Source organism: Gavia stellata, chromosome Z (assembly GCF_030936135.1).
Source record: "Gavia stellata isolate bGavSte3 chromosome Z, bGavSte3.hap2, whole genome shotgun sequence".
NCBI classification, from domain to species: Eukaryota; Metazoa; Chordata; class Aves; order Gaviiformes; family Gaviidae; genus Gavia; species Gavia stellata.
The window spans coordinates 61241622-61385800 of NC_082637.1; positions in this window are offsets into that span (position 1 = coordinate 61241622).

The window sequence follows — 144179 nt, forward strand, 5'->3', positions numbered from 1 at the left end:
TCCTTCACATTCTGACACAAGTTTGCTCCTAACATATTCCAGGAAGTTACTAGATAGCATGTCTTTTCTCCTGTTCTTTCCAAAATACCTATTTTAGCTTAAATTCCAAATTATCAGGTCATGCCTTCTAAAAACTCCTGTTAATTCTTAAAAAAAAAAGCAAGATAAAACAAAACAAAACTTATCCATCTCCTCCCAAGTACATTAAATTCTAATGTCAGCTTCTTTGCTTCTACATTTTTTTTCTTTATCCAGACATATTTAAAAGCCCTGATTTCCATCTCTGATGGATGCTCAGGAAAATCTGTATTTTGTTGATATATAACGAAGTATTTCCTCACTTATTACTCACTCTGTATCCTTTCTGAAAATAACGTGCACTGCTATTTCCTTGGAAGGTGCTCACAGTATTATACAAGAAACCGAACAGACTAAAATCAAATGCACTCTGTGCTAATCTTTATCTGTCACAGAGTGATTACTTACCTGTGCAGCCCGAAGGTGTTTTGACCATCTGAAGCAATATATTTTCACTGCATCACAGCATATGCATAAAGGTTACCCAATCTAAGCATAGAGGTTACCCCATTTAAGCAAGGAGTTAGACCCACTGAAGCAATCTGTGTGATTACTCACAGGACAGAGTCCTACATCCCTGTTTATCTCAGGCCCCAGTTGAATCAAAATTGAATATCATAATTATGGATACTACAGCAAATCCATAAACATATCATCCATACATGCCTTACTGATGCTTGGGAAAACTGAGGTCTTACTATGTTATAAGCACCCTTGCCTTTTGAATTTTCTTCACATTACATTAAGTTAGGATCCATTTCTTTCATCCTTATTGATGCTGAATATGTCTCTTCACCATAGAAATAATCCCACTGCTACATTACTCAGTGTCAGGGAAGAAAATTAGACTCATATAGATTGGCATAAATCTACAAAACATTTTAATTCTTCAAGTGGAATTGCTGATTTTCATTCTCAGAAAGGTTCTACCATACCAAGAAATGTCTGCTGTTTGAGAAAATCAGCAAATAAAGGCATTTTAGTAAAAATGTGGTGAGAGATTGTACAAGTATCAATTTCCTCTCAGAATGGAATTAATTCTTACCTTTGCTTTGTTCAGCTTCACGTTTACCAAGAAGCAAGCAAGCACTCACTGTAGAAATGTGTTCAGTAATATTACTAATCCAAAGAAATGTTTTTTCTGCTGCCAGAGACAGACATTTCTTCTCATGTCAGGAAGATAATAAATAAAATGTATGTTGCATAAGATGGATAAGGAGGACAGAAACATCTCTTCCAATTTGGTGGTTGTTGCTGTTTACAGTTTAAACTTTGCCACTCATTATATGGAATTTGATTAAGATTATAATGGGAATCTAATTTTATTTCTTTAATTCTAACAATGTTTAAAGCTAAAGACCTCCCTTATTTTCACCATTATTGGAAAAGCAACAGGAGTTATTTCAGATGCAAGGTGAATAACACCAGTTACAACACCATTTTGCTGATTCTGAGATACATATTTACATACAATATTTTAACTATCAAAGAATTTTTCATTTTTTAATTAAAAAAAAAATGGATCCAGAACTCTTCCTTTTCTACATTACAATAGTTTTGCACATCAGGAACTTTGGAGTTACTCTCAATTTGCATTAAAAGGCAATGCAGACCCACAGAATACTTCATCCCATTATTTTGACATTTCCTCTGAATTTTGATGAGAATTTCAGAACCCCAACAGAGGATAAAAAAGCCTTAAAACATGTCTTTGTTACATGAAGTATTTATTTTTATACAGCACCTCCATCAAAATGAAGAATCTTAAATGCCATGTTCTCAGCCACAAGTTTATTACTAACTCAAAGATGAAAGAAAAGAGGAAAGTGTTCACCAAATGGGACACATGCCTTTCAGTGAGTTAAGATTGTGTTTTAAGTGTTTTCTCTTTTTGCTTTATTTTTATTTTTATTTATTTCATGCAAATAACTCTCACTCTTCTTGGGAACTTGGAGCAGTCTCTTCTGGTTTCTCTCTCTCAACATCTCATTTACTTAACCCCATTGATGAATACAGAGGTTAGAAAAAAGTACTTAAAACCTGAGACCAAGATAGGGTAATACAATTAAAATATATTTATGAGTTATCACTGCCTTAATAGATAATTCCATCAGAACAGTTTCACCTAGAAAAGAACAGCAAGTAGTGCCAGGCAGAATCAATGAAAGGCAGCAGTAGCTACACAACTTACATTTAATTACTGCCCTTCTAGAAGGTGATACTGTATGTGGCAGTCTCAATACAAGCTCTGTTAATTCCATTAGAATTAGACATCAATCTCATTAGAAGCTCATCACTAGTTTTTACAATTATAATTTGCCTTTATACAATTAAGGCAGTTAAAATTATCTGTAGGAATGGGAGGAGGGAAACAATTTTGAAAGACAAAACTAAACTGAATGAAGATTATAAATAATTGAAGCACATTTTAATCATAAAAAACCAATTTAAAGTATTTCTTTTTCATAGAAAGAGCACAAACAAATAATATATTATTATTCAATTTTCACACAGAATTAAAATGATGGAAGTGGAATTCTTGAAAACATAAATTCCTAGTCAACTCCAAAGATGAAGTAAAAATTCTGCAATAACAAAGCTCATTATATCCAGTTATTCTTTTCAACAGCATAGCCATGTAATACCATGGAAGTGTACCATTTGTTTTCCCCAGTACAGTGGTGGCAATTACACCATTACAAGCAAATAAGGAAACTACTTTTTTTCACATCTACCATTACAATGACAAACAGCTACCTGTTGACCTACTTCTCGCTGATAATCCTAAACACAATTTGCAGCTGAAGTTGTGCAACTCTGTGTTTTTATGTTCACACCAGCATGAAGACTAAGCAAGGGAACTTAATAAGGAAACTCCATAAACACTTAAGATATTTGAGATTATCAAGCCTGACCGTGCACTTGTTGTGTTTCGTTTTTAACAGTGATGGGAAAGCTGACAAGTGCCTGAAGTGTAATCAGTCAGATTTTGGGGACATGGGAGAGATTGCTTTGCTTTAAAATTGTTCCTGTGTAGGAATGTTGTGCACAAAAAAAAGTCAATTGAATACAGCACAGGTTTTTTTTTCACCTAGCTGTGCTGGCTGAAATTCAACCCACCTGTCGTGGTTTAAGCCCAGCTGGCAACTAAGCACCACACAGCCGCTCGCTCACTCCCCCCCCTGCCCCAGTGGGATGGGGGAGAGAATCAGAAAAGTAAAAGTGGGAGCTCATGGGTTGAGATAAAAACAGTTTAATAAGTGAAATGAAATAACATAAAAAAATAATAATAATGATAATAAAAATTGTAATGAAAACAACAACAAACAAGAAAGGCAAGTGATACAAATGAAAACAATTGCTCACCACCCTCCGACCGACGCCCAGCCCAAGCAGTGGTGCCCCGGCCAGCTTTCCCCCTAGTTTATATACTGAGCATGACATCATATGGTATGGAATGTCCCTTTGGTCAGTTGGGGTCAGCCCTCCCGGCTGTGTCCCCTCCCAACTTCTTGTGCACCCCCAGCCTACTCGCTGGTGGGGTGGTGTGAGAAGCAGAAAAGGCCTTGACTCTGTGTAAGCACTGCTCAGCAGTAACTAAAACATCCCTGTGTATCAATACTGTTTTTAGTACAAATCCAAAACACAGCCCTATACTAGCTACTCTGAAGAAAATTAACTCTATCCCAGCCAAAACCAGCACACCACCCTAGTGCAACTCTTGTGATCATGGCAGCAGCAAAGGTTAATTTCCCCTCTGAAAACAACACTCCCTATCCATTTCTCATAAACCTGGGGCACACTCTGGAGCACCCCTGGCCCTTTATCAGCCTGCAGTCACACACACACACACATCACAGATTCCAAACAAAACAACTGGTGAATGTGCAATACACGTTAAAATGCATCAGCATATACTCAGACAGTGGTATTTCTCCACAGTAGAGTCCCATCCTTCCATGCTGTGCTGGTTTTGGCTGGGATAGAGTTAATTTTCTTCATAGTAGCTAGTATGGGGCTGTGTTTTGGATTTGTACTAAAAACAGTGTTGATACACAGGGATATTTTAGTTACTGCTGAGCAGTGCTTACACAGAGTCAAGGCCTTTTCTGCTTCTCACACCACCCCACCAGTGAGTAGGCTGGGGGTGCACAAGAAGTTGGGAGGGGACACAGCCGGGACAGCTGACCCCAACTGACCAAAGGGACATTCCATACCATATGACGTCATGCTCAGTATATAAAGCTGGGGGAGGAATAAGGAAGGGGGGGACATTCGGAGTAATGGCGTTTGTCTTCCCAAGTAACCATTAGGCGTGATGGAGCCCTGCTTTCCTGGAGATGGCTGAACATCTGCCTGCCCATGGGAAGTAGTGAATAAATTCCTTGTTTTGCTTTGCTTGCCTGCGTGGCTTTTGTTTTACCTATTAAACTGTCTTTATCTCAACCCACGAGTTTTCTTACTTCTACTCTTCTGATTCTCTCCCCCATCCCACCTGGGGGGAGTGAGCGAGCAGCTGTGTGGTGCTTAGTTGCCAGCTGGGCTTAAACCACGACACATGCCAAACCTGTAGTTCACAAATCTAGTTTCTGAATATTCCCTTCTCATTAACTACTTTCATGGACCACATAGAATGATTTTGAATCCAGTCTCATCCTGCAATGACCAGGTTAAAACCAAAGAATTCACTACTGTATTTCACACTGTTTGGCACATTTGCTAGTTTACTTACTAAATGGACTAAGCAAGAATGAACATCATGTCAGATGGAAAAGAAAAAATAACGTCTTAGCATCAGATAGGAAAGGCCATTTCACAAAAGATTTCGTTTTCTCTACCACAAAAAGAAGAACTTTTCGGGTTTGGCATTCCCTTTTTTGGATAAAAAGGCCTGGACCAAAACCAAACAAATATAGAACAAAACAGGATGGACTTGGAGACATAAGAAGATAGCTGAGCCTCTGTACACAATAACTTACAAAAAAACCCCCAAACAACCAGCAGCAGAGGTATTACAAGGTACGTTCAGGTATAGGTCATTGTTAATGGTTTTTAAAATGAAAAGATAGGTTACTTTCTAGAAAGGCCACACTGACTCATGGAAGCTGAAGCAAGGTGCCAGCAGAACGTGCCGAAGGTAATGATTGCATTCAGTGTGCTTGTTGTTCAGTGGCCTCACAGAGTAAATAAAGGCAGCTATCTTCCCTGGTAGGTATAAAAATAATAATGAAAAAGTTAACAGAACCATCCCAGCAATTAGAACAGGATGCTAATGGTACATTTGTGCGAGGTTTAACATACTTCTTATGTTACCACTGAGTCAGTACAGCTATTATAGACAGCATAAGTTCCAAATATGACTTTTTGAAGGTATTTTCTGAAAGGTTAAAAAGGTAGTGCAGTTGCAGCTACTTAGGTGAAGCCAATGCTTACAAAGCATAAAATTATTTGTTTTTTTACTACTAAGTCTTCTTCTCAGAAATTGCATTTTCTGTAGCCAACAATCATCTATTTATTTTGAATTTCTTGTAGTCTGGGGATATACCATGAAATGGAGAATTTTCCTTTGTTTAATTTCACTACTCCTATACCTACAGCAGGTGTCTGAGTGATTCTGTGATTCCCAGAAATGAAATCAGAGGCACAAGGAGCAAAATGGCTAAGAAAGTAGTGGAACAAAAATTTCCCAATATCCTCACACAAGCAGACAAGAAGTAGGAAAACGTATTTTCTTTAGTTTCCAGTACCTTTATTATCACCAGATGTTCTCCCCACCACAGTGAATAATTGTGTAATGTCTTAATTAACAATTCTAATACATCCAAGGAGCTAAGAGTGCTTTCAAGGTTAATGTTATATAGCTACACATACATACCAAAAAAAAAAAAAAAGGAAAGAAGAAAACATGATATAATACACTTCACTGGTTAAAAAAAAAAAATCAGAAAAACCCTTCGCTTCCACCACAGACACCACATAAACAGCATTAGAATCACAGAAACACAGAATCACTAAGGTTGGAAAAGACCTGTAAGATCATCAAGTCCAACCATCAACCAACAAACACCACCATGCCCATTAAACCATGTCCCACAATGCCTCGTCCACACGTTCCTTGAACACCTCCAAGGATGGTGACTCTGCCACTTCCCTGGGCAGCTTATTCCAGTGTCTCACCACTCTCTCAGTAAAGAAATTTTTCCTAATATCCAACCTGAACCTCCCCTGGTGCAACTTGAGGCCATTTCCTCTAGTCCTGTCACTAGTCACTTGGGAGAAGAGACCAACACCCACCTCTCTGCAAACCCCTTTCAGGTAATTGTAGAGAGCAATAAGGTCTCCCCTCAGCCTCCTCGTCTCCAGACTGAACAACCCCAGCTCTCTCAGCCGCTCCTCATAAGACTTGTGCTCCAGACCCCTCAACAGCTTCACTGCCCTTCTCTGGACACGCTCCAGCACCTCAATGTCCTTCTTGTAGTGAGGGGCCCAAAGCTGAACACAGGATTCGAGGTGCAGCCTCACCAGTGCCGAGTAGGGGCACGATCACCTCCCTACTCCTGCTGGCCACACTATTTCTGATACAGGCCAGGATGCCGTTGGCCTTCTTGGCCACCTGGGCACACTGCTGGCTCATCTTCAGCCGGCTGTCAATCAACACCCCCAGGTCCTTTTCTGCGGGGGAGCTTTCCAGCCACTCGTCCCCAAGCCTATAGTGTTGCATGGGAGGACTGCGCCCTCCCCGCACACCTTCCCTGCACGTCTTGCCTGCACAAACTGATGCGGGAACAGACACACCATGCCCTTCTGACATGCCACGCCCTGTTTGCCTGCCCTGTTCACATGGCACATGGAAAAGACATATCAATTCATAATTGAAAATGATCCCTTTCTCTGTAGTTCTACAAAGCAGCTGAACGTGCAGTTTAGTGGAGTGGAGAAACTATTACCTTTTGTAACGCAGATTTAGGGGATTGAGTTAATATAATAGAGAAAGGCAGGCTGTATTTAAAGGCAGCTGCATAAAAGCAGTCTCTTTCAACTGTAGCTGTTTTTTAAAGGCCATGATTACTAGAAATTCAGCTGTTTATTCTGCTTCATCAATAGAGTAAAATTTCAATGGGGCTCAGTGGTACATTTACATGCCCAAAATAGGTAATTACACTCTAAACTGTCTGATTCCTACATGCAATTACACCTTCCATGTACAAATGGGTAATTTTCACAGATTTATTGAAAAGTTCGTCAACATTAGGCAAACATTTTTGTTCAGGTAATCAGACTGAAGAAGAATAAAAGGAAGAACCCTAGTTTTAATCATTCCTCCTACTCACTTAAAGTCAGCATTAAGTTTTTCCTCCCATATAAGCATATTCTATATTTTCTGTTTGTAACTTCTCTTGCAGGGGAGCTGCCCCATCTCCCCACCCCAATCCACGCACACCATATTTTAATTATACATTTAACTGAAAAGCCAGTAAGTGCAATGCACAGATGCTTGTGAAAGATGGTACACCAGATACTGAGAAATCACCATTTGTGTAAAGTATCATTATTGAAAATTACTCAGCATACGTCACAACAATACTTTGTGTGATATTCCAGAGCTATGGTGGAGAGCCTGTAGTCTACTACCTAGAAAATGAAACTGCGTACACGTAGACATCTTTGGGTTTGGGGACCAAGGCAGCCTGGGGGCACTGGCGGCAGTCCCAGACCCAGGAACACATCTTTGCGTTTGGCAGCAGGGCAGCTGGGGGGCACAGAGGGCAGTCCCAGCCCCAAGAATCAGGCACCTCCCTGGGGACGGACCAGGACATGGGTTCCATGGGTGGGCCCAAGGCTGGGCAGGTCAGAGCTGGAGAAAGGCACTAATTCTGTGTGCAAGAATCTATGAATATATGTAATGCTTTGAAGTAGCATGTAATGTTAGGGACTTTTAACTTCTCACTCTCAAAACTAACGGCATGGGAAGAAGCTTGCAATATTTTACTCCAGTCATCTGTTCCACCCTACAAAAATCACCCATTGTTTTTATTGAGAATTGGTGCCAAGGCAAATTTATTTGATGTAGGGTATTTGGCTATAAAAACCATGCTGCAGACATAAAGCTCAGTCATCAAAGTGCACAGTGGAAGTTTGAGGTTCATTAGATGCCACCAGAATAAAGCAGCAGCAATGTCAAATCCTCAGTGGTATCACTCCAGAAAAAGCACTTACTTGGGATGATGTGGAAAAGTTGCCTCAAGTACAAGAGCTTACTTTGATTCTTTTCCTGTTGCAGCAGGAAGCAAATTGTTACATAAACTGGCAGCTTGCAAAAAGTTTATGTCTGATCCAGGGCACCGTTACTTCCTTTTTTTTCGCAGGTCTTCCCATGCCTGCCGGAAACCCACTTCTGAGTGGTACTCCAAAGTGCACATATATCCACACTTAGTTTCAGCTTAGCCCAGCCTGGCAGAGTGCTCCAGCAGCTCTTGTTTGCAATCATTTTATTCATTTTTTACTTATCCAGTCATCCATCTATCCAGACCAAAATGTGCTACAAGAATATTGCAGAAAAGTGTCAAAAGCTTTGCTAAAGTTGAGGTAAATGGCATCCACTGTTTTCTCCTCTTCCACAGATCCAGTCTAGTTAGCCTAGAAGTCAATCATGTTGGTCCAGCATGGTTTACTCTTGGTGAATCCATGTTCGCTCTTCCCAGTCACCTTGTCTTTCAAGTGCTCAGAAATGTACTCCAAGAGGACTCACTCTATGATTTTCCCAGGGACCAAGGACAGACTGGCCTGTATTTTTCTACACTGGCTTTTTAGTGTTTTTTGAAGGTTGGTGAAAATTTTCCTTTCTCCAGCTGCTGAGAACAGCTGATCTCCAGAACCTTTCAAAGATGATAGGAAGCGTCCTCACTATGATATCGGCCATGTACACTCAGCACCTTGTGACTGACCAATAAACCCCTACAATGGAAGAAGGCTCAGAGGAGATGGGCAAGGGTGATGTGCCCATGAAGCTCAGAGAATAACGCGTGCTGTGACTGACCACAGCTGTTGCAAAGAAGCTGACTTTATCTCAACACAAATGGAACTGGAGGGCGGCCTTTGTTTTAGGTAAACAGCTATGTCAGTTGAGTGGATCAAGTAGTGGAATACATTTTTCTCCCTGAGTGCAGTAAGAGAGTGTGTATGTCTCCCTGAGTTAGCCAGACAGCATGGGGGAAGTGAACATGTGGCTCAGTGCAACATAGAGTAAAAAACCCAGAAAACTAACGAAAGAATTTTGAAGAGAGAAACAGGCTCGAGCTGGCTTCAACCAACATATGCCTTCCCAGCGACTAGGGAGGCCCAGCATCATGACGGTGAGCAGGTTATAGACACCAGCAATGGGAATCACATTGGTACTGTGACTGAACTGTGTATTGCAATCGCTATACTTTTACTAAGTGACTTACATTTGTATTGTGTTTTCAGTATATTTTGTATCTCTTTGCTAAATCAGAAAACCCATGTAACATCAACTGTTTTCAAATAAGTAAATTTTATTTTAAACGTTTACAACCTCAAGACATGAAATATCCAACAGAACCTGGTCAGAGAGTATGAGACTCTGACAAAACCTCAGATGCAGCTTATCCAGTCCCAAGGACTTGTATGTGTCAAGTTCTCACAAGTAATCGTTGACTAGATCCCCTTCTACTGCTCATAATTACTCTGCCTCTAAAGACAGATACATAGAAGATATTGCTGGTGAAGATCACGCCAAGGAAGATATCTGGTACCTTGCACTTATCTGTGACTGCGTTCACTAAAACACCTTCACTATTTAGCAACAGGCTTGTTTTCTCCTTATTCAGCCTTACTAGAAATGTATTATATTAGAAAAACTCTAACTGCTGCCCTTGCAAGTGTCAGCTTCAGTTGAGCTTTACCTTTCCTGACACTATTCCTACATGTCCAGACAACATGTCTGTGAGACTTTTGCCTTTATGAGACCAAAGATCTGAAAACACCTCAAATTTTTGATAATCCACATTCATGCAGGTAGTTAATCTTCTTCAACACCAAAAGCTCTCCCAACATCAAAAGTGATCTGTATACCAAGGTGGGCTGAGAGGTTTTACTCAGATTTGCTGTTCCGGGTGGGAACTCCCATGGCCCCAGGAAAATGTTGAGAGAGAGGGGTAGTTGGAGAGCTTATCACCTCACTGCAGTGAAGTCACAGAATCACAGAATCACAGAATCACTAAGGTTGGAAAAGACTTGTAAGATCATCAAGTCCAACCTAAAAAAAAAAAAAAAAAAACCCAAAACAAACAAAAAAAAACCCAAAACCCAACCCACCCAACACCACACAGCACCATGCCCATCAAGCCACATCCCACAATGCCACATCCACACGCTCCTTGAATACCTCCAGGGAGGGTGACTCTACCACCTCCCTGGGCAGCCTATTCCAATGTTTCACTACTCTTTCAGTAAAGAACATTCGTCATGCTCATAGTAAAAATCTTTTTCTGTTGATAAATATTAGATTATGTATGAACAAAAAAAAGGATATTTTTGACTGCTATTAATTGTATATTTCTACAAGCAAAGAGTCTTTGAAATAATTTGATTCCTATTGTGATATAAGCTAAAAAGAAGGTAGAAAGGCCACTACCTCACAAACTATAAGAAATTATTTCTTATTTCTGTAATATAAAATACAGGGAGAAACCAGACACAGATTAATTCTATAAATTCCTTACATAAAATTACTCTATAAATTAGAAGTCTGCAACTGCAAAACAAGAGGGGAATATCTGAAATAAAAATTAAACACACAGAATAAAGCTATCCTATTGCCCAAATTGAGAAGTCACAAATTAACCTGAAATGTGAATATTTTTTATTTCGGATTATATGTAGGTTAACTTAAGCTAGAACAGTAAAATATATTCTGTAGAGAGGTATCTGTTTGTTAGTATGAGGTGGATTGACCTGTTAGGAATCTGTACTAACGGCAGATAGAAGCTTTGCTTAATGATTTCTAGGTAAGTCTTGTTTAGAAGGACGATCACTTACTATTAACAATAATTGAAGTTGACTTCAGTAACTGCCAACATCACTGTTCCATGATGTTTTTTCCCATTAAGTAGGATTTGCAATTTGAGCAGGCTGAGCTGAAAATAAGGTCATTGTAGCAGAGGTCTTTGAATACATGTATATTCCATTTTCCATCAACATCCATTCTACTGTAAAATCACAGTTTATTTTAAAAAATCTATTTAATATTTAAACCCAGCTTTCATCACGCATGATCAATGACATTCATTTTGCAAGTAAACAACATTGAATTTCAATTGACAGATACACTGGACATTATGATAATTTTTAGCAAAGTAACAAATTTCAGCTCAATAAAAGGAAGGACATTCTTTCTTTGCTTTGAGCTAAAGAAACTTGCCATAATAATTTTGCGGGGTATGCATTTAAAACCTCACAATAATAAAATTTAAATCAGGGGGAAAAGGTGACTGTGGCCTCTATAAATTGTTAGGATATACCACTAAATCAACACAAAAGTGAACTGTTCCACAGAAAATATCCCTAGGTGAGAAAAGGGTAGTCCTTGCATTCCTTCAGCAAAGTTGAAGGAATAGCTTTTAGGGAGGAACAGAGACTTTTACAAATGAGGGGAAAACACAAAGCCACTTCACTGGTTTTACAGGAATGACTGAGGGTCATGCACTCACAAAAGCTAAGGTTAGTGAATTTGCACAGCCACCAGTCCTCTTGAATTATTCCAGCCTCTCCTCCAATGCCTTACAACCTGTCACAGAAAGCTAATAAAAAAATAGAGAGCACAGGACCTCAATTCTACCAAGGGCTTCAGGTAGTAAATAATTGCCAATAACATCAGACTTAGGTGAAAACAGGTAACAGGAAGAAAGGTGGAACAATTTAGGGGTATGAGTACTACCCCTATGAGTACTACTCATTTTGAAATTGTTTTCAGGCTGAGCGTGCATCCCAGTGCAGGAAAACCCATAATCAAATCTACTCTTGGACCCACAAAGACAGGGAAGAGTAACATTTTTGTACTTCATTTCCATCTATGTTAGAAAATAAGAGCATTACAAAAGAGTAGAGGTAAAAGAAAATTGGTCCATGGCTTTATATTCTGCATATTTTGAACAGTAAGACATTTAAAGAATATTTTAAAAAAGGAAAGGAGTTTTGTTCTTGAGTGAGAGAGAAGGGACTGAAACATTGTGAAATGGAATATATTGTTAAAAAGTACAGACTATAATAGGTTAGTAGCTCAGTAGCAAAAATATACATATATATATATACAGAAGAAGAACTAACCTTACTGGGCCATTTTCTATTAGCGCAGCCTTTGGACCTGAAACTCCAGAATCAGGATATAGATGACTTCCTGATGACAATTTTTATCCCTAGCACAGAAGCCTTGTTATCTTGCAAGAGATTTCCTTATTTCTCCAAAACAACTCATTAAATAACTGCTGATATCTAGCATCTTTCCAGTTGTCTAATCAATTTTCAGTTAAACTCAGATGAAATAAAGGTTAGGTAGTCATTAGTCTATGTTCATCAGACTTCTGATTTTCTTAATAGAGAGTTAGAATAATCATTACATTTATTTCATTTAGCCATGCAACTAAAAAGACCTCATCAAATTAATATAGTGCTCTCTCAAAACATATTATTACACAAAGCCATTGTTATTCCATTTTATGGCCAAATTTCAGATGTTCTGACAGGTAGATATTTTGATAGACTTTAGGTTTTTGCCTGAGTAAGGTCTGCAGATCTTGGTGCTTTGAAATAACATTTGAACTACAAGCTCTATCTGGCATATTATATAAACCGCTAGATATAACACCACTTTAACCAGAAAATGTTTAGAACAATTCCCTATAACAGCAGGGATGGTGTCCAGTTGTGATCAACAACTTCCTTGCTCAGACTCTTTGCTGCAGTAAGAATATTGTGCAGCTTCATCTTGCGCTCTTACACTGATGTTTATTGAATTAGATAATACTCCTTTTCCCAAGCTGTCACTGTGTTATTACTCCTTTCATCTGAAGTTCATTTTCTATTGCTGTTGTGTTAATCTTCTTGCTCAGTGTTTCAGGTATTAGAGCAGTTTTCTTTTCTTAGGTCCTTTCTTTTTTTGAAAATGGAAACTCTTTGTAGGGCAAATCCTAATCCTTTTTCTCAGTGCTATAGCTGAAGAATCACCTGGATGCCATAGAAGCAGTCTGAGGGAACCAGAACACAGCTAAAGGACAGAGCATGCTCTCTCTGCATGCCATGGAACAGTCTTCCAAAGTACTGGCAGAAGAGTCTTAGAGTCTGAATTCATAAAAGGTACAAAGTAATAGATGCACAGACATGAATATTAATAATCATATTGCATTGCCTTTTGGGGAGGAAGACAGGACTGTGAAGGCACTCTGCTGCAGTTTTCTAGACTAAGGAAAAAGATCCATACTATGTATTTTCTTACTTGGATTTTAAGAATGGAACTGGTTTTGGTTCTTGTGTTCTTCCTTACATTTCAATTTCAGTAAAACTACTAATGTCCTAAGCAGCCTGAAAATATATTTTTAGCATTCTACTTCCTTTGTTTGTAACTGATATTTTTTAATACCTCAATAGGGCAGCTGGACATTCCTTGCTCTTAAAAGCCACAATTATGATTATAAATGACAAAACGAAAGGCATGGAAATCAATTACCATCTAATAAAGTGTATAGAAACATCAAAGCATAAAACTCCCCAAACCCTCAGCACTTCCCCCTCCAATCCCTAATCCTCCTCAGTCAGCTACTGCCCGATAGAAATCTCATCCCTTTCAGAAGTAAATGTAAAAGGACAGCATGCAAAAGGTCTATTTTAGAGAACTATAGCTCTGTGTTTTATATTTGCATTGGGCTGAAATTTTACATGGCAGATGTGGATTTACGAAAATTTGCTTTTATGCACAATGTTATATGTAGAAGGACAAGTTCTCTGCTTGTTAGTGCAATCATAATCCTCTTAGCCATGAGAGAAGGTGGACTGTCACACTAAAGTTGAAGGTTAAGGGGTAACTACTTCTTCTGCAGTGTTTTTTATTTCATTTCACTTCATAAAGAGTAAACTGGTTTCATAATGGGAAAAAGTTTGGAAAAAGAGTGGGCCAGGGGAAAGGGCTAACCTTTCCACAAAGACTTTCAAGTTCCAGTATAGAAATGATTGAAATTGCTGTTCTTCTGCAGGCTAGAAGTGGGGCTTCAATCTTTCAGAGTCTGAGCAAACTATAATCTGTGCCTTTTTCCTCTTGTAACTTTTCTGCACTGCTAGCAGCATGAAAACCCACCATGCTTGTCTGGTGATGTCAATCATGCTGGCTGTCCCTGCCTACTGTCACTGGTCCCTGCTCTAAGCCCACATCGGGCACTGTGGGGCTGTTCTCTGTCCCCCTGCCTGCTTTGCTGCCACCCTCAACACCCGGCTCCCTGGCCCTTGCACAGCAGCCCCCTCCTGCTATGCGGTACCTCTCCCTGACAGCATTTCTGTTGGTAATGGTATCAACCTAACAGCCCAAATCGGACTAGCACTGGCAGAAAGCATATCTTCACAGGTGCCAAAATTCAGTGGTTGTCACCAACAACTCACGTCAGTTCTTCCAAGTAAATATATTGGACATTCATCCAAAGGTCTTCTGCTTTACTTAATGCATATGGCATTAAAACCACCTGAGTTCTAGGTTTGGTAATTTCTGTCACAGAAATTAGTCAGAAAAGTTTGTAGTCTCAGATAACTTCAAGCTTCCTGGCTTCTCTGTAGGGGAAGGAGAGAGACGCTTTTTACTTGCAGTTTCTTTCTACTCCTGTGCTTATCACTGATGTAGAGACTCCACTTCCCAACTCTTTTAGAATTGAAGTTTTCATGCATTACTTTCTATTGTTGTTAGGATCTAAACAAAAAGATAATCTTTTTAACCTGGGTGGCAAAGGGCAAGTAGGTATTTCCTCATGACACAGTTTGTTCACTTAGCAATTCGCAACACCGAAAATAACTGATTGACAACTTCTGGTTTACTTGTCTTTTTCTGCTTGTGCCTTTGAAGACATTGTTTTGGCTAATTTCATGTAATCAACCAGAATGTAAAGTAGATAAATTGAAACTCATGCAAGGTAGTAACAAATTTCCTGATTCTCCACAATCAAATTCTTACAGAAACGTTTATGAGAGTAGTAAAAAAATGATACAAGACCCATTCTCTTGGCATAAAATCACACCTGATTAACTAAATGTTTTTATTTGTCTCTCAAGACTACAGCAATTACTATTTTGTAGATGCACCATGCTCCATTATTTATTTTTCCTACACAACCCAGCATGTAAAATTCCCATTCTTGTTAAGAGAAAATTAAGTCAAAATGTCAATGTGCTACCGTTTGAGAATATTACAGAAGCTTTTTTGTACCTCTTGGAAGGTAAAGACTGCTACCACCTACAAAGAAATGTGATCTCTGTGTGCAAGGCTTTGTACTAAATAAATAAAGAAATAAAAAGCCCACAAATATATCAAATATGTATCCTGAAATATATGAAATCACAGAATCACAGAATCACTAAGGTTGGAAAAGACCTGTAAGATCATCAAGTCCAACCATAAAAAAAAAAAAAAAAAACCAAACACCCACAAACCACAAAATACACCACAACCCACACTAAAACAACCCACCCACACCACACAGCACCATGCCCATCAAGCCACATCCCACAATGCCACATCCACACGCTCCTTGAATATCTCCAGGGAGGGTGACTCTACCACCTCCCTGGGCAGCCTGTTCCAGTCTTTCACTACTCTCTCAGTAAAGAACTTTTTCCTAATATCCAATCTGAACCTCCCCTGGTGCAACTTGAGGCCATTTCCTCTTGTCCTGTCACTAGTCACTTGGGAGAAGAGGCCAACACCCACCTCTCTGCAACCCCCTTTCAGGTAGTTGTAGAGAGCGATAAGGTCTCCCCTCAGCCTCCTCTTCTCCAGACTGAACAACCCCAGTTCCCTCAGCCACTCCTCATAAGACTCGTGCTCCAGACCCCTCACCAGCTTCGTCGCCCTTCTCTGGACACGCTCCAGCACCTCAATGTCCTTCTTGTAGTGAGGGGCCCAAAACTGAACACAGTATTCGAGGTGCGGCCTCACCAGAGTCGAGTACAGAGGCACGATCACAGAATCAGAATCACAGAATCACTACGGTTGGAAAAGACCTGTAAGATCATCAAGTCCAACCTGGGAAAAAAAAAACAAAAAACAAAAAACAAAAAACAACCCACCACACAACAACAACAAGCCACAACCCACCCAACACCACACAGCACCATGTCCATCAAGCTACATCCCACAATGCCACATCCACACGCTCCTTGAATATCTCCAGGGAGGGTGACTTTACCACCTCCCTGGGCAGCCTATTCCAATGTTTCACTACTCTCTCAGTAAAGAACTTTTTCCTAATATCTAGCCTGAACCTCCCCTGGCGCAACTTGAGGCCATTTCCTCTAGTCCTGTCACTCGTCACTTGGGAGAAGAGACCAACACCCACCTCTCTGCAACCCCCTTCCAGGTAATTGTAGAGAGCGATAAGGTCTCCCCTCAGCCTCCTCTTCTCCAGACTGAACAACCCCAGTTCCCTCAGCCGCTCCTCCTAAGACTTGTGCTCCAGACCCCTCACCAGCTTCGTCGCCCTTCTCTGGAGACGCTCCAGCACCTCAATGTCCTTCTTGTAGTGAGGGGCCCAAAACTCAACACAGTATTCGAGGTGTGGCCTCACCAGCGCCGAGTACAGGGGCACGATCACTTCCCTTCTCCTGCTGGCCACACTATTTCTGATACAGGCCAGGATGCCGTTGGCCTTCTTGGCCACCTGGGCACACTGCTGGCTCATCTTCAGCCGGCTGTCGATCAACACCCCCAGGTCCTTTTCTGCGGGGCAGCTTTCCAGCCACTCGTCCCCAAGCCTGTAGCGTTGCATGGGGTTGTTTTGGCCGAAGTGTAGAACCCGGCACTTGGCCTTATTGAACTTCATCCGGTTGGCCTCAGCCCATTGATCCAGCCTGTCCAGATCCCTCTGCAGAGCCTTCCTACCCTCAAGCAGATCAACACTCCCTCCCAACTTGGTGTCGTCTGCAAACTTGCTGAGGGAGCACTCTATCCCCTCATCCAGATCATCAGTAAAGACATTAAACAAGACCGGCCCCAAAACTGAGCCCTGGGGGACTCCATTTGTGACCGGCCGCCAACTGGATTTCACTCCATTCACCACAACTCTCTGGGCTCGGCCATCCAGCCAGTTTTTTACCCAGCGAAGAGTGCACCTGTCTAAGCCACGAGTCGCCAGCTTCTCCAAGAGAATGCTGTGGGAGACAGTGTCGAAGGCTTTACTAAAGTCCAGGTAGACAATGCCAACAGCCTTTCCCTCATCCACTTGGTGGGTCACCTGGTCATAGAAAGAGATCACGTTGGTCAAGCAGGACCTGCCTTTCATGAACCCGTGCTGGCTGGGCCTGACCCCTTGGTTATCCTGCACGTGCCCTGTGAGTGCCCTCAAGATGAGCCTCTCCATAATCTTCCCTGGCACCGAGGTCAGGCTGACAGGCCTGTAGTTCCCCAGATCCTCCTTCCGACCCTTCTTGTACATGGGCGTCACGTTGGCAAACTTCCAGTCGTCCGGGACCTCCCCCGTTAACCAGGACTGCTGATAAATGATGGAGAGCGGCTTGGCAAGCTCCTCCGCCAGCTCCCTCAGCACCCTTGGGTGGATGCCATCAGGCTCCATAGACTTATGAGTGTCCAGGTGGCATAGCAGGTCGTTAACTGCTTCCTCCGGGATCATGGGGAGCCTATTTTGCTCTCCATCCCTGTCTTCCAGCTCAGGGAGATGGATACCCTGAGGATACCTGGTCTGGCTATTAAAGACTGAGGCAAAGAAGGCATTAAGTACCTCAGCCTTTTCCTCATCCTTCGTGACAATGTTCCCCCCCACATCCAGTAAAGGATGGAGATTCTCCCTGACTCTTTTTTTGTTGTTAATGTATTTATAGAAGCATTTTTTGTTGTCCCTCACGACCGTGGCCAGATTGAGCTCTAGCTGAGCTTTTGCCTTCCTAATTCCCTCTCTGCATGACCTAACGAGGTCCTTGTATTCTTCTTCACTTGCCTGCCCCTTCTTCCAGAGGTGGTAAATTCTCTTTTTTTCCCTGAGTCTGAACAAAAGCTCCTTGTTCAGCCAGGCCGGTCGTCTTCCCTGCTGGCTCTTCTTACGGCACATGGGGACTGCCTGCTCCTGCGCCTTCAAGATTTCCTTCTTGAAGAAGGTCCAGCCTTCCTGGGCCCCTTTGCCTTTCAGGACCGTCTCCCAAGGGACCCTCTCAACCAGCATCCTGAACAGGCCAAAGTCTGCCCTCTGGAAGTCCATGGTAGCAGCTTTGCTGACTTCCCTCCTTACTTGGCTAAAAATTGAGAACTCTATCATTTCATGGTCGTTAAGCCCAAGACGGCCTCCGACCCTCTCTTCTCTCACCAGACCCTCACTGTTCGTAAACAGCAGGTCAAGCAGGGCACCTTCCCTGGTAGGCTCGCTTACCAGCTGCATCAGGAAGTTATCTTCCACACACTTGAGGAACCTCCGGGACTGTTTTCTCTCGGCTGTGTTATACTTCCAGCAGACATCCGGTAAGTTGAAGTCCCCCACAAGAACAAGGGCTTGCGACTGTGAGACTTCTGCCAGTCGCTTGTAGAATGCTTCATTGGCTTCTTCGTCCTGGTTGGGTGGTCTATAACAGACCCCCAGCAGGATATCCGCCTTGTTGGCCTTCCCCCTCATCCTTACCCATAAGCATTCAACCCCTTCATGACAATCATCGAGCTCTATACAATCAAAGCACTCCTTGACGTACAGAGCCACCCCACCGCCTCTCCTTCCTTGCCTATCCCTCCTGAAGAGCTTATAGCCCTCCATCGCAGCACTCCAGTTATGCGAGTCGTCCCACCATGTTTCTGTGATGGTGACCACGTCATAGCTGTCCCGCCGCATGATGGCTTCCAGCTCCTCCTGTTTGCTGCCCATGCTGCGTGCATTGCAATAGATGCACTTGAGCTGGGCTATTGATCTTGCCCCGAAAGTGGCATGTCACCCCTAGGCTCATCTCTGGGTAGCCTGGCATCATCCCCTTCCCCCTTCAAGCCTAGTTTAAAGCCCAATACTCCGCTGCAATCTTACCTCTTCCCTTTTCCCCTTCAGAGGCCAAAGCAAGATTCATGATGGAGTTAATGGAATCTCCTGGAGTTACGGAGACTAATGAAGTCTGCTATAGAGGAAAGTTACTTGTTCAAAACAAATAAATTCCTTTTTGCAAACTCCTTCAAATTTGATTTCACTATACATGAAAGACATGGAAATCTACAGGCAAATAAAAGAATGTAAACCATATTTTTTTTTAGAGTGTGGCAAGAAGGAGAAGAAAGAAGGACACAGAAAGAAAGAAGGGCAATTATCATGTAGGTGTACACATTGTTACAAAAATTGGCCAGATACCACAACTTTCCAAAAAGATTACTCTCGTGAATACATTTACTTTTGTAATTGTTTAAAGAATAAGGTCATGTCTTTTACAAGGAATATTGTTCAGTGTTGTGAACCTGAGCATTTATTGGGAGAATTAGAACATTTTGAAGTCAGAACTGTCCTTAAGCAAATGTATTGGAAATAATTCAGTCACAACTTTATTTTACTTTTCTAAGTTCTCATTCAAATGAAAGATAAAAGTATCTTATGTAGTGAATATTCCCTAATACACAGACTATTTTTGATGCTTAATGCTTTTATTCATGCACTATGTATTTTATTCCCTAGCTCTTTCCTTTTCCCCCTTCTTATCTCCCATAATTTACCTAAAATAGAAATGGTGGAAGCAATTCAGTTCTTAATCTAAGTGACATTTAAATGAGGTAGAAGTATATTATGTTCCTTAAACTATGAATTTGCTGCTCCCTATATCTGCTTTTTTTGTCTTTTACAATTTTGCTGTAGTTTTAAGATTAAATTTTGTTTAGTGTCTCTATTGAATAATTTTGTGCGGGCATAAAAAGGTATTTGTGTTAACTGTGTAGTGTACGGCAAGCCACAACTGTTTTCAGTGACTGAACACTTGACAGCAAAATTACGCTTATGCTTTTGACTGTGTCATTTTAGTGGATATTAAGTAAATGTTAAAGAAAGCTAAGGCCACGAGTAAGCAAATGTCAGATGACACATTTCAAACCCCAAACCACAGGCCATAGATAAACCCTGCCAAACTCCTTTTCTTAGACTCATTGGTTTCAAGGTTGGAGAGAATGAATCAACTCTGACCTTCTTTCTGTCACAGGGTCCTACGGTCCATGTGGTCTTCCCTGTATAGAGACAGACACTTTTCACAGTGAATGCCTACCAGTTTACTATTAAATAAAATTATATCTTCCTCAGGACCATAATATACCCAGAACTACTTCTCCTTCATGCCTACAGCCTCCTCCAGTCTCAAAGCTCACACACAGATATGCAGAGAACCACTGGCTAAGCTTAATCAGTAGTTAACAGAAATAACAGCTGCAATCTTCTCAGAAGAATTCTTAACAGAGCTGGAGACTTTTTTTTTCTTTTTTTCTGTGAGTGCAGCTTTTTGAAGCTTTCCACATCAAGAAAGTCAAGTGGTTTTGTGCTCTCCCTTCTCTGACACCTCCTATGGTCAGCTATGTGGCCCATGACATTCAACATAACTATTTGCAACTTCTTATCAGTTCAAGCATTTAGGTGATAAATACTATGCAGAGATAGTCAGTCTACTTCTAGCACTGGCAGCCATATAGCTACTTTAGTGCTATGTTTCACCGAGGCTGTTTTTCAATACAACTAATTAGGCTAAATAGAGCATAGCACTAGGTTATCGATACTGGTTGAGAGGCAGTTTACATATTTCCCTGTGGCACTAAGTTATGCTATGTAGACATAGGCTGGTATACAAGATAAAACTAATCTCTTTACACAGGGTGCTCTTTAGAAAAAAGCAGACTGTTATTCCTATAAAATAAATTCCCTGAGAATAAGAGAAACATTTCACATAAATACTAGGTCTTATTGTCCAACCGAAATAGCTAGGTTGTGCTACAAAGGCTTATAAGCTTAGATATATTCCTTAGGGCATCCAAGCCTTTTTCATCAATGTTTATAAAACCTCTAGCTATATGATAATTTAAACATAAACTGCACAGGGACAAGTGACTCCTGGCATACCTTTCAGTATGGCTGTGGAAGAGGAGAACAGAACAAGACCCACAAGTAAAGAAGACATGAGGTGGGAAGTGTCACTATTTCTGGTGGAATTTTTTAGGGCTTAGACAGAAAGAAATCTGCAGCACTTTGTAAGCTTGCTACTTACACAAACCATTATATCTGACCAAAATTTCAGACTTGATTTAGACAAAGGTTTGAAACTGAGGCTACCACTTGTATGAACATGCTGTTACTAAAGTATATCACTATGACTGGCTTTCTCACAAAAGCCAGTATTCACACAGCACCACAAATATGACTGGTATCAGTCACTGTTAGTATCTTGCAGTAAAAACAATAAATGAACAATATTAATATAATTTATAATAAATTTACATAATTAATAAACAAAATGTTAAGTGTGAACAGGACATAGATGATGTGCTACATTAGTAAACTAGGAAAGAGAAGCATCATATACACCAGGAGGGCAGGATCAGAAATACTTCACCTGAAAGAGATGAAAATCAGATTACTTTAATAATTGTGGTAACACAATGGGTCTGAAAGGAAAATGACAATAAAACAGAGGGATCAAAATGGAGAATAGGAAGATCCTTGAGGCACTGGAGAGTTCTGAGGCATATGTTAGCTCAATAGCTTCATTACCAGATGGAAAAAGCTAAGTGTACTGTAAATGACTGATAGATACCATTACTCATGCAGATTTATTGGGGAATTGAAAGAACTCTAAAAGCCAACTGAGTAACCATTAAGATCAAAGCACAATTGTCATAACAGAAAGAAAGAGATGACAGTTTACAGGCAAGAAGCTGAGATTTCTCATCCCCTCATTTTAAAGCCCCGATGAGGAAATGTAACAGCAATACCACTTGCCTTCTCAGTTTAGCTATAATCTCACATTCACGAAGAAAATGTCATTCAGTGACCTCTATTTTCTTGTGTTACTGACACAGTCAATTCTTAAAAGGACTTCAGGTAGCTTGGAAAAAAACACAAAGTTTTAAGAAATTCTCATTGTTGCTTTTTACTGTGAAATCAGTTACCCTAAAGTTTTGTGAACCTTTTTGTATTTACTTTCATTGGACACTTCAGATTTTGAAATGTACTTGGCCAAATTTATGAAGAAATCAATTTTACATTTCCCACTGCTGAGTACTTGCACTGTACCACATTTTAGATGAGATACTGCATTGCTTATGAGAACAGAGCAATAGCATTCTCAAAAGCATTACAGGTAGAGTTTTTACCAAACTTTTTATAAAGAGAATGCTACACAACATTTTGATATTTTTTCTGAACTTAAATTTTCTTGATGAAAAAGTTGGAATAGGTTCCTTTGTGCCATAAGGTTAGTCAATCAGGATGATGTCCAACACATTAAGTGGAAATAGGTTCCTTATGAAAGTGGTTTTGCCTAGTCATTTTTCAGGGTAGAGTAGCAATTACAACAAAAAATCAAACAGGATTGGAAATATCCATTTAACAGTGGTATCTGAAAGGACACTTGGGAAAACAAGACACAGGTTGCAATAATGGAAGACAAAATAACAATAATGGGAAAAGAGTGCATGGAATGCAAACTTCTCTAAAGAGCTCTCATTCCTTCTTCCACTACTTACTTATTGAGTAGCTTAGTAACAAAGGTCAGACAAAGGATTTCAGATTCCAAAACAGCTAACTTATTTATAGAACAGGTCAGGAATAGGCTTAAGTCTGGGCATCTCTAAACCACAAAACAGTCACTGCATTTTTCATATTGATTCAATTCTTGACTTCTTACTAGACCCTATTCTATAATGGGGAGAGAGGGTAAAGAGCAAAAAGTGATCTAGTAATTTTTGTAGAATCTGCACTAAGATGTTAGGAGTGAACCAAATGTCCAATCTTCATTAGGCACTTCACTACTCAGCAGCTGGAATATATTGTATTTGGGTTAACAGTGGGACATTAACTACTGCATACAAAAAAACTTGAGAGAAAAGAATTAAAACAGAAACAATATGCCCAACCCTGATATATACTGCTATGGCTTCTGCTTTGATTTTAACATGTAAATCTCTCAAATTCAACTAGTAAACATCTGTCATACAGAAGTTATTTTACTTGTGTATTTGTAAATACATTTTATGGAAAACCTTCTTAGCTTACCAAATGAGGATAAATAGCGCTGAATTTTTGTTTTAAAGGAACACTGGGAAAATGCAGCTACAAGGGACAAAAATTTCATACCATCTTTTCTCCAGTGTTTACTAAGTAATGTTAATTTCTCTTTCCCTCACCGTCACTTTCATAAGATTAATCAATACATGATTGGTAGAGATTATTCTTCTATAACTATGTCATAATAACAGTGTTTATAAATGTTCCCTTTTAGAATCACTCAGTAACAACTGGTGTCAAATATCTTGATTTTAGGAGACTCCTTTATATGCCATTGATTATTATTTTTTACTTTTTAATAAATCTGTTCCTCAAGAGACAGCCAGTTAATTCTGGCTGTCTTCTTCATTCTCCCAAAAGCTTAAGGCAAAGAAAGTTGCATTGCTGGCATCAGATCACTAAGTGACTTCCCGCTAGTGTGTGAGCTACTTCTTCCACATTGCCTAAAATCACAGGGGAATAGAGTTTATTGGCATGTAAGAAAAGCTGCAAATCACCTCAGCTTTTCGTAGACTTCCAGAGCTTTCCCATATAAAAGTCCAGAGTTACTTTTTATTTCATCTCTAGGCCTCTGGTGGTGGTACTGTTGGAAAAGAACCACCCACATGCATACAGCGACTCCTGATGTTCAGTGTTTCTCACAGTGTTTCCTGATGTTCAGCTGAAACTTCCTGTGTTTCAGCTTGTGCCCATTGCCACTAGTTCTGTCAGTGGGCACCACTGAAAAGAGCCTGGCTCCCTCTCCTTTGCACCCTACCTTCAGGTATTTATATACATTAATAAGATCCACCTGAGCCTTCTCTTTTCCAGGATGAACAGTCCCAGCTCTCAACCTTTCCTCACAGGTGAGGTAGTCCAGTCCCCTAATCATCCTTGTGGCCCTTCATTGGACTCGCTCCAGTATGTCCATGTCTCTTTTGTACTGAGGAGCCCAGAACTGGACACAGTACTCCAGGTGTGGCCTCATCAGTGCTGAGTAGAGAGAAAGGATCCTCTCCTTCAGCCTGCTGGCAACAGTCCTGCTAATACACGCCAGGATACTGTTAACCCTCATTGCTGCAAGGGCACATTGCTGGCTCGTGTTCAACCTGGTGTCCATCAGGACACCTAAGGACTTTTCTGTAAAGCTGCTTTGCAGTCAATGGTTCCACAGCATGTACTGGTGCCTGGGGTTGTTCTTCCCCAGGTGCAGGACTTTGCACTTCCCCTTGTTGAACCACTGCCAGCTGGGGAAATGAACCCCAGTCTCCCGCATGACAGGTGAGGATATTCACTGCTGTACAAAGAAGGAAAACTAAGCAATGTTTGACACACTATACAGTCTTGAAAGAACTGTAATTTAACCACCTCATTCCTACCATCATGTTGTTTGGTAATAGAAAATCTGTTTTCTTCAGATAAGCCTAAGTGGAGAAAATTCTCTCTCTAATGTTGTTTTACCTTATTATTCTGTAATATTAGCAGATAGAATGTAGAACAAACCAAAATGAATAAAGTCTCAACTAATGCTGTAGTAATGAAGCAAACTGAAAAGAAATACTCATTGTTCCTTCTGCAAGATACTACAAGGTTTGGCATCCCAACACGTACAGTTCAGCAACGGACAGGAAATTCTGGGATGACATTCATAAAACCATTAGTTTTTGAAAAAAATTCAAATGTTTCTATAACCTTCACTTAAAAGACATGGACCATATTTTTATTCTGCTTGTGTTCAAGACACTTTGGCAGTTTGACATAGTGGCTCTTTATGAAAATGGTAACTTATATGTATAGTCACTTCATTTCACTTCACAATCAAAAGACATTTGATAGAGAAATTTCCTCGCAATTTCTGAACCCAATATTTAAAAGAATAAACCTGCTGCCTGGAATACCTGACTTAATGAAAGAACAAGCTGTGGTGTAGTAATTATACACAGAAAGTAGCTGAATTTTGTCCAAGCACATTTGAAAGCATACTATGAGTGGTGGTGGGGTTTTTTACTGTTCTAATTTAAAAAAAGTGTTTATGCATATTATTAAAAAAATACAGAAAATTCTCTTCATCACTTTTTACTTCATTGCCATTAGTACTTGGAACACTACTGGGAGAGCACAGGTTTTTCAAATTATCACTGATAATGTCTAGTAATTTTTATCTAAGCAATTGCATAACACGTATTATGAAGCCAGTCACTGAATAGCTCTTACTGAATCATGGTTAGTTGTGCTAGAAAGCCAGTATTTTCCAGTGCACAAAGCAAAATATTTTTTCCACTTAATATTAAAATTCAAATTGCCTCCAGATTCAGAGGAACCAATTCTTACAAAACACCATTCAGAAAAGATACAGATTTTGTATTGCAGTGATACAAAAATTAGATTAGAAATAGAAACATGATTTCTAAGGATTAAGAGCAGTATTGATTATAGCTGAGCAAATAACAGGAAGTTGTCTTATACAGAACGCATTCATAAATGTAGAAATACTTCGAAATACTGATTGCTGAATTCACAGCACTTCATTCAAATAGTCCTGCCATTAGTAAGTCTGGTCTACAGACTACAAGCTCAACAGCACTGATGTGTTCAATAGATAAATAAATAGCTATAAAGTGCATGGTGGCTTGTATGGCAGAGCTCCAAATCAAAAGACAAACCCCAAAGAGCTTATTAAAATAAAACATAGGACAAGAACAATGCACAAAGGCAGGGCTGTTTTGAAAAGGTTAAACCAAATCCACATTCAACAGGGAAAAAAGATCCTTCAGTTGTAAGTATATCCAAGAATTATTTTTTGCAGATGGCTGCAGTAAAGATGAAATATGAAACCATTATATTGAAAGCAAAGCATAAATGTTAGATTTTGAATGGTTTTCAGCTTCCATATTACAAGGGATGTAGGAATATCGTCACAGAAATAACTTTGAGAGTATCTGAGATTGCCTTTGCTCCCTCTGTAAATTTTGTCAAATACCAGAGGGCTCATAGAAGTGCCCTTCCTAGGAATATGTTGTGTTGCAAAACTCAAGCAATGAAAGGGTTAATTACATTTTCAGTTCATTGCCTGCCAGGGAGGAGATAAAAATGGAAATTTTCTAAATGCAATTCTTCTGCTCTCTCTACTGAAACTATGTACTGTATGTTCAGGACGTCCAAGGACAGATATGATTGCTTCATTGAAGCAGAGTTTTCTAGCTATAACCCTCAACCAAAAAATATTTCATTAAAGAATTTCCCACTTACTGTGCATCATCATTCCTGTCAATGCACTCCCAGGGAGGAAAGATGACAGTCATTCTAGGTGATATTGAGGCCAATGATTTCCTAAATTGGCGATGAGATACTCGGAAGCTATGGCAGGGAATACAACAGAATTTTGTTGTACTGTTCCTGCTGCGCAGAAATGTCAGACCAGGCATTACAGTGCAAGAAAATCCTTTCTATCAGGCTAGTTTTATGGCCAATATCTTTCCTCCTTTTAACAGTTTACTGCTAGAATTCTACAAAAAATAGATACAGCCACCCTGAGTCTGCTCACATGAATTCTATAAAGGACAATAACATTTTCATAAGCATGTCAAGAGAAGAATGGAGATTATAACACTAGCCAGGAAAAAGTCAACCTTTACCTACAGATAACATACAGCACAATTTGAGATACTATCATTAAAGCTTAATGGTAATGCAGTTTGACTACCCCTGTGGTGTGTAACTTTGCAGGAATGCATTTGTATTGACTTCTGCAGAGCTGTGAATACTATGGGACTTTGGTAGTGAATGAAGATAACCACAAAATTCTTCCTAGACCCTAGTCATTTTATCTTATTATTGATTTACCTGAGCCCAGTATAATTTCCTCCTCATACAAACAGGGACAGGCACCTTCATTTTTTACAAAAAAGAATACTGTAAAAGTCTTTGTAACACACTACAGTAATTGTGGGAAAACATTAACTGTTGATTTTCACAAATACCCAGATGTAGCATTTGGGTGCTAGGAGTTTATTAATGAGTCTAATTACTGTGCTACACATCTGGCATTTACTGTGGTAGCACTGCACTCTTTATTCAACAACCTTCAATAAAATATTTAGTTGCCATTTTCCTGTGCAGCAAAAATAGAAAAAAATAAGATCATATGCAGGATATGTAGGAAAGAAAAGATGATGTACCAAGAAGGCAAATACAAAAAGAAGACTGCTGTACAATTTCTTGAGGTGTTTTTTATGATAAGGCATTTTCAGGGACTTGCCAGAAAATAAAGAGACTTATGGCCATAGCCCAGAAACACTTATATAGATGTTGGAAAACGAAAGTAAATATAATGTACATAATAAACTCTTTCAAATTTTCAGATTTTTTTTTTTTTAGAAATTTTTGTAGTTTAATGTAAAATCTTGTTTCATGCCCCAGCCATAAGAGATGTGAAGTAGAAAACATAATACAGGAACCTTTTTTATTTCAATGGCATTACAATGTCACTTGAGTACCTGGAACAGTATAAGAGATATCAGGCCATAAGGTCATGATATTTAGCTTGCAAGCTAATAAAAGGCAATGATTTCTTCTCACAGAGAAGCACAGTAGCTGTTTCATCTTAAAGACCACAAATGGACTTTTCTTCTCCATTAAGACCATCCAAGCAGAGCTCCATTTAATGCAGTTATTTTCTGAATAAGAAGCTAATGTCCATCTCATTTCATAAGAGTGTTAAACACCTGTCTCATAACAGTCACCAACAAAGGCTTACTTTGAGTAATAATAGCGAAGAAGTTAACACTTACTATGAAAAACTGATGTGTCAGCTAGCCACTTAAGTATGCCTTGTTTGTGTGTTTAACAGCAAAGAGGTTTTTTTATTTAAAGCAAATATAGCAATTCCAAGCAATATATTATATTGGTGAACTGGCTTATGTTTTTAACTGCCTGCTGTCCCTGTGGAATCACTATTATTATTTCTCAGGGAGAATTACTTCTTTTTGACATCACTGTTGTTCTTTGCTCTATTCTGAGTCCTCATCTATGGCTACCCTTTCAGACTGACCTAACTTTGTCATCTTTGAGATTATTATTTTCCTCTTGACTCAACTAAATATGAAAATGCAGTGGAAATTTACTGCAAATGACATCAGCAGGCACACATGCAGAAACAATCCATTCCAAGATTCCTCCTACTATTTAGAATTTACTGGGGTTTTTAAAATCTCAGAATTTCTTTTAATGCTTCACTTTCATGCTTAACATCATTAGTAATAGGTTTAGTCTATGAGAGAAAGAAAAGCTAAATCACTGTGAGACAAGGCTATCATCCCTGACATTTTATAGTGAATTCATTTTTAATAAAGGCAAGTGAGCAAATGAAACGCAGGACTGCTTTACAGGTTTTTCATTTCACACAGTAACTGATGCAGATGCTATTAGCAGGAAAAAAGAAGAAACACCTTTTAACAGCAGTTTCAATCAACTGGTTGTCAAACATCTTTTTCAGTTGGAGTTTGCAGAGGGTGTTTTGTGCTAAAATCCTGAATAGTTCAAAACTTGCCGAATATATTTATACTGTTAGCTCCTTCAACTTGCAGCCTTTATGAAGGATATGAGCTGGAAGTGCTCACAAGAGCTCCTATTAAAAGTCTACTGCCAGGAAAGAGCTGGGATTTTTCTTTTTCCTATGGGCTAACATTTGTCCTCTCTCTTGTGTTCTCTGGAAATCATCCTTTCCAGAAATGACTTTTCTTGAAGCTTACAAAACCCCCATATATTTCAGTTAGTCTTCTGCTGCTTGTCAAAAGACAAGATTGCCCCAAACATGAATTTCAATTTCTCACACAAAAATATATTTGGATATTCCACAGGATTTAATATCATTGAATTACTTGAAAGAAAACCTACACACCTGCCAGACTCTAATACTTCCAGTTTACTTGAGTTTTCAGTAATAGGTACTTTCCTTTTGTCACATAGCAAGCATAATGGCAATCTAACATTTAAAGTTCACTCATTTACCAAGTGAAGAAAAACACTGTTCCCCATTGTGACTCCTATTAGCCTCTAAAAGTTCATCTTCAGAAAATGTCTGAAGTCCAGGTGTGATCCACGCGGAGAAGAAGTCAGCAGAATTCAATGCGTGCAACTGGAGTTATGTTTAACTAAATCAGAGATAAATATAGAGCACTTGAGCGAAAGACTGAAGATGCCAGGGTGGAAGGATATAAACTTCTGCATTATTTAAAATCTTGGAAAAAATGCAACATTCCATCTGGGCAAATATTTACAATTTTGCTAGGCAAAGATTTTTTTTTTCTCCCTTGTGAATCTTCATATAGGTCCTGAAGAGAAGGTTTCCATCAACTATCTAGAAAGAAGTTATGTTTTTCCAGATACTAGGGCATGCAAATAATTTGTTCACAGTTGTTTATCTCATCATCATCTGAGAACATAGCATTTAACAGTCAGCTTTTTTTGTTCATAATCTACTGTTAGCTTATCTGGTCTGGAAATTCAATGATGCCTTCACAGCTTCATGCAGAATAAGAAATTAACCTATAAACTGAATGTATTGAACTGAATATCCAGCCTCTTTCTTGGGAATGCCTCATTTCAACTTCATGCATTCATTAAGAAATAGAACTATACTGTGTGAAATGCAAATGATAGAGTCAAATATCTAATCTGTAAGCAGGATGAACTGGGGCATGCCAAAGCTTTGGTATTCTTTAGCAGATACTTGAAAAAAGCATGTGAGATCACACAACTGTGTTCCATCAGACATAGCTGTTTTACTCCAATGCATGCTACTATTGACCTATCATAAAATAACTACTGCCACTACAACAAAGGACTGACATTTTAATTATTCTAGCTCTCATAGAAGTTGCTCCTTCTATTCTGAAAACTTTTGAAAGGCACTGAATTGCTTTACTAATACTTCTGTTCTCAAACACAAGGGGGTTGGTTTTGTTTATTTTAAGCCATTAATATTTTCTGACTTGAAGGAATCAGATAGCCAAAGCTAAATCATGAGTGGAATAAAGTAAGATAATCAGGATGCAACTGAAGAAATGAAACTGAAAATCATTGAACAGTTTTTTTCATGCCATATGGTGACCATGGATATTTGCTAGCGCCATGAAATCACTGAATGCAGAGGAGACATTTAAATTTTTCATAACAATTTTATTACTTACAATTTTATTATTATCGTTCTAGTGAAATGTCTTCAGTATTTGTGTATCTTCCAGGAAAGCAGTCTGGTTCCAAGAGAGCATGCAGGTCTCTGCAGGTAGTTAAACACTGTAAGTTGCAACATACCAATTTGTTCAGGATAAAGAGAGATATTGACAATGATTCTTCAGTTTCTGATAACATACCAGATGAGAGAAATTAGTTTAATATAAATCATGTTCTTTCATGACTATTTGTTTACCATAAATAGAGTAAGCAGTTAGAAATACTTTGACCATCCCTTGGGTAGACAAGTCATCAATTATGTGCTCTTTTAAAAGTTGCAATTCTTGATTCATTTTAAAAAAAGAGGTGGGACAGTTTGTAGCCTTTAACTGAAGTTTTACCATTACTTAACTGCGGAACAAAGCAACTAAAAACGAGCTGCAATTTTCAGCTTTACCCAAGGAAAAAAGAAATCTACTATGTTTATTCACAGGGACATGAGGTCAAATTACATATTCTCATCATGCAGCTCCGTATAAAATGATTCTGCAGTTCTTCAGTTTCAGCTGAAATGAGACCTCATCTTTTTAACATTGCCAAGGTCAACCATAAAAGCAGAACAAATATATATAATATACAAGTATGTATATTATATATGTATCTAAGTATGCACATATACTAGTCTGCATTTTTGGAATTCGGTATTTTTATTTTAATTCTGCTCTCTGGGTTGCTCTGTACATAACAGAACTGCATTAGTCAACACTGAAAGAATAATCCAGTGCTTTTTATGCCCTTTTTACCACTGAAAGGCCTCTGGTAGGTAGCCATACTTCCAAAAGCAAATTTTTTTAGAAAGGAATTTGTCTTTGAGACAGCCTGGCCTATGCACTTGTTACACTACTCTAGTGAGGTGTTCTCCTGTCAGAAATCTGTGTAGTGGAGGACACTGTCTTATTCTTGGTTGTTTCTGTGTCTATGGACAGAAAACCTCTCCCACATTGCACTGTACTGATAGAAAGGCATTACCACTAGTCCATCTTTGAAGGAGTGTCTTGATGACCCACCTATGGTGACATCCTTTAGAAATCCCACTGCCTAATATGAAATAAATTTTTTTAATTAGGCATTTAGGCTGTTAGAGGACAGAAATAAGCCACTAGCATAGATTGATAAACAAGTAATTTCTTTTGCCAGACACAGAGTCCACATCTGACCTCTACTTCAAGTACATGAATCGCAACAGAACACCAGAGAGCAGCAACAACCACAAACAACAAATTTTAACGACCACAGAAAAGACTGAAAAGAATACTGGAAATAGAAGCAGTAGCACTAAAAGTTTTAAAACATATATTTATATATTTATATTTGAAGTACCTTTAAAAATTTTGTTGGTAATTATTGAAAATCAGAAGGGGAGAAAGTGGACTGTAAATATGATTCATCTGCTAAGGTTCTAATCCTGCAAAAACTTCTCACCTGAGGAGGTCTTCTGCTATAGCACTGCTAATTTCATATGTGCTATACAAATTATTTTCATATGAGCAGTAAACCCAGATATATTAATACAAATCTAGTATATGCATTAAAAATAAATGTTACAACACTTCCTCTTGATTTTAGACAATTTGGGAGCTGTGAATACCTTCATCCCCACCTAAAAGATTTTGTATACATATGCCTCCAAAAAAACCTAAAGCAAAACATCTCTTTCACTTTCTGCTTCAAGCAAGACATGGAACTCAATTATGCAATCAAAGAAAACAAACTCTAACATCCACTCATTAATAGGAAAGTTATCCTGCTTCCACTCAGGAGATGTAAAAATGTAAGTGTCCTGGGAAGTGCTGGAAAGAGTTGAACAGTCTACTTTTCTTTTCTTTCATGTTGAGTGTGAGCATAGAGGTCCAGCATCTCAAAAACTTCCACATAAAGGTTTCCGATAGGTTTGCATTGACGGAAGAACTAGTTAGGCTTGGCCTTTCAGCCTAGAAAGAAGACAACAGAGAGAGGAGAGGATACAGATAGGAGGCATCATGGTGATTTTTGAGCCTGTCATTCATTTCCCAGACTCTGTCACTAAACTGCATTATTTTTTATTTGAACTAGAGTACTTTTGAGGGAAAAAAGCAACAACAATCTCAACCATTTCACACTGCAGTAACTAAGAGATGTAAATTACAATGTATCAGGAAACTACTCTTCAGATAGAATCCAGCTTGTCTACAGTAATGCCCAACCTAGCAGTGTTTTCCTTCATTTAAACATAGAATCATAGAATTGTTTAGGTAGGAAAAGACCTTTAAGATCATCAAGTCCAACTGTTATCCTAACACTCCTAAGTCCACCACTAAACCATGTCCCTAAGCGGCTCATCTGCACATCTTTTAAAAACCTCCAGGGACGATGACGCAACCACCTCCCTGGGCAGCATGTTCCAATGTCTGACAATGCCTTCAGTTGAAGAAATTTTTCCTAATAGCCAATCTAAATGTCTCCTGGTGCAACTTGAGGCCATTTCCTCCCATCCTATCACTTACCACTTGGGAGAAGAGACCAACATCCACCTCTCTATAACCTCCTTTCAGGTAGTTGTGGAGAGCGATAAGGTCTCCCCTCAGCCTCCTCTTCTCCAGACTGAACAACCCCAGTTCTCTCAGCCGTTCCTTTTAAGACTTGTGAATTACATGGGTACCACTACAGCAATCACCCCTGGTAGCAGTCATCAGAGGTCATTTGGAATTTGACCTTTTTATTAGGTCAAATAATTAGACTATTATTAGAATCCATATTTTGCCAAAAAAATTTTCATAATATTCCATACTGTAAGTCATGCCCCAAATTCTGAGAATTGGTGGATCACAATTCACACCCAGATCCAAAGTCACAAATGTACATTTTGACTTGCAGGTAGCAATACGTTTTATATTTATCTGAAGGCACATTTTCTCTGCTTTATGATCCCCACGTCTTTAACTATTAGTGTTACACTTTAACTATAGTGTTTATAGTCTTTAACTATAGTGTTAATTTGCTCAAAACAAAAAATCTTGACATTAATAACCCTTTTCATAGATGGGCACATACTCAATACTGTCCCATCGAAAACGCATGGTAAAGTCACGCTACAGAATCCAGTTGCCTGTGGTTACAACACTGATGCAAAGTAGTATCAGAGTAGCTAAAGGGGATATTCACTCTATGTTGTATTCTGAAAGTAAACTCCCTACTTCACCTCTACTCCACACCCAAAAGGCTACCAGTTTGAAAAAATCTATTATGGATTTTGCTTACCTGACACTACTAAAGAATTATTGAATATATCATTCGGGTTGGAGGCATTACCAAAACTGACTTCCTACTTCTCCCAAGATTATACTTAAAAGTAGGCTTTTGAAAGACATGAAAAGAAGGAGAAGAAGTGGCTTATTTACAGCTTTGAAAAGGGGATTTACTGCTAAGGGTTTTTTTGTTGGGTTTTTGGTTTGTTTTTTTAAATTAACAGGAAAGAAATATCAAGGTCATATTTGAATACTTGCCTGAATCATCACTAAGGTTTTTTGTGCAGAAATAGGAACAAAAACATCAGAGCTGTTTGGGGAATGTTTTTGCTGAGTTTTTTTTTTAAAGGTCAAGGTTGATCTGTTTGAGATTATCTGGCAAAATCTTTTATTTTCTGAACAGCTGTATCCTTTTTTCTTCATTTTAATTCTATACAAGTCAGTAGTTCTTCATTCTTTTTAACTTGAAAAATATTTATGCTTCAAAAGATTTAGTAACATAACTAAACTAGGTTAGGAATATACACATAATGAACAAAAATTACTCCTATTAGAGGGACAGGAAAAAGAAAAAAAGGTATAGTAAATTAATTTCTTGTTTATTTTTATTTATGTCAGAAAAAGGACTTAATCTGATTCTAAGTAATAAGTTTAAATAGTTCAGTCTTGGATCTGCTTCTTAGATGGAACTCATACTGATGCTGACATGACATTTCATGGTTTTTCTGGAGTGGATGCTGCAAACCAGACACCTCCATTATCATGTCGTGTAAAGAATATAACACTGGACTTGCCCAGATAATGCAGTTGTTTTAAAAAAAAAGAGTAACTAGTGATTCATTGTGGACATTTTATAGTCCATCATGTGACTATGAGTCGCTACGAGTAAGCTGGCATGCCAAGGAAGAATGTGTCCCTGCAGAAATGCAAATTAAAAATAAAAGTCCACCTTCAAAACCTCCTCCTTTACATGTTTATTTCCACCTCAGCTAACAGATAGCTTGCAAAAGTCTGTGTGCTTGAATTCCCCCAGATTATTTCTCTGAAACTCACATCATAGAAAATACTTGTGGTCATAAAGAATTATTTGTGCTAAAATTCCCTTTTGGGTTAATGTGCCACATTGTAAGATACAAGAAGGAGCCCTACAGAGACTTGAAAGAGGGCTCTAATTTGGTTACATTATCCCCTCTAACAAGCGAACTGTCAAGGTAGGGCAACAAAACTGAAGCATGTCTGCTATAATGCAGAGCTTACTCATCATTTACATTTGCCCTTTCACACACACAGTGTTTTTTTCCCATAAATATAACATGCATATAGATGACAGAAACCCTTCATCCCCTGTGCTCTTGGAAAAAGTAATTTGAGCCAGTAGCTAAAATCAATGTATGCTAAAACATGCACTTGAAGTCTAATATTAGCAAGTAAATAACCAACAGGCTCACCATGGAGAACAAAAGGGGAATTTGCTAACATACAAGAAAATGGGAAGAGTAGATAGTTTAAACATATGGATTTCTACAGCCTATAATGTAAAATACTCAAGTACATCAAAGAAAACTAAGTTTTGTATGTCTAAGGAAATGGCCTCAAGGCAACTTGAGGAAATGGCCTCAAGTTGTGCCAGGGGAGGTTCAGGCTGGATATTAGGAAAAATTTCTTTCCTGAGAGAGTAGTGAAACAATGGAATAAGCTGCCCAGGGAAGTGGTGGTTTCACCATCCCTGGAGGTGTTCAAGGAACATGTGGACAAGACATTGTGGGACATGGTTTAATGGGCTGATGATTGGACTTTATGATCTTACAGGTCTTTTCCAACCTTAGTGATTCTGCGATTCTGTGTTGCTGTGATTCTGTGATCTGATTATTTCTAATTGTTTATGTATTTGTATAAAGGCAAAAGACACAAGTCCCAGGGTTAATCTTGTTGAACTAATTACTGTAATTGATTAGTAAAACGAGGAGAGTTTTTTCTGCTTTCCCTGTTTATAAATTCATTGCCTGAATGAATTGCTATAGCCAAATTTCACATAATGATGTACAAAAAATTTTATCCAGTAAAGTGGATCAAATTATATTGGTGGCTGTATCTTTTTTCTTGTGCATATGAAAGGTTAGGGGTTTTCTTCCATTCTCAATAGACACAAATCTCTAGCAGTAGAAGTTGAAGTTATAGGGTGAATTCTTTTCCAGTTGATGAACCATTCTCTCTGTTAATCAAAAGCTACTATCAACACTTGGCTTTCTTTGCCTCAAAAGAGATTTGTTTGAGTAAAATTCAGTAAATGGAGTAAACAATGAAGTAAAACTTCAAAATGTTCACTTTATTTCTCAAAATCTTTAATGGTAAAGAATAATTCTTCAGAAGAAGAACCACATTTTGGACTAAATATTCAACAAAACATTTTTAAATATTTACTGTAATATTTTTTTTTAAATTATCTTTTTCAGTAATATACAATAGTTAGCATAATAGTTAGCATAAAGTTAAAGTAGCTGGTTGCCATTCCAGAATGCTGTAAAGTACATGTAACTGCAATATTTCAGCATTTTATGTCTGATTTGCCTAGGTAATACATAGACTTTTGAGCCCAGTTCTTCTGGGCAAAGACTACAGTCTCTTTATATTTCCAGTAAATAAGAAAAAAAAAAGTATAGTAAACAGTAAAAAATAGCTGAACACAGACAGTTTCAGAAGTTAGCAAGTAGAGGCTGAATGCTTTCTAGAGAAGTATAAATATTGGAGTTTAATTCCTGTGAGCTGCTTTTGCACAAATAAATTGGCTGTGGTGTCATCAAGTCACAGCTTCTGGTCTAAAGATCACACTTCACTTACAAGGTAAGGTCTTGACACTTGGGCTCAGGTATTACTCTGCCTTTTCCCTGAAAGAAGCAAAAAATGCTCAGCTTAAGTGCAGTAAAGAAATAATCTATTCACTCTACAAATATACCTGCTTTTTTCTAGACATTTCCTTAACTCTGCTTAGCAGTAGCTGAAACTCCAGACACAATGAAGGTGCTTACCAGGCAGATGTTTCTAGTGTGACTCTTAAAAATCACCAATTTGGCTCAGCCGCCAAATAATCCTGACCAAGAAATGCAGTAGTCAGCAACCTTGCCTACTTAAAAGAATACTATGAATTCTAAATAACATGAAGAAGTGTCTCTAGATTGAAACCAAATTCCTTAGGCATTAAGATTTCAATATTTTCTCTGTTAAGATGTTAACTTGACTCCAGGCTGAAACACAAAAATCCATTTCTTCCTATTTTCCAGAGAGATTCTCTCTTCCATTCAAAGGAAACAATTTTCCTTTCTTACTGTCAAACAAATACCTTTGCTTCTGTCTTTATCTTTGAAGAGCATCAATGATTTTTTGGCATTTATTTTCTGTTCTGTGGTTAACATCAGTATTACAATGCCTCATTATTCCAAGTTGTAGTACAGCCATCCTTTTGTTTCACAGTCCTATGTCAACAGAAAAATACAGACATACCTTGACATTATAGCCCACTGACATACTATTTCCAATTATTCTAAGCTGCTGAAGCTGAGCATAGATGGAGGAGCATAAATTATAAGCAAGCAAATGCCATTTTTGTTGCATACTGAGTTTCTGTGACAGTTGTAGTTCAGCTGAAGCCAAGAAAGAAACCAACTCCCTATCTTTCTTTTTGGAACACAAATTAAGAAAGAATCTTTATGCTTTCACTCAAATTTTCCACAGAAGGAAAGAAGGTAAAAATATTCCAGTCAGCAGGTAGACTGAGTGTTGAAAAGGATTAATCTTGCCGAGTCTGATTGCATTCTTTGATATAGACAGGGAAACATTTGAGATCACATCTTATAAAACACACCCAGAATTTATTCAGATTGACTTAGTAACATTTTTGTGTGGAACAAAATCTGGCAAAGGGAAACATAAAAGAGAATTATGCATGCAATTGGGCCTAGAGAGGAGGATTAGGGCTTGAAGCCTTTTCCTTAAATACACAATCACCACTGATGACTAAGCCAAAACTCATATATGCTTGTCTTTTTCAATAGAAATAGAAAGCTGTAGATAGCTTCTCTCATTAATGAGCTTATTTTGAAAAGAGGGAAGAGGGAATCTCTATATCCCATCAGTCAGTGCAGGTCAGACTTTTTCCATGTCTCTGAAAGACTTGGAGTTATCAGCTAACCAGTAAGTCACCTACTAGTTGCTGTTGCTCTTCACTGGAGATCATATTTCCATCTCCTCGGAATGTACATGCAAGTTTTCAATTGTGCTTTCCAACCTTCTCATCCCAATTTTAGGATTACTAATGGCTCAGGATAATTTCACGGCTTCTTCACTGAAAGAATAGACCAGAAAAGAAACATTCAGTGCCACTTTAAGGGTATGTGGAAGTCTGATAGGAACACATGACTAGGTGAACAAAAAGGCATGACCACTGATTGCTATTTGTCTGATTAGAACAGATCAAAGTTACTTTCATATATTCCCTCTATAAACCAATACTCCAACAGTAAAAGTTGTCTGTGGCCTTATTGTGATTGTTTTAGCATGAAGATTCAAAAAAATACTACATCCTGTGTATTTGTTTTACTTCTAAGATAGGAAAAAGATTTTCCATCCTGCAAAAACAGCTTTTATACTTTTTTTTTTTAAATGCATTGTGAGGTTACTAGAGTTGAATTAATTTACATTTCAGAGTTTTGACTGGCTAAGTATCTTCACGTATCATATTTGCTAATACTCCCAATTCATCTTGTTTAATGCATTCACTCTGGGAAGTAAAGGAAAACTTTCCTTCAATTCAGAAAGTGGAATAACATGCCCCAATTCTCTATTTTGTAAAGGGTGTCATCTGTCCTCTTGATCTTCATTTATTTATCCAATATTCTCTTTAAAAATAAACTATAATGTTGCAACATGAGATGATAAATGTAGTTGCACAGAGCCATTTGGAAACAGTCCTGTTAGCAAGTAATACTGTTTAAACATACTTGACCTCACAGAACAAAAGCTGAGTCTCCATAAGCAGTGTCTGATGGGATATTTGAGCAAATGTTCTTTTCCTGTTCAGAAAACTTTGGTTTCTAAGCTCGAGATTAAAAATATTGTTGGACAGGATTCATGAGACAGGGGATCCCTGGAGAAGCAGAACAGCCTGAAGACAGCAGGTTCCTTTTACCTGGAAAAGTAAGGGACATGGTGCTTGACTAAGAGCCTGGGCAGTATCTTCTCTCTTGTTTCTGTCCTCCTAAATTAAGAGGTCACAAAACTTTATTCTTGGCCATTCATCAACATAATTGCAGTCATTGTAACTCACAGATTCATATACAAATCAAAGCAAACTGACATCAAAGGAGAAGAGAAACTCATAGAAGAAATAGACAGGTACACACCTAAAATTAATAATGCTTAGATATTACTACAGATGAGAACATCTTACTCTGGAAATACAGACTTCAGCCTGGAACACCTTCCCAAATACTGTTTTACTTACAAGCAATCTTTATCCTCTCACTTTAAGATTGTATTTACTGTGGCTTACATTACCAAGTTGTCTGGGCTGAAAATTTCACTATCACATTTTTCTTTGTTTTCTTCCCCTCAGCCCTCTCAGCCATTCAAACACAAGATTAATTTGAAAAAGTAGTGCTCAAGTTGTCAACTCTAGGAAAAAGAAAGTCATTGTTCTGCTGTATTTCCCTTTCCATTACCCACAGCTCCTTCCTCTACTTCTGCTGCCTTCTTTCCTGATCCACAGATTGAATGACTCATTTTTCTTCCTTACACCAGATCCCACAATCACAAGGTAAAAAAGTTCACCTTACACACCCAGCACAAAAGTTATTCGCTTTCTTTGGGTAGAATAGTTTTCTGCTGTTTCAATGGCCTCACTATGTATCAGTGAGCTTGAACATCTATGATCCAAGAAATTTGAGTCATCTCAAGGCAAAGAGCAGACCTTAATATCAAGCATGGAGATGGACAGAGCAGACTCCGCCTTCCTGTTGCAGCAGGCTGTTTATGTGGCTTCAGTTTTCTCATGAAACGAAATCCTAAGTGAAACATTTCATTGCTGACAACTATATGTACCGATTTTCTTGATGCTTCCATTAAGACATTGGTGTCTGAATTTCAGGAAGCATGAGTACCAAGAGTGCAACATGAGATGAGAAGGGAAAACAGGAACAGACAGCTATATCAGTTTATAAAGAGTTACAAAATTATAAACATGTCCAGTAGTATATCAAAAAGTGTATTATCAATATATTATAGAGTAAGAGCTTATGGAAATCACACTGTATTACAGTATAAGCAGAATCACTGAAATCCTAAATTATAAAATCAGTTTAATGATTTAAATGATTTTAATTATTTAAATGAGTTTAATCATAGAGTGGGACTAAGTTTTTTTTTTACTTCAGCGCATCAAACACAGCATAGCCAGCCAGTCAAAAGAGGTGATTATCCCACCATATTTAGTGATGGTGTGGCCTCACCTTGAGTGTTGTGTGCACTTCTGGGCCCCACAATTTAAAAACAATGTTAAGGTACTTCAATGCTGCCCAAGGAAGTGGTGGAGTCACCACCACTGGAGGTATTCAAGGAACATGTGGACAAGGCATTGTGGGACATGCTTTAATGGGCATGGTGGTGCTAGCTGATGGTTGGACTTGATGATCTTACAGGTCTTTTCCAACCTCAGTGATTCTGTGATTCTGCAAATGCGTCCAGAGGAGGGCAACAAAGCTGGTGGAAGGGCTGGAAAGCACGTCCTGTGAGGAGCGGCTAAGGACTCTGGGTTTGTCTAGGTTGGAGAGAAGGAGGCTCAGGGGCGACCTCATTGCTCTCTACAGCTTCCTGAGGAGGGGAAGTGGAGAGGGAGGTGCTGGTCTCTCTTCTCCCTGGTATCCAGTGGCAGGACGCATGGGAATGGCTCAAAGCTGTGTCAGGGGAGGTGCAGACTTGACATTAGGAAACATTTCTTTACCGACAGGGTGGTCAAACACTGGAACAGGCATCCTAGCGAGGTGGTCAATGCCCCATGCCTGGCAGTGTTTAAAGGGCATTTGGACAATGCCCTTAGTAATACGCTTTAACTTTCGGTCAGCCCTGAAGCGGTCAGGCAGTTGGACCAGATGGTCATCGTAGGTCCCTTCAAATGGAAATATTCTGTTCTGTTCTGTTTCTCTTCTATTTACTACGTTAGCTTTTTAACCTCTCTTGTTACAAAAGATCAAGTTTTTGATCAAGTACAGGATATGCTCTTATAAATAATTAATTACACCCAATAACTTTTTTTCGTAAACTACAGGTTTTATTACATTTATGTCTGCTGGTGTAATGTAAAATCATATCTGTATATATGTAAGATCATATTTTTGTTGTGCCCCAGAATACTTTTACTTCTTGGATTCATAAGGTAATTCATAGCTGAAAATTCATGCAGAAAAACATTATTTTTGTGGTTAAAATCCTAGCTGTTTTCTGCTTCACTTCTTTCTCAGCTGTGTTTACCTTAAGTATTTTTACATAATAATGTTCAGCAAATCACTGGTGACTGTTCCCCAGATTGGATAGACGTAGGAAGGCAGCGTTATTCACCTCGAGGAAGCAAGAAGGGAGATACAGACACCGCAAACACTAAGTAAGTATCCCAACTTTCTGAAAGCTACTCATATCCATTTGTCACCACGAATAGCTGTCAGGTAAAAGACATTGCACTGTATTTTCATCACACTTCCACTTCAGCCTGCAGAAATGGCAGCATATCTTCTCCGTGCTCCCCAGGGCCCCTTACGCTCCTTTTACACACCGCTCCGTGACCTCTTCTGCAGCCAAGCCAGCCACGCAAGATGAGGGGAGAGGCAGAAGGCAGTCGCTGGGTCTGGCACCAAGAGCTGCTGCTGGGCCCCAAAATAAGACCCAGGTCCCAGTGCCAGCCCCACAGGTGATCCTGCATGCCTCAGGCACGCAGCAGGAACCTGGGGAGAAGTGGAGTGGCGTGAGGCTCTGTGGGCAGGCAGGCCCAAAGCAGTGAGAGCAGGCCAGGCCCCACCGCCCTGGGGCTGCAGAGAGGGCCAGAGGTCTGCCCTGGGAGGAGAACCCAGCTGCAAGACACGGGCTCTCTGGAGACCACGCGATGCATGAGAGCAACCGCCTTCAGGGTGGGTCTCATGGGGTCTTACCGCGCTCCTCAGGCTCAGGAAGAATTCATATTTGCTCTCATGCAATCTGCTGCAGCAGTCTGACACAAATCAATGACTTCTTTTGAGGGGTTTTTCTCCCCTTTTGTTTCACTCTGGTGAAATAGAGTTTCCCCAGTTTCCTTCTCAGTGTTGTGGAAGAACTTGTCGTCTCTTATCTGTAATCACAGCCTAGGACCATACTGTTACACTGACATCAGAAGCAGTATTTTTCCTTCTCTACTCTTCTTTAAAAACACATTGAAAAACTAACATAAGAAATTACTTTTTAAAGCTGGAATGGCCAGCTGGGCTGCAGATGACAATACTTCTTACTGAAATTTCAGACAAGATTTATAGAAAAGAGCTGAGTGAAAAGACCTACAGCAGCACTCATCATTCAGCCATCATCAGATTAACAGCATTTTAGAAAGCTTATGGTAAAATAATCATCTCATTAAAAAAAAGCAATTTCTAAATCTTCTAAAGGTCCCCATTTTTAGGGCCTTGTTGATTTTATATTTTCAGTCTGAAAGAAAATTTTAGGTTTCAAAGCCTGTCTTGGTATAAGTGTTTTTAATTTAAAAATACCATGTTTCATTTTTCGTTTTTAGTAATTAATTCACAGTTCCTTGTGCTTTGAACATGAACGCATTATGCAATACTACATAATGTGAAAAATTAGGTGTTACTTGTTTTGCAAATGGCACCTTAAACTTCTAGATGATTCTAGTCTTGAGCTCTCTGCCTCTGTCCCTGATCTATAAAAGTAAGTAATACTTTTCTTTGATAGCAATGAAATCAACTTAATCAAACCATAAACCCAAATAAAAGTCTATGAGAATATAATCCAATTTTTATAAATGGGTATTAATAAAATGCAAATTAAAGAGAGCAACAAATATATTGATTAGTGATAGGGTAAATATTAGGTAATGCTTAGGGTATTTTTGGCAGTCTCAACCTCTTTATTAACCTAGCAAGAATGAAAGCTACATGTCCAACCACTGAGATAGAGAAAAGACTTCTTAAAAAAAAAGCAACTTTCATAGTAGTGAGCCACCTTTCCTTAAAGTTAAGCTTACAGTGACAAATCTTCCAAATTTTTCAACCATTAACATTTTGGTAATCAGAGGTCGATATGTTCACCTTATTTTTTCAGACCCAGTCAACGTTATACAATTTGACACACATTCTTAATTCAAAGACCTCTCAGTGACTGTCAGTCCTGGCTGCAGTGCACTACTTGGAAAGATCTGCTCTGAACAGCCTGTCAGCAGTGCAAAACTTCCTGAGGAGTCATACTAACAGTAAAATAATACTCCTTACAAACTCCAGAAGTGGACATGCAAGTCACCCTGTTATTTGCCATCTGCCTGCTTACTTAAGGTTTCCATTCCTATCTATTCTGCTTTTCTTTTGATCTTTTTCTCCTCAATTAGTATAATCTTTTGTACAAAATTTGTCAACAGCATACTTCAGTTTCATAAAAACATAGGTGTCCCTTTGTGCAACTCTTTCTCTGCTGACTTGTATCATGTGTGGTTTTTCTATGTTGTGTTGCTCTGAGAACAAATCAGGTTTTGAAGACTTTTTGAAAACTGGTTCAAAAAGTTTCAAATAGGCATGGCTCTGTTCAATAGATGAAACAATGAAAAATTGTGCTGTATAATTACAATTTCCTTCAGCTGTATTAAAATAAATGCTGAGGTATTTCTTTGAGCAGCAAATTGTATGGATATCCCCACAAAGGCATTGAACTGTTCTCTCCCATCTTCCAGCTGGAGTTTTTTACTTACTTTAAGTAATCACATTTAGGATGCCAATTTTAATTCAGTGTTTTTCACAGGAATCTGGTTGTTGCTGTTACTTATTCCTGTATTGCTGGGAGGAGTTTTTATGTCTCTTTGGTTCTTGTTTGCTTTTGTTTTCACTGAGCAGCTATCAAAATAAACCTTGTAGAACCTTTTGTGTCAAAGAAGTCACCAAGGAAAATACCGGCCACAAGCATTTAAATTGTTTTCAATTTCTGTTACGCTCTTTCCTCTCCAGTCTGCAATCAACAAAACACCAGAGCTATTAAATGTCACCCATAAATATGCCTGTTTTCTAAATATCAACTGACAGATGTTCATAAATTGTTATTAAATGAATGTGGCGTTTGGAGTTTCTTTTGCAGTCAGTATTATATCGGTGGCCTGCAGTGTTAATGGAGTCTGTAGTTAAAAATACTACAAGCTCTGTCTATCCATCAAGATTAAAAATGCTCAAGTGCTTTCGTACCTAATGATTTATTTCTCCTTCAGAGGCATTTTGACAGCCGTGTGGTGTTTCTTTTAAGGAACTATTACAAGATTTAATGTGTAAACTTGAAACTAATACAGTGATGCTGCACACGAAGTTATCCATGTTCTTCTTCCTTCCAATAGTTTCATTAAGCACCAGCTATCACTTGAGATCATAAATGATGAAGTATTATAGCCTAAAACGAAATTATTAAAAAAGCCTCCATGTTGTCAAAAAAAGGTATCATTGCAACATGCATGCTCTTTAAAAACGTGTTTGTAGAATATTGTCTTTCCTATAGATCAAGAAACAGGAGCTCAAGATGCACACTGGAAATTATTACCTATACAATATTTCTATCATTTTTTAAACACACTGATGTATTTCTGCTTAAATATGTTGTCTCTGGGTAGTCTGACAAGAAGTTATTCAAATACATACATTCATGGGTGCTGTTAGGCATCAAACCTTGTGAAGCTGAGTGTTCAGAGGCAACAGATATTAACAGAATCCAGAAGAACCAATTACAGTTTTGTTTTTTATATATCAGAGCACAGAGGCTATGCACCTCTTTGTCCAACACAGGCATGAATACAATAGATAACAACACTGATATCACAATAGAACTGTGATGTTCTTATGCATATTTAGTGAGCTTACACGACTGGTAGTCAGATAAATCACTCCTGCATTTCCAGATTATATTTTTCGTCTTCTACATTTGAATGCAGAATGTATCCCTATTTGTGTTTACATTCTCCTACTAAAACTACGTAAAAAAGGAGATAGTTTTGTATGTTCTTCTGAACAGACACCACCTCTTCTTAACTTTTATATAATTATAACTTCAGGCTACTTATAGCAGATAAGTTGACTTTGCACTTACCTTCTGCTTTTTAAACTATCAAAATGTTCTTTCTGGAGTAAAAAAATCCTTAGAAGCAATGCAATAAATTTGGTGACAGAAAGCAGTCCTACACATTGCTTTTGCAAGAAAATTAATGCAAACATAATGTAAGCAGTTCTCCACCCAGAACGCCATTCTGTATGAAAGAATTAACCTTGTAACTTCTTGTAACTTCATAACATGAATGCATCAGCTGAGTTGCTGTCAGTTCAAACCTTGCTAGGGTTTCTGAGCCTTCCTGTAACACTTTCACATTTGCCATACTCCTTAAATGTCATGGTTGGTCAGGTCATCCATTCTTTAAACAGATCCACAGCTCATATTTCCTTGAAATAAACTTCATTTTCTTTTAACTATAGAATGGAAGAATAAACAGATGGTACTGATATTACTGTTAAAAAACCAGAAGATTTTCTGGGAATAACTGCACTGCTTGCCAGAATGCTGAATGACATATTTCATTTAACTTTGGCTCTTTTGACAGTGGCAAACATTAAACACTAAAAAATTTGTTGTCAACAGCTATTTCTTCTGAAACACCACCAAAGAACACAAGAAAGCTTTGGACAAATGAGCATAAAGCTTTTACTACCTGCTTGACTATTTCTTATTGCAATGAAGCTAACTCAGCTATGACACAAGAGCCATTGCGATGAAAGCAATATATAAAATTGGTAGAAGTTGTTTTTGATAACCATATCTTGCAGTCAAGATAGTGTGTAATATAAGCATAGAAGTGATTCAGGAAATTTACACACTGTCCCCTCAAAGGTAAGGCATTAATACGGTTATCTTTTGAAAGAAACTATTCATGCAACACGTCTAAGTACAATTGAAGTGTTGGGCTTCCCACAAAGTTGTGACATTTTGGTTTTTAGAAACTTCCCTCTATATAAACCAGGTGTTTAACTTATCTCTTGTAAATGCAGATATTACAAACACTGTTTGCTTTCTTGTTATTATTCTGTGGTTAGAGTATTTTGATAGGGGACTGAGAGGCTTTGTTCCTTTGCTACCTCTCTTGGACGCACTCGAATTTAAAACATAACTGGAATTGAACAATGCAACCACATCTCTAATTTCATTATATTGGCAAAATACTCCCATCAACATAAAAGTATTTAAACAATCTAGTTATAACAGCAGTGTTAAATGGAAAAATTTGGCTTGACAGGATGTTCAACTGTTTTGATGAAGTAGCTACTGAATTCCATATTATCAAACTTGGGATACACATATTTATTCTATCATTCATAACTAAAAAAGGCAGACATATCTTTAGTGACAGAATGAACTAATTAGTGAGCTTAGACCCAAACGATGTATCTAAACATGAAACAAGAATCCTTGGAATGAAGCCAAAGCATCTGGATCTATCTGTATTTTACATAGTATGAAGTCAACAGTAGTCTAGTGTTTCCTATTTGGAAGATGTAAAATTTGGGAGAAGAGGAGGAATGGATGATGAGGAGAATAATTTATGAATCCATGAATTATTGAATCTACTTTATACTTTGAAAAATACCTATCTTACACAATATAGGTAAACCACAATATAGGTAACCACAAATTTCAGCCAAGGAATGTTGTCTGGGTATATTAAAATTATTAGTTTTCAGATATTTAGGCTTAAGAGTCACTAAAAAAAAAAAAGATGAAGCATGCAAATTTTAACAGAGATCAAGCAAAAGGCACATTAATTTTCTATCATAAGCACAGCTTTTCATCTCAGTGATTTTTTTTTTCCTAATGTCCAAGAAAGACATAATTTGTGGCCATTTTGCTTTGATACCACTACCTAGAAGCACTAGCTCTTTGATTTTTACAACTGCCCTTGAAGTAGATAGAGTTTGAAAAACATTTCAAATAAATAATAAAAGAAACGAAACTTTTTTGTAATCTTAGTTACCTCAGCTATCATCCATTCCAGCCAAAAAAAAAATTCAAAAGAAGAGTCTACTTGTGCTATTTAAGGTAACTTCAGACTGTTAAATCCAGAGCCATGAACTCTGACACAAAATTAGGAGATTGAAATAGCTGCATTCAAATTGCATTTATCCACCAGCTGTCCACACTCAAACAGAGAATTGGTGGACATATCTTATTATAGCATTGCGAAGAATTTAAAATTACTTATGGAAAAAAACATTAACACACAAATAAATGAAACTGATTGTGCTATTGGTTGTTCTTCAGCTAATTAAAGTTCGCAAACAGTTAATCAATTAATCAAGAGAGTGGGTGGGTGTCCTGGTACTGTATACCAGGAAAAAGTCAGCTGGCAAAACTGTTCGGTCAGCCCCTTTTACTGGTAGAACATTGTTTGATTTATTTTGTGTTTTCACAGCTTCAAGCACACATCTACAGCTAATTTTCACCTACTTGCTAACATATAACTTAAAACCCTATAAAATCCTTTTAACATGCTTGAGGTAGTTGGCATAGTGATAGATGACTAATGTCATGCTTAAGAACCACGTGCTACTCAAGAGGGGGAACTACATAAAGCCTGTTTATAAATAGCAGGAAGTGTTTTCAGGAAAAACAGCCTATAGGGATCTGAGAACTTACGTACTTGAAGCAGACAAATCTAAGGCTAGTCTTTTCCAATTGTGAGAATGCCCTGCAACGTTCTGGGAGAGTAGCATATTTGAAAAATCTGGGTCAAGAATGCTGGAGACTGAACATTGCCAGTGTAAAGATTGTGGCATTGTTTACATCCCAGGTTTGGACCCATGGATCATAATACAATATGTGTACCATAAAATGTGAACCATAGCCTTTGGTCAGTGATGGATTATCAAAGGTACAATGTAATGAAATAATTGGGTGCTGCTATTTGGTGCAAGCTGCTATTTGCTTGCTGTTGCTGATAAGAGGCTTCTTGCTTCCTTCTCCTTCCCTCCATCCTATTTTCTCTGATGCTTATCAGAACCGTAGATGAACGGATTCAGTAATATAAAAATATTGACCTCACAAGCTTAAATGGCACATCAAGCAGTCCAACAAGCACCACAGGTGTGGGGAAAGCAGCATGAAAACCAAGAGGAGAAAAAGAAGAGGAAGCAAGTCCCCTTTCAGATCAGCAGTAGCAGAGTCATATCCTCAGTATTGTGTACCCCTGCCTCCAAAAGATTACAGGCTCATTTAAAATGTCAAGTCACTGAACCATTTTATGACTTCACTATCATTTTCTGTTGACAATCTCCAAGGTTTAATATAGTCCTACAAGTTGGAAATTAAAAAAAAAAAAAAAGCCTAGTGCATTAAGTGTTGTAGGTCATCACTTTGCCAGTGTAGGGTTGCTCCCTACACTAGTGGTCATCAATGGTACAACAAAAATAGAATTTAAAAAATCCAAAATCAAGATACAGGAAATATCACTATCATTCCTTTTCATTAAATAATTCACGAGTTACTGCTATACTTAGAAATTCTTCTGTGCCCACTCAGCAAAAAAAGCAGAATCAAATATTCAGTGCATCCCAGCTAAAAAGCTGAAACCCTGTGATATCATTCTGCATGAGTACAAAACACTCTAATAATGTGAGATTATTAATACTAACGTTTAGTGAGATTCAAGGAGTGTTAAAGAACAGCAGACTTATTAAGCAAATGGACAAAGCAATAATCAATATACGTCTACCTATTAAAAGCATGAAGTTTATCTAGCTTCACAGATTGTTTTCAATTACAATTGAACAAATTGACAAAAATTATTCTTACATTAGGATTTCTCTGCTGCACCAAACCAAAAAAGAGAAGCTGTCATTGGATCTGTTCAGATCCAATGTGGAATGCCCACCACCCCAGGCCACAGATGTAGTGTTCTTCAGTGGATCATGTAAGGTTGTTAGTCAATAGCTTTGTTCCTGTACAAACATGCAGTATAAGCTCCCATCAAGCCCAAGTATTCCCCCTACCCTTCTACCAAAATAGACTTAAAATATTACTGATAGGAGATTTAGGTCCTAATAAATTCCCTCTCTTTACACAAATAGGTGTAAATTCAGCTTGTACTTTCCCTCTCCTTTGAATTCAGAAGGTGAGGGGAAAGACCAATTCAATTCATTATAAAACTGCAGTCCTATCCCCAAAAAGGCAGAGTGCTATCTTGCATTTCCTGTTACCTTGAAGAACCCAGGCATCACCTACAGAAGATGAGCAGGTTACTAATTGTCTCAGTTCTTCTCTGTCTTGGCTTTTCACCCATCTGTTCTTCAGAAACATTGTAACTTCATCCCCACTCACCGTATCCCAAAGTCAAATTAATACATCAGGGAGTGCAGTGTCCTATGCAGTCCCACTGGTAGTGCTGAAAATGTGAAGAGTTAAGATGTATTTGAAGGAAAAGGCCTTATGTGAGGATCTTCACAATAACACATTCATAAAAAGTTAATAACATGTTCAGGTGTTTAAGTGCCAACCACACACAAAGGGGTATGAAAGGGAAAGACTGGCTATATAAAATGCATTGGCTAAAAGCAGTTCAGTCATGGCAGTGCCAATAGAGTCATCCTTTTCAGGCACTGGCATAGCAGACAGATTTTGCTCTTCTGGACTCTAGTCTGTCCGGTTAGAATCCTCCATAAACACTAAATCACTTTTTGGAAACAGCTGCCCATAGTAATGACTAAATTACAAAATGAAGTTTTATCACAGCTGATGCAATATTCAATAATAACTGAACTAAGTCAAGCTTCATTATTAAAGGCTTCATTTAAGATTCCATCAGGAATTACTGCATTTCATGTTTCCTGCCGCGGATGGCATTTCAGCAGCTAAGCTTCAGAGGATTGTCATTAACAGATGATGTCAAGTGTAGAGAATGTTCAGTGGTTGCTAGTTTCTTATACCTGTCAAACACATGCCCAAGGAGCCCATTACGAAGATTATGGGATTTTCTTAAGCTCTATAAACTGTTCAGGACAAACACGTGTTTGTTTAACAAACCCTGAGCACCAATGTTTCTTGGCAAAAATCTAAATAAAACAATAAAAAAACAATTTTGTCCTAGGGCTAGTGATTCAACACTTTTTTTTCCTCAAAGTAAACTAAATGGAAAGTGATAATATGGGAGTTATGGTTGAACCTTCTATTTGTCAGACAAAACATCAAAACAGCTGTTTGGTTTTGCATCAGGTACTTTGTCCGCAGTTTGCTCACATGTTTGACCTTCTCCATATACATAAATCTTTCTCTGAACATGCTGGTTACAGACATAAAAAGGACTTTAGTTAGGGCAGACAAATGTTTTCTGGGTACGTGGTACTATCCATATGCTTAAAATTAAGCTTATACACACATGTTGTCACTAATTGTGAATAATCCCACATTGTTTCCTGGTCATTTCATTGGGTACAGTAATGGTTCTAATTCCATATATTGGCAAAGTCATCATAAATTTCTCTTGGTTGAGATAACATTAAAGATATTTCCATAATGTTATGCTCAGTTTCTTTATTTTTTCTTTCAGTCAAACATTGCAAACTTCCCTGAAATACTTGGTGAAAGCTTTTGCTATAGTGGAAGGCACAATCACATATTACACTTATTGCAGTCAAAATTTCACGTGAAGGTGGTAAAGGACAAACCTTTGAAGGTCAAGTTCAAAACCTATATAGCAGGTCCACTGGGAGAAAAGCTAAATATCACAGTTAAAGTCTGAATCTTTTCTTATTGCAGAAAATAAATATTGGATGCAGAAATATCAAACATATTGTAACCGTGTAAACATTGAAAGCATTCTACCTTCAAATGTAATATCTGTGCTATTCATATGTAGATTCTTTCAGAGCTGTGTTCATTGACTGTGGAAAGCAGAAAATGTTATAACTGAAAAAAAACCCCTAAATTTATCAATAATACACAAACAATATAGCTAGGGGCACCAAAATATGAGTAGCATTAAATGTGTATTTAGTTTCAAACAAGGATCCTTCCACCTCTTAGTGTTAAATATATTTGCTAGCATCACCCAGGAAAAGATTCCAGAAACTCAGCACCTGAGAAAGCATATCTACCCAACATAAGAAATTAAAAGAGGAGGTTTCCTGATAAAACAAAAGGTCATATGAAAAATATAAAATACTGTAAAGTAGCAAATAGAATTTGATAGGGTGGGATAGGCTGAATAAAGTAAGTCACCTAACCACAATTCATTCACAAGTTGAGTAAAAATATGAAATCACTACCTCCATCTGTGTGTTGATCTGATAAAAGTAGCTAACCTTTTCACTTTTAAGTTTCATGATGTTTAGATAGCACCGTGTCACTGCATTCCACAGGGAAAATCAAGTGGCACACTTTTCTGATGGCACTACTCTGGATTTCACAGCTTTCTCACAAAGAAGCTATTACTTCTAACAGAAGGTAACCTTCAGTATTCTTAGACACTGAAAATGCCTGGACTGTGGGTCATACAAAAGCCTTTCCATGAGATATCAGAGTTATTAGGGCAGAATCTGAGATCACTCTCTGTGTCAACCAGCTTACACTTTGATATTATGTGGAGGGTGAGACTGCCTGCTCACAGCACCCTTAAGAAATATTTTGTTCTTAAATAAAGTACAGAGAATGGAAATTATCCTGTAATAAGTTCAGTAGAAATTACAAAAACAAAAAGCAATTTTTCAAGACTGCTAATAGAACTTCAAGAGTATTTTCAGCTTTAAAAAAAAAAAACATCCAGAAAAGCTTTTTAATATTTTTAAATGTACTGTTCCAAAGCTCTGGACAAAATGTGGTAACAAAAGGTGCAGAGCCTCTGAGAAAGGAACCACCATATGACAACAAATTACTTTACGAATTACTGTACATTGTCCACAGAAGTCAGTAAGTCCTAGATAAGCAGTAAAAGTGCTGAGTGCTGTCTCAGGCAATATCAACCAGCAAAGCAGCTGATGCTTTTGCACTGGCAGGATAAAATGTCACTGGACTACAAAACAGTAAATATTATCCAAGTTTTTAAACAAAATAATTAAATGCAGATGCACTGTGTGGTGATGAACAACTTCCCAAGCCTTTGATATCCCAGCTTTGTAGATCTGCTATGTTTTCTGCCAATCTAACTGACCTGAATGGTTAACTTACAGATAATATTAAAATAAGTCCTATTCAAGAATTCTCCAATCATTAAGCAGACAGCACCATGCATGCATACTCAAATAAAATGTTCTGAAACCACTCAAAAAAGGAAAATTTCTTTTTCTGATGTTTAATAGCAAAAAGTTCTAGCAGTTAGTGACTAAATTATTGTTCTAAGTTCATTGAAGTTATACATACAGATATATGGATATATGTGTGTATATATATCTAGATACATCATATCTATCTATATATGTATATCATTAGCTACCTTAGAAAAAAGAATTGTCTGTTCTTATAAATATTTTCTGCCTTCTTCACCTGTTATGCCAAGGTAAAGGGGGTGACAGGTACAAGGCAGATACTCTAACGGATAAAAATAAATCTCCTTTAAGATCCCTATACAACAGGATATAGCTAAAATGAGGATTTCTGCAAAGACCAATTGACAGTTATCATTTCAGCCAATTTGTCAGCTAAAAATATCAGAGCTGGTATAATTTCCCAGGATATACTCCAAAAGAATTCAAGAGTTAAATGCATTTGATACCTCACTATACTTTAAACAGTGTGCCAGGTTTTAGAAGCGATGTTTTAGAAGCAAGGATAAGCAGACACTTTTCCAGTGAAAAAGAAAAAAACCTAGCAAAAGATAAATCTTACAGATTTCAGGAAGTTGTACTCCACACCTCATCTGTGAGATGTCTCAGACACTGAAGTTACAGACAGAAAAATTAGATTCCTTTCCTAACACTTTTCTTTTTAAATTTCCAAATAAAAATACGATGATTTAACAGCACAGAACAGTCCAATGGGCCAAATAGCTATATATGAACTTTAATTTTTACTGTCTGTGAAATCTTGTCAGAATTAAATGAGATAAAGTATTTATTTAAAAGATTTGTGATTTGACATCAAGTAACATAGATGTCATCAACTCCAAAGCATTCAGTCCACATCCATGACTGACTGCAACTCACAGCCATAGCTAATATAAGCATCTCAACAGTTTTTATGACCAGATTTTCCTCTCCTAGAATGATGTCATATTCTGGAAAGAGATGTTTCTTTGACAGTGATGAGTTGAGGTTGGGGTTAATATGGTGTAGTTGATGACACTGATACTGACTTACACTTTTTTTAACCACAGAATCACAGAATGATTGAGGTGGGAAGGGACCTCTTGGAGGTCATCTTGTCCAATCCCCTTGATCAAGCAGAGCCACATAAAGCTGGTTGCCCAGGACTGTGTCTAGATGGTTTAATATCTTCAAGGATATCTTCAGTCTCCCTGGGGAACCTGTCTCAGTGCTTGGTCATCCTCACAGTGAAAAAGTGTTTCCTTGTGTTCAGACGGCAGCTCCTGTGTTTCAATTTGTGCCCATTGACTCAGGTGCTGTCAGTGGGCACCGCTTAAAAGAGCATGCCTCCATCTTCTTTGCATCGTCCCTGCAGGTATTTATATATACTGATGAGACTCCCCTGAGCCTTCTGTTCTCCAGGCTGAACAGTCCCAGGTCTCTCAGTCTTTCTTCATATGTGAGGTGCTCTCATCCCTTAATCATCCTTGTGGCCTTCTGATGAACTCTCTAATACGTTCATGTCTCTCTTGCACTGGGGAGCCCAGAAGTGGACCCAGTACTCCAGGTGTGCCCTCACCAGTGCTGAATAAAAGGGAAGGATCGCCTCCCTCCGCCTGCTGGCAATGCTTTGTCTAATGCAGCCAAGGATACCATTTATTGTCTTTCTGCAAGGGCACATTGCTGGCTCGTGCTCAATCTGGTATCCACCAGCGCCCCCAGGTCCTTTTCTGCCAAGCTGCTTTCCAGCTGGGTTGCCCCCAGCGTATATTGGTGCATGGATTCTGCTACACTTACTGAATGAACCCATAAAAAAAGAGACTTAACTGTGCACCCTTTGCCATCAAAGGGCCAGGGAACTCAGTACCCAGCAGATTCAACTTCTCAGACTGCAATCTTGCATTGCTCCCTTCACTGAAAATGCAATCAGGCTTATGTTCATTTAGCACAGGGTGAATCTCAGAATCCATGAAGATACTTCACAGTTGCCGATTTGACAAATGAAACTGTGGAGAGAATGGATATAAATTGGATATAAATGGATATAAAATGGATATAAATCCCTATGGATATAAATTAATTGAGGCTTTTTAATTTTCTGTAATTACAGTGTCATTCTTGATAAAGTGACTTCTATTTCTCATGTTATAAGTTTTATGCTATAATTTTATAGAGAAAGGCAGTGAGCACACATACCAAAGTGACTGGGTGGGTTGTGGCTTGTTATTGTTGTTGTGTGGCGTGGGTTTTGTGGTTTTTTTTTTTTTTTGTGGGTTTTTTGATGTTGTGTGGTTTTTTTTTTTTTTTTTTTTTTTTTCCCCAGGTTGGACTCGATGATCTTACAGGTCTTTTCCAACCGTACTGATTCTGTGATTCTGTGATTCTGTGTGTGACTGGTTTATGTTTGGATTGCTATTGAGTGATATTCCAAGATCTCAAAGTATTTTAAGATACATAGATATGTATCTTCAGATGAAACAACTCTGATTTCAACAACACTAAGGCAACCCACAAAAAACACAGCAGGCACACGCTTGACTTTTTGTGTTTGAAACATTTTGTGCCATGATTTGAGCAGGGCTACAAGGGATATTCCAGATGCTGTATAGCTGCAAAATATGAGCATAATGCAATACTGGCAAACATTCCACTTTAGAAAACATTCCCATTGATATTCATTAATCTAATATGCTTTTTAATGCATTTATCTATTATCCTCTTTTGATGCACAGTGTGGGCACAGTCCTGAAATTCTTATTTGACCAAATATTCCACTGACTTATAAGAGTCCAAGAAAACTAAAAAGTATTTTACAACTGGGACCAGACTTTTCAGCTTTCAATGGCTCCATATGGAGTTCTAATCTGCCTTTCCTTTTACTTAAAATATAGTAAGAGCCATTATATTTGTCATTCCTTTGAAAATAATGCCAAAAGCACTGCATATTCTCTTTCTACAGGGAAGACGTCTTAAGTTATATAACACTGTGGTCATTCTGTTTAAACTAGCATGTAATTTTTGTAAAGCTCTAACCCATATTTCATGTTTAAATGAGTTATCATCGCTATGTTTACAGTCACCACAAGGACTCTAAGCAATGGTCCAAAAAAGCCTAAAAAACTACCCTTTCTGACAAAGCTGGGAATGCTCTTAAGCCACTTTTCATGTTGTGAGTTGAAAATTTGTGCTTTCACCATTTCACTGTTCTTACCAGTCTTGCCATTCTACAGAAAAAATGAAAGTTCTGTTATGGAATGATTATTTTACAGTTATGCTTCCTGCATTCAGTAGTTCACATTGAGCTGAATTACATTGAGCCTTGTTCTTCTGCCATCAAAACCAACACAAAACACCCCTGAGAATCACACCGAAGACACTGAATATTCTACTTTTTTCCTGTCCTTTCATTTTTATTTTTTTTTTAATACAAGGATGCCAAAATCAAACCTGGTCAAGAGGAGGTTCTGCTTGTGGCTATATCATCCTATAAAATGAAGAAAGCACTTTTAATTCCTTGTTCTTACACACGATTGCTAATGTTACTTTATAACTTCTAATACCTCCCTATTACACTGGTGAGCAATAAAGCCTTCTATTGTCAATTACGCTTTTTAACACCAAATTATACCATACTGTAGTACAACTCAGGAATAAATCAACAGACTAGCTAGATAATCTTGGATTATGTCTGATTTCATAGTTTATATTGATGAATTATTGTAGTTAATATTTCTGGGTTCTGCCCATACAATAATCATTTGATTTTCATGAAGCAAGAGAGCCAAGCTGGATTGAAAACATTTCAGACAGTTAATAAGAGTTACCTTTACAGAGTTAATAATTTATTTTAGCAACATTGATGGTTCATTTTAATAATTTTAAAAATTAAAGTTTACATCTTTATTGAATTACTTTTTAGAAGCCTGATCATGCATTCCTGAGGCTGTTAAAATTGGTGTTCTTGTCCGGTAAAAACACTGTCACACTTTCATCACTCACAAACTCTGTGTAGCTGAACTACCTGATTTCTTGTCTTGGTCTTTGTTTGGTTTTCAGGGTGGATGTTTGGGGTTTTGGGGAACACAAAATGCTATTGGTGGTATAATAATTTGAGCAACAGTTTAGATAGCCTACCATTATCCCTAGAATTCAGAGTGCAGTATAGTGGGGACTGATGTTAATTCATAAGATACATGCACTGTAAGCATATTCCCTTTTCATGTACAGTGCTCTGCACTAAAGCTAAGATTTAGAGGTTACAGTATACATCTTCATGTCAACATATGCTTTGTGATGAACTGTATTCACTCTCAATAGTGGAAAGCAAGTGAGCTCATAAATCCTGATCAAAATATGAGGATGGAAAAATGCAAATTCCTGCAAAATGCTGACGAAATGAGCTGGTTTTATCTATCTGTTAGTTAATAGTGTTTTGTATAACATAACATAACTTAGCAGGCTATTCTTCAGCTGGAGGGGATATATATTCCGCAAAATTAGCAAATCAGCAAATGTTCACTTTTCTCTTCAATCTCTAGCAGTATCTCTTCTAAAATTAGCTTGAATATTCTTTCCCAGAAGGACTTAGAAACTGTAAAAAAACCATTCAAAAGAAGTTTTCAATGGGCCTACATTACTACAGTGTACAAAAAGTCAGAACATCACATTATATTATTGTTGAATTACCTGGCATCCCCAGTTCTGTACTGAAAAATGTGTAAGCTATTCATTCATAATTCCTTTGACAGTCAATGATCTCATGGGGTTAGATTCCTTTACAATGGTATTTTGTGAGACAGTCAGCTCTTTGCCTAACTGCTGCGAGTGCAGGTGATTACACTAGATTTTTTCCCACTCAACATTTCTCTCATCAGGCTTCTTCCAGCTGTCTCCCTCAGGTGATTAGAGCTGCTCAGTCCTATTGTAATAAGTCTAACAGTAAGTTCTTTAAGGATTATCCTATATCGCAATATTACTAAATCAGCTTTATATTACTGCTATTTTAGGTCCCTACTCTGAAATAATCATATGACCACAGATTTTCCAGCATATCACAACTTACATTACTACATGTACACACATAGAAATCATGCTGATCTTCTATGCTGCTTTCACATGTATCTCTGTTTAAATCATAATGTAATGGGAATGAAGGCCCCAGGGGGTCTGGTCTATAGACATTAAGTTTCTTTGTTATTCAGCATTACAACCAGTAATTCTTCTGCATACTGGAACCCATGACACAGGCATTTGACTATACAATACCTACTATGTGCTTAAAGAATGTTATTATCAGCACACGGCAGACAGAATGCAGCACTGGTGACAACTGTAAAGAGAGGCACCTTCTTTCCCCATCCTTCTCCTTCCCCATATAAAGTCAGTGAAGTCTTTTTTCACAACCGACAGTGAGACAGAAAGATATTGATTCCACAGTACTTAGGGACATTTCAGGCTTAAACACAGGAGAATCAGGTTCAACTCTATATTCTAAAGAATTACGTTGAAAGCAAACAAGCTCCAACAAAAAAGTGTAAGCCTTCTACAACAGATAGTAGTAGAGTGGTTAGGGGTGTCTTCAGAATAAAGGGCAAATTCCTTTCACCCTGATTGCAGGGGAACCTTACTATCAATCAAGTGAACAAACAGAGACAAACAAATCTACTCTTGACTTTTTTTTTAAAGCAACATAAGTAATATGAAAATGTAAGTGTATAAAGGTTAAATCCTGACAGAAGCAAGCAGTCGCTGATTTAAAATTTTGAGAAACTCATTTCAGGAGTTAGTCCCATTGTGAATATACCTTTAAATTACTTGCTGAAGGTCGCAAAAGTAAATCGGTTTGAAGAAGAAATGAAATCCATCTTGCTGAGATTTCAGGCTAGCTGTCTGAATGCTTATTACCTTGCATTTCTGTTATTTTGAATAAATTGAAAGCACTGTTAGGTCTATGTCTGTAATAACATGGTGAATAACACTTACCAGACTCAGAAGCATTTCTTCCTGTTCCTAAACTTCCTTAACCTCTTCCCATTTTGTCGATAATCTCTGTCAGGGTTATGCAGTTATGTACTCAAAGAAGACAGCGTTTTGTAAATGTACGAATGACTGCCCTTGGTGTGTTGTCAGGAGAGCTAACAAAACTGACTAGCAGGCAGACCTCAGCCTTTTCGAACTATTGCCTGCTATAGCCTTTGTATCTTAACGTCCTGGTCTCTCATTTTGGGCCCACTCTGACAGCTAGCTGAAGTGCACCCCGCTGGGAACCCTGGGCGAAGATGTCTGGTACCCACACCCCTGCGGGTTCATCCACAGAGGATACTCTGAGAGGGGAGTACGGAGTAGCTTGAGCTGCAGGAGCTGTGTGAGACACAGGAGAAGACTCAAGCCATGGCAGAGCAGCTCTGGCATTGTGCAGAGCCCAGCAAGGGCCTGTGCTGCTCCCCCTCTCCATTCTCCCACCACTACTCTTCTTTTGCATGGTGAGGGGTTTACCCCTTGTCTTCTTATTCCTGCCTTCCCTGATTTACTGGGGATAGAGACCTGTCTCTTTTTGCATCTTTTACAGAAGTTTTCTTGGAGGGCTTGAGTAGTGCTTTTGCCAGGTGTCACATGAAAGTCAGCTTTCTTTTGTCCCATTAGGGGTCAAGTCCTTGCAGTGGGTTCAGTCCCCAAGCACTGGAGGAGATGGGGTTTGAGATGACCACACCTCCTCAGTTGTGAGGATGGAGGTGTTTTTGAGGGATCTCATGCTTCAGCCACTCTTTTTTGCCCCCTGCTCAGTCTACATCAGAGACTGTAAAAGATTCTCTACACAAAGTTTGTAGAGGAAGGCTCCTGTGCCAATGCACAACTGATCTGTACCTTGTTCTATTTTTGCCATTGAGGGGACACCCATCAGGGTCCCCTGGAGAGGCAGATACTGCTTCAACACCTCCTCATTGCCCTGGGTGTGGGGAGTTCTTTTCTCTTTCTGCCCCTCATCCAGTCCCCCTGGGCATGCTCTGGTTAGCCCTGCTCAATCCAGGGTGCCTTACTGTGGGAGACGGGAGGATGCTGCTCCCCCTCACAGCACTGCTGGTGGTACTGGTGTTTACAAAGGTGGCTGGTTTTATTCCACTGAAGAAACTGTCCACAGCCCCTCAGATGGCACATTTGTTGCTGCAGCATGTCTTATTGCCATGGCCTGCAGGACAGCATGGTTATGAATCGAGGTCCCCAGTTTTCTGCCCATCTCTGGAGGTGCAACTCTGCGTTTCTACCCTGTAGTACCCACTGTCTGATGATCAGAGGGAGAGGGTGAACCAGATCCTGAGGCAGTATCTCTATTGTTGTATTAGTTACCATCAGGAAGGCTGGGAATCTGTTCCTGCTGGCAAAATTTACTTGCAACAGTAGTGTCCACTCTTCCATGCAGCAGACCCTTTTGAATGCACAATGTGGTTTTCACCTCCATGACCATCCAGCTATTCCAGCGTTTGTCCAGGGGCTTGTCCCTTGTGGAATCCCTTGGGTGGTTGCTGCACATATGTTTGTTTCTTCAAGAGCAGCTGGGAAAAGAAGACCCTGGTTGTCTAGTAAACATGTTCATTCCGTGCACCATCTTCTAAGTCAGACCACCATTATCTGGGCCCACAGAAAATCATGGCCCGGGTCAGTAAGGTCACGGTTCATCTGCAGCTTCTGTATGCTCCCAAGATTCATATTGATGTTCACATCTCCTTGTTAAAACCTGTTCACCCAGATCCCTTCCAGTGTGACCCTCAACCTCTGACTCTGGTTGTGGTCTGAGGCCAGAGAGATATTGTATCCAGCTATCTTGGATTTCCGGATATCCTGGGGTACACTGCAGTATTTGATTGATTGGACAGGGTACAACCTGGAGGACAGTTCCTGGGAGCTAGTGTCAAAGGTTTGGGATTTCCATGCTCATTAACCTGCTAAGCTCAGTGCACTGGGGGAGGAGGGGAGGGTGGAGGATGGTGCCAGGTTTATGCAGTTATTTGCTCAAAGGAGTCACTGTTTTGTAAATATTATGTCTACAGCTGCCCTTGGAGTGTTACCAGGAGAGCTAATAAAACTGGCTAGCTGGTAGACCTCAGCCTCTTCGAGAAATTGTCCACTAGAGCCTTAAAATCTTATGTCTTCATCTCTCATTATGGGCCTGCCCTGACGATGTTTAACTTCCTAAACCCTTCTCATCCATACATTCCATAATCCTCATGGCTCAATCACTACTGCTTTTCTTCCTCTAATACCATAGTTTTCAGTATTTCCCAGCATTTCAGTAAAATTGCTGAGGTAATTTTCATTACCAGAACTGCAGGTGTCTGCTTTCCATCTGAATATTTATGTAAGAACAGCAGATCCTTCTCAGGAGGGAAAGAAGACTTGAGAATAGATTTTAGCATTTTTTGATGCAAGTGAGAAAAATCAATCTTGTTATCAAAACATTTAAAGTCAAGCACTTAACACCAGACAATAACTTTTGCCTGCCACAGTTTATAAGAAATAAGCTGTGAATTTATTGAATGGCCAAGACAGCTAATACCGCAGCGTGTCATTTCTGCTGAACCTCATCAGTGAAAAGAAGATAACTGTGATGCATATTGAGGATATTGATCCCCTCAGTGATAATCAGAGCAAGTGAATCAAATGTAAGTACCTGAATATGAGCCCATATAAAGCTCTGATGATTCCCAGGCTTAAGCAGTACAGTTTCAAGGATGGAGAAGTAAACTTAAACATAGCTACTTGGTGTCACAAAATTATTGTCTGTTTAATCTTTTATGAAACAACAATACTGGGCAAAATATTAGACAGACAACAGCTCAAGTCACACAGTCAATCTCAGAGAGACAGTTGCACAATTTGTAACTACTAAGTTAAGCTCTCTGACAGTACTATGCTGTTTGCTAAAGACAGACTGACAGGTCAATGCTGTTGTTGTCCCACAAGTGGGGTCATTTACCTGGTATGTGAGACACCAATTTACACACACAGAGTAGAGGTGTCTGCACAGAGATGGGTGCTAGGTGGTAACTCCACAAAGCCAGCACACCTTGTTGCAATCACAGCAAGTATTTAAACAGTTAACATGTTAGTTAGGCCTACTGTTCATACCCCTTAGCTAGCTATTGGTTAGTTTCTTTCTTACTTTATATTAAACGTACAGCTCTCTTTCTTTTAATTCATTACGCATGCTCAGAGAGTAGGGGACTTATTTGTGTTGGGGGCTCTTTCCAGCTAGGAGGTGTGGTGTTTACATTATAATGAGACAGTTCATCCTCAGGGCACCAATTTGGGGACATCTGTTAACTTTGTTTTCTGGTATGTATATGACACCAGTTCTCAAGGATGTATATCAATTGTTTTACCCTTCATCCTTCCTAAAATCCTACCTGAGGTGTCTTATCTAGGTACATTTTATATTAAGGTAAACGATGTCAACGTAACTTAAACCAATCAGTCATCAATTCCCCCCTTTGAGACTGTATAAGGAAGAATCTTACATTCTTCTTTACACTTAGTCTCATTTTCCACAAATTCGCCTTCCTAAAACCGAACAGCATTTCCACAAACATTGTATTACTACATACATACATACAAATATTAATAATACTGTGACTATCAACCGTATCAACCTTTTTAACCAAAAACTTAGGTTAGGCATCCATGAAGTCAGCCAATGCCAAACTTCAGAAAATCCATATGAAGTACTGTCCTTCTGAATTTCATGTAAGAGTCTAGTTTGCCTCCAAGTTTCATTGAGGTCGGTCGTTATTCTGCCACTTTAGTTTAGTGGCACATCAACTAGTGTTTACAATCGTGCACACTCTTCCTTTGGGTGCTAGAATCGTATCTAGGGCCATTATATTTTGTAAAGTAATTTTAGCCAGTTGAGTTACTTTTTCCTGTAAACCTGTTATGGCATCTGCTGTTTAATTTCCAATTTTCTCTATAATGGCTTCCAGAGTAGTCACCAACAAAAGTAGCATTTTTACATAATGTATCTGAAAAGAAGGGATTAGGCCTAAGTGATGCGCATCCTTGTACGCACTTACATAATTCTCTTTTGAATTTGGGATTTCTATTTCCCACTCCTAGGATTCCAATTCCAAATTATCTTTGAACGATGTGCCTTTCCAACAATTAGCCCAAGACACGTTGGCTGGTATAGGAACCTCTAGTAAGGATATTCCTTTCTTAGAGTTTTCTGGGAAATGCGTACAGACCCAACAGTTAGTTTTGTTAGCAATCTGCATTGGTTTTTGTATTAACTCAAAATGCAAATTTTCTTCCCACATGTTTTTCATTGGCTGCTTCAAGATGCTTAGACTATGTATTTCCACTATTAAAAGGTAACAGTTCTTCTTATCGTCTTGAGGTTCTCTAAAGAAATTAGTATTTTTATAAATGCCTCTAATTACACTTGGAAACACTGTTAGTATTACACAACAAAACAAAATTAGTCCTTGGGGACAGTCTAACTCCTCATATGAGTTCCCTGTATTCCAGGTGCAGTTCCTTAAGACCTGGAAAATTTTAGTTTGAGCTCACCAGTCTGTTCATTGGTCCATTGTCTTGGTGCTTTCTTGATACATGTGTAGTGGATCCAGGAATTAACTCCCTCTACCTTGGCTGCCGTGTATGTAATCAGTAAAACAACACAAGGTCCTTTCCATTTCTCCTTTAGGGGTGCATCTTTCCAGGTTCCAATGTAGATCGAATCTCCTGGTTGCAATGGGCATACTGGAGTGTCCAAAGTAATGGAAGTCCTCTGCTTTAAATGCCTATGTAGGGAGGATAAGCTCTGCGAGAGAGAAATGAAGTATCCGTTAATTACAGCTTGCACCTTTATATGCATTTTGCCCCCTTTTGTGGTTAAAAGATTCATCGGATATGGTTTTCCATACAGAATTTCAAAGGTACTAACACTCTCCCTTATTCTTGGCGTAATTCACACTCTCATTAATGCTATGGATAGGACATCCACCCATTTCATTTGGGTTTCCTGACATACTTTAGAAATCTGTCTGCATTTGGTATGGGCTCGTCTCACAGATCAGGTCTGCTAGAATACATTTGTTCAATAGTAGTTAAACAGTCATGATATAATTCACCGGATTCAGAAATTGGGAATAGGGTTTAGAGCAGAGGTTATCAAAATTACAACATCATCTTATTCTAGTAACACAGCTTGATATTTGGCTAACCTGCTTGGAAAAATCCAGTGACGACCTTTATTTTCAAGGACAGAAGGCACAGCATGGGGTACAAACACAGTAATTGAGTGATCTAATGTTAGTTTTCAAGATTCTTCCATCAAAGTTGCAGTAGCCGCTACCGTCCTCAAGCAGGTGGGCCAGCCTTTACTGACCTCATCCAACTGTTAAGAAAAATATCCTACTGGCCTCTTCCAGCTCCCCAACTTTTGTGTTAGGACTCCTAATGCCACTTCATGTACATACAATTGGAAGGGTTTCCTCAGATTTTGAAGTCCCAAAGCTGGAGCCTCCATGAGTTTCTTTTTAATTTCTTCAAAACTCTTTCTGCATTCAGGTGTCCATCTAAGAATGCCTTCGGGTCCTTTCACAGCAGCATACAGAGGTTTAGCAATTAGTCCAAAATTGGGGGTCCATAGTAGAAAGCATCTGGCCATTCCTAGAAACCGTCCCAGTTGTTTCTTTGAGATTGTCACAGCAATTCTACAAATTGCCTCTTTTCTTTCTGTACTCAACTCTCTCTGTCCTTTAGTAATTTCAAATCCCAGGTATTGGACCTTTTCCCACCCAATCTGAGCTTTCTTCTTTGAGACCCGATATCCTGTCAAGCCCAAAAAGTTAAGCAAGATGATGGTGGCTTCCAAACAGGCCTCATAACTGTCAGAACCAATCAGTAAATCATCAACATATTGTAACAATGTTACAGCATCATGATAATTTCGCCACTGCTCCAACTCTTTGGCTAATACATTACCAAACAAGGTGGGGCTGTTCTTAAATCCTTGGAGAAGGACAGTCCAACAGCATTGTGTCCTCTGTCCTGTAGTTGGATTCTCCCATTCAAAGGCGAAAATGATCTGGCTCTGCACATCCACGGGTATACAGAAGAAAGTATCCTTCAAATCCAATACTGTGAAATAGGTATTACTGTTAGAAATTGAAGCAGGGAGGGTATACAGATTCGGAACCACAGGGTGGACATACACGGTCCTTGTATTAATTTCTCATAAGTCCTGTACCAGTCTATATTCTGAAGAATGAGGTTTCTTAACAGGCAAAATCAGAGTGCTAAATTTCGACTGACAGTCTCATAACAATCCATGTTCTAAAAAGGAATTTATCATAGGCTCTAATCCTTTTTGGGCCTCCAACTTAATGGGGTACTGTTTTTTCTCACTGCTTGAGCTTCTGGTTTCATTTCAGTCTTTATTGGGGTCACATTCTTCGCCCAGCCGGGGATCTTTGATGCCCACACAAGAGGTATGACTGCATCCAATATTTCCTTAGGAATATTCATTTCCTCCTCAGAATACTTTTCAGTTAACAAACATATCTGAGCTTTCCAGGCCATCTCTGGAGGAATAGGTAAACGTTAGCTGTGCCTTCAGTTTACAAAGTAAATCCCATCCAAGCAATGGAAGGGGGCATTCTGGCATGTATAGGAATTCATGAGTTAACTTAGTATTTCCAATTGTACATTCCATAGGCTGTAAAAATGGTCTCAAAGACTTCCTCCCTGTTGCACCAACAACGCTTATCTTGATTTTACTTAAAGGTCCCTTACAGCTAGTTACTACAGAATGTGTGGTCCCACTTCCATTAAAAAGTCTATTGTTTCATTCCCCAGCTTAACTTGAACCAGAGGATTGGCTGGGGAAACTTTTGTAGATTCCTCCGGTCCCCTTTGGTCCAATCCAATCTCAGTCGCAATCCCAACGGCTTCTTCTGTTCCTCTTTCCTGACTTTTTGAAAAGTGTGGACATTCTTTTTTCCAATGGCCCTCTTGCTTGCAGTATGCACACTGATTCGTTCTCAAGTGAATGTCACCATGATTTCTGCTATAATTCCTATGAACCCTCCTCGGGCCCCAAAATCTACCTCACGTATTTCATCTACCTCTTCCTTTTTCCTCTTCTCCTGTCAGAGCCGCCAACAAAGAAGCTTGCAGCCTAGCTCATCCTCGCTTCTCTTTCTCTTCCACTTCCTCCCAATTATTATACACCTTATATGCGATCAACAATAACTGCGAGATTGTCATGCCATCCATGCCCTCGACCTGTTGCAATTTCTTTCTTATATTGGCCGCCACTTGATCAATAAACAGCATGTTAAATAACTTTAAATTTTTACCATCTTCTGAATCCAGATCTGTCCATTTCTGAGCCAATTCACACAATCTTTTATAAAAGACAGATGGGGTTTCTTTATCCCCCTGCTTTACTTTATATAGTTTCGATAAGTTCTTAGGCTTTTGTACTCCATGCTGGATTCCATATAAAATTAATTTTTTGTATTCTTTTACCCTCTGTAATCCTCCACTTGTGTTTGGATCCCACTCTGGTCATTGTTTTGGGAGGTACATACCAGCATCAGGCACCTCCCCTCACCGCTGTTGGGCTAATCCATCTCTAGCTTTTTCCAAAACCATTCTCCTCTTTTCAGTGGTAAAGAAATATTCTAGGAGAGACTGTACGTCTCCCCAACTGGGATTATGAGTCACCATTACAGTCTTAATAGTACTATGTATTCCTTCTGGATTACTTCAGTAAGATCCAACTGCCTGTTTCCAATTCAATAGATCAGAGTTAGTAAAAGGTACATGCACATATACTGGTGTTCCCTCAGTCTGAACAGCCTGTCTAAGGGGAGCTTGAACTACAGGTTTTTGTCCCCTTGTTCTTCTAGATATAGGGCTCACAGTTTCGCCTCTCTCATCACTTGAACTATCAAATTCTGGTTGTTTTGGGGGAGCTACCAATAACTGAGTGTCCTTTTCTGAATTTTCTGAATCAATTTTCCTTGTTTCACTAGTACAACAAGATTTTTTCCTTTTTATCCTTCTTATCCTTTTTCTCACTTAATGCATATATTCCAACTTGTTGTTTAGAATCTACCAAGCCACATTTCTTTCCAAGATCCCAATCACTTCTTAATGCAAAGAACATATCCACATAAGGTATTTCATCCCATTTTTCAGTTCTCTGACAAAACAACATTAATTGCAATGTAGTATTGTATTTCAAGGGTCCATTTTCAGACCATTTTTTGCCATCTTCCAATTGATATTGTCGCCACCATTGATTAAAATATCTTATTAGCTTATTTTTAGTCATGGGATCTCCCCCAGATTTGTTCCAATTTTTCAGTATGCATCATAGAGGAGAGCAAAGAGGTGTCTCCTGGGAAGCAGTAGCACCCATTTTGGTACAAAAAAGAATTGCCTAACCCAGTGTTGCATGCACTAACCAAACCGAGGAGCATCTCCCTTCATTACCCATAACAACATGCAGAAACAAAATTATATTGCAGCTGCATATCTAAATACTTCTTATGTGAAGCCCAAAAGAAAACAAATATTACCAAAGGCTACCTGCTTCCCTATAGACCTTATCCTTCCCCCCCCTTTCCTTATGTTTTGAAAGTACCTCTTTTCAGTAGCATTGCACCTTTGTGTCGCTTACCGCCTGACTGCAGGAGAGGAGCCAATGGAGTCCCCGATCAACTGGTCGGTGCACGCTGGAGTCCACTCAGTTTCCTTCTCCCTGTCAGATGCAGCAAGACAAACCGGACAAGGCTGTCAGCGCAGTCCCATCTGGGTCGCCAAAAACTATTGTCCCACAAAGTGGGGTTGTTTACCCAGTGTGTGATAATGCCAATTTACACACACAGAGCAGAGGTATGTTATTTCATGTCTGCACCGAGATGGATGCTAGGTGGTAACTCCACAAAGCCAGCACACCTTGTTGAAATCACAGCAAGTATTTAAACAGTTAACTGTGTTAGTCACGCCTACTGTTCACACCCCTGAGCTAGCTATTGGTTAATTTCTTTCTTACTTTATCTTAAACGTACAGCTCTCTTTCTTTTAATTCATTACGCATGCTCAGAGAGTAGGGGACTTATTTGTGTTGAAGGGTCTTTCCAGCTAGGAGGTGTGGCTTTCACATTATAATGAGACAGGTCATTCCCAGGGCACCAATTTGGCTTTGTTATCTGGTATGTAAATAACACCAGGTCTCCAGGATGTGTATCAGTGGTTATACCCGTCATCCCTCCTAAAATCCTACCTGAGGTGTCTTATCTAGGTACATTTTATCTTAAGGTAAGCGATGTCAGTATAACCTAAAACAATCAGTCATCACCATCACATGCTTCCTTAAAAATCTAAGTTCTGGGTTGATTATAAAAACATTCTTTGTGTTGAGGGAACACATAAAACAGGCACACACTTCACACACAGGCCAAATCTGACATATAATGGTCTTACTGAGGTCCTTCTTCTAAAGGTGTTTAAATATGTGTTTGGGCTAACTGATTGCTTCAGACTGATTCTATTTCATTCTCCTGTCTCAGCCTATCCACGGTCTCAGTGCACAAAGCTGGCTTTTCTTGGAGTGGTTTACACCCAACTTTTAGAAGATCTGGAAAGCATAGTAATAATGATAAGTTTTAAATATATGTGAGGATTAGCCACAATAAATTATAACAAAAGTAGTTGAGCACAATTTCAACTGTAACTATAAGTATCTCACAGTAAAATACTTGAAGGGGGATTATTTAACTGGGTAGTAAATTGCCCTAGAGGAAGCACTTCATCTGGAAGAAGACATGACTTTATAGAGTATCTGACACTGGTCCACATGTGAGATAGCAGAAAATAATTAGTGATTAACCTCAAAGGGGAAGAAAATTTGCTGTAAGGAAACATTTATCATGGTAGTCGACTTTAATCCTTCCTCTGGAAAGCACAACATTACAAGAAATTTATGCTGGGAAGGAGCTGCAGGTTTGATTTTCCCTAATTTTTAGCAGCGCCTGAGAAAGCTCATGTAAAAACATTCCCAGACATGGCAGTTGCAGCTGGAGCTCAGCTAGCCAGCAAATTATTCTTTTTTAATAATTTGCGAATTAACCGTCATCACCTACTCTTTTCATCATGAAGAATACCTCACCCAAATGCTGAAGGATTTGTCAGCACCTATTCCACCTGGAAGAATATATTGTCACACATACTGAGCTACAAAGAGATATATTCTTGTACAGGAAGACTCCAGAGAAGACTTACTAAAGTTGTGGCTAATTCCTGTTTAGGTAAGGGCTGGCTACAATTTGTCTCACCATGCTGACAAAACCAATTATGTCGGTGGGAAGAAGTCAAGAAGGACAGGGTTCTTTGTCATTCCTTCTCCAGACCAGCCCCCAGGGCAGCTGACCAGAATTGTTAGAGTTCCTTAGGATCTGTGGGATAAAAAGCATTAAATAGTAGTGGAGATTATCAGGATATCATAGGAGTTGGGTGCTGCATTTCATTATTCTTTTTGTTGGAAGTATGCATCAGTGAGTACATTCTTTTATAATGCTTAGCCCTATCAGATTTAACTGAAGACTTTGTAAATTTTTAAGTAGTGAAGAATTTGGGGGAGGAAGTGGTTTCCGTCTCCTATTCATTTTGAAAGTGTTCCATGAAAAGTCTTTAATCAGCTAAAGACCAGTTTAATACATCGCTACATTAAAGTTTTCTCTTATGTCCAGAGTAAAGTTCAGATTTCATAAGTGAAAATGTTTATTTTAGACTGCTACAGGACCATACAGAAGGCACAGAATAAGAACACTTTATAGAGTGTAAAACCTGAACTGACAATTAGTCCTTCACCTGATTACTGTATCTTAAATTCAGTACGGGATTTTGTAAAGGTTTGAAAGGTAAATCAGTCTTATTAATCATCTAATTAGGAAGGAGAACAGTGAAGGTGCAGATATTATTGAATAGATGTGTTTTTCACCTTGGCTATACTTTTTAAAAAAATTGCTGTCAGAGTTGACTACATCAGTCAGTTGTTCCATTCAGTAATGAACGTATTGTTGCTACGTTCATTCAATAACTTATTGATGTTAATGTGAACTTATCTGCACATTAACATTCCTCTGTGCTTTTTTAGTAATCATGTGTCATTTGAATAACATAAACTTTTATGAAATGGATTGACATAGTGAAAGACAGTTTCATTGATTGCATTTGTTAGTTTATTTCCCTTTCAATCAAACATGTTCACAACTATGCTAGGCATCATTACTGTTGATTTATATAATAGCAGTAGCCATGATTCCATGATCTGAAACAGTGGTCCTACTGTTTAGTAAAAACATTGGAAATACAGGTCAAGGCATGACAATCTTGCTTTAAAATCTTTTGTTTTATATTAAAAAAGTTCTAAGCGAGCACCAGTGTGAAAGCTCTATTCTCCCTGAACAGTTTGGGACAGGAAGCTATGATACTACAGTGGGCTTTGGTTGGCATATGTAACAATAAATAGTTCCCAGTTTCCAAAGTTTATCCCAACTTATCCCAAAAAAAAGGGGGTTTAAGAACTTCTTAAACCTTTCCCTGCAGCTTCCTAGTGTCCCTGCCTATAGCAGAATATGAAAAAACTTGCGTTCTGCACTACTGTGGATAACTATCTACTGAGACTAGGGAGCATTTTGCACAGTTTTGAAGCCATAATTCCAAACAAGGAGAAAAGCAATCAAGAGATCATTTTTGTTCAGGTAGGAAACTAACTTTAATTATCTGTGACATCATTAAGTTATATAACGTTCAGCTTAGAGTATTCCTTTGAGAGCTCACCAACTTGTTTCATTTCTACCCCACTTATGCCTGGGATGGATTATCATATCATAACTCTCCACCTTTTCACTGTAACTTACACAGTCACAAGGAAAATCCTGCCTTGCATTTGCAAGGCTTTGTCATTTGTCTCTGCAGTACAGCTATTAATAGTCATCACTAAACAGCAAGTGCCTTAGAAATGTCTGGCATAACCAAGGAAACATGGTGCTTTTCCTTCAGCTTACTAAACAAGCTTACACTTCTCCTTAGTGCTACTAAACAGGAACTGAGAATCCTGGACAAGCTAGAGCAAGCACATGGCATGGCATCATGAGTGATAGCTTTTGCCTTTCAAAAGAACTGGTTTGGATATAAGAAAATATTTTAGTCTCTACATTAAAAGGTATAATTCAGTCACAACACTTTTAACTTACATGATCAAGTTCTCAAAAAAGAGATATTCTCTAGTAACCAGACACTTCATTCAAAGGTTTGGCCTGGATTTCAGTGAAGTTAACTCACTGCAGACACGTCCTCAGTGAAGTGTTTCTTCATGACTGGCACACAAACACAGATGCCAGGAGGGAGAGGAACTGTTGTACTGCTTTGAAGCTGTATGACCATTTTCAGTGCAGTCTTGAAAACAAAGCACCTTTTGCCAAATACAAAAGGTAGTTGAGGGTCGGGACAACACCATCAAAAGGAAGAAAAGACCAACATTGGTAGAATCTGTCCCTCCCCAGCCATATGCCTAAAAGTAGCTATTCAGAAAGGAGAAAAGAAACTGTCTTCTTCTGGAGTATATGAACTAACAAGATCAGGAAACACATATGGAAGCATCATCTCCTTGAGCTGCAGATCATTCCTCATGAATATTAAAGGAATCTGGATTTGGTGATTACTGGATACAGGCAGTACAGTGGCAACAGGAAAACAGAAGGGTTTGTGAGGCCCAGACAACATCTAATAGTGAACCACCACCACAAATGGACCTGTTAGGAAGCTGCACACAACAATTCAATGAAGACATTTCCATCTACAGAGTTTGCAAAGTACATCTATCCATTTCTCCTGCACTATAGTTCCAGACTCCTGTCAACTAAGCGGGTTTTCATGTTCACTGAGCTTGTCTTTCCCTAGATTTAACATAGACAAATATTGAAAATATTTGGCAATGAACAAATGTACCAAAATACTACCTTCTTTTATCTTTATATTTACAATTTCTGTTTGAAACAGTTGATGTGACATATTGTGTGAAGTCAATGATATAAGGTGACATTGTAGATGCATTTTCAAAGCGAACAATGAGTACCTGAAGATGTCATTTTTAATGTTAAAGCAGTTTGTGCATGAAACTGCCAGACCCCTGTATGGATGTTTACCCTTGTGCCTGGAATGATTCATTCCATTAAAGAAGTCCCTAAAGTATAATTTGCAATGCAGACATGAACATACACAGCCAGATGCTGCCCTTTGCAAAGGAAAAAGAGTGCTTAAGATAAAAATTTCAGTATGTGTTTCCCACTCTATTTAATGTTACTCTCTGACTTCAATAAAGCAGATCCTTATCTGCAGATCAGACTTAGAGGACTAGCCAGAATTGGGAAAAGAATAATTATGTTCATATTACACAGTGTTTAATCAAACTTCTTTCTGTCTTTATCTTCAAATATAGCATCATTTTATTTTGGTTTAGGTACAAATAAATTGCCATGTCTTCTGTTCCTTACCTGAATTGCCTACTGAAAAGGGACACTATTACTTCTTACATGTTGAAACAATGAAGGAAGCAATACTTCTTAAGTTTTCACCGTATCTGTAGTAGAGGAGATTTATTAGGTAACAACATGCATGACTTTTTCTAGTCTGAAGTAAGTAGAGGAATTACAAACTATTTTCCACTTTAAGGTTCAAGTTCATTACTTGTAACATTGTAATAATTCTAAAGCCTTGTAATTATATCTGCACTATCTAGGCTACCAGTGGAAACCAATATAAACTGTTAGCATGATATCTGATCCTGTCTTGTTTCATTTTATATTATCTATCAGGCATTTGCTTTTTCAAAGTCAGAATGCACTTAACAATCAGAAAATACCTGGAACCCTTCCTTAAAGTAATAATTCTAAAGCCTTGTAGTTAAATGGACAGGGTCTGAACACAAATATCTCTAAAGGCATCAGCTAGAAGTGGAGGGGCAAATCCTAAGCAGACAAAATGCAGTGACCAGGTGGACAGCTATACCAGACAATTAGACCCAACAGTGAGGGAAATTCAGCAAAAGGGAATTTCCCTTCCATAGTACCATGACATAGATTTTGAGGACACTATGTAGCTTGTGTATGGCTATCACTTGATTTTTCAATATACGGCTCAGATGATTTTTTATTTATTTATTTTAATCATAAAGCCATTTGGGAGGTGTTTTTGCAGCTTATATAACTTTCCTTCTTTGAAAAAATTCTCCACTGTGCCTTTATTTTGGATATCTTTTAGTATTCATTCTTTTGCTCAAGTTGGTAGATGTTAATATATTCTCCAAGCAGTATTTAGAATGGTTTCACGCCAACTTAAATAATTAATAAAGCATGCTGCTCTGTCCCTAAATTGCCGCAAAACATACTGATCTGAAACTTTCAAAACATTCATTCAATCTGCATGTGTATTTGCTCCATTCAATTACGCTGTTCTAACAAGTCTAACTTTTCCTCCTTACGGGGTCATAATGCTTTGGTGAGTGTGAAACTTCACCACAACATGCCTCTCAGACTTCTACTTCTTTCAAGGAGAGCTTTTGATCTATGCTTATTGGGTAGGAATTGTGCCCTAATATTCAGCAACTTGACAAGGAACATTTCCAAGATCTTGCTTCTCTGAACTATGTCTTAGAGTGCTGGGAACTCAGAGGTGTTGTAAATTCATTCTTCTTCCCAAACTGTGCTTATATTGTGCTTCAAATGCAAATGTAACAATGACAGGGCTAATGCTCTTGTTCAAGAACATTTTGATGAGCTACTCCAACATATTTAGAATATTCCGCAAATCACATGCATGGGAAATGCCTACTGTTCTGGATTTTACAAAGCTGATAATCTCTAGAGTGTTCTTTAGCCATCCATAGAGATTTCAGGCTAAAGAACTGGGGACATTATTAATAAAGATTATGAATATGGTGACAATGTACTTTGCTTATAGAATTGCCATGAAAGGAAGTTCCCCCTAGCTGTCCTGCTATGCACATAAACCAAACCTTAGCTTTTGTGACAGTATGACTTTACAGAGAACTGCCTTTCTGGTGAAAAAGGTAAGTAGAAGAAAGAGGGCATTTTGAGAGAACCTTAGCCTTTAACTGGTTGCCAAAATCAAATATTCAAAGGATGAGGCAGCAAAACAGATATTACCCAGATCCTGGCCCTTCTCTGCTTTTCTGCTACAATAATTTCTCCTCTTGTGAGAGTTTCTTCTTTTCAGAGTAGAACAGTTAGGAAAATTAAGAAGTGATTCAGCCAGTGCAAGTCTGGTTACAATTATTTCTCCAGAGTAAAATGCTTTTTCATACAGCCCCTTAAGCAAGCGCTCTGAGGAACTGAATCAAAGACTTTTCTGTGTAGTCCTGATTCAGGTATCCAGTAGGTAGACATGGTGCCTAGTCTTCTCTGTTCTGTATGATACTGTTTTCAGTGTGCTTACCATTGCATTTACTGAACACCTTCTAGATATAATATTTTTCTCTCAACTGCTCTCTAGGAACATAAATGCCTGTATTTTACTTTTGATTTAGGAGAAGAGAGTATTCGTTTGACTTCTTTTTCCTTGACTTTGGATGTGTTATGTATTTAACATTTATGTTGTCAAATAGTCATGATATCAAAAGGCAGAATATGAGCATTTACCATTCCCTTGAAATGGGAGATGACAAAGATAGTACTGAGGTAAGCATTTAATATTTTTGTACACAAGCAAGCAAACACAAATAAATAAATAAATAAATAAACCTTCTGATCCTCCCTGCCTTATTGTCACTTCCTGGCTCACCTGTCATACAGACGCCCAATACTTATACTGAAAATAAATTCTACTTAAAACAGAGAACAGAAGGATAGTGATTGGAGGTGGATCTCAGATCTTCCAAAGAAATATTTTCATTATCACACCCCAAGAGCAACTTGGGCCATAGAAATGAAAAGTGTAGTTCCTCCTCTCTGCCTTTTTTCTCAGAGGAATCAGGACTGACTCACTCACTGAAACCTAGTTTCTATTCTCAGAGATGGTATTTTAACTGACTTTAAACATACCTTCTCCTTTACTTCATTTTCAGTACATCCGAACTTTGGTCATAAGTTTTGTCATTTCATTCAAAAATGTGGTTCTTGGGCTGTATTTTGCAGCATGCAAACATATTCATTTTATTTTTGAAGGTGCAAAAACGTTGTGGCAATATCAGCTTTTTTGCCTTACTATCTGATCATATGTCATTTCAAATTTTATGTAAAGCTATTTCAGGAAAGACAATTGTAGAAAAGTTTCTCTTTTATTACTTTGCACATAATCTGTTCTAAAAAATTATCAATTTATGACAAATATAGTAATTAACAAACCTACTTAAGTAGTCAATCTGCCTACATATTAGCACAACCAATACCATCATGAAGCTGATCTATTCCATGGGCAATTATCATTCTACTTTTAATTTGGTTTTAATGGCCCATGATACAGTCCATAGAAATGACTAACCCTGACTTCCCACAACTTCATGTGACATCTGCAATATTGCAGTCCATAGGCTGGATCAAATGTCCCTGAAGTCAACAGGGTATTTCTATTTGGTTAAGCTTTGAATCATGCCTAAAATGTGAGAGAAGCAGACAACACAAGCAATTTGCCTCTTTTCCCTCTACTGCTTCCTTTCTTTTTGCTACACAGTTCAGAGCTGTGTAGCATCTTAGACGACCTGCATAGCTGAGTTTCATCTTTCTGCTGGAGAGGCAATTTAGCACTCTCTTAGTAAGCAGCAAACTCACTGTGAGCCTCCTCAGCCAAAAACTCAGAGATCTATCATTTTCTTTGGCAACAGCATATGGTCAGCACTGCACATTATAGGAGTGTTTTATAGAGACATTAATATACATTCATCTTGGTTTTGCCAATAAAGGGGTAAATAAGGATTATTTGAATTATATATCCAAACCTTGAAATTTTTTAGTACTTACTCTGCATTACTGCAGGCATCTACTTACCACAACTAGCAAAGCCCATTTTACTTGTATTTTAACAGTTTGAATCTTCGAAGGTGGAAAAAAATGTGACTATCAGATACAGAATATGTTCGGTAAGGCATGAATTCCTCTCCTCCTTACTGCTACTTTATACACAGGACAAAATTAGTTAGAGAAGAGAAAACTTCTTTTCAAAGCTGTCTATTTTTACTTGTTGCAGGACATTATTCTGCTAGAATCTTTTTTTGGTTGGATGTCTAGGTTGAATTTTGTCTCCAACACCCAAAACGTTAATTTTATCCTATGTTTCACTTCTCTAGGCAGAAGGTAATTCTACCCCTACTTTTCTAAGACATCCTGAAGGAAGTGGCTAATACTGCCATATCAGAATATGAGATCAAAAGATACTGCTGTTCTGTAGACACTAAAATGTCTGCTACAATTTGCTTTCACTGTGACCGGGGGGCATATGCCTCTAAAACTATGACTTGCCTTTCTTTCTGACATTGGGATACAGACTATTGAAGGAGATAGCCTGTAGTAGGAGATAGTTTCCTGAAATGCTCCTCAGCAGCTATGAAAATCAATTTTCTTTTAATGATCTAAACCCAGTTGTTGTGTCTGTTTTTTATATTTAACAATAACAACTAAAAAGCAGAATCAAGTTCCTTAGAGATTTTGAAATCAGTAGCATTGAGATCATACTGTATTTGAAACACATTCTATGTTTCTCTTTTTATTTCTGTTTTATTAAGTACTAGGCATTGATCCTGTCTGTATGCTACTGTAACTCAATAAACAGTAAGTGAACCTAAACAAATCTCACCATACAGCTGCTGGCTTAAAACCAGGAAGTTCAAAAGGTTTTTCTTAATAAGATATTTGGCTCCCAGACAGTTAGATTCACCTCACTGGTGTGGTGTATGCAAAGCGCAGGTAAGGCACAAGGGTTTGAGACAGTTGTTGTTACAATGGGGTCATCACTTCTCTGGTGCTGAGCAACATGGCAGCTAGGATCAATTGCCAGGGAAGCTTGGATTGAAACTCCAGCTGGATACAGTGGAAAACATCTCATGTGATAGCCAAATACTTGGGGATCCTAAACAAACACCATAGAAAAGAGGTCAAGCACAAGTCCCCCACTCACCTCACTTCAAGCTCTGGATAAGGGTTCTCTAGCCATGCCAGTACTCGGGGGATCCATGAACGTGCATGTGCTTGTGAACCTGGAGAGTGTCCCGTGTGTGCTGCACTAGTGACCTTCTGCCTCTGCCAGCCCAGGAGGAGCAGGGGGCTGGGCTGTCTGCCCTTGAGTTTGTGTGAGTCCTCTATGGGGGTGCTGTTGGAGGCAGCGTCTCCTCTGTGGCAGTGCAAGTGACTGGCCACATCCGTGTCCTCTGTGTGTGTGTCCTGTGTCTGTATCTATCTGTGTGTGCACGCACGACCATCTGCGCATGTGTGTGTGTGTGTGTCTGTGTCTGCATAGCACACCAGGCTGGGCTCCAGCAGCCAGGCAGGAGGGAGTCCTAGGCCAGGGCTGCTGGAGGAGGTGACTGCTCATAACATCCCTTGATGGACAGGACTGAAAGTATAAATGAAGAGTCAGGGAAACTATGTTTTCATGGGATGCTAGTTTTAACAGCAAAGCCAGTTCAAGAAATTTCCTCCCAAATCATCAGGGCTTCACTTCACCAGTCCTGAGTTGGGCTTGTAAAATGGTATTTTCAACACTGTCATTGAAATTATCTGGGTAAAAAATGTACCATAAAACATAAACAAAGAAAAGAGACTACTTCTAATGCGAATCATGTCAGTGAAGCCTCACAAACTATTGCACCCGCACAATTGCTGACGCGATTACAGGGGAGAGGAATTTCTTATGCTTTAAATCAGCCTCACTTAACTGCAACTAAAGAAAAGACCTTCCAGTATAACTTCTTCTTACTGACAGCCATTACCAGTGAGGATTTTTTTCCATTTAAAGCATTTCTAAAGAAAAATATGTTATGCATCAGTAAAACTCAGAACAACTGAACAGATCATAAGCAATAATTTTTAAAGCCCTGAATATTAATCATTTGTTGTCATGTATCTTCTAGTCTGTAGTGCTATCACTAAAAGTGAAAAGAAGAAACCTGAAGTATAGATCAGGCAATGAAGATATTTCCAATATGGTGCTTAATAGGAGAGGTTCTCTTTCTTGCCTTTTATCCTCATGATCCCTCACAACACAGATTCTCTCAATACCTTTTTGGGGTTGCTTTAACTGCTGCCAGCTGAGTGTGATCCTACGGGACTGAAAGATCAGCTGCCAGCCAGCTCCTCACATGATTCTACCTACTTACTAGGGAGTCTCTTGAGACCAATGGAAATAATTACTTCTTTTGACTACACTATATTTTCAGTGAAATAAGAACATGAATGTTGTGACCTGTTTTTCTTTTGCATTAAATGATAAACCAAACTTTACAAGTTGCTGCAACAGTCAGATGGGTTTCTTATTCTTTTGGAAGACCTGCACAAGTCTCCACAGATGTACATAACGAGGACATGGTACAGGTATTTTTTGTCACTTTTCACACTGAAGTGTGAAATAAGGAAATGAATATTGTGTTTGTCAGTTTAGGCTCTTTGGTTAGGTTGTTGCAGCTTTTGAGATGTGATGTGTTTCGCAAGTTCAGCAAAGTCTGACACATCATCAAGAAAGCAGTTAAAGGAATAAATAACAAAGCATGTGTCCAGCCAAACAATATGGGTTCCAAGTTAACGAGCACAAGCTAATAGTTTTTCTTGAACTGTTGAAAGAAAGGGAATGGAAGAAAAGAAACTCCCAATTCCAAGTCAAGCAAGGACAGACAGGCAGATCAAACAGAACTATAAATTAACCACTTGGGAGACTGTAGTCTTTTTGTCCACACACCATGCTTATTCTGTTAAATAAATTCAATGGCTTGGCAGGAAAACTGTATTCTGGTCCTGCTTGATGCCAGCACAGTCAAAGGCTCTCAAATGCTGATGGTGACTAATCTGTCAAAAGGAAAAAGGAAATCAAATGGTCCAGCTTAAGATCAGCTCTCTGTCCCCAGTACATACTCGTTTTTCAGGTGTTGCAGATTTTTGGTCTTTCACTTCACCACTTGTTTTTTTCTGTCTTCCTGCCATTCTCAAGAGATCGATTTCTACAATTCCTTCTCACAGTTTTCACACCCCAGATTTCCTCTCCAATTAATTCTTTCTAGCTGGAATGTAGTGAAAAGGAAACAGGCTAGAGAGATGTGGATTAAAAAAGCTGTTGAAGGCTACCCTTGTTTTTCTATTAGCCTAGAACAGCAAAACAACATGTAGTGAAGACTAAAGGCAGAAAACAATGAACAGTATCTTATTGGAGATCTCAAAAGACAGACATTTCAGAAAATGCTGGAAGTTCTAATCCTTGTCTAATTCTTGGAGGTCTGAACAAAAGCAGAAAAACTTTAACATGCTGAAGATACTACCATTTGGGGTTTTTTGTTTTAAGACAACAAAACCAGATCAGGCATAGAGAAATTCTGGAGAAGAGCCAAATCCAATTTATATGGAATGACTACACAGCTCTGATAGAATAATGATAAAGTGGAAATGGTTGTTAAGTCCCCCTCAGATTACATGCTCTCATTCAGGCCTCACTCAAAGTGAGTTCATTCATCTCATCGTCCAAAAAAAGAATTCCTTTGATGTAAAGCCACTGATGGTAGTTAAGAGTTACTATTGTAAAACAGTGAAAGAACAGAAATTATACCAATAATGCCACTCAATGAAATAAAAATGGTCAGAAAGTCAGTGACCCAGAGAAAGAGGTGGGACTCACTGCATCAAATGAGTCCAGCTAGGATTCAGGAAAACTGAGGAAGCTTTATAGGAAAATAGGAAAGCTAAATCTGGCATGTAGCTACTTGTATACTCCTTTTACAAACACCTTTTTTGTTACATTTTTTGTTTGAGGATGCCCTGATGAGTGGTAAAAATCTCAGTCTATCACCACAATATTTTAGGCACCGAACAATGTTTATGAAAGGGTTTTCTAGAAAGTCAAAAAGACGTCTTTTTCTGCTATTCTTCAGCTGTCCTATACATTGGAGCTTTGAAACTGCTCAAATATGATTCAAAGTAAAACAAGAATAGTTTAAAGAAAGGTTTCAACCTATAAGCTACCCTGCAGGCTCCTAAGAAAAAACATAAATCATATGATCAGATATATAGCTTGTATTTTCTCTCATGTGCTGGATGATTTGCTCTGGCACTTGATAGTACTGAGATGCACTATGAAGCCCCAGCAGCTGGCACCATAACAAAAATCCAGTGACTAGCTTATCTTATGAATAAATTTCTCAAAAGGCTGATGAAATTTGGATCAAGGCATCTGTCAAGCTCTACCATACAGAAACTGGCAACAGAAGTGTCAGTGCTTAGAAAAAGGGATCAAAGACTATTAGCATTCTGTAGGGCTGGGCTCTTCCCTGGTGAATAACACTGGCCAGAGTTATGTCTTGTCACTGAAGCACAGTCCCCAGTAAGGCCTGCTGGTATTTGCAGCTGATACCAGTTAAAAAAGGCACAGTGTAATGCTTGAAATGTCAGAACAGCATCCTGCTGATCACAATCCCATTTTTGCACACTCTTATCGTAATAAAGAACTGTTGAGAGGCATAAGAAGATCCCACCTAATGGGTACATATTACCTCAGCAGACATTTATATTCAAAGCATGATATTGCAGAACAACAACTGTTTTATTTGACAATATGCCATTTCACAAAAATGCATAGAAATGCATCTAATAGGGACATTCCTCTGTCTGCTTTTGAAAAATCTTAAAAAAAGAATAACTAGTCCTCTACTGAAATCCCTAAAGATTCATTGGATTCATGTGTTAGTGTGCTATGAATATGCTGCAGCTCTTGGTCTTCTGCATTATTTTGAGGCAAGCACAGTCATTCATATGTATCTGCCATCACACTGTATGAAACACATTTCCCAAAGGAAAACAGATTACATGGTACCAAGTCCTACAAGCATCTTGACAATACAAATTAGCTGGTTATAATTGGCTGGGAGGGTAATGCAGCTTTTCATATCATCTCATCAGAATTGTCATATTTATCCACAGTATCTGCACTACTGTAGGTGTCTAAAGTGCATATAAACTGGCTCTTTTAACAGGTCTATAATGTTCAGTGTGCTCCTTAACAAGAGGACCAGTGAGGCTTGGGAGATCCAGGCTACTCAGTTTATGTATTTCAGCTGTAAAATCATAGCTATTACTTTTATTAGAAAACAAATTAGCAGACTGAGCTTCAGCTAACTACACGTTACAATGCATGATCCAGTCTCTGAGAAACCAAGACAAAGTGAAAGCTTAGGAGTCCTATCACCATGGGCACCAGTTTAAGAGAAAAACTCCCTCTTCAACTGCATAATCTTTGAAGCATGAAGTAAATCTCTGAATCAGTCAGTTAAAAAAAAGGGACGGGGTCTGAAACCTAAGGAGTGATCAGGTTTCAGAAGTGACTCATGTAATTATAGTAAATTGACTTATCAGCACCAAAAAACATGGGCCCTCTGAGAGCAGTTCAATTACAAATATGAACTGGAATTCCACGTCTCATAATGCTAAAAGTACATAATATGCAGTAGTTCCTGCATAATGGAGCAGAAACTTCTACATTAAGTCCTTGTGGAATTCTTGATACAGGTGCAGAAGGGTGTGTATTTAACATACTATTTTCATATAAAATCCTGTGCTTCCCATGCAACAGTAGTCCAGTAGTGCCTGTCAATGTTCTGAATAGCACCGATAGAAATGAAGAGTACATCTCAGTGTCTGCAACCTGACACATTTCCTCAGATAGCAATGAGTGTCCTAGAGACAGTGCTGCTTTAAAGCAGAAGCAACTGCCATGGGAATACCAATATTACGTTCTATGCCTGCATCAAGGTATGTATTTCTCCTCAGGCCAGGGCACAGGTATGTAAAGGGAGAGGAGGAAAAATAGAAGCAATGTTCCTCAAGTTCTCCAGCCTCTTCAGGCATGGGCATGTGTCTTCCCATGTGCCTAAAAGCATGTGTGTGTAGGGAATAGCTAACCAGGATCTTTAATAAATAATAGATTTTTCAGCATAATTCTCAAATTGGTCTATGGCACTGAAAGCTCCATAAAAGAGACACTACGCCAGCCTCATCACAATTTCTACAGAATCCTGCTGGCTACTGCATGGGGCGTCCTAGCAAGTAACTGCAGGGTGCTCTGCCTGGGACATGGCCAGGAACAGCCCAGTGACGACCACAGATGTTTCTAGACATCTCTGAGACCGCTGTCAAAACCCCATTGCCCACAAAAAAAACCTGCAGCCAGGCAGGGGAGCCCCTGCTCACACACTAGTTCATGCATATTTAAGAAAAAGTTGCAGCTGCAAGGGGGAAAAGTAGGGGAGGAGGCACATGGAAGGAGACACTGCTGGGGAGAAAGCTGGAGACACATGTTTGAAAGGAGGCACTCCGGGACAGGGGTATCACTGAGAGACATTCCTGAAGGACTGCAGCCTAGGGCGGCCCATGCCAGAACATCCACAGAGGAACTGCAGCCCATGGATGACCTTTTCTGGAGCAGAGGAAAATGAGTAGGAAGCAAGGAGTCTCATACACAAACCACTTCACATGCAACCCCAGCTTCCCGGGCTGCCTGTTGCCACACTAAAGGGATTGTGATGAGTGAGTAAAACACGCAGTAAAAACAATGGACAGTGAGACTAGGAAGGAGAGAAGGGAAGTGTTTGACTGAAGTTGAGCCTGGGGAAGTGGGAGGAAAACTGTCTCCCTAAGTGCTTCTTTAATTGTTTTTTTTGTTTGTTTTCTTTTTCTCAATACCTGAGGCAGTGATTAGAAGTTTATGTTAATAAACTGCAATACATTGCATTCAGTAAAAGTTCCCTGAGTTGAGAGTGTTTTGCTTTGCACAGCCTCATCCCCATTAAATTCCATAGGAGTTTTATATAAAGGATTGAATCTGATTTGCAGTGTGATACAGTTTTTTATTTATAGACTCTTACATGAGTCTAGTTAAGTTCTATATCTAGCAACATGCAGCTGTTTAGTCCCTACGGAAGTGTAAGTGGAAGGATATATACCTCTGCACCTTGACAACATGGTGCCACCGCCCTTCTGCAAAAATGGATGTTATGATTGCAGGGCAGGATGGCATGTGTTAGAGACTGCACAAGATAGCAGAGCTAGCTCACTTCACATGCTAGCTTTCAGCTCCTCGTGAACATGATGTAAAGAGGTAACACGGCTACTGAATTTCCAAAAGTACCTCAAGCAGCCATCTCAATGAGATTTTATGCAAATCTCTAGCAGTTACTGGGACATGTTCTTAAGAACTAGTTCCTGCACCCTAAGAAGTAATTTTCTCACAATGGGATCAATTAAACCCCCTCACCCCAAGGGAAGCAGTGAGACTTCTGTCACTTGAATCTTTTCCAATTAGATGTGAGGAAGCAGTCAAGATCAGGAATACATTAGGGATTATTGGCAGGAGGCAACTAAATGACTTAGGAGTCCTTTACCATTTCTGATTTCTGTGGTTTTATGAAACTGGAAGCTTTCCTAACTCAGGCTAGAAAGATTTCCAAGCCTCTGATCAGCAGTCCCTACTGGGTGAACCAATGTTTTAGTCTCTGAGCTCTCGATCTAGAACTAGCTTTAAATTCCAGTTACTTCCTTATGGCAATTTTAGGCAACTTCTAAGAAATTTCAACATTTATAGATTCTAGAAACAGCACTTACCCCCTCACACTAAAAGGTACTGAAATCAATACCTCCTTCTCAGAATATTAGTTCTACTTGGTGAACAAAAAAGTAGCTATCTAATACCTAATGTTAGCCTCAAAGAGAATCTAGATGTCCAAAGCCCATCAAATCCAGTGGTACAGTGGCAAACCTGATACAAAGCAGTGCATTCATCATCCAGGAGCTAGTCATTATGTACCCTTTACAGAACAAAATCTGGGAAAAATTGAAAGAAGCTATGACCTTTCTATCCTCAGTATGATCCCTAACACACTTTAATCAGCTACAATAGTTTTCTTTTATAAAATACTTCTAAACCCAGTAATGGGAGAAAATAATATCAAGTTACTATAAAGCCCATTCATGCCACAGTATTTCAAGTGGTGGAGCTACATCAAAAATCACACAAAATCCATCACACAAAAAGTAAATATTCACAAAAATCACAGAGAAGGCATCTTAGGTTGTTTCGAACTTGAAAGTCTTTTTTCCTCTTCATGTCCAGCTGTGCCATACAAGTGACAATTTTTAAAATAAGCACTTACGCACGACAGGACTGCTAGACCACAAAGGGATTTAATAATCCCAAATGGCCTAACATTCTTTCAGACTGTGTGCTTTGAGTATTTAAAACAATTATTCTTTCCACCCTATGATTTTGCTTACAGATTCCACAGTTAGGAACATTTCCAATGGACAACTGAGTACTTAATGACAAATTTTCTTTCAATCAACAGGCAAACAAATCAGGATTTCTGAGCACTCTGTCATCCTTCTCATGTTAGGTATTATTATTTGCCATGAGAACAGGGAAACAGTTATATAAGTTAACATTGTAATGTACAGTTAAACTTTGAAACTTTATCTTTTGCATTTCTCCCAGAGGTCTTTCTGAAAATTATTTTTTATTAAGGTTCATTTTGAAACACAGCACACTGTGATACAGATCTATAGTTTCAAAAAGGACAAGAATACGCTTACACAAATGGATGTTTATAAACTCATAAAACTGTCCAAAAGCAGTACTCTAAAATTCAGAAAATTGTTCCATAGATCTGAGCTTATTTAAACACAGAATGCCTTATAGTGGATAGCACGGTCTGGGAAAGAAAATAAAATATCTATCTCAGAATTAATTACTTCAGAAAAGACATGCGAACCGACTTTCTCCCATGTTTCTTTTTTTTCTAAAATGGATAAAATTTCAACACTGTTAACATGGCATTTTCATTATTCATATCATTATTACTCTATCCCAGTCCCTGGAAAGTCCAGTCAGAGGGAGATTACGCAGAGGAGAGGCAGTGCAGATACAGAGTCTTAGAACTATGATCTTTTAATTTGCTTCAGCTCAGCACATAAAGCTAATTAACATTAACTAAAAACATTCTACATCTCAAATGTATATAAAAAAGTGTTTCATGTAAGAATGAGGAAGGAAATAGCAGAAAATGCACAAAAATGTCTTGGTTGGTTTGACTACTGCATACAGTAGGGAAAGTATTCATTTTTGTAAGAACAAGAATCATCCTGGCAAAGTTTACAAACAAAATGAAAGAAAGAAAGAAAGAAAGAAAATACTTTCTGATGTCATTATGAAAATGGCACCATATGGTAATGAGTGCCTGTCATTACCTCATTTGCATAACTTTCTGAAAATTATTTTGAGTAACAGGTACTATAGTTCTAAAATGTACGGCAGAGTTAGAAACTGACTGTTCTTTACACAGAAAGAAGATGCTATAGCCTTGGTCCTATCTTACACATCTCTGCTGTTCTTCTGAAAGAGAGGTATTCATACCCTTCTCCACTTTTAGAAGAAAAGTCTGGCACCAAGCCCTGACTTTCAAACGATCTATGCAAAGCTGGCTTTCCCAAGGTCTTTTAAGACAACAGACATAAAACAGACCTTTGCTTCTCTGCAACACTGTATTTTCTGGTGTGGCAAACATATAATCTTTCTCACTTGCCACTTGCATCTATGGTGACACAAAATATGTTTAAGCCTGTTAGTTAGCTCATGTGTCTCCTCAGAAGGCCAAAAAAGGGGATTTCAGATGTGCATGGGCCACTAGCTCAGGGTAGTAAAAGCTGGAGACAGTGGCTTCCAAAATGAAAGTCCAACTACCCCACTACTATCACTGCTTGAAAATAGGAATTTTCTTGTGCATATTGCAACTGCAAAATATAGAAGCTGTAACTATGATCATTAGTTGGGAAAGGTGCATACACATGATGTTAGGCTTGCGTCTTGCTGTATCTCACTGCCTGCTTTGATTTAACAACAATTAGACACCTGACACTTGATTCAGCTCTTTTGTGTCATATTCAAAATTTCATTGTCCCATACGCAGCACAAGAGAAATTTCAAACTTCTGATGGCATCATCAGACTTTAGACTGCACATATTAGACTGCTGGTATGAGGCTGAGCATTTTCATGTTGATTAAGCCATAGCAATTTATTAGAAAGTGTCTAATAACTGGGGAATGCAGCAGCCTTAGCTAACAGCCCCAGAACAACACCATATTAGTCGTATGTTTTTGCATGAGCTATCTGTCTGAAATGTGGCAAAGGGAATGTTCAGGAGCTGACACTGTTATGAAGGCTACATCCACAAAGAACGTATTGCTAGTACATTAGCTGCTAAGCAATAATCATAATATTTTTTCAAACCTTTAGCTGCACAGAACAATACACATTATTGTCTTTTGAATTCAGATGTCATATTTATTCAAACATTGAAAATCCGAGGGGTAAGTGTACATCCAGGCCATCTCCTAGAAAGAACCCTTGCCAAACATAAATGTATGCCCTAACTTTGGTAAGACTTGAGTGTTTGTGAAGAGACACATTCATTGTTTCTGCTGCAGAAAGAGACCAAGTCCTTTCATAAGGCATTACACTGTACAGACATACATTTTGGCACTTCCAGGGCATAATTCTAGGCAGTCTACAGGCAACAAAACACCTTTATTGTGTGTTTTAGATTATAATGTACATATCTCTGTGCATGCTGTCTGGCACCTCATTCAAGCTGTACAGGAAATATGACGGGTATGGTATTTGCTGTTTATTAGTCTTAGTGCAGGACCATAAGATAGCCAGAGAAGTTCAAGAGGTCAGGAACCCATCCAAATTTTCAGTTCATAGGGGAGTGAAACACAGACGAGGAATCCCAACAGATTGAATTAGGTACACTGCTAAATCAAGTAGTTAACCGATTTGCAAGTGGGAAAGAGAACTTCACTGGGGCCACATTAATTCAGTGGGAAGACCCAAAGTTCTCCAGGACTAACATACCTATTACAGTGAACTCACAGTTTACTCAGAAGGACAAGAATACTCTTGCATTTCTGTCAGCTCTCCCTAATCCTTTCCAGAGAAGACCCACAGAGATCCAGTGTGGGGTGCCTCCTATGGGATGCAGTCTTTCACTAAATACTCCAGCATGGGTCCTTCACCCAGGCTGCAGTTGTCCAAGAGCTGCTCCAACATGGATCTTCTCCATGGGGTACAGTTCATCAGGAAGAGAATGCTCTAGCATGGGTCCCTAACGGGCCACAATTAATGCCAGAAAATCTGCTCCTGTGTGGGTTTCTCTCCACAGACTGCAGCTCCTGCCAGGAGCCGGCTCCAGAATAGGCTCTCCAGGAGCTGCAGCTTCCTTCAGGGCCTCACTCCCCCTCCTCAGCAAGGGGATACATGGATTTAAACAACTATTTGATTCATCCCTCTCCATGGGGAGGAATTGGCACATATGTACGTGTGTACATTAGAGCAAAGTGAAAAGAATTGCCTTATAAAGAGAATACGTTTATCATGTCAAAAACATTCATGTTCTTTACAGGAACAGAAGCAGCATCTTTAGGAAACTGCAGAAACACAAAGGGAGATTCACCACAAGTGAGGTAACAGTCCTGTGGCCAAAGTTCTCACTTGCAATAATGGTATAAGAAGGTATAGGTCCCTGGTTTGAATTAGACAGAACAAAGACTTAAATGTAGGACTCCAATTCCTGCTGAGTGTTCAGGCCAGTACACTATTGTTTGTCTTGTAGCATCTATTGCCCTCTAGTTTGACCAAAAATTTCAAATATTTCCATGGAAAGATTTTCAAAACTGTACATACCTGGAAAGAAATTTATGTTTCAGTGGAACAGAAATTTCCAAGGTATCAATCCCTTGACTGATCATAAAACTACCTCACCAATTCTACTCCATCACCACTGGCAACAGAAGTCAACTTCTGTACTGAAGCTAGCTTTTCTCCAAAACAGTTGCAGACATCTTTTGAAACTATGTCATTTAAATGCCCATTTAAACCTTTGATTCCCTCTAAAGGACAATATATTTTTTTTCCCATTCCTTCTGATAAGGCAATTCAGCATCTGGTACTAAGAATTGTTAAACTGCACCGCACAAGCAGTATTTCTTAATTTGTCCAAGTACTATAAAAGACATTATAATGGTCTTCCCACATTACATTTGTGATGTAAGATCCGTGATTATCCCTCATTTGTCCAACAGTGAACAGTCATCATGAAGGTACTATGAACAAGCCACAGAAGCAATCTCTTTGCTGTGCACCTCCAACAGAGGAACCATCTCAGAAGAGCACAATTTGGGTATTTAGGTTACACTAAGCTACAGATAAAAGCAGCAAACTGAAGTGTCCATACATCTGTATTGCACCACCTAAAAAGGAATTTCAGCCATTTGGAATGAATTGTGGAATTTGCACAACCTATCTACAAATAAATAGAAGACAACAGAACATGCTTGCCACCTTGAAAAGAAATTCAAATCAAAGGTTGCTCCAAGTCATGCTGACATACTTTAAAAAAGTTTCACTATTTTTCTCTGAGTTTTTCCCATGTTTATCATGCTTATTTTATTAAAAAGCATTTCTGTCTGTATATGTTTAGAAATATCTTCACAGAAAAATGTTAGTTGTACTATCCATAACCAAGAAAAAAGGAACAAAAGAAGGAAAATCTTCAGCATTCACAAGAACCCCCCCAAAAAAAAAGAAAAAAAAATGCAGCAGCTTAAGGAGCTTTATTTAATATATTTATCGATCATCTGGATGAGGGGATCGAGTGCACCCTCAGCAAGTTTGCAGATGACACGAAGTTGGGAGGGAGTGTTGATCTGCTCGAGGGTAGGAAGGCTCTGCAGAGAGATCTGGACAGGCTGGATCCATGGGCCCAGGCCAATTGGATGAGGTTCAACAAGGCCAAGTGCCGGGTCCTGCACTTTGGCCACAACAACCCCAGACAACGCTACAGGCTTGGGGAAGAGTGGCTGGAAAGCTGCCCTGCAGAAAAGGACCTGGGGGTGTTGGTCGACAGCCGGCTGAATATGAGCCAGCAGTGTGCCCAGGTGGCCAAGAAGGCCAACAGCATCCTGGCCTGTATCAGAAATGGTGTGGCCAGCAGGAGTAGGGAGGTGATCGTGCCCCTGTACTCAGTGCTGGTGAGGCCGCACCTCGAATCCTGTGTTCACTTTTGGGCCCCTCACTACAAGAAGGACATTGAGGTGCTGGAGCGTGTCCAGAGAAGGGCAACGAAGCTGGTGAGGGTCTGGAGCACAAGTCTTATGAGGAGCGGCTGAGGGAACTGGGGTTGTTTAGAACTAGGGTTGTTTAGCCTGGGGAAGAGGAGGCTGAGGGGAGACCTCATCGCTCTCTACAATTACCTGAAAGGGGGTTGCAGAGAGGTGGGTGTTGGGCTCTTCTCCCAAGTGACGAGTGACAGGACAAGAGGAAATGGCCTCAAGTTGCACCAGGGGAGATACAGACTGGATATTAGGAAAAATTTCTTTACTGAGAGAGTGGTAACAAAATGGAATAGACTGCCCAGGGAGGTGGCGGAGTCACCCTCCCCGGAGGTATTCAAGGAGCACGTGGAAGTGGCATTGTGGGATGTGGCTTGATGGGCATGGTGGTGTGTGGTGTGTGGTGGGTTTTTTGTTTGTGTTTGTGTGGGGGTTTTTGTTGGGGTTTTTTTTTTTTTTTTTTATATGGTTGGACTTGATGATCTTACAGGTCTTTTCCAACCTTAGTGATTCTGTGATTCTGTGATTCTGTAAGCATAAGAAGAAGTGGCATAAGTTACAAGGCTTAACTGTGATTTCCAAGCAAATATAATGACAGCATCCTGTTGCCTGGAGGACCATCAAACACAGAAGCTGTAACTAAAGCACGTACATTGGAGCCAGTACTGGAACTGACAGAGCTCCTCTGCTAGTTTCATGAATTCCCTTGCATGAGGGGAAGTTCTTCCTAAGACTCTTTGAGATCCTGTTTCAAGATACTCACAAAAAGATGAAGAACTTGTTAATACCCCTTTTACAGCAAATCAAGATTATAAATAAACAATCCAACTATTTTGCTGAAGTGTGATTCCCAATTTCACAGAATCACAGAATCACTAAGGTTGGAAAAGACCTGTAAGATCATCAAGTCCAACCTGAAAAAAAAAAAAAAAAAAAAAAAAACACCCACAAACCACAAAACACACCACAACCCACACCAAAACAACCCACCCACACCACACAGCTCCATGCCCATCAAGCCACGTCCCACAATGCCACATCCACACGCTCCTTGAACACCTCCAGGAAGGGTGACTCTACCACCTCCCTGGGCAGCCTGTTCCAATGTTTCACTACTCTCTCAGTAAAGAACTTTTTCCTAATATTCAGCCTGAACCTCCCCTGGTGCAACTTGAGGCCATTTCCTCTAGTCCTGTCACTCGTCACTTGGGAGAAGAGACCAACACCCACCTCTCTGCAACCCCCTTTCAGGTAGTTGTAGAGAGCGATGAGGTCTCCCCTCAGCCTCCGCTTCTCCAGGCTAAACCCCAGTTCCCTCAGCCGTTCCTCATAAGACTTGTGCTCCAGAGCCCTCACCAGCTTCGTCGCCCTTCTCTGGACACACTCCAGCACCTCAATGTCCTTCTTGTAGTGAGGGGCCCAAAACTGAACACAGGATTCGAGGTGCAGCCTCACCAGCACCGAGTACAGGGGCACGATCACCTCCCTACTCCTGCTGGCCACACTATTTCTGATACAGGCCAGGATGCCGTTGGCCTTCTTGGCCACCTGGGCACACTGCTGGCTCATCTTCAGCCGGCTGTCAATCAACACCCCCAGGTCCTTTTCTGCGGGGCAGCTTTCCAGCCACTCGTCCCCAAAATTTCATGCCACTTAAGTTGTAAGTCAATTATGGAGCTACTGATCAGTGAAAAATGAGTGCAAGATGATAGATTAAATCCTTCTAATCAAATTGGGTGTTTCCACAGATTCCTTAAATCACCAAATAGCATATAATCTCAGTGAGGGCAAAGATGTGTCTTTATACCTATCAATTACACTCTTCCATGTCCATATAATTATTCAAAAATATCTTGCAGGAGATAATTTGTAGAACTTAAGCATCATATTCTGCTTAAGAAGCAGTTAATTATATAATGATTTATAATTTACAAAGTATCATATTCAATGGTTTTATTAAAGATTGTTTCCATTCCACTATATGTAACTGAAAAAAAACTTTTGCTTGCTTAACCGTCTTTCTCAAAGCTTTCCGTGCTCACTTAGCTGAATTCTGATTTCAACTATAAGATTTTAATACCTTATACATCGTTGAATGATAGGGTTGAGGTCTGTAACAGCATGTATTCTTAAGGATTAAAATTCTTGGTGCCAACTCTGTTTCAGTGAAGTGATAATAACACACAAGGATTACAGAATAGTGTGAAGTAGGAGGGACGTGGAATGACAAAGATACATGAGAAGAAATGACCAAACTTGAGGGTAGGAAATAGCAGAAGATTAACCACGTGGCAGCTTTCACATTATATATTTTTTATTTAATATCAACCTAAATCTGATAGGAAAAAAGACTGATTGAGACAGGAAGAATTTTTGAGTACACTGAGTTCACTAGCAAAATTTCCTGTTTTCCTCAACAAAAGGTCAGCTTTGATTTATGTTTTTTGAAAGGGACTGCTCTATCATTTAGGAGGGGCTTGCTGGGTTTGGCATCTGAAATCACTTAGAGCACCCTGCCTGCCTGATGTATGTTCTGTAACATATTAATTTTGTTGAAACTGCGCAACCTTCACAGTGTGTCTCAAATAAATATATTAAGCCTGACAATCTAAAAGTGAGCACTGAGACAGAAATATGCTCAGTACTTGCAGACAGAACTACTAGCACAAGCAGAGTGTTTACACTAAAGGAAGATTAAAACTAAAATAAGCGAGATGAAACAACTGTGATAGACAGCTGAACCAGTTCCATTTTCAGTAATCCATCTGTAGTTTTGAAGGGTGTATAGAATCCTTTTTTCAGCACAGTTTCTGTGTCAGAAATGGCAAATATTAACTTGATTCAGTCTTTCTGCAGGGCTCTTCTCCAGCCACTCCTCTCCCAGTTGATACTTGTGTCCGGCATTACTCTGTCCCAGGTGCAGAGTCCGGCATTTGTTCTTGTGAAATTTCATGCCATGGACGATTGCCCAATGCTCCAGTCTATCTAGATCCCTCTGCAAGGCCTCTTGTCCCTCGGGAGAGCCAACTGCGCCTCCCAGTCTAGTATCACCAGCAAATTTACTAAGGGTGCATTCAACTCCTGCCTCCAGATCATTGATAACAATATTGAACAGAACTGTCCCTTGAACAGAGCCCTGAGGAACACCGCTGGTGGCTGGCTGCCAGCCAGGTGTATCCCCATTCACTACAACCCTCTGAGCCCTGCCGTTCGGCCAGTTCTTCACCCAGCACACTGCGTACCTGCTCTTCTCACAGCTGGACAACTTGTCCAGAAGGTTGCCGTGAGGGACAGTATCAAAAGCCTTACTAATATCCAGAAAACCGACATCCACTGCCTTCCCTTCATCTACTAGGCGGGTGACCTTATCCTAGAAGGATATTAGATTAGCTAAACAGGACTTTCCCTTTGCGAACCCATGTTGACTGTGCCTGATGATTGCCTTGTGCATTAAATGCCTTTCAGTAGCACCCAGTATGAGCTTCCCCAACACTTTTCCAGGTACTGAGGTTAGACTAACAGGTCTGTAGTTTCCTGGGCCTTGCTTCATGCCCTCCCTGTAAATTGGAATAATGTTGGCCAGTTTCCAGTCAGCGGGGACCTCCCCAGACTCCCAAGACCTTTGGTAGATGATTGAGAGGGGGACTGCTCTAACATCTGCCAGCTCCTTCAGTGCTGTGGGATGAAATCCCACCAGGCCCCATGGACCTACAAACATTCAGCTGATGCAACTGATCCCTTACAATTTCAGTGTCCACAATTGCAAAGTCATTGTTCCCGCAGTTGTGGTCCTCCGACTCAGAGGACCGGGCAGCCCAAGGTCTATCAGAATTGTTGAAGACTGAGGCAAAAAAAAGCATTGAATGCCTCTGCTTTTTCTTCATGCCTATTTGTCAGGTGGCCATCTTCATCGACTATGGGTCCAGTATTTTTCTCAGACCTCACCTTGCTATTAACATATTTAAAAAAGCCTGTCAAGAGACTCTTTCAAAATGGGGGGTGGAGGGGTGGGGAGGAGTCAGCTGACTACTTGCTTGTTCTGTTTTGCTTTCAAAAGAGGTTTCTGCAGCCAAAAAAAATCCATGTTGGGTGGACTGCTTAGATGTGACAGAGAAAAAGTGGTAATAGCCACAAAAAGCCATTCAGGCTGAATTCTGCCATCATTCGATAGCTGGCAGGTGTTAACTTCATCTTTCCCACAACACTGAGAAGGAAACTGGGGAAACTCTATTTCACCAGAGTGAAACAAAAGGGGAGAAAAACCCCTCAAAAGAAGTCATTGATTTGTGTCAGACTGCTGCAGCAGATTGCATGAGAGCAAATATGAATTCTTCCTGAGCCTGAGGAGCGCGGTAAGACCCCATGAGACCCACCCTGAAGGCGGTTGCTCTCATGCATCGCGTGGTCTCCAGAGAGCCCGTGTCTTGCAGCTGGGTTCTCCTCCCAGGGCAGACCTCTGGCCCTCTCTGCAGCCCCAGGGCGGTGGGGCCTGGCCTGCTCTCACTGCTTTGGGCCTGCCTGCCCACAGAGCCTCACGCCACTCCACTTCTCCCCAGGTTCCTGCTGCGTGCCTGAGGCATGCAGGATCACCTGTGGGGCTGGCACTGGGACCTGGGTCTTATTTTGGGGCCCAGCAGCAGCTCTTGGTGCCAGACCCAGCGACTGCCTTCTGCCTCTCCCCTCATCTTGCGTGGCTAGCTTGGCTGCAGAAGAGGTCACGGAGCGGTGTGTAAAAGGAGCGTAAGGGGCCCTGGGGAGCACGGAGAAGATATGCTGCCATTTCTGCAGGCTGAAGTGGAAGTGTGATGAAAATACAGTGCAATGTCTTTTACCTGACAGCTATTCGTGGTGACAAATGGATATGAGTAGCTTTCAGAAAGTTGGGATACTTACTTAGTGTTTGCGGTGTCTGTATCTCCCTTCTTGCTTCCTCCAGGTGAATAACGCTGCCTTCCTACGTCTATCCAATCTGGGGAACAGTCACCAGTGATTTGCTGAACATTATTATGTAAAAATACTTAAGGTAAACACAGCTGAGAAAGAAGTGAAGCAGAAAACAGCTAGGATTTTAACCACAAAAATAATGTTTTTCTGCATGAATTTTCAGCTATGAATTATGAATCCAGGTAGTTGAAGTATTCTGGGGCACGACAAAAATATGATCTTACATATATACAGATATGATTTTACATTACACCAGCAGATATAAAAGTAATAAAATCTGTAGTTTACAAAAAAAAGTCATTGGGTCTAATTATTTATAAGAGCACATCCTGTACTTGATCGAAAACTTGATCTTTTGTAACAAGAGAGGTTAAAAAGCTAACGTAGTAAATAGAAGAGAAACAGAACAGAACAGAATATTTCCATTTGAAGGGACCTACGATGACCATCTGGTCCAACTGCCTGACTGTTTCAGGGCTGACCAAAAGTTAAAGAGTATTACTAAGAGCATTGTCCAAATGCCTCTTAAACACTGCCAGGCATGGGGCATCGACCACCTCGCTAGGATGCCTGTTCCAGTGTTTGACCACCCTGTCGGTAAAGAAATGTTTCCTAATGTCAAGTCTGCACCTCCCCTGACACAGCTTTGAGCCATTCCCATGCGTCCTGCCACTGGATACCAGGGAGAAGAGAGACCAGCACCTCCCTCTCCACTTCCCCTCCTCAGGAAGCTGTAGAGAGCAATGAGGTCGCCCCTGAGCCTCCTTCTCTCCAACCTAGACAAACCCAGAGTCCTTAGCCGCTCCTCACAGGACGTGCTTTCCAGCCCTTCCACCAGCTTTGTTGCCCTCCTCTGGACGCATTTGCAGAATCACAGAATCACAGAATCACTAAGGTTGGAAAAGACCTGTAAGATCATCAAGTCCAACCATCAGCTAACACCACCATGCCCATTAAAGCATGTCCCACAATGCCTTGTCCACATGTTCCTTGAATACCTCCAGTCGTGGTGACTCCACTACTTCCCTGGGCAGCTTATTCCAGTGTTTCACTACTCTCTCAGGAAAGAAATTTTTACTAATATCCATCCTGAACCTCCCCTGGCGCAACTTGAGGCCATTCAAGTACCTTAACATTGTTTTTAAATTGTGGGGCCCAGAACTGCACACAACACTCAAGGTGAGGCCACACCATCACTAAATACAGTGGAATAATGGCCTCTTTTGACCGGCTGGTTATGCTGTGTTTCATGCACCCCAGGATGAGGTTTGCCTTCTTGGCTGCCAGGGCACACTGCTGACTCGTACTGAGCTTACTGTCAAGCAGCACCCCCAGATCCCTTTCTGCAGGGCTGCTCTCCAGCCATTCCTCTCCCAGTTGATACTTGTGTCCGGTGTTACTCTGTCCCGGGTGCAGAGTCCGGCATTTGTTCTTGTGAAATTTTATGCCATGGACGATTGCCCAATGCTCAGTCTATCTAGATCCCTCTGCAAGGCCTCTTGTCCCTCGAGAGAGCCAACTGCACCTCCCAGTCTAGTATCACCAGCAAACTTACTAAGGGTGCATTCAACTCCTGCCTCCAGATCATTGATAAAAATATTGAACAGAATTGGCCCTAGAAGTGAGCCCTGAGGAACACCGCTGGTGGCTGGCCACCAGCCAGGTGTATCCCCATTCACTACAACCCTCTGAGCCCTGCCGTTCGGCCAGTTCATCACCCAGCGCACTGTTAACCTGCTAGAGGGCCCCTAATAGCTCGTATTGTTCCAAGACTATTCATGTGTTAGCAACAACAAAATTTTCATAAAAATAATTTTCTATGTGGGTTTTTTTTATTTCAAATTTCTTAACTGACAAGGCAACTAAGAATTAATGCATGTACTGGACTGGAGTTTACCTTTTTGTGTTATGTGGAATCTGTGAATTATTACCCAATTGTTCAGACATTCATGGATTACTGTGCTCCTACATTTGCATGTGTATAAACTAGATAGCTACAAGGAGAATTAATGCCACTAAAAATCTCATTTTTATCATAGAACTTAGGTAGACACCTGCTTCCACCAAAATCAGTGGTTAAGACTCTCTTTTCATTTAGTAAGGCTACCGGTTCACTGTCAGGTTTGAAAGCATCATAACCTAGGTATGTATGCACACCTGACTTTGTGTAACTTCTAAGGAGCAATGTTTCATTGACACTAAGCCTGCATTAATTTAAAGTTACAGTCTTTAATACTAAACATGGTGTAATAGACTCTTACAATCCAAATCTGTGCTTCACAGTTAAAGCCATTCCTACCATTGCATGAGTTCAGTAGTTCATGCTTGGAGGTATAAATCTATGCACTTCAGTAGATCAGTCACAGGGTTACATAAAAGCAGGACTGGGCCCAAAGGCACAAAATTCACATAATGTTTAAGGGAAAGAAAACAGTGATTCACGTGAAGTTAAGCATAACTTTAAGTCTTGGTAATAAGATTAACATTGCCCTCTTCTGGTTTGAATGTCCAAATAATAAAACTCACACAGATACTGGTAATACATGTACTATTAGTGAACAAGTTAGCCACTAATTCTGTTATTAAAAATTGATACTAAAACCGTAACATAGGTGAAAAAAAATTGTTGTTGATTAATGAAAAATAAGTTTACATTTTAGCTGCAGTACACCAAAATGAATGACTAGCAAAAAGAAAGGGAGCAGGAAGTAGAAAGACCACACCATCATACCAGTCTCCACAAGCAGTAGCTGTAGAAGTCTGCCATTTTCACAGTAACAGTAGAATCCTTTCATTACTTTTACTACCCTATTAGCAATTTAATTAAAACAAATAGACATTAAATGATGTATATTACTACTAATGCATAATATTATGCAAAAAGAAGCAAAGACCCAAGTAATTTTAAATGCATATATACCAGGTTAAAAATATAAAAGAATATACTGTGAAAGATTTTGGGTCTCATGAAAAGCCTGTTCAAGTCTTGCTATAAATCTGTCAACCTGGACAAAGTGTGATCCATGTTCTAAGGATAAATGTTTGAAGAAAAGTCAGATGGACGTATTTTGAAGAGTCCAGGAGCATACAAAGTATTTAATTTTCCTTTGGTGATTGTAGTAATTTGTAAAGTGATCTGTTCAGCTTCTAATATACTTTGAAAAACAGCTGTTGTACATTAAAATCAGGGATATATATCTTACAGTCACATTTCATTGTAAATAGAACTGAAAGCCTTGTCTCTTTTATAAACATCTTATTTCAGATTTACAAATTTGCAGTGACATATTTATGTGATTTTTAGACACAAATTAATAGCATCTCTATTATTTGATTTCAGATATATTAAGATTGTGTGTTAATATAGCAATTTAGTTGAAATGCTAAACAAGATGGGCAGGACATTTCTACTTTATGAAGGTCTGAGATAAATCACATTTGAATTTATTGCGTATTACAATGAGAGTTTTCTGAAGTGATTTCAACAAAGAAATATTTTAAAATACATTCATTTTCATTTAAAAGTCATTTAGGTTTCAGGTGTCACCCTATAATACCATACCAGATGAAACAAAAAATCGGGCTTGTTTTTTTAGGATTTTAAATGTCTTCCAATATTGAAAAAAGGAAAAAGTACAAATACATTAATCTGATGAAAAACTTTTCAGCTTACAATCAGTGTGGACAGTTTGGGTAGAATGCAGGGAGTTCAAGTAGTTAAACTGGAAGGTTTTGCTGATGCTGACTACTAGGTTCAAGTAGATGAACAGTGGAACATGGTGCCAAACAGTTACATAGGCCAGTAATTGCTAGAGCTGGGCAAGCTATAAAAATGAATGACAAGAAAACAATTCTGCAGGTGATGCTGAGAACAGGTGTCTTATCTCCCACAGTTGCTTGAAAAAATTCCCAGAGTAACAGACTGGCCTAGGATTATGACGAAAATCTCTGTGAACCTAATATGAATATAAATAATAAACCTACGTGCATTACTCTTTAAAATCCACAATCCTGTGTCTATGTTTCTTGGTCAAGGATAATTTTACATGACCACAGACTAGACAGTAAGCAAGACTACTTTATTCTTTCAAACTATTCCAATTTCTGCACATTGTGCTGAGATGCAATTTCAAGTATATCAACTTCCTTAATGTGGAGATATTTTGTCATTGCATCTAATCAGTTCTTCCCATTTACTGCTCCTAAAACAGATGCAAAATACAACGACATAATTGCCATGCAGAATTGAGTATGCCTTTACTGATGGAAATGGTGATGGCCAGGCATAAAGTTGATGTCAAGTTAGTCTGTGGCTGACAGACAAAGGGCAGAGAAGAGAATCAGTGTTGACTGGAAGACATTTTGTCCAAATAAGGTGTGTTCCTAAAAGCTCCCTCTGCAGCTTTTCTAACTCAATTTTTTTCTCACTTGCAAGCAGGGAAAACGTTTCAACTCAAGATGAGATAGCTAAGTGACTATTTTTCTCATCACTGCATTTCTGTCCCTAACCCATCACACACATGGTGTTCAAACTAGTGATCTCTACCAGAAAGATTTCTGCATTACTGAAGCAGCAGATGAACACATATTTCAGATGAGTCACTTAGTTCAGATGAGTACCAGCCTCACCTCCTTGCAGTAGGTGCTGGCTACAACACCCCATGGTTCAGATCATTTCTCAGTATGGTTTCACTGCATATTGTCAATCTGCAGAAAATGTGACATGAAAGACAGTGTTATCACGTCTTTTTTTGCTATTCTCTACTTCCTGGTGAGATCTGACACCTATTTGCTCCATTGCTTAGTTCTTCCCATCACCCCCTCAGAGCTAATCAGAATTGGAACATACATGGTGTGCTTCTTTGAGACTCTGTCCTTTAGCTTTGTGAAGCTATCTTACTTAGACATGATTTCTACCCTTTTCTATCAACCATCAACAGCTACTGAAGTCAGATACTGCTCTTATGTTGAGATGCTAAAAGCGCATCTAGCACGACCAAATTTCAAGACAGTCTGTAGATTCAGCAACATAAGCTAACATGTTGACATCAGGCCATCAATATAGTTGCTAAGTGATTGGCAATATGTTCTAAATCTGCACATGTTTAACTGTTCCTGGGATTTTTTAAATGTGGTAGCACTTAATTTGCCTATCCACAGGGCATTTGACTGATGACATGCTTAGTTGTCTCTTTTCCTTTCCCCCAATCTTCTCCCCTCCTTTGAACCAGGTGCTTCTGTTTGTTTTCAATGATAAGGAAGCTTGGCTGCCTGCCCAGACTTCTAGCTGCTTATCTGTCTCTCTTGAAAAAATAAAATAACTGCAGCTTGAAAGCTGAGTTTCAAACCTTCTCTGGGAGAACACAAAGTTGGAGAAAGGACACTGATGGAAAGAGGGAAGAATGAAGGAAAACTCACTTAGCATGCAGTAAGAATGCTCAGGGCTAAGGTACAACTGTCATGGGACAGCTCTCATCACACAGGAATTTCTGAAGTAGGGATGACAGGGAGTCATAGCTCATGTAAATTGCAAGTGTGGAGAAAGGAGGCAAATAAGGGGATAGGGGTAAGAACATTATGCCAAAAGTCAGTAGCAATAATGGGTTCAGCTGGGTCCCTGAAAAGTTCTCTATTCCCAAATACTGCTGCAGAAGACAGTCTTCTCCCTTTCCTCAAGTACCTTTGACTCCACAGGTCCTTGAATATATTCAAACCCTAAATCCAGACTCAGACAGACAGTATGAATGGTGCTTCACATGCTCAAAAGTAGTGTTTAATATGATCTTCTGATCAAGTCATCTTTGCCTCAGGAAAGCTCCCAGTTTCGATGTCCAATGTAGACTGTGTTTTGCCTAAAGGCCTCCTTCCGTCCCAGTTATACCTGCTCAGCCTTCCAAGAGGAAGACAGACAGCACATTGAAAATTTCTACTCAACATTGTAGTTGTAAAAAGAAAATTAAACTTGGGTGTCTGGAGGAGATTCTTAATAGCCTTAGAAGAACATTCAGGTTATAAAGCAGGCACCTGTAAGTTAGGAAATGCATATATAGCTGTAACTCACGTTTCTAGACCCAACAGCCTGTTTTCCAAACCCAAGAAGACTTACGCAGCATGCACAAAATCTCTTCAGGCCTTTTTTTTCTGAGCATTATTTATTGGTTGTGTTGACAGTCTTTAGCAACCCTCAAAGTAAAGCTCCACATAAATTCTGGTTTTCTGATGCCATGGAGCCTCCTGTTTCTCTCCCGAACACCCCATAGATTATGGAGGAGGTCAGCAAAGAATCTGGGTATCTAAGTAGAAAACACTCAGCATATACAGACCTATGCCTGAATTTATGATCTTGAATAACTTCAGCCATTTGAAACCTTAATTTTTCTCTTTAGAAAACTAAGCTGTGGTTTCCAACACTTGCTCAGGACATATCTTGTAAAACAAAACCAACTATAACTTGCAAATTTATGAGAAAAAAACACAGAGTGTATAACTCTCCTGTAACAGAGAAAGTGACAGTTTTGTCTGTGTGTGAGAATCAGTATGCTAAGGGTTTAATACATGGCGCTATGTGAATAGAAGCTTAGCAGCATGCATTTAAGAAAACTAGCCCACTCATGGCTTTGCCACTTGAGTGTAATATAGGTTTCTAAACCTAAACGCACAGCAGTAAAACATTCTTACATCCTCCATGCATGCTCAATAGAAATGTATTAAATAATATAAATGTAAATGTAAATGTAAATGTAAATGTAAATGTAAATGTAAATGTAAATGTAAATACATATTGTTGTCTTTTCCCTGTTTTCAATCTTGATTAGCTGAAAGGTCATCAACTGCAGTAACAAATGTGTCCAGGGATCAATATTACCTGATTAGGGTACAAATCCATGTTGTAGGATGCTGATTTATACCTTCTGAAGCTAGCACAGAGTGCTTTTTGAAAAGTGTGTCAGGCAGTTTTTCTTTGTTTAGCCCATGGCTTGGCAAGTCAGAATTGGTGGAGGAGAGGACTTGAAGTAGCAGAAGTGTACTAAACAGTCAGAACTGTAAAATGGGGTCTGAAAAAGCAGTAACAAAGGAAGTTAAGAAGCATGGAGCTCACGATGCACCTCAAGATTGCTCTGGGCTAGTGTACCTGTTCAGTGATGTTAACTTCCATGGCACTGTTCTCCAGGAGCAAAGGACATGTCTGCCTCGCTCATGGAAATACACTGCAAATATAGATTTCTCAAGACCTCCTTCTTCCTATTGATTTTTCACCTGTCATTTTTTTTCATCACTATGCCACAATATTTGTATTTGAGTAACAAATCTTTTCCATAAAAAGAAGAAAAAATGGGCTGTGATTAGTCACATCTCTGGCTGTCTTAAAATACAGGATTCTGCTAGTATTTTCATTGTCATCTCTGCATGTTCTGCAGCACACAGTTGCAGTTTCCTTTTCATCGCCTTTGGTTTTTCACTCAGACAGAGTGAGTATTTGGAGAATCACACTCCATAGAAATAATATATTCCCTGTCTTATAGAGAAAGAGAGAAATAAAAAAGTAGTATTTCTTCTCTTCATTCTAACAATTTAGAAGTATAAAACACGTAAAATACAGTTGTAAAATTCTTCATCCAAAGTTCACTAGAAAGGTAGCAATAGAAAAAGGGATTTTTATAAATGCATGTAACTAACTCTTGGGTTTTCATATGGTAGAGAAAAGGAAGAACTGTTATGTCAGAACTACAGCTGCAATCTAATCTATAAAATAATCTCTAATACTTGGTAGTACTACCGGCATACTTTATAACATTTCCATGTGGTTATTGTAATTATAACTCAATTGATGAGAAAGAAGTGAAAGACTCAGTACCGGGCCTATAATTGCTAATATGAAAACAATATTAGCTTTTACAATACTGTATTTGGCAACAGGCACTTATTTTCTAGCTTACCTTAGATATTGACCAAAAGCAAGATACAAAATTAATAGTTACCCGGCAAGTTTTGGAATGTGTAAAATCAGACTGTTAAAGCTACTAGAAAAGCTTTAACTGGAATGGTCAACATCAATACCACATTACTGTTACACAGCACTTTTCACCAAAACAAATGTAGTGACTTCTAAAACCATAACATGCAGAGATCACATCAGCCATCACTGAAATCCAACATATCAAGAAGATGATTGTAATGAAATCATGCCCAATGTACCTATACAGAACACAGTGTATCTTATAAAATGATTTATATCATTGCTAAAGTAGATTAGTTTGTCAAGGTTATGTAATATTTCCCATTCAACCTTCATTACACAATTTTGTCTTCCCTTTACAGGCTTTATCATTCTAGTTTAGAGTCTCCGTTGTTGGAAGAACATGAAAAAAGAGATCAGAGCCTAGTTCTACACCAATCAATGTGGGGATATAGATTTGTCCCGACAGATCAGCAAGTGAAGATGAAAGGGATCCCCATAGCCTGTAACACTGAAATTGCTCTATGGGAGCCACTTGAAAATGTTTGTGGGAAGCTTTTCCTTCAGTTCTAGTTTGTACAGGTTTGTACCCTTGTTTTCTTCTGAATCTGGAGTATTCTTATATTCAAAGTAAAATAACTAAATAAAAAAGTACATATATACCTACATAATCCTCCCAAAGCATAGCTAATATTACTGCATAATTTTAAGTCCAAAGAATGTATTTCCCCAGTCTTCTTGTACCGTGACCACCATACATTTAAAATGAATTACAGGTGGCAGATTCCTAAAAGCAAATGAGTGTTACTTAGATTATAAAAATTTTGCCTAGCTTTGTCTCAGTGTTCTTTAACACCTCTCCATCTAGACACTTACCTCATCACACAGGGGTAAATATGTACTATACATTGTTTCTGCAGTCAACTATTTTCACAATATTTTTTAGCTTCATTAGAGCTGCTAGATTGGGTGTTGTACTCTTTAAGGCTACTTTACATTTGTTATTAGACGTGTGAATTTTCAACTGTGTAACACCATTCCAAACGTGTCTGAATGAATTTTTACACTAAGTATAGGTTCTCCTGTACAAAGAACTTTAGAGTTCAAAATGTAGATGCTCAAGAAAAAGAAAGTGTTTTGAAACGGAATGAAAAATTAAATATGAACTTGTCAAATTTAAATTTGAACAAGACAAATGATCTGATATGCATGCTAGATCTTTGATTTCTGCACTTACTGCAGCCCCCCTGCCACCAAGTTAGCAGAAATCACATTTCTGGGAGCAGCTGATTTACCCTTCTTCTTATGTTTTCCTTTTTTCATGTGCTGAGTCGATCTGTCACATAAAGTGCTGGGGTATGACTTTGCTATTTCCTTAGTTTTTACTGAATAGTTCCCTGATGTATGCTGATGTTAATGAGAACGAAGCCAAGGGCATGTTGGGTTTGCTGTGCTTAAAATCTTAAATAATGACAACTGTCAAATCTGTCAACAGAGTTCTTTCCCCATATTTCAGTATAATTGGAAATAGCTTCCTTTCCTCATACCTAGAATTGCAGGCATTAATGATCATGCAGCAAGATGCTCATTATTCAATATGCAGTTTTAGAAAGGAAACACAGACCCTAAGAAAGATGACAGGTCTGTTGTGGCCTGGCATCAGACACAGCCTTCAGAAAAGGAACTAGTCAGCAGGAGCAGCAGGAGAGATTTTCCATTCTCAAAAGAAGAAGGCATTTTTCCAGAAAAGGCACCTTTAACAAGACTCAAGCTGAATGTTGGGTCTGGCCCCAGGCATTATAACAGCTTCTTCAGCAGTGATAACCTCCTAGAAAACAATTTAGCCTGCAAATCTCAGAGGACAGCTGCCAAAAAATGTGTGTGCAATTTACAAAATTAGGAGGGATGTCTTAGAAGTGGCCTACAGAGAGAATGACAATGCTAGTCACAATGTCAAAATGGGAGAGATTTTCTGACACGTCAGGTCATCTGGAACTACCTGCCACAGAGACCAAAGAGGGAGGAGGAGCAAAGAGCTGCTGATGGAGAGTAGCAAAGGAAAGGAGGCAAGTGCATGCTTCCAATAGCAAGAAACAGATCTGCCAGACTGCTAGGGCAAGTCCTCTATCATCTCAAATGCAAACTGCAGCAGTGCTGCATGCAAGTGCTGGAGATGCTGCTGCCACACTTCTGATCTTCTGTTTGTCCTGAAGACCTATAGACAAAGACAGATCTGACCACCACCTCATGCACAAATCTGTGGCAGCATGCAATGCACAGGCCATACACAGCTTTTTTGATATTAATGTGGGCCCATGTGGTTGAGCGGTTCTGTAGCTCCTTTTTTACGTGCTTATCTCAACTAAACATTCATCTTTTAGTAATGCAATGACTACTGCTATTTGCTCTTCTAGCCAGCCCTAGCCCAAATCCCATCAGAAATGCTTGCTTAATGCCAGTTAACATCTCATTGTTGTTTTTTTTTTTTATTAATTGCCTCTACAGAGGTGTTTGCTTTTGCTTTTGCAAAGTGACCCTGGAGAGCAACAGCTGTTAAGTTAGGAATGTGAGTATAAAAAACACACGTGGATCAAATACATAAAACTGCCTGAAACGTCACTTGTCAAAAACTGACTGTGTTAAAAAGGATGACCATCAGCTGGATTATACAGTAACTGAGGAATTTCAGAGAGATTTTTGAAAAGTATAAAAGAAGCATGAAAATTTGTAATAGTTAGATATTGCAGCTTATCTGTTATATATCTGATACTGATCCTGAGTTACAGTTCACTGATTGTCACTTATGTGTTGTTAATAAAACAATAAACCACATTGATACCAATTTAAGTTTTTCCCTTCCGCAGGTTTGACCAAGGAAGTAGCATCAGGAAAGGAATTTATCTCAATCAGCTGCTCAACTCCTACCCCTGTCTCACTGTCTTTACTTCGGGTAGGAAAACGGGAAGGTGAGAGGAGGAAACACAGGGAAATTGCAGCAGCAAGCAGCAGTTCACAGAATCACAGAATCACTAAGGTTGAAAAAGACCTGTAAAATCATCAGGTCCGACCATGTGTTGCACTCTAAAAAAATCACACAGCTAAGAATCAATTGCAGAAGCAGGAGGAGGCAACAGATCAGAGGCTGATAAGCTACCCAAACTCCCTGGTACTGCAGCTTCCAACAAGAGTGTCAATATGATTCATGTGATGCATGATGGTAATTTTATCTTAAAAACTATGGTGACAGACAGTACAATCCCAGTCAAGCACAGTAAAGGTATTCTTTTTTTCTTTCTTTCTTTCTTTTTTTTAACACCACTAAAATTGATCTCTTGACACAGCTACATGACACAATTCAATCGTGAAAACAGTTTGGTGAAGGTAGCACCTTGCAGTTAACTGAGTTCCTCTAGTGAGCATTAGTGCAGAAAGCCACTAACATGACTGAGCTACTTCTGGATCTGCAGATAATTGAGCTGGTGCCGGCTGAGAGGTGCAGCATGTTCAAGGCATGTGTATAGTAAAGAACACTTACAGCTCAGAGCACCTAAAAGCTGGTCTAAAATCTATGACCTTCTGTAGTATCAACAAACTGCTGACAGGAAGGATAGGGAGGACAGCAAGAGATATTTTGACGGTACTGAGGCAAAGAAGACATAACAAATATAGAAAGGCCTGAAATCCTTGCTTACTTCACTGACAGGCAACTCTTGCAGAGATCTGCTCAGTTATTCCTATACTGAAGATAATTTCAGGCACTGAATTTCTGGCTTTCCTTTGACCACTTCAAGCAGCAGGGAAATACAAAGGTATCTTAAGTACAGTTCAGCTCCTGTGGTGAACGCAGCTGCCTGGATATCGTGATCACATGCAGGACCTTCTACATCTGCTAAAATTCTGTCTTGCAATTTCTCAAAGCTACTAGGTTGACTTTCCAGGTACTTCCATTTGAAAAGTCAATATACCTAATCTGCATGAAAAAGGGGGGACAGAAAAATAAAGAGAAATTTGAAATGCTGAAAAGAAACTTTTTCCAACATTAAAAAGCTTTACTTGTCAGCCACTTCAATGAAAAGGAATTCCAGGCTTGTGTCCAGCAGATACTGATTACTGCTTTGTCTCCCTATGTAGTAAAAAAATCTCTAATTTCTTCCTTTTCACTGATTTCAGAATGTGTGACTTTTCTGCAAAAACTGTTAAATAGAAACAGTGAGCAGCACCACCCAATAAACCAGGAATAACTTAATAATATATTCACCTTTTTTTCTTTGCTTTGTGCTACATATAAGCTTTGATTTTTGAAGTCAAAGCTTATCCACTGATTCCTACTCTACTCTGCTATATGAAGGTTAAGTCTGAAATCACTGTTGATTATTGCAACATTTCTGTTAAGTCTGGACAGAAATACCTTACAAAGCACAGAAACACACTGTCAATATATAATTCTAATTTTCAAGTTACCTTGCATGTTCTTTCCAAACTTTGATGAAAATTGTGCATAAAAATTTCAAAATTATTGCATTATTATACTGAAAGAATATTAATCATGCCTTCTCTGTGAAAAATATTATCTTTTCATAGAGAGTCTAAATTTTTTGCAAAGCATCTCCTGCAGTATGCAGACCTTATAAATAAAAAATGAAAATATTTCATTGGGCTAAAATTTTTGCTGGGAAAGCAATCCAGTTTACCAAGAAACAGAAATGCTTGTTCTTTAGATTTAACATGACACGCCTGGAGATGAGACATACCTGAAAACCAATGAATGGGTTGATGGCATCTGACGATGTGATTAGCTCTGTCTGGCGAGGACCTGCCCTGCCCTGCCCTCCCTAGGGGAAGCCCCCCAACTTCCAGCAAGCCGCCAGCCCTTGCTGTGCCCTGGCAACAGTGCACACCTGTCCCAAAGATGACATACTTGTTTTAGATATAATCATGCTTAATGACCAAAACATTTATAGCTACTATTTCATTTTACGTGTATGTTCAAGAGCTGATGCAGTATGTCTACAAAGCTCTAGTTATATACGAAAGCAACACATGCGCAAAAAGCAAAGATTGTCCTAAATTAAGTCAGAAGATATAGATAACACTCTTGGAGACTCTGTGCTCCATCAGTACCAAATTCCTTTCCAGTAGAAAAAAAAATAAGACAATTTGTTCTTGTCTTCCTTGGCTGCTGGAAGGCTAAATGGTTACTAGACAAATTAATGCTAACAATGTATTAATGCATTAATTCTAATACCTAATTCTACCACTCAAAAAAATTACCAGAGTTCAGGAAAGAGGTTTTAGTATGCCTATAAAGCTTGCATGTTTATAAGTGAAGAATAGTTAAGACATACAAAGACACATAGATGCATGAGAAAAGGGTCCCTACATTAGAAGGTACAAGAAGAACGTATGTCATGAGGAAAGCCTTGCCTTTCATATTCCTTTATTTTCTTAGAAAGTAAGAGAATCATGCTTCTTCTATTTCTGTAATATCAGGAAACTCAGCAACTCTCTCTTGCATTTTCTCACTCCAATTTAAAATGCCTTCAGATTAATTTTATAATACTAGTAGGATGTAATTACGATCTCTGTGAAGCTTAGAGAAATGGATTAGAAACAGGATTAATATAAACTGAAGTAAATAGACTGTCTTCTTTTTACTAGTTAGCAGAATAATACATTTATAGTGCAGTATTTGTTTTATTTTCTCCTATTTTCCTTGCATTTTAAGTTCCCTCACTGTACCAATTCTTTAGATGTGACACTTCAAATTATAACCCCTGGCCAAACCTGCCCTGAAGTTGCTACTGAAGAGTCAGAAACCTAATTTTCCAGAAGCTTTGCAAAAAGCATTGATCTGAAAATTACTAAAAAGATTTTGCAGAAATGTAGCAGTGTTGTTGCACCACCAAAGATTAAAACATGTTAGTTTTACAAGATAAAACTATTTTTCCTTTTGATGATCTCATATATTCTGTATATTAAATTATGTGTATATATTAGTCACTGTATTGCACAAGTGTGAAAAGGACTCTGTACTTGTCCAAATAATATGCTTTAAATTTCTGATATTTCTGAAGTTAAATATTTCAGAAATTTCATTTCATAATCGAAAGTCAAGATTTCAGAATTCATTCTGGTTTAGTGCACAAGAAAACGTGAAACTGTTTTTACCGTCTCTGCATGCTACCATCAAGTGATCTAAGTCAATGACCAGACAGTTCAGGAATACAGTTCCAAAACTCTTCACACTCACTTTGCAGTCTCTTATATATGCTATAGAAAGCAAACAGGCTGCTTGCTCTAAAACCCGCAGTCCCTCATTAATGCCAAAAGAGGTACAGCCACGTTCTCACCTCTAACTTGGTCTCATTCACAGTATTTAATATCATATTTATTATGGACAACTATTAAATCAGTGTAGAGGCTATTCTAATTTCAGAGAAAAAAAAGAGTTTCACCAAACTATTTATTCAATTTACAAAATGAACCTCAATTAGCTTTTTAGAACATTTATCAAACCATACTAAATCAGTCAACCAAGGATGCTATTTGTCATTGGCAGTCACAGGAAGTTCAGAAAATCCTGTAATTCTCACAATTACCTATACCTGATTCACATAAAGAAAGTATAAAATAATTTTCCTTTGTGATGAACATTTTCCCTGGAACATTTCCTGCTCTCTCCAATGCTCAGGGGCCCAGGAAGGCTGGATGTTCTTCAAGAAGGAAATCTTGAAGGCGCAGGAGCAGGCAGTCCCCACGTGCCGTAAGAAGAGCCAGCGGGGAAGACGACCGGCCTGGCTGAACAAGGAGCTTTTGCTGAGACTCGGGGAAAAAAAGAGAATTTATCACCTCTGGAAGAAGGGGCAGGCAAGTGAAGAAGAATACAAGGACCTCGTTAGGTCATGCAGAGAGGGAATTAGGAAGGCAAAAGCCCAGCTAGAGCTCAATCTGGCCACGGTCGTGAGGGACAACAAAAAATGCTTCTATAAATACATTAACAACAAAAAGAGAGCCAAGGAGAATCTCCATCCTTTACTGGATGTGGGGGGGAACATTGTCACGAAGGATGAGGAAAAGGCTGAGGTACTTAATGCCTTCTTTGCCTCAGTCTTTAATAGCCAGACCAGGTATCTTCAGGGTATCCATCTCCCTGAGCTGGAAGACAGGTATGGAGAGCAAAATAGGCTCCCCATGATCCCGGAGGAAGCAGTTAACGACCTGCTATGCCACCTGGACACTCATAAGTCTATGGGGCCTGATGGCATCCACCCAAGGGTGCTGAGGGAGCTGGTGGAGGAGCTTGCCAAGCCGCTCTCCATCATTTATCAGCAGTCCTGGTTAACGGGGGAGGTCCCGGACGACTGGAGGATTGCCAATGTGACACCCATCTACAAGAAGGGCCGGAAGGAGGATCCGGGGAACTACAGGCCTGTCAGCCTGACCTCGGTGCCAGGGAAGATTATGGAGAGGCTCATCTTGAGGGCACTCACAGGGCATGTGCAGGACAACCAAGGGGTCAGGCCCAGCCAGCACGGGTTCATGAAGGGCAGGTCCTGCTTGACCAACCTGATCTCCTTCTATGACCAGGTGACCCGCCAAGTATATGAGGGAAAGGCTGTTGATGTTGTCTACCTGAACTTCAGCAAAGCCTTTGACACTGTCCCGCACAGTATTCTCCTAGAGAAGCTGGCGACTCATGGCTTAGACAGGTACACTCTTCGCTGGGTTAAAAACTGGCTGGATGGCCAAGCCCAGAGAGTCGTGGTGAATGGGGTGAAATGCAGTTGACAGCCGGTCACAAGCAGTGTCCCCCAGGGCTGTTTTCGGGCTGGTCTTGTTTAATATCTTTATCAATGACCTGGATGAGGGGATAGAGTTCTCCCTCAGCAAGTTTGCAGACGACACGAAGTTGGGAGGGAGTGTTGATCTGCTTGAGGGTAGGAAGGCTCTGCAGAGGGATCTGGACAGGCTGGATCCATGGGCCCAGGCCAATTGGATGAAGTTCAATGAGGCCAAGTGCCAGGTCCTGCACTTTGGCCACAGCAACCCCAGACAACGCTACAGGCTTGGGGACGAGTGGCTGGAAAGCTGCCCTGCAGAAAAGGACCTGGGGGTGTTGATTGACAGCCGGCTGAAGATGAGCCAGCAGTGTGCCCAGGTGGCCAAGAAGGTCAACAGCATCCTGGCCTGTATCAGAAACAGTGTGGCCAGCAGGAGTAGGGAGGTGATCGTGCCCCTGTACTCGGTGCTGGTGAGGCCGCACCTCGAATACTGTGTTCAGTTTTGGGCCCCTCACTACAAGAAGGACGTTGAGGTGCTGCAGTGTGTCCAGAGAAGGGCGACGAAGCTGGTGAGGGGTCTGGAGCACAAGTCTTATGAGGAGCGGCTGAGGGAGCTGGGGTTGTTCAGTCTGGAGAAGCGGAGGCTGAGGGGAGACCTCATCGCTCTCTACAATTACCTGAAAGGGGGTTGCAGAGAGGTGGGTGTTGGGCTCTTCTCCCAAGTGACGAGTGACAGGACAAGAGGAAATGGCCTCAAGTTGCACCAGGGGAGATACAGACTGGATATTAGGAAAAATTTCTTTACTGAGAGAGTGGTAACACAATGGAATATACTGCCCAGGGAGGTGGCGGAGTCACCCTCCCTGGAGGTATTCAAGGAGCATGTGGACGTGGCATTGTGGGACGTGGCTTGATGGGCATGGTGCTGTGTGGTGTGGGTGGGTTGTTTTGGTGTGGGTTGTGGTGTGTTTTGTGGTTTGTGGGTGGTTTTTTTTTTACTTTTGTTTGGTGTTTGGGTTTTTGTTTTTTGTTTTTTGTTTTTTTATGGTTGGACTTGATGATCTTACAGGTCTTTTCCAACCTTAGTGATTCTGTGATTCTGTAATGTTGAGATATTTAATTAACTATGAATATATCAATAGTATCCATATTAACATGTACATATGTTAGTAATAGCATATTAAATCATTAAAGCTTGAAAACAAACCTTTCCTTAATTTGCTTTCATGTATTATACAAAATAGATAATAAGCAATCAATTGATACAATAAGATGCCACAAATGATAGCCCATAAAGCTCCAAGGTGCTAAACAAATTTAAGTCTTGGTGAAGTATTGTACTCAGAGCAAGAAATACACCCTCTAATCACTTAGATCAGTGAAAAAGAATTATATGAAACTACAAATGTTCATTTACAAATTCCTTTGGCCTGTGATAGTACTGGGCTTTCCATATTCTGCTCGTGGTGAATTACACAGTTACAAGACTGTGTAAGCAGTTTCTATAGAGGTTCATAGTGGTCCTCTCATTATATATATATTTTTACAGTATTTCATTTGCATTTGCTTTCTATGTAGAACTCCTCCACTAACATTCTGGAAACCATCACTGCTACTCCCAAACTGAGGATCTCTTGGCCAGCAGAACTGAAGTGACAAAAGCACCTCTATTCGGTAGGGAACAAAACTATCCTTTGGGACAACGGATATCCTGAAAGATTACTGGATATAGGCAGGTTTTCCTCTGCTGTGAGCCTTTCACCAGGAGCACTTCAATATGACAGATTAGGCAGGGCAGCTCCTCTGATAAATTTACAGTACAGAAGTAGCTCCCTGATCATGCTACACAGAAAAGCAGAGCTGAGGGGAATCTTGAGGCACCTACCACCAGTCAACACCGTCATGAGCATATGAACAGATCTCCTTCTTGAGCTTCACAAGAAGTGGACAAAATCTGTACTGACCAAAAGAGAAAAGCAAGTTCCATTTACCCTCAACACCCCTTCTGCAATCCATTCCTGACACAAAAATCGTAATAGCCAGGTGAAGCAGTGATGGTTCAGCATCACACAGCTCTCCCCAGAAGACATGATGACAAGCCTTCCCAACTGCACTGTGGGATGCTGCTGCCTATTTACTGTGGACACATTCAGTAGCTGGAAACAGACATGCCATGGAATACAAGTATGCTGGACATGCTGATACAAGGGGTGAACAGCATGAATAGAGAGTCCTATAGCAATTACTGGGTGGAGAGGAGAATATATCTATAAAGGCCAAAAGACATTCACAAATCAGAGCTTTCCTAGTGATTCACTCACAGTTGGTGAGTACTGAAGTAAATGTAATCTGAGTACTGCTAGGGAAGGTACTGGGTCAGAGCAAAGAAAATTGACTGTTAGTTTGAGGAGGAACTTGAAAAGGGCTGGAAACTGGCCACTGCTGGCAACACCCGCAGCCGTGGCATAGTCATAGCAGAACCAATCCAGAACAAATGCAGCCTACCCACGGAGAGTTCAACTTGTGTGTTATAACTAAAAACAAACACATCGAGCGCAGTGGTTCCTCACCTCCTTGCAAAAAGTCCTGTAATTTTATATATATTCTATTTAGTCTGGCTATCTAGACTGAACTATACTGATGCAGTAGTACCTGAGTCACACAAAACAGTGCCATATATATCTATGGAAGAAAGGAAAATTGAGTACATTAAATAAACACATTTATTCAAAAGTACAGGTTAAAACTATGGGTGAAAAGTAACTGTCCCCATGATGGTGTTATATTAGTATGAAAGATGTGAACTGTAACAGTCTCTCATCATAATTTTACAGAACTCAGCTTTTTATGATTGAGATCACAGGCCTGTCATTCCACATTACTATTCTGATGAGGAAATGCATAGGAGGTATGGATATTGAGATGGCACAAAGTTCTGACAATTCTCTATTTCTGCCTGTATTTTTACATCAGAAGGGAATAGAAAACAACTCATTAGATCTGATAAGGAAACAGATTCATCATTATTCTAAACACATTTTTATCTTTAATAAAATCCCAAATCCTTTTTAAGAGAAAGGCATGGTTTAATTTAAAGTTTTAAAAGCTGAATAAGAACTAAAATAAATGGAAATTAAATTCAAAAATTTCAATTTGAAATAATTCATTTTAAAATTGTTATCAATTTGAATGTAAGATAATAAAGGTAAAAATGAAAGTAATTTTCAAATGAACAAATGAAAGATTATTTTCAAACTTTCAAAATTAAATACACCATTATTAAGATTTAGTTTTCAATTTCTTTCCCATTTGAAAAATTGCTAAACTGATCTGTTTCTTCCAGGAAGCTTTGAATTTGAGGATTTCATATTTCATTGGAAAATCCTGGGTAGCTGTAGATTTCAAGCTTATTCACAATTTTTAAACCAGATTCAATGAAGAATGTAAACATAACATGATAAAAACAGCCATCAATAACCTCTTCACAGCTCATGCTTTTCCCAGCCTCAACTTCAGCATTTTACTGCTCCTATAGATTATTTTTTAAAATGGCCCTAAGATGAATTGCTTTTAACTTTCGTGATACAAGCAAACAGAAACTAATCTGAGAATTGCTGGGTTTTTTTGCTTACCATGTGCACAGTGACTTACGTCTAGCCAAAATATGTGGTATTTGCATGGTGCTGAGATTGTATTTCTGAGACTTCTCTTAAGTTCAAAATAAGATGTTCCTCCTGCCTAAATCATCTTTACTATATTATACTTCATGATGAAGATTGATAACATTGGTGTCAATAATGTTAATTTCAAAAAAATGAGTGTGCTACTTTTTATGGCGCTGAGTTGTGCTTCATGGGTAGGAAGACAATTACATTTTCAGTGACATCAATGCACTGAGCATCTCCAGAAATGTGCACTACCTTTACAAATATTGATCTAGAGAAAGGAAGGAAGCATTCTGAAAACAATTTACCATAAAAAATAACATGATGCTTTACAGCACTAGCTTCCCAAGTGGTAACTACGGTAATTTCTAGTTATAATAATGCAGTATCAAAATTTTTAGGTATTTTACCAGTAGATACCAAAGCCCTCTTAGACACTGAGGCTAAAAGGTATTTGTTGAGACATAATGTGCTTCTAAATCAGAATACAAGAAACTATAGCCTCAAAGTCATTGACTAACTCATCACAACAACCCCATGTGTAGGAAATATTTGTTACCTCTGTTTTGGAAACAAGATACGGACTGCTGATACTTACTTACCGGAGTTCAAGCTACAAGAGACTGATAGGAGCCCAGTTAAATGTGCCAACTTCTCTTCCTCTAAGTGCTAAATGACAAGTCACACCCTTCCAAAGATGACAAAGCTAAAATTTACATTAATTTTTCTTCCTAACTACATTTTGAATGAAGACTGCAGGAGCCATGAAATAGTTCCACTGTTATCACTGCATGAGAAAATTCTCCAGTCATGACTAATGTCAACAGCAAACATCCAAGCACCTACTATATCTGGATCACAGAGAGTTTGAACATAAGAATTCTGGGTCCATGACTGCGCAGGACTGATTAAGAAAATTTTGAAAAGTGGAAATAAGATACCATTGGGCCTTCATGGCACAGGCCCTGTGGACTTCTGTCCTGTACTGCAACAAGAGGGTCTTCATTTATGACAGCAATAGTGAAAGCTTCCTCCTTCCCTCCCCACTTCACTTGTCTCTCCTTGAGGCACGCAGCTTTATTAGGAAGGCATCAAAGCCTCCAGGAAGGCAGGGGAGTGACCCAGCCACCTCTCTCAGGATTACTGTAGCAGGTCCCCTATAGACTCTAGTAGATGATACTGCTTTGTTTACCTTTGGCAGCATTTTCCAGTTTCTCCCTGTAGCCCTGAGAACTGGAAACACAGCTTCTTGTTTAAAGGGGGATCTCTAAGATAAGCCATGTTCCTCAAGTACAGACAAGCACAAGCTCTTAGAACTGAGGTCCTGAACTGGCTTTGAAAATAAGTGGTAAGAAGACATACCTGGCACGTAGTAAACTTCTAGTTATCAAAGCTTTGAGATTAAGAAAGGACAAATAAGTACATCACTGATCTACCACACAATTAATTCTCTAGAACACAGTTCCTTTTCTCAAATGTAATGAAATTTGCCCATGCAGCAAGTGTGCACAATCTTTATAAACCGTGCAAAATGCAACACAAATGAGAGATAAGTGATACCTGGGTCTTATACTTGCACAGTGATGTGAAATACCCCCACCAGGGAAACGGAGCATGATCTGATGATATGTAATGTGTATACTCCCATCATGCATAAGACGAAAAGTGCAATGCTCTTTCATATAAAGAGTGTGTGCCAGTCAAAACAAGTTTCAGTTACAGTATTAGTGGTTCCCGAAACAGGGGAAAATAATTTCACCTTTGGGTACCCATGGTTAATTACAAACAGCAAGAAAATCAGTGCAGAAAAAATACCAAAAATATCCCCTAATTCTTAACATCTTCCTGCAGAATCACAACAGTACTTTCACTGAGCAGACATGGAACAGGAGTGAATAGCTCTTTTCTCTGAAGTTTCTGTATCAAATTGCATTTCTGTTTGTAGTTTCACTACTTCTCTAGGTCTAGAGCATGGCAAAATCTTTGCAGCAATACAGAACTGGGCAATAAAAGGAGTATCTCACCTGCCAATCAAAAAAGAAATCTCAAAGACTAATAATTAGACTGGTTATTAAACTGTCAGGAATCAGGAGGCTGGCTTCCCAGTAGATTTAGATTTTCTAATTGAAGGAATAAGGAATACTGAGCAGCATTAAGCTATTTGGCCTGACAAGCTAATACAAAAGCATGTGTGACACCCCAGCCCTTTTTTCCTGCACCAATCACAGAGAAATTACTTAAATAAATGCTTTGACTTCATAAACTGTCAATTACAGTTAAAATGTTCCATGCTAAAATTCAACAATTGCTGGCAAATATTGAATAGCCAGTCAGGCTCACTGTGTCCCAGCTGCTTTATAATGTAATCACAGACTGATGAATTCTGTTCATTGAGAAATGAAAAACAAATGCCTTGGTTACAGTGTTGAATATGATAACCCCTGAGTTTGGGGTGAATGACACATTTTAAAATCATAGAATCATAGAATGGTTTGTGTTGGAAGGGATGTTTAAAGGTCATCTAGTCCAACCCTCCTGCAATGAGCAGGGGTATCTTCAACTAGATCAGGTTGCTCAGAGCCCCATCCAACTTTACCGTGAATGTTTCCAGGAATGGGATATGTACAGCCTCTCTGGGCAACCTGTTCCAGGGTTTCACCACCTTCTTGTAAAAAATGTCTTCCTTAAATCTAGTCTGAATCCACCCTCTTTTACTTTAAAAACATTACCCCTTGTCCTATCATTACAGGCCCTATTAAAATGTCTGTTCCCATCTTTCTTATAAAGCCCCTTTAAGTATTGAAAGGCTGCAATAAGGTCTCCCCAGAGCCTTCTCTTCTCCAGGCTAAACAACCCCAACTGTCTCAGCCTGTCCTCACAGGGCAGGTTTTCCAGGCCTCTGATCATTTTTGTGGCCCTCCTCTGGACCTGTTGGAACAGGTCCATGTTTTTCTTGTGCTGAGGACTCCAGAGCTGGACACAGCACTCCAGGTGGGGTCTCACCAGAGAGAATAGAAGGCCAGAATCACCTCCCTCAACCTGTTGGCCATGCTTCTTTTGATGCAGCCCAGGATACGGTTGGCTTTCTGGGTTATCAGTGCACATTGCCAGCTCATGATCAGCTTTTCATCCACCAGTACCCCTAAGTCCTTCTCCACAGGGCTGCTCTCAATCCCTTCATCCCCCAGCCTGTACTGATACCTGGGGTTGTCCCGACCCAGATGCAGGACCTTGCAATTGACCTTGTTGAACCTCATGAGGTCCACATGGGCCCACTTCTCGAGCTTGTCCAGGTCCTTCTGAATGGCATCCCATCCCTCAGGTGTGTCAACCGCACCACTCAGCTTGGTGTCATCTGCAAGTTTGCTGAGGGTGCACTCGATTCCACTATATATGTCATTGATAAGATATTAAACAGTACTGGTCGCAATACAGACCCCTGAGAGACACCACTCTTCACTGATCTCCATTCAGACATCAAGCCATTGACCACTACTCACTGGATGCAACTATCCAGCCAGTTCCTCATCCACTGAATAGTCAGTCCATCAAATCCGTATCTTTCCAATCTAGAGAGAAGGATGTTGTTGTGAGGGACCGTGTCCAAAGCCTTACAGAAGTCTGGATAGATGACATCCGTAGCTCTTTCTTCAACCACTGATGTAGTCATGCCATCACAGAAGGCCAATAGGTTGGTCAGGCAAGATTTGCCCTTGGTGAAACATCTTTTATGAAGGTATTACATGATACGTAGAAGTAACATGGAAAGTAAACGTATCGTCTGTGCATTGCACACAGTGCCAATTAGAAATCTGAATTGACCAAAGCATGATCCACCCAAATTATGAAAGAATGTTTCTCCTGATATCTCAATGTTCCGGTAAATTTATGTTCCTCTATTGTGCTATACTCTTATGTTCTTCTACTGCAATTAATTTCACTGCTACATACACTTCCCCTCCATTCATTAGGGTACAAGGGCTGCTGAGCAAAATGTCTTTTCCCTGAACTTAAGACTATTTTTTTTCCCCAAGATCATGAACAAGATTGTCAGCCACCATTTGGACATGAATCAGTCATTCTTATACCTGTGATTACCAAGATAATAGATGTAGCAGACCTCTAATTTTCCACAGTTAACGACCTTGAAGTTTTACTGAAAGAAAAATAAAGCAAGGACACAATCATGTATCAGAACCATATGTTCTAGAGAACAAGATTTCCTAAAATAACTAAGCATAGAGCGTATTTTGGAAATTAAACTGATTCACCTATACAACTGACATTTCATGGAAGAATTAAGTCCTAAAATGACAGTTCTACTTGATTAGCATGGAATTTGTTTTGTGTGTGCTTAGAGATGTAGCTAGAATGCTTGTGAAAGGTCTTACTCTCCACCAAACCTTAAAGCCTAGTCATGGCTCTATTTTCATCTACATAATTAGTTCAAGAACACCTACATTAATGATATCTCCACTGAGTTTTCTAAGGTTAACTGAGAAACTTAAATTTAAATGTATATAAAAGCTCCTCCACTATTCAGAAAGTTTAAATTAGAGCCTTAGTAAAGGATACCTAGGAATTTGTAGACGAGCTATTAAGGACTTTGTTTTTTCCATTATGCTTTTCATTCTCCATTCTTTACTCAGCCATCACTTGGGTGATTTTCTTCCTCCATGGACAGATATTGGATATCACCCAAATGGCAGAATTTGATTCCACAGGTTATTATTATTGCTGAGAACATGCAGTTAAGTAATGCTGAGCATTATTCCTTTTCCTGCAGCAGAAATAGTGTTGTCATGGAAATAGGGGCATTAGATAAGATAACCCAATACTTTCCTTCACATCAGCATTCCAGAATGCTTGAGGACATAAAGAAAAGATTTTGCTCCTACATGACCTAGTGAGGAAGAACCATATTGTTTTTCCAGTTTTATTTCAAAATGCCTTTTAAAGATTTATTCATGTGCATAACATTTATTCTTGTGCATAATGCTATCAAACTGAATGTTGACAAACTTCTGGATTTTAAAATGTGCAGAGACACAGCTCAGCTTCATATTTTCTGTGATATACCGACATACCAAAATTTTCATGAAAATGTGTTATTTGACTACTAACTTTATAATCAGGATGCCATCCAGCTTAAAATAGCAATGCCCTTCTTCTGTTCAAGAAAGCTGAACTCTTCATGGTTTGTTTTTATAGATTCCTTCTCCTATGCTGTGTTAACAAACAGATTTGCTCAAAACTCCAAAAGCTCTACAAAAATAAGTATTATCCTTTTCTTTCGGGAATATTTTAAAACATCTGCCAGTCCCTATGCTTGATCTGCTGTTTATTGTACCCTTCTAAACAGGAACAGAGCAAAGCACAAAAAACCAAAAAAAAATCAGTGGCTGCATGGCCTGATTAAGGAGCAGAGGAACAAGTCTTTTCTTAAGAAAAATATGAATAGGAGAGGACACCAAAACCCTGTAGTGGGAAGTAAAAATGCAGAATGTCTCATGGAACATGATCCTAAAAGGACAAGTCACAATCCTAAATTCCACCTTATTTCTTTCTCTCAAGCACTCACAGAAGCCAAAGTTTTGAAGGAAAATGAAAGTTTACTGGCTAAGGATATTCTCTAATATCATCGCCAAACAAGGCCCTGTAAAATCAATAAACATGTATGCATATGTATCATAAAATTTCAGTCAGTGCCTAACCATACTTTTCCTTCTGGATCAAGACTGTAAGAGAAAAAAAATGGTGAGTTGAAAGTTGCATTTATTTCTAAATACATCTTTAGTCTCTACTGAAAGATAAGAAACCAGTAAAAACTGACATGCAGTGCCTGGAACCACATTACCAGCTGTCATTATTCAACTACTTCTCCTTAAGTAAGGAGACTCCAAACAAACTTAAGCAATTCTTTTTTCTGCCCCCTTAGTGAATTTTAAAATTAATTTTCATGAACACTAGAGGACAAAGAAGTCAAGAAGCTTTCATAGGCTCACCTTCTGGTCATCAGATCAGATAAAATCAGAAGAGGATCAGCATGCCTGCTACATTGTTGTGTGTCTTCCTTGTCCAAATGCAGCTATTAAACTTCATGAACCAGTCTTGAAGTTGAAATGTTTGTTGTCTGTTTCTTTCTTCACTAATTACTGTAGGTGCACATTTGTGAGCACATTTTCTAAATACTAGGTAGTAATAATAGTAATCCTGTGTAATTGGTCTTCATTTGAACCACTACAAATAGCACTACTTGGTTCTTACTTTTGAAGTGCTTCATGAAGTCTTAGCAGCCAGGATTTCAAGCTATCAATCAGTTTAAAGAAAAGCAACATCCCTTTCCAAACAACATAATGAAGGTCTGCAATAAGCCAACAAAACTGCCAATAGATTTCAGGGGAAAAAAGCACTTGAAAGTGAAAAACAGGTCTTGTTTGTTCTCTAGAGAAAGTAGCAAACCAAGTCTTAATTAAAAGACAAACAAGAAAGAAAGAGGGTAAAAAAAGATTTATTTTGAGAGTGATTGTTTTTGCAGCCTGAACAACTTAAACAATGTTTTCAAATATTTTATGAATCTTGATTTGGGAGGAGACCAAATTCCAAACAAAACAGAGAAGGAATTTATTTATATTTCTGTTTATAAAAACCACTGACTTCTTTCTATTGGTGTTGAAAGAACACCAGTGGAAATAAGGAATATATTTGGGAATATATTTTCTAGAAAACAATACTAGAATTTTTTTTCTAAATGGCTAGTTAGCTGTCACTACATCATCATAAACAGCTATACAATATGCAATTCAATGCTACTCAACCACCTGCTTTATTAAAAATGGAAAAATCTCCATTAACGTCACTCAAAGAAAAAATTTATTCCAAGACTCTATTGAGTTAGTGAGTACTACTGAGGCTGAGCACACTCCTACAAACTAAAAACAAAACTAGGTTTCACTCCTGCAATTCACAAAAGACCTTCTGAGCTCTGAAAAAGTTGCCTCCTAATTGATGAAAGGCCACTAGGAGGACAGACAACATCAGAATAAGACATTTCTAGACAGTCGTCTTCCCTGGGCTCTGTATATTGTCAACAGAAACTGATAGCAAAGTTGCCATTGACTTCAGATCGTGATCAGATGGTGATCAGAGCTGCAGTCAGTAGAGACTGACCTGGGACAAGAGGAAGCCTTGCAAATCTCAATATGAAGGACATGCTTCCTTGGTATATTCAGAGGCATATCAGGTCAGAAAGTGTGAGTCCTAGGACCCATAATTTCAGATCGTCAGAATGAATGGCATATACAACCACAATTCTGAATTACCCAACAGTCTCAAGTATGTGTCAACATAATACCCTAATTCAAAATTCTGAATGACACTAGAATGTGCAGTCATTCAGTACTACTCTAACTAACAAATTCATTGCCTAGATGCCAGGGACTTACAGAACTTGGTATGGTATGTTAGCACAGATTTATAGTCACTCTTATAACCTTTAAGTCAGTGTTATATTACCAAAATCTGTGTGAGAAGTGCTTATGGAAAATGCAAAAGCATTCTAGGAAAAAAACCCTGCATATCGCTAAGGCATAAACAACCCAAATTTAAATGAAATCATGTCCATGAATATCAGGGCTACTGTAGTATATCATAAAAAAAATTATGAGACAACAAGAATTACTTTGTTTTCTAATTTCCTCTTTCTAAATGCTGATCGTTTCCCTAAATCACTGCCTTCATCACCAAGCCTCAGCAGCTCTGTCACCATGTTTATTGCTTCCATGATTGTGCTAAGAAAAATTGGAGAACAAGCTTTTTTAAGAGACATATTCTTGTCCATATGAATGAAAATTAAATGCCATCCTCCAAAAGAAATGGTTGTTGATGGCCAGCATAACTCTTCAGTGTTCTCTGAATTGGCATGCACCATTTAGCTCCCTTTAACCTCTTCTTCCATACTTTTGTTATTAGCTCAGCATGTCAAGGTGGACAGACAGCACTGCCCAAACATAATTCTTGTCAATCACTGCAATCCTATCTCTCTCAATCAAATGAATATGCTGCGGAATATTTAAAAGATCTTATTTTATCCTTGGATTGGGACAGCAATGAAAAAAACTTCAAGCAGAGAGTTATGGTCAGTCTAAAAGAGATAAGTTGTAAGAATGCCTTATGGAAGACAGGGATCTCTGTTAGGACAATTCATATAGTAAATGGTCACGAGTCCAAGTCTCTTTAGGTTCTGAGTGTCACTTCCACAAAGGTCAGGAACCCATCTCTCATAGATTTATACTAATCTTCAGTGACATTTGAAAACTTTACCTCCTTTGATATGTTCATATATGATCTAGGGGTAGCATACAGCATAGGTTCATGAATCTCAACTGGAAAAAAGCACTACTATGGTCAGAAAAACTGCCACAACTTCATACAGACTTGGTGCACATAACACAATTTTTTTTTTAAAACTGAGCTATTGCTTGCAAAGTAAAATTTCTAATCTTCATGTTTAAAAAATTAATTTCTGATGTAAAACAAGTGTGAACTGGCGTAGACTCATTATGACTACAAACAGGCTGAAAAATACTGTTCTGAGATGTAACGTGCTTGGGTTCTTTTCAGTGCGAAACCTGTAAAACCTGAGTATTTCACAACTGACCTTTTAAGGAGAAGTGAGGAAAAGGGAAGTGTTAATGTATCAGCATGGCAACTGGATGAGTGGAAGAAAAGAGGAGAAGAATCTCACTGAAAAAGAAGGAGGAGGGAAATAGAAAAAAATTGAAAAGAGGAATTGAAGAACAGTTCTGACATCAAAAAGGTAACACAATATCCATTGATTTGGTTTACTCGTCTTCACTCTCTTGGGGCAGAAAAAAGAATCCATCCACAAGCATAAAAGTAGCTAATAAGTAAATGACCATTAAAGAAAATATGTGAAAATGGTTATAAATACATGAACAATTACAGTGAAACGCTTAGGAGAACATTTAGGTCTTAAACAAAACTCAAATTACTTAATAGATGTAAAGCCTGAAAAAAATTTTTTACAGTACTTCATCATGTTTAGAAAGTCTATTGCACCTCCTGCTTGGTGGCAAACTCATCAGAATGCCCTAAAAGTACTCAGACTGTCAATCCTCACTAGCCTTACTGGACTTTTCTTTTCAGAACCTCCCACTATTTCTGAGAGTTGGACATTTTTCGTGGTTTTCTAAACTTACATGTGGTTGCTTTATTTGATCATTTACCAGTATTGTTATATAGCTTAACTAGTCTTTTTCTCTTTCTAGAGGTTATGCCTTCACTTTGCTAGGCCAAATAACCCATACTTTTTTCATCGTTGCTCATAAGAGATTGCACATTCACCTATGCCTGTATAAGATGTAATTCCTTTTCCTTAAACACTGCCTGATAAACTCTCTTATGCTAGAAAATAATATAGTATGCTAGCAAGGAAACCTGGGATCTCATTGCCCCTTTTCTTGAAAACATCCTTTTTCATGACTGAAGCCTCATACTTTTTCTGTTATCAATCGTTATGATAGATTCCTCTAATCTTTTGTCATTTCCAACTAAACAGCTTTCAGTTAATAATGAACTTTCTTATTACCGCTTCCTAAGGATACGACCAAGCAGTTGTACAATTAAATTTCATCTCATACCTTGCAGATTATTCCACACAGTAACTCAGTTTTTCATGCCTCTTTCAACAATGCTGACTAAATTTGTTTTATCAGCAAGCCTCATTAACACCCTTCTGCCACGGACTGTAATGAAAATATTAACTTATATTGGACCCAAGACTGACGTCTAAACAACTTTACCTGTTACTTTCCTCCAACCTGACAATTTCCATTTCAGAGCAGGCCTGTGTTATTTCCTCTTTAACCACCTTAAAGTCTTTACAAAATATATTTACAAATAAATGTTTTTAATTATTATTGAACATGTTACCTTTGGTTAGTCCATGAGGTGGGGTTTTTTTTAAAATTCATAGTCCATTACTTCTGTGTCTGTATTTTCTCTTTTCTTAAAAGGGGCCATTAAACTCACAAATAGCTAAGAACAGACCAATGCTCTTGTTGCTCTTTTCCTTACAAGGCACTGTAATGCAGAGGAGTCCTTGAACCTTATTTAATGAAAGGTACAAAACTATCTGGAAATTTTCATTTTCCTAAGGAAAAGGAAAATGCAGGGAAGGGCTCCAAATCCTTTTATGTGCTCTTCTTCTAAAATACACATCACTTACCATGAAGTTTGCAACACAGGGGGTGAAACAACATAGAATCACAGAATCACAGAATCACTATGGTTGGAGAAGACCTGTAAGATCATCAAGTCCAACCATCAACTAACACCACCATGCCCAATAAACCATGTCCCACAATGCCACGTCCACACGTTCCTTGAACACCTCCAGGGATGGTGACTCCACCACTTCCCTGGGCAACCTGTTCCAGTGCTTCACCATTCTCTCAGGAAAGAATTTTTTCTTAATATCCAGCATAAACCTCCCCTGGTGCAACTTGAGGCCATTTCCTCTTGTCCTGTCGCTAGTCACCTGGGAGAAGAGACCAACACCCACCTCTCTGCAACCCCCTTTCAAGTAATTGTAAAGAGTGATAAGGTCTCCCCTCAGCCTCCTCTTCTCCAGACTGAACAACCCCAGTTCCCTCAGCCGCTCCTCATAAGACTTGTGCTCCAGACCCCTCACCAGCTTTGTCACCCTTGTCTGGACACACTCCAGCAAGTCAATGTCCTTCTTGTAGTGAGGGCATTTCTTTTAGAAGTCAAGGGAAAAGGTTAGATAACCTGGTTTGAAAACATTCAGTTGAGTTTTACTTCCACCCCAGATGAAGCAATTTTCATATTCTGGCCTTTCCCCCACCACTGTTCTAAGTTAGCTCCGATTTTTAGTACTATTGTCCTAGATGAAAATTGACACAAAAGTTCAATCCAGTTTCAGGGCTTTGCCTAGACTGCTCCAAATCTCTACGTTCACAGGGTAGGAACCTTGTTTCTTCCCCTTATTCTTTTTATTGGTGAAGTTGAAGAACATTGAGGTTTTTGGTTTACTTGTTTTGCAAAGTCAGACCCAACTTTCATTAATTCTTACTTTATTCCTACCTTTCCACATAGCTAAGATCTGAAAACTAAGCTCAGAAAGGTGAGAAAATCTTTTTCCATTTCTGAAGACTTCTGCTAGTCCCTGGGTTTGCTGCAGAGTACTTCAGGCTTTCTCCTTTGCTTAACATAGAAATTCTAGCTATTTTACATATCTGATCTAATTACTTTCCGATGTATTTAAAGTAATACATTTCACTATATGAAGTTGACCTCTAATGTCTGAGACGATGTTATTTTGCAGCTGATATACTGGTGTCCTTCTGTTTATTCTTCATTTACAGTGAATCAGTCTTTAATTATTGCAACTGAAATATTTCCTAGAACCAGTTCTTCTATATCACCCTTATTATTTATCAAAGTCAAATCTGAAACCATCAACACTTTTTATCTATTAAGTGAACTTGAAGAAACATTAGCTATCACATCTGCAAATATCCAGACATTCCTGACAGTACATTTATTTTCTAATCTTCATTTAATAAATTCAATTCTCCCATCATTCCATTACACTTTATCTATCAAAACCACTCAATTAATAACACAATGTCAGAGATTTGACCGATATCCAAATCTGGCACAACCCCCATTGTTTTTTTTTTAGTGGAGTCTTTCTTATCATAAACTTCTTGAAGTAATTTTGGCAGAAAAACCTTCTTTCTGTACTATTTTTCATCTTCTTTGCAAACTATTGCACTATAAACACTATACCCCTGCCTTCAATAGTAAAGGTCTGGTCCTTCCAAGACTACTGTCCTGCCATGTATTTCTTCTATTTCCTTTATGACCAGACTCAAAAGATTACATACAACCCTTTCATTAACTCCACCAGGTATCTACTGCAATCAGTAATAGGTCTTTCTTTGTCTTTCATCTCCATGTGCAGATGTGCTTTCACCCCTTTTTAAATCTTTATTTTGTGTACCTCCCTGTGCCCCCAAGAGATAAAGACTACAAATAGTGACCAAATCATGATCTGTGCTAACTATAAATACCAATGAACGAAGAGTTGCCAAACCATCTCATCCATATTTAACCTTCTCCAAGAGCTCCCTTTCTTTTTAATTAATTCCCAGCTTGCTGATTTTGTCCAATGTTTACCACAGTTGATGATATCCAGAATCACATTCCACTTTCCTGGGAATTCCTTTGGTATTTCCTTCCTTTTTCCAGAGTGTCTGCTTCAGAAAAAAAGCATTTTCTCACAAGAGTTATGAGATCCAAAATATTCGGGACAAAGCACACACAGACACAAAATACCAACTTTATTCTCTGTCATGGAGACTTTGAAAAACCTCCAGTTCAGTCCATATCTTAGGATTTTTTTATGAATGTAAATCCTGCCACCAGTAGCACTCCAGTCTGGTCCCCCCACACAGCCTCTGGGCAGGCAAGCCTCACAGGAGACCCCAGTCAGCGGGGCAGTGTGGGCAGCTGATTAGGGAGATCACGAGCGAGGATCACTGAGAGAACACAGAATGCATTGGGCAGGCAGAAAGAAAAGAAAAAACAACTATTTAAATTTAAAAGGTTTTTAAGGACTTCTAAAAGTCAGTATCTGTGGTTTGTCATTGACCCTGATGGTAAAAGCACAGAAAATTTCGTCATCAGGATTACACTGCCAGCTGTCACATTGCCTCTTGTCAGATCAGCAGCAGCAGGAACTTGTTAACATCTGCTGCCTGTGAATACAACGTGAGCCACTTATTGCCTCGTGCTCCTCAGAAATAACTGGGTTTTGCCTGGGCAGCTCGAGGAAATAACATGCAGCACACCAGTAATAGACAGTAGCTCCAATAAAAACTCACACTACAGAGAGAAGTTGTATAGCCATGGTGTTTATGACTCCCCATAAGTAGCAAATCGAGACATATTTTTGCTCTTGCAAAGCATGTGTAGAATGAGCATGCAAACCATGCGCTGTGGCGGTTCCCTCGGAGTACGGCACAGGGAGGATGAGTTACAAAGCAAGGAGCACAGCAGGGCCGTTGACATGGCCGTTGGCTCAGCCATTGGCACAGTCTTTGCCTTCTCAGACGGTGCAGCGGAGGGATGCTGGGCAGCCAGGATGGAGCCGTAGGGGGTGATGAGCAGGGTGTTCCTTCCCAGAGAACGAGGGGGACATTGCCAGGGTCATAGCAGAGAATCTGCAGAGTCCAAATCCAGAGCCACAGGCAGCGAGACAGCAAGGACAGCCAGAGGCCGTGTTCACGCAGAGGGTGGCCGTCGGGGTGGGGAAGGCCAGAAACCTGTTCTTGCTCCACTGGCAGATGTGCAGCTTCAGCATAGGCATAGTGCCCTGGTCACCCGTGAGGATGGGCAGCACCTGCCAAGGAATTCATCAGGACCATTTGGGTCTGAATTTAATGTCTGCAGGAAAGAGGAAGGTCATGGGACAACTGTAGGAAACTCCCTCCTGCAGGAGCCAGAGAGACCAATCTGCTGACCCCACCTGAAATCTCGGGAGACCTGTTGCAGCTGGTGACCCTGATTCATTTAATGACCATATTAGCAGATGGAATGGAGTGCATTCCCAGCAGGCTTGTGGATCACACCATGTTGTGGTGAGCAGCGAGTAGAGCTTCCATTTAGGGGGACTTGGATAGGCTGTGGAAAAGGAACCTACCTGAATGTCATCCCACACCTCGGAGAAGTGCCCTAACCACTGTAGGGCTTCAGGGTTTTTATCCTTTTTCTTTCCAGGAAAATTGTATACAGATTCCTCACTCCAAATGACAGTGCAGGACTAACAGTCCTAATTAACAAGTCAGCTTAAGAGAATTCCTGAATATTCTTTCTTGCTCACACCATTTGAATGATTTGTATTGGAAGCCTGTAAAGTTATATCAAGTCTTAATACTCTAAGAATGCTACCTACTACCAGTTAAATGGTACAACTAATATTTTGGAGGTTCAAGCCTTCGGGATAGTTTTAGCTGTACACCTTGCTAGGTAACCTTGAGGTAATCAACAGCCATCTAAGAGTCATAAATGTATTTGTCAAGGGTTAGAGTAGCAAATGAAGAATCATACATAGTACTCCACCATTAAAAAATAAAAAAAAATAGCTGCACAGTTGAAGCATTTTCACTTTGTCAGCCTTCCTTTGTCACCTCGAAAACAAGTCACTGAATACATTTTGTTACAGAGAAAAGAATTCTGAACCTAGCTTTGTGTGATACCTGCTTCAAAGGGAGAAAAAAACCCAACATACCTTTCATTCTTCATCAGAAGAGACACTCACAACAGAGGCTGAAAATGGTACATGTTAAATAACTGTCTGTAATTATGATGTTGCAATCATCATATGTCTCCATTTTCTTCCCACTCTGTATAATTAGACATAATTGCACATACATACATTTGTGATGGAACTGCTAAATGGAAACATTTACTGTTTGATTATCTTACATGTTGCTGCACACAACATTTGAAATACTGTGTTTTATCTGAACATTTTAAAAAAGGTGAACAAATACTTCAAAACATCAAAGCTCAACAACTATTTTTTACAGTTGGTGTATCACTGAAGTAAGGTTTTCTGTTCCAGTTTCACATTGTTCATAACATTAAGTAGTGTCATCAGTTTAAGTGTTACTTCCCACTAATGCACTTGGTAGTGACTCATGTATAGGTAATAATATGTATTTTAATTGAAGGAGTATACAATTGCTATTGCTTAGCTCAGATTTACAAAACCCAAACATACCAAACTTTATGTTTGTTAAACAAACGACACAGTATTCACTAATACTTGAAGCTATGAGATAGACTTACACCACAAGAACATTAAATATTAATCCTCCTGGTTTTGATGCAGAGGAAATAAAAATACTTAAATTTTGTGGCTAAACCACACAACTAGTGATTACAAATCTGCTGCTAAAATTCAGAGATCCTTCTAACCTGACCTTCTGCTGAGCTTGCTGAAAATTTTCATTTTTGCAGCTTGCGTATTATTTTTACTCTATCTGAAGTCATCAGATATATTTTCAACATAGCAGTAAAATGACAACAGAAGTCATGTTAACCACAGAAGTAAGTTACAGGAGATGGCCCTGCTTATAGCCATAAAGGGTCTCGCAGGATAGTACTCCCAATGACACATTACATAATTCATACTGAATGATTTTCAGTAGCAATAATGACCAGTGGTCAGCTTGAATACTGCAATTAGACTGTGTTAATTAAACATCATTTCCGCACCAAAACAATACATTGCATGAGCATGAGCACGTTCATCTCTTCTCTGCTTATAATTGCCTCCAATAACAAAGGAGAGAAGAGAGCCAGCTTCACCTTGCAGAGGTTCACTGGAAGGAAGACTATAGACCCTTGTATGTGTGAGCAAGTAGGAACAAGGATTCAGATATACATGATGCAGGACCATTGACATAACTCTTACCACAGCCCTGAGCTTGGGCCCAGTGAACACAGAGAGAGCTCTCTTAAAGCTCTCTTAAAGCACCCAACTCTACTTATGGGACTGAGGATTTTAGATACAGTTGAATTATAAAAGCCTAAACACTTCATTTATTTTACAATCCATTTAACTGGATTTTAGTATCATTACAGGTTTGTAATTCTCTAGGCATAGCTACAGTCTTAAATTTTAACAAGGCTGTAGCCAACTTTCTGCTAATGAAGATGTATTCTTTAGAACAAAAACCTCAAAAATTTGTGTGTACATTCCAAGATTAGCTGAAAATAGCTTCAATCTTAATCCTGCAATACCAAAAGCTAAATTCCCTAATCTATTATATTACATTTTACTGAACCTTTGTATTGTTTTGTCATTTATGGAAACTATTCACAGAGATCCAGCTCCAGAGTCTGCACCCTCTTTCTGGGCAATATCTACCTATACTATAATTACTCTCTGCTCCTTGATGTCTTCTTCCTGCCTTCATCCCTCTTTCCTCATCAGCCTACTCCTGAGGGCTTCTTCCTTCCTTGGACTTTCACATGCATGTTCCTTGGATTTAACCTACCTCCTGATGGTGTCTTTTTTACTCTGTGCATGGAGCTGTTGAAGAAAAAGGTCTTGTGGGGCTGAAATAAATAGATAAACAGCCCTCCTATGCTGTTGGAGTGGCCATTTAGGAAACTATTTTTTTTCTCCACCATGTAGTAGCAGCCTAGCTAGGAGTCACGTTTTTCATGTAGTGTACTTATGCTGCCCTCCACACACAAAGCAGCAGAGAGAAAAACTGACTTTTCTTCCTGCTTCTGAGATGAAGCAGTAGAGAATAACATGTGTGTGAGAGAGGAAGGAGGGAGGTAATCAATTTAGCAAAAGAATCCTGCAACTCCTCGTCCTAACAGAACATTATTGAAATTGACTCTTTGAAAACATGCCATAGTAGACCTTGTTTGAATCAAATAGGGATACAGAAACCTTCAACATATTCAGGTGTTCTAAAGTGATAAATCATGTTTAATGGCCTCAAAACCAAACATTTTCAGATCAGAGTAGGGCAGCATATCATGAAGGGAAAAAGGAAAGTAACACCACACAGCTGAGTTCCCAAGCAAGGTGGGTACCAAAATCTATACAGAAGTCTACTGTGGGCAGCATATCTCCTTTCTTCCAGGGATCAGTCTGTACTCATTTTGCTTGTGGGAAGTCACCCTGAACATTCTGGATGTGGCAACATATGCCAGTAGGCCCCTTAATGAGTGGCTAATAGGAAAGACTCTTGCCACATTAAGTTAGCAAGTGCAATATATATGAAGCAAAATGGTTAATGAAACAGTAGGTTACTGTGACCCCCTGCTAGCACAAAAAAATTTGAGACCTCTATAGCCTATTTCATATGAAGAGACACTGATCATGTCTTGTCATCTTGTGAACACTTTAATATGAACCACATAGTCATTACATTTTTTTTGAAAATTTAAATCAGCCTGGAGTACAGACCTTCTTTATAATAAGCATGAAAATGCAAAGGGATTTTGATTATTACTAGATTTTGACAACACAGGGGCCCACAACTTACTACTAAGAAGGCTGTGAGCTATTATTGGGTTTCTTTAACAAGATCAGGCCAGAAAACTCTTTGAACATGAACTTTTCTAAAGTACAGAAAGCCGGAAAACTTCCTGTCTTATCAGAAACATTCACATCACAAGCTTTTTTTATCCCCTTTAAATCCTGCAAGTTTTATGTGAATGAATTCTGTTAAATAATCCTTGATCATATACAGACTTTTCTGTCATCAGTTTACCTTCTCATACCCATATGATCATAAAGAAAAATCATTGCTACCTGTCAGCTGCCTTTGAATTAACAATAAACCTCAGGCATCATTCAAACCTCCGTGGGCATAGCAAGTTACTTCACAGTCCCATGTGAAGGTGGTGCAGTGAGAAATCAAGAGTTAGAAACCCTATGTCGTAATAGAGGCCAAATTAAAAACAAAGGAAAACAAATTAACCTATTTTTGAGCTGATTCTATCTTTTAGTAAAAATAATTAAGCAATCATGACCCTGAAGGTAGAAAACTATGCAAGTTCTGGGACATCAAGAGGTCTCTGAGAGGAACATTAATTTCAATGAAGCAGGAGACAGACCGTAGAAGCAAAAGATTTTTGTAAAAAAATATTTTCTAGCTTTTAGAGCTTGTGGGATTTGCTGAATTTCTAAATGTCTCCACAGCATCAACTTTACTGAACTTTTCCATTTTATTCAGACACTTAATTCAACAATCAGACAGTATGGATGTTTCCTCAGGACCTGTGAGGCACAACTGACTCCTGTGAATCTCCAAGCACTAGGCCCTATCTTAAGTTGCCACATCTGGCAATTCCAATCAGAAACTGGGACATTGACCTTACACATCTGCCTCATACACAACCACAGGTCAAAAAAGATGTGACTACTAAAATATGAATCAGCAGGGGAATTCACAATAGGACATTGGACTGAAACTGGAACAGCCATCTTTATAGTCATCTCAGAAATCTTGGAAGAAAAGCTGGACAAAAGATTTCTCACACAAAACACTATTTTAGTAGAATGCAAATCTTCCTCAGTAACATGTGAATTCCACTGGAGCCTTTGAGAGAAACTAACCTCTTCAGTATCTGGCCTGGTCTGCCTGCCTTACCATTACTGCTTGGATCCCTATAAGCTTCTCTTGTACCCCCTGTTTTTTAAGAAAGTTCCAGTTCATGTTTTTGATCTCCTGTTCCATTCATAAACATAACCCTTGTCTCTAACAAAAACGAATATGCTAACACGTGCATTTGTACATATGCAGGGCTAGACAGTAGAAAGAGTATTGCCTGTTCTTTTCAGAGCAAATTTGAAAGATCTACAACTGCCAAAATACATATATACAAACTCCTTTTTGGAACACATGTTTATATTATATGGTCTTTATTAATGGCTGAAATTTGAAGAGAAGGAGTTGATATAAAAATTCAAGGTAGAGATAGGACAATCTTCCTGAAGGACAAGCTTCAGAATGAAGTCTGATCTTTCCCTCTTCTTTTGAGGATGGAAGCCAACACAAAACATGGTCCACTCTTTAGAGACAACACACATCTGTTAGCATTTACATTTTCCCATCAGTCAGGAGTTCTTTCACAATACCCTCACTAAAGATTATCTTTAAAACAGAAAAATAGCCATCCTGACATCAGATCATAGGTATCTGAAATATCTGAAGCAGCTTTGGTTTCCAGAACATCCTATGACAATGAATTCTGCAGTTCAGCAATGGAAAAAGCAACTTTGTGTAAACTCTGTTGAGAATTTAATTGAGTACAGTCACCCATTATGCATGCTTTTATAAGGTTTCTTTTTTTAATAGGCAAGTAATCCTCTTATGTACATTCCTTTTTGTTTATCAATATCTAAGTTAATCTGCCATTATATTACTTTATAATTTACTATTGTGAGATCCTTTTACATTATCATTGTCATAGATAATAATAAAACTTCCAGATGAATGGGCTGATATGAATGCATTAACTTGTCCTGATGAAACGTCAACTTTTAAAGTTCAGTGAAAGTGCTTAAGTTCTTACACTCCAAATCTGACAAATTTAGCTTTCTAATACCCAGTTTACCATCTCTGATCAACGATTTCCAGAATTACATTAAGAAACCTTTTGAGTAAACAGTTAGTATGTTGGGTTTTTTTTCTATTTACCTCCTTCCCTTACACTTTCTCTGTGCACTTAAGCATTTTTTTGTTTACCATTTATTTCACAACTGGCAGATATCTGGCCAAAACGGCCCCATCTAATCACTGTTTACATGCAAGAAAAATACAAAGTCTCAAACACTGTTTGTCTCCTTTTATCTGAATATAGTACCAACATGATACACTAATCAATATTCTAAGTGTTCACCATTCAGACAATGCCTCACAGCATACACTGTGTGTTTTAAAGACAATATTGGTTTATACATTTACCTTCAAAAGGTTCTCCTGTATGAAGGGCAGCAAAATATAGGCCATTTGTAGTAATTTCAGCATCCAGTTAAGAATGTGTATTACATAATAAGAAAAAACATGAACAAGATGTAAACCTCCTGAACAGAAGTCCTTTTGATCAAGACAAAGCATGATATTGGAACATCTGGTTTCTGGGCAGTACGCATGCAGGTTAAAAATTAAGATGAATGTCACAGAAATTAAATAAAGTTCCTGGCAATTTTCTACTAAGAATTTTCTACTAAGAATTTTGGTAAATTTTGGACATTCCGCTCCTTTAGGTGGTTTATATATTGTAATGCGCTGACACTGTACTAACACAAAAGAAAAAGGAATCTCATAGACCTAGAAACTTACCAAAAGAAGTCCAAGACTCAAGTGGAAATATTATTTAAACAAATTTAGTTCATGAAAAGCACATTTAGATTGTTAAGACCTAAAACGGCAGAACTATTATGAACATCAGGGCATAATAGTCAAGAGTGTATTATATTTTGTAGTATAAAAACAATGCAAATAAGTGATGTGCATCCCATTGTAACTTGCATACACAATTTATACACACAAGTTCCATTTTAGTGAACGAAACACTCAATTTTTTCCTTGAGACTCCTGTTCTCAAAGTTGAATATATTTTTAAGTTTTTTGCTGAATCTGGAGATGATGTAACTGAAAGTTTTCCAGCATTTTCAGTTTAAAAATTATTGTTGTCGTCTGCTGGGAAAACCTTGATCTCATTTATCTAGTTGTTTCTCTTCCAAAAGGATTACTGTTTCTAATGCGCTTCAACTCTATGAAGTTCTATATAAACATTGTATTATTGTTACTGCATTAAAAATATTTTTCAGCTACATAACGAACTCCCAAATACCTGAAACAGGCACAAGCAATATATTACACCCCCCACAACAACTCCTTGTTTAAACTGGCAGGGAGTAAGGAGAGTATTTCTAATTCTGTATCAAAAGTACTTATCTCACAGCACACTTAAAATTTGTGAAAACATTCCAAGCTTTCTCTTGGTGAAACGTGCATGTGTGACTTGCTCCCTGCAACACCCTAAATGACAGAGCAGGAACTGAGTCAGCCCTTGAATTGAAATGGTACACTTCCTATGTTCAGAAGTTAATCTTCCAAATATTAGAACAGCAGTCTTCAAAAGCATGAAATACATCTGTTAAAATTTCTCTGTACACCATGCACCTCCATGTTATCCCAACAAAGAGAGCTGCCTTCGAAGAAAATCTGAAACCTGAACTTTAAATGCTGAATGTACTGGCCAGTTACTTTTCTTTGAAATGCAGAGTCAATGCTGTATGTCTTGGAAGAATCTTACTATGCTAAGATTTCATTAATTACTTTAAAAGATTCACAGACTTATGCTTGATTTCTTTGATTCCTATAAAACTAAATTATTCCATCAGGAAGAAGTTGTATCAGTTTAAGATTTAGTGGAATATGACTTTAATTTTCTTACAGGAGCTGTACCTGTTAGAACGTATGATCAACAAAATACATGCTACTAGCTTAGATTGCTATTAACAGTTGCTGAATGTCGTGTGTATTACTCTTGAGTTACTGCATGAGAAACAAAAGTACATATTGCTATGTATTTTTTTGCTCTCCTGGTAGGAGTCAGAAGCCTGACACAAGACTAATTCAGCCTCAGTTGTAAGTTTACCCACCCATCAGAACCTTTTCACAGCATTTTGTGCTTCCCAGCCCAGCAGTGATACATTCTGATCAGGGGTAAGGGAGAAATTTATTACTGTAACAGTGGTCAAACATTAGAATATGTAGCCTAGAGAAGTTATGGTATCCCATTCCTAGAAGTGCTTAAAAAGCAAACGGTCATGGTCCTGTGCAATCTATTGTAGCTTTGACAGCCATGGTCTAAGCTAGTAGTCAGACCAAAGAACCCCCCAGACGTCCCATACAGTCTAATTTATTTTACAAGTCTGCAAAATTGTCTATTGCCAAAGTTTAAAAGCCCTTGAGGAAAAAAAGTTTAAATTTGGTGGGTTTTTTCCCATGCCTTTACTATATGTATAATTAGTGGGAATATCCAGTAGTTAAAAAGTCATTAGGCCGTATACTATTAAGATCAATTCCTTATTCCTGCTAAAACAACTTATGTAAATACAAGTAAGGCCTTTGGTGTGTTTTTATTTAATTCTCCACCTTTGAAAACAAAGATAGTAGCACTACTCTGACTCACAGTATACCACATGGCCATTATAAATTTTTATAGAGCATATTGTGCTAATTTAAACATAACATTATCCATGCAAGAAATATCCATAGATGCATACGTGGAGTTATATGGCTTCATGAGAGGAAGAGAAAAATATTAAACATATAAATGATCAAGAAAAAGCCATTTCACTGAAATCTACAAACATCTTAAGACCTTGCAAATTGGTAATATTAAAGTTATACATTAAATTCATGTCTTTGATCTAAAAATATGAAAAAATTATAATGTTGATCTTCTCTGCTAATAGTTTACTCCTAGAAAGAAAAAAGCTCATATATAAAATTCTTGTTACTGAAAAAAAGATGCATAAGCACATTTAACACAGTCTAACCATATTCACTTTTGGAAAAAATTCATGCATATTTTACAGATATTTATGGTGTATACAGTTGATACGATTTCTCAGATACAAAGGATATTAAAACTTCCTGATCGACCGTATGTATTTTAGGCCTGCAGCATTTCATATAAACAGACTTCTGGGTCTGAACTGAGTCTTGTGAAAGTCAGTGTGCCTCTGAGCAGGTGCAGACCCTGCCGATAGAGAATAGCCTAAAGGTAATGATTTGAATCACACATGCATATGTTATAGTATCAGAGCCTTATTTTCAACCCAAGATGCAACCACATTTGATTCTGACAACAGTATGAAATATATCCATCTTTCAAGGTCCACAGGCCACCTGCTGTGCCTGTTGGTGATGTAAGGCATACATTCGTTAATGAATATGTGAAGAGTTAGAAGTTTAATTACAATGTTGCTTTATAGTTTCAGAATTTTCACTATTTCTTTTTTTACCCAAAATTCTGTCTTTGTGTTAAGAACTGCAACATGACATCAAACTCCTTTATTCCCTTAAAAATCAAACCAGCATTTGATTTACCTTAAGTGGAAATTTGTTCCTTAATGGAAAAATTTATCATAATTTTGTCAGTATCATCCCAGAGCAATTGCATTTAACTAAACACGTTAGACATTGCAGAGTGTCTATGGAAACTATATCTCAGTTACTGTGGCTCTTTTCCTTTACTGACATCAGTCATTGCTGTCTGTATTTCTGTCTTACTCATTTCCATGCTGTGAAAAGGAAAAAGCAGATCTTGAAATTAATGTGAGCCCCTCTTTTCCCCAAATTAATCCTCAGGCCTATTCTTTTGATAGTGATGGGATCAGGTTTTTATTAAGAGCAGCAACAGTGACACCCAATGGTCACTTATAAATTATACTTCAAACAGTGCTCAGAGAACGTGAGGTATGTATTGTCTACCCCTGAAAGTGAGTAGCTTAAAGTAGTAGTTCAAAGTGAATTCCACATGTATGTATTCCTCATTATGACCCCAGGATAAACATGATATTTTAAGTTAATTTTAATTAAACTTTCATTTGGATCAGTCACAAATAATAGCCAAAGATAAAAACAAACTACCAGCAAAGGAAAAAAGCAGCTTAGGGATCTCATAATACTCTGGAAAAATCATGAATTTATAAGACCACGGGCTGGGACGATTTTCCTAGAGGACACAGAAATACAGATATCCCAGGTCAAGATTACTTAAAAGTTTAATGACTTCAATGATTTCCATCAGTGATGGACAAGCCAGCCACTCAGATTTCCTGGGACTGCTCCGTACAAGTTCAAAGAATAAGATTGTAAAAGTACAAAAGTCATTACAACTTTTCCATCACTGTCTTATCTTGAGGGACTAAGTTCTGTATGGAGAAGCAAGTACTTGGAATATCACATGATTCCCACAGTAAAAATCCTCCTACAAATATTAAACAATGCCACTTATGACCACACCCAGATACACTCCTAGGACTTCTATAGACTAAGACAAAGGTATTTATTAAAAGGTATTTATTAATCATCAGTGAATCTTCTACTACAGATCAATACATATGGATTACCACTCCAGAGACTAAAGTTTGGGGCTGGGGGTGGGATAAGGCTTTTTTTTTTTTCCTAATCAGAACTTTTTGGCAGTAGTTTTGAATTATTTTTAATAGAACTCAATAGTTGGTGATGGAAAGAAAAAGATCCAAGCAGAGCAATCCTAGAGGAATATACACTGGAAGAATAAAACATCAGAGCTAGAGTCTCTTCTTCCTGTCACACACACACAGACATTTAGATGAATATCGTGGTTTAAGCCCAGCTGGCAACTAAGCACCACACAGCGGCTCACACACTACCCCCCTGCCCCAGCGGGATGGGGGAGAGAATAGGAAAAGTAAAAGTAAGAAAGCTTGTGGGTTGAGATAAGAACAGTTTAATAAGTGAAATGAAATGAAATAAAATAATAATATTAATGATAATAAAAATTGTAATGGAAAGGAAAATAACAATAACAAACAAGAAAGGCAAGTGATGCAAAGGAAAACAACGGCTCACCACCCTCTGATTGATGCCCAGCCCAAGCAGCGGTCCCCCGGCCAGCTTTCCCCCTAGTTTATATACTGAGCGTGGCATCATATGGTATGGAATGTCCCTTTGGTCAGTTGGGGACAGCTGTCCCGTCTGTGTCCCCTCCCAACTTCTTGTGCACCCCCAGCCTACTCACTGGTGGGGTGGTGTGAGAAACAGAAAAGGCCTTGACTCTGTGTAAGCACTGCTCAGCAGTAACTAAAACATCCCTGTGTACCAACACTGTTTTCAGCACAAATCCAAAACACAGCCCCATACTAGCTACTATGAAGAAAATTAACTCTATCCCAGCCAAAACCAGCACATTCTCCACCCCTTATTCCATACCATTTGTGTCATACTCAGGTAGCACACTATCCATTACATTCTCATTACCCACCCTCACCCTTCCCATCCTTTGATATAGTACACAGATACCATTCCCTTACTCTACGGATCACCCCTGTGAAATGTCTCCAAAGTGTCCATAAGTATCCACAAATGTCCACAAAATGTCCATTGAATTCATTTAGTCCATGACTTTGGGCTCCATCTGTTATGGTGGTCACTCAGGACAGAAAAGATGTTGTATTGCATGGAGTTATTGGGCACCACAGCCAGCTCAGGTCAGGGCACTGCTGCACTTGCACTGTTTCTTGTAAGGCTTGTCCTCCACTGGTTCAGGTGGTTCCTGCTACAGTAATTCCTGTAACATGTAACTCAAATCATGGATTACTTTCACCCAGAATTAAATCACCTTGAGGTAGGCACGGGACTCCCCCATCCTTCTGCATTACCCACCAAGAGCACCCAGGTCCTTGAGCAAAAACAACCCCACGAATAGGCTTACCTTTTCCTGAGGAAGGAATAACCCAGACTGTTTTTGCCAGCAAGTTCTTTATATGTACTACAGGAATCTTATCTCCTTCCACAGTGCGCAGGGGTTTTGATTAGACAGGGCCAGGTTGGCTGGCAGAGCCTCTAGTGTTAACTAGCCAAGTGGCTCCTGCTAAATGTGTATCCCAAAGCTTGAATGTCCCAGCACCCATTGCTTTCAGTGTAGTTTTTAACAGTGCATTGTATCGTTCAATTTTCCCGGAGGCTGGTGCATGGTAGGGGATGTGATACACCCAGTCAATGCCATGCTCCTTGGCCCAGGTATTAATGAGATTGTTTCAGAAATGAGTCCCATTGTCGGATTCAGTTCTTTCAGGGGTGCTGTGTCGCCATAGAACTTGCTTTTCAAGGCCCAAGATAGTGTCCCAGGCAGTGCCATGGGTCACGCGGTATGTTTCCAACCATCCAGTAGTTGCTTCCACCATCGTAAGCACATGCTGCTTCCCGTGGCGGGTTTGTGGTAGTATGGTATAATCAACCTGCCAGGCTTCCCCGTATTGATATTTCAGCCATCGTCCTCTATACCAAAAAGGCTTTAGCCACTTAGCTTGTTTGATTATGGCACATGCTTGACATTCCTGGATAACCTGTGCAATGGCATCAATGGTCAAGTCCACCCCTCAATCATGAGCCCATTTGTATGTTGCATACCTTCCTAAATGTCCTGATGTGTCATGGGCCCATTGAGCTATAAACAGCTCACCCTTATGTTCCCAATCCAGATCCACCTGAGCCACTTCAATTCTAGCAGCCTGGTCCACCTGCTCATTGTTTTGATGTTCTTCATTGGCACGACTCTTGGGTATGTGAGCATCTATGTGATGTACTTTTACAACCAGGTTCTCTACCCGAGCAGCAATGCCTTGCCATAATTCAGCAGCCCAGATGGGCTTACCTCTGCGCTGCCAGTTGCTCTGCTTCCATTGCTGTAGCCACCCCCACAGAGCATTTACCACCATCCATGAGTCAGTATAGAGATAAATTACTGGCCATTTTTCTCGTTCAGCAATATCTAAAGCCAGCTGGATGGCTTTCACCTCTGCAAACTAACTCGATTCACCTTGTCCTTCAGCAGTTTCTGTGACTTGTCTTGTAGGACTCCACACAGCAGCTTTCCACCTTCGATCTTTTCCCACAATATGACAGGATCCATCTGTAAACAGGGCATATTGCTTCTCAGTCTCTGATAATTTATTATACAGAGGGGCCTCTTCAGCACGAGTCACCTCCTCTGGCGACACTCCGAGGTTTTGGCCCTCTGGCCAGTCCATGATCACTTCCAGGATTCCTGGGAGGTCGAGGTTTCCCATCCGAGCTCATTGCGTTATCAGTACAACCCACTTACTCCATGTAGCATCAGTTGCATGATGCTTAGATGCTTCAGTACCAACTGCTTCTGAAGCAGCTCAAAGTCCTTCATATGCTGCTAATATTTCTTTTTCAGTTGGAATGTAATGGGCTTCAGATCCCCTATATCCCTGGCTCCAAAACCCTGGAGGTCGACCTCGAGTCTCTCCAGGCGCTTTCTGCCAGAGGCTCCAGGTGGGGCCGTTATCCCCGGCTGAGGTGTAAAGCACCTTTTTCACATCTTGTCCTGTCCGGACTGGCCCAAGCGCTACTGCACAAACTGTCTCCTGCTTAATTTGTTCAAAGGCTTACTGCTGCTCAGGGCCCCATTCAAAGTCATACTTCTTCCAGGTCACTCGATAGAGAGGGCTTACGATCAGACTATAACCTGGAATATGCATCCTCCAGAAACCCACAACACCTAAGAAGGCTTGTGTTTCCATTTTGTTAGTTGGTGGAGACAGACATTTTATTGATCACATCCATTGGGATATGACGATGCCCATCTTGCCATTTTATTCCTAAAAACCGAATTTCCTGTGCAGGCCCTTTGACCTTACTTTGTTTTATAGCTAAACCAGCTTTCAGGAGAATCTGGATGATTCTTCTCCCCTTCTCAAACACTTCCTCCACTGTGTTGCCCCATACAATGATGGCATCAATATATTGCAAGTGTTCGGGAGCTTCACCTTGTTCCAGTGCAGTCTGTATCAATCCATGACAAATGGTAGGACTGTGTTTCCACCCCTGGGGCAGTCGATTCCAGGTGTACTGGATACCCCTCCATGTGGAAGCAAACTGTGGCCTGCACTCTGCTGCCAGAGAGATCGAGAAAAACGCGTTGGTGGTATCTATTGTTGCATACCATTTGGCAGCCTTTGACTCCAGTTCATACTGAAGTTCTGGCATGTCTGGTACGGCAGCACTCAGCGGCGGTGTGACTTCATTCAGGCCTCGATAGTCCACTGTTAGCCGCTATTTTCCGTTAGATTTTTGCACGGGCCATATGGGACTATTAAAGGGTGAATGAGTCTTACTGATCACACCTTGACTTCCCAGTTGACGGATCAACTTATAGATGGGAACCAGGGAGTCTCGATTGGTGCGATATTGTCGCCGGTGGACTGTCATGGTAGCGATTGGCACCTGCTGTTCTTTAACTTGCAGTAACCCCACCGCAGATGGATCCTCTGAGAGACCAGGCAAGCTAGACAGCTGTTTAATCTCCTCTGTACTCAAAGCAGCTATACCAAAAGCCCACCGATACCCTTTTGGGTCTCTGAAGTACCCTCTCCTGAGACAGTCTATGCCAAGGATGCATGGAGCCTCTGGACCAGTCACAGTGCTTTTGCCACTCATTCCCAGTCAGGCTTACTTCAGCTTCCAACACAGACAGTTCTTGGGATTCCCCTGTCACTCCAGAAATACAGATGGATTCTGCCCCCTTGTAATCTGGTGGAATTAGAGTACACTGTGCACCGGTGTCCACTAGAGCTTTATACTCCCTTGGGGCTGATGTGCCAGGCCATCGAATCCACACAGTCCAATAAACCCAATTGTCCCTTTCCTCCACCTGACCGAAGGCAGGGCCCCTCTACTCCTGGTCTGAGTCTTCATTACTTGGTTTTTGTAAGTGCAAAACAGAAATCCCTTCATCAGGGTCAAAAGTACCGTCACCCCTTCTACTCTGCCCAACAGACACTGGAGCAGTAATTTTCCTGGATGGATGCTTTTTGGCTGTTGTTTTTCCTCGTAGTTCCTGCACTCGAGCTTCTAGTCTCCAGGTAGGTTGACCATCGCACTTCCTCATGTCCTCCCCCTGGTCACGCAGGAAGAACCACAGGGTTGCACGTGGTGTGCGCCACCGGTACCCGTTCCCTTGAACAGGAAAAGGCTGACTCTTAACAGCTGAGGCCTTGGTTGGAGTGGATGAGGAAAAGCTACCCTTCTCAGCTTGCTCGAACATGTTTTGGGTCAGTCTGTGTCTGTCCACACAAGCACACATGCAGGGAGCAAGGCTATCTTCATATTCTCGGAGTTGCCTGGCCAGTTAATCTATAGTTGGTGCCTCAGTGTCTGTGCAGCTCGTTATTGCCAGGGTGTGGGTGTATAACGTCACTGCATTTCGTACAAACTTTCACCACAGGGACTGTGTGCACCGGATTTCATCCGTGTCTTTGGATGCCTGGTCATTATAGATCACCTCCAACACGGCTAATTCCCTCAGATACTGGATGCCCCCCTCAATGTTGGTCCATTTCCTTTGAGAATTTGCACGTTCTTCCTTGAAGGGATACCTGTCCTTCACACTTGACAGGAGTCGCTGCCAAAGACTGAGGACTCCTGCCTTTTTTCCAATCCCTTTGTCAATGGCCTTATCCTTAGCAAGGGATCCCAGCTGCCGGACTTCCTTACCCTCTAATTCCTGACTACTGGCCCTAATATCCCAGCATCGAAGCAACCAGCTGAGAATCAGCTCACCTGGTTGACGGCTAAAGTCTTTTTGCGTATCTCACAGCTCACTTAGGAATAGGGAGCGGGTGGTTTCTGTCTCACTGATTATCTCAGTCTCTTCCTCCTCCTGTTCTCATGACTGCTCTGCCACAGAACAGGCTGCCTCTTCTGATTCTTTCTCTTGCTCCCTCTTAGGAGAAGCTTCTTCATCCCTTACTGAACGAGCTGACTTCTGCTTCCACTGTTTCTTTTTAGTTATAGGGGTGACTGATACAGTGCCTGGTTTAGCCACAGTGTCTGTGGGTTTGTTTTCCCTCTCTTATCCCTGAGGATGCTGCATGATATCGAGCAGTGTTTGGTAGGTACTGGCCAGGGCCCAGCACAGTGCAGTAAGTTGGGCCTCTCTGGAATAGCCACGGCATTTTTTTTTCAAACATTCTATCAGTTCATCAGGATCCTGTAGTTGTTAGGGCGTGAAGTTCCAGACCATTGGAGGTGAGAAGTTCTCTAGATACCTGCCCATATTCTCCCACATGCCGTGCCACCCATGCCCATACTCTCACGAAGCCTGGGTCATATTCCTAAATTGCTTGTTAACCTTAGAAAAAACTGAAGCAATATGTCTAAGAAATACCTATAGAAGTATTTTAACCAAGGATGTTCAAGATACTGAGAAGTTATTGTATTGAGGGAGACAACATCACAGAAGAAAGCAGCAAGGGTGCCGTTCTATATTTCCTTCACAAGAAACTTCTCAGAGGAAGAAGCATAATTGTTAATTGTCTCCATGAGATGGTACCCGAAGTACAGTAATGGCTTCAGAACAGAGACCAAATACCAGATTAAGCTCAAGGTCAGTGTTTTAATAATGAATCTCCCAGGCAAAACATCACTAATCACTACAGAGCACAGCAAACTGAAAAAGCCAACACCAATCTTTAACAGGTACAGCAAAAAAAAAAAGAGAGCATGGTGCAGCTCAAATAAACTAATGTCGAGAACAGATGAATCAGTATTGTGACCTGTAACTTTTAACAGATAGAAATCCCTTCTAATAAGTTCTGTTGAATCTGTTATTATCTCAAACCCTCTGCGCCCCACGTTGGGCACCAAAAAGGACTGTCATGGTTTAGTCCCAGCTGGCAACTAAGCACCACACAGCCGCTCCCTCACTGCCCCCCTGCCTCAGCGGGATGGGGGAGAGAATAGGAAAAGTAAAAGTGAGAAAGCTTGTGGGTTGAGATAAGAACAGTTTAATAAGTGAAATGAAATTAAATAAAATAATAATATTAATCATAATAATAATAATAAAAAATTGTAATGAAAAGGAAAATAACAACAACAACAACAAACAAGAAAGGCAAGTGAGGCAAATGAAAACAATTGCTCACCACCCTCCAACCGATGCCCAGCCCAAGCAGCGGTGCCCCGGCCAGCTTTCCCCCTAGTTTATGTACTGAGCATGACATCATATGGTATGGAATGTCCCTTTGGTCAGTTGGGGACAGCTGTCCCGGCTGTGTCCCCTCCCAACTTCTTGTGCACCCCCAGCCTACTCGCTGGTGGGGTGGTGTGAGAAGCAGAAAAGGCCTTGACTCTGTGTAAGCACTGCTCAGCAGTAACTAAAACATCCCTGCTTTATCAACACTGTTTCCAGCACAAATCCAAAACACAGCCCCATACTAGCTACTCTGAAGAAAATTAACTCTATCCCAGCCAAAACCAGCACAAAGAAGAAATTTTAAAAATACGCAGGAGAAGGGAAAGAAGGTCTCCTTTTTTTTTTTTCCATTTATAATGATGAATACATTCCAAGTATGTAGACTGATGGGAAATTTGGGTAGGAACATGAGGGATTTTTTTCATAATATATTATTATGAAACAACACAGGGACTGCTAAACTGCACTGA